Source organism: Hyla sarda, chromosome 8 (assembly GCF_029499605.1).
Source record: "Hyla sarda isolate aHylSar1 chromosome 8, aHylSar1.hap1, whole genome shotgun sequence".
NCBI classification, from domain to species: domain Eukaryota; kingdom Metazoa; phylum Chordata; class Amphibia; order Anura; family Hylidae; genus Hyla; species Hyla sarda.
Window position 1 is genome coordinate 171,959,006 of NC_079196.1, and position 137,679 is coordinate 172,096,684.

The window sequence follows — 137,679 nt, forward strand, 5'->3', positions numbered from 1 at the left end:
GGGCAACTGGTCAACTTTTTCCTCTGCACGCGTTTTGATAAATCTCCCCATATATATGGGATATGTCCCCATTTGCCAATTCGGTTTTAGTATAAAAACGGTGTAAGGATCTGTCAAGCAACTGGAGCATTATCTCTATGACTTATCTCAAAGTGTTTGTTAGAACTTGGAAAACATAACTGGGAGTCACATCACAAAAAGAAAAGAAATACTATAATAGAAAGAGTTGCACCTTTTCTTTTTTTTTTGGACCCACTACTGTTTTTGGCTAAAATTCGGACTAAAATACTGAATCCAGCCTTAAATGGTCGCTGTTGTTTTGAACAAATTTCCGCCATGTGGTAGTAACATACACTGCTCAAAAAAAAAAAGAAAAAATAAAGGGAACACTTAAACAACACAGTGTAACTCCTTCATTTGCTTGCCAGAGGTAGCCTGACTGCCATTAGGTACCGAGATGAGATCCTCAGACCCCTTGGGAGACCATATGCTGGTGCGGTTGGCCCTGGGTTCCTCCTAATGCAAGACAAAGCTAGACCTCAAGTGGCTGGAGTGTGTCAGCAGTTCTTGCAAGAGGAAGGAATTGATGCTAAGGACTGGCCCGCCCATTCTCCAGACCTGAATCAAATTGAACCCATCTGGGACATCATGTCTCACTCCATCCACTAATGCCACGTTGCACCACAGACTGTCTAAGAGTTGGTGAATGCTTTAGTCCAGGTCTGGGAGAACATCCTTCAGGAGACCATCCACCACCTCATCAGAAGCATACCCAGGCATTGTAGGGAGGTCATGTGGGCACTTGGAGGCCACACACACTACAGGACATTATATCGAAGTTGGATCTGTAGTGTGGTTTTCCACCTTGATTTTGAGTGTGACTCCATATACAGACCTCCATGGGTTGATAAATTTGATTTCCATTCATAATTTTTGTGTGATTTTGTTGTCAGCACATTCAACTATGTAAAGATGAAAGTATTTCATATAATTAGTTCATTCATTCAGATCTAGGATGTGTTATCTTAGTGTTCCCTTAATTTTTTTGAGCAGTGTATTTATTACTTAATTTACAAAAACTGACTCCTTATTTCAGAAAGAAACCCCTAATGTCTTGGACACTAGTTGCTTTACTTCACTGCAAACTGCTGTCAGCAGCCTGTTATTTGAGTTCTCTAGCATCAGAGAGCAAGACCAAACAAAGTGGGGCCAAAGCTCTGATAGTGCTAAGCATAGGAATTTACCCGAATTCTGTCTGCCTCCTTCTCTGACAACCCAATAACTTAAGGACAACTGTTCTCACAGTGCTGCCTCCTGAGTGTAATCCACACAGTGCTGCCTCCTGAGTGTAAACCCGTTCTTCCCCTCCCTTAAGTCATCATCAGCAATTCAATGATATAAAAAAAAAATTTCTGGCTGTGATCCTGCTACTCAATACAGGAATATCGGTGCACTACTGTGGTAGATGTAAACGATACATTGGCTATCCCTCAACACTGATGTTAAAATTGAGACATTCGCCAGTGTATCCTTATATGAAGGACACACCAGAGCCCGCACACCAACGCCAAGGTTTCTCAAATTGGTGCGAGACCTAACGCTAATCCTACCTGTGCTTGATAAGCAAAACAGGGGCCAGTGGGCAATTACGGCAGCATTCGGTTGACTCACAACTTCCTCCCAGATACCCTCCAGCGTGACTGAGCACACATGCAATGGGAGGAGGGAGGCAAGCTGCAAGCCCCACCTGAGCTGGCTAATATGGGTGCCTGGCCTCTACCACAGTAGTGCACCGATATTCCTGTATTGTATTCCAATTGTTACACATCCACACCGTTTATCTGGTGTAGGATTCTATTGTGGCACTTGTAGTCCGCTGCAGGCATCCTCCATTGTATGCATTTTTATGCTGGGGATCGCCCTTAGCAACGGACTACAAGGGCAGGATCTGCTCCCCCAGTATAAATGCACAACCGCATTTGGGGTTGAGCACCTCCAGCCATTTGAGACCACGTTTTTTGTTGTTTGTTTAAATTTTATAGTTGGAGGTGTGTAAACTCCAAAATTAATGCGCCTTGAATATCTACAAGGCAGCATTAAGGTAGCACCTGTGAGGCCAGGCACCCATATTAGCCAGCTCAGGTGGGGCTTGCAGCTTGCCTCCCTCCTCCCATTGCATGTGTGCTCAGTCACGCTGGAGGGTATCTGGGAGGAAGTTGTGAGTCAACCGAATGCTGCCGTAATTGCCCACTGGCCCCTGTTTTGCTTATCAAGCACAGGTAGGATTAGCGTTAGGTCTCGCACCAATTTGAGAAACCTTGGCGTTGGTGTGCGGGCTCTGGTGTGTCCTTCATATAAGGATACACTGACGAATGTCTCAATTTTAACATCAGTGTTGAGGGATAGCCAATGTATCGTTTACATCTACCACAGTAGTGCACCGATATTCCTGTATTGTATTCCAATTGTTACACATCCACACCGTTTATCTGGTGTAGGATTCTATTGTGGCACTTGTAGTCCGCTGCAGGCATCCTCCATTGTATGCATTTTTATGCTGGGGATCGCCCTTAGCAACGGACTACAAGGGCAGGATCTGCTCCCCCAGTATAAATGCACAACCGCATTTGGGGTTGAGCACCTCCAGCCATTTGAGACCACGTTTTTTGTTGTTTGTGATCCTGCTACTGTTTAGTCAAAATCCTATTCAGCAGTTGATTGCTTACACCATGTTTTTTTTGTATGCTTTAACCCATTCCTTGCTGTCATCCCTTCTGCTTACTGCTTTCAATCTTAGTGCATCAAAAAGTGCACCTACCCATGCCAGCAATAGTAATATATCACATAAAGCACCCCCCACATTGCCTCTCACCCCTAGAAATGTAATGAATGAGAAATAGCTTTGTTCCATGGAGGAGATTTTTAGGGGCTCAATAACTGCATTGAGAGCATGTAAAGTCTTTGTAGGGTTAATCTAACAAAATCATCATGTTCAAAAAATAATTTTGTAAGTTCAGGTATGCTATGATGACAGATACAGTGTGAAAATAATTTCACATGAGACTGAATGTGGAAGGCCAAGATTGGGTAGTTTACAAAATGTAGAAAAAATTTGAAAGTATTATGGTAATCTTTATAGTAGTGTCGTTTTGTCATTGAATTATACTCTTATGTGTGTAATGTATAGCATTATTATTTTCCCATTGTATTGCACAAATATTTGAGCACCACATGGCACTGTTATTTATCATACTTACCATTAAATGGATACTGTTTTGCTGAGCTGCAGACACTGTTGGATAGCTGTTAGGGTATAAAAACAGACTGTACCTTTCCTGATGGTGGTTGCCAAGTGTGTGAGAGTATTATTTTCACACTCTAGTGTTACAAGGCTATCTACGGTACTATTATTTTCACACTTAAAGGGAATGTGTAATCAGAAAATGACATATTGTTTATATGTAGCTTTTATGCCATATTTTTTAAATAATTTTTAGTAATTTTTTGTTTTCATTTTTAAGGTTTAGTATTTATATTCTAAAATAAAAATAATTGAAATTGCATTCTGACCCCTAGGCCTAAAACTAAGCTGAGACTTCCTGGTCTGTAAAGAGTATTTTCCAGCAGTGCTCTCCTTATCATCACAGATAAATAACAGAGGTACACACAATCGATGTCAGGATCCCCCTTCTCGGTGGAAAAAGGTTACAAAGAATGCCCAGTAACTTTTCTAAATTATGCAAATGTGACAGCTCTATTGTTGCCTCAACAGCTCAAGTATGATAGCTGTCGACATAATAATGTACAAAAAACTTAATAAAATTACAATCACAAAACCGATTAGAAATAAAAGAACATATTACATTGGATACATCAGTATCTGGCTCTAATCTGCCAAAAAATTTAGGGGAAGCATTCCCTTTATTGGTCCTGTGTTTTACCACTACAAGGCAGAATGATGTTAGTGTTGTGTGGGAATGTTATTTCTAAGTATCCTTTATTATTAGGGCATAAGCTGTGATGTGTTCATTGAATTTTGTTTACTTTAAGGCATCTGATTGTATCTTTGGACTGAACCTACATGTAACTACAAGTAAATAGGAGTGCAAGGCTTTCTGTTTGATCAGGTGCCTATAACAGTTACAGTTAGTTTGATCCTGAGACCTGTTATTTTGTTGTTAGCAACTGCCTGTTACACTTTAGCCCTTGTTTTTGCTTTGTATCAAAGTTGTGCCAAATCATAGCTTGATACTGTTACTCATAACTATCATTGATTTTCTATGTAATATTATAGAAATTTTCTGTTGTCAAATTATTTATTGTACGTGCTGTGCCATGACTTGTTTAAGGGTCATGTATGAAGTCCGCGTTACAAAATACTGCACATAAAGCGGAATTACGGGTGCAGTTACTTCCAAACAAATAAAAACTGAGGGAGATCTTTAGTGTCCTTAGTATACAGTGGTGTATAAAGAGGACCGGTAGTCAACCCCAAAAAATGTATTAGCTAATACACACCCACTGACTGTACAATTCCGCCCATCCCTTGATATTCACTCCTATATTTAATATTAAATTCACACCCCTCTGACTGATTCCCTGAATTGTCAGACAAACTGTAAACCCATATACCGTATATACTCGAGTATGAGGCAAGTTTTTCAGCACGATTTTTCGTGCTGAACACGCCACCCTCGGCTTATACTCGAGTGAACATGTTGTGGTTCGTGGCTTTGGGGTTGAATTTGATTTGGCTCCAACGGTTTTCCGACCAGTTAAAATCTGTAGACCATGCATCTGGGACACAAAATGTCCGACCAAAATGGCTGCCACCATGCGTTGTTGTGAATACAATATATTCACAGACCAGGAGCATAGACACTTAACTGAGCAGTACTACCGGAGACCAAATGCATTCATAAACACCCCACAGACCAATCTATTTTAGGAATTTTGGAAGAGTTATATCCTAATATCCAATGCACAAATCAACACTACACATCCAAACACTGACAGAAATAAAGATGTTTAATACACAGTTGAAAACTAAACACACTCTAAGAGAGAGAGAAGAGAAAAGATATTGCTAATACCTAGAAGTTTAAATCTGCAGTGTAAGGAAACACATATACTACATTTATAGTAGAAATCCTATAATTGGCTATATGGGTGGATTTTCCTTAACCTCTTAAGGACCAATGACGTCCTGGGACGTCATGGCACCCTGGGCCTTAAGGACCAATGATGTCCCAGGACGTCATGGCGTTTTCCGGTCCCTGCCGCGCGCCGGGCAGAGATCGGAACGGCATGCCTGCTGAAATCGTTCAGCAGGCATGCTGTGCAAATGCCGAGGAGGGGGGGTCCCGGGACCCCCGCATGTCGGCGATCGCCAGAGATCGCTTGGGAAATCACGCAAGCGATCTTCAGCGATTTGGGTCACTTGTGACCCGGGAATAAACGGTGATCGGCTGTGTACAATTCACCGCCAATCACCTGCCGTTGCTGGGGAGCGGTGACAATACTGTCACCGCCCCAGCAACGCTGCTACTGGCCGGTGATACGCCGGCCAATAGCAGAGCTGCAGAGGAGGGGTTAACGGCTCCTTCCCGCTGCTGGACCCGCTGTTTTGGTTCAGTCAGCAGGTGCAGCAGGGAGAAGAAGCCGTGGATCCCCCCCTTGGAGCTCCAGAGCCCCCTCAGGCGCCTTAGATTAGGGTAAGATCATTGCAGGGACAGGTAGGAGTTGAATAAGTTATAAAGTGAAATAAAAGTTTAAAAAAAAAGTATCCCCCCTCCCCCCTGCCCCCCTAATAGGTCCCGCAGGGTCCTATTAGGGTCTGATCCTGACCCCGGGTCCTATTAGGGGTTCAGGGAGCTGCGTGCGCTCCCCCTTTTTTTTTTGGCCGCAGCTTTTTTAAATTTTTTTTATTTAAAAAAAATCCCCCCCTGACCCCCTAATAGGTCCCCCAGGGTCCTATTAGGGTCTGATCCCTTACCCCGGGTCCTATTAGGGGTTCAGGGAGCTACGTTTGCCACCCCTTTGTTTTTTTTTGGCCACAGCTTTTTTTTTTCCTATTCTATTACTGTTCTGCACTTTTTACACCAAGCACCACACAGTACATACTTCCCCGCCCACCGCCCCTCCCCCCGCCACCGTAGAAAAAAGGCGATGGCCCGCCGGGCATTTTCGGCAGCGGGGGCTTACGCTTTTTTAGCCTCCGACTCCGAATCTGCCAGTGAGGACGATGAAGATCTAACTTTTTTGTGTTCTTCATCGCCCTCCTCATCATCTAGTAGTGATGATGAGCCCCCTGTAAGGCGGCGGAGACGCCGCCAGGCGAGGCCACGCACCCCCCATGAGAGTGACCCAGTGGCCGACACTAGTACGAGTGGCAATGCCGCTCGTAATAGGAGTCCGGCCCCCCAGACAAGTGCACCGGAGCCCCCTTCCGGTGACCCTGTCTGGAGCCCCTCAGAGGGTTATCAGCCACGGATTCCTGAGTTTGTTGGCGACTCAGGAATCCGTATTGACACAGCTGGCTTCACTGATCTGGACTTTTTAAAGTTTTTTTTCAGTGACAGCCTCGTCAATCACATGGTGGAGCAAACGAACTTGTATGCCCAGCAGTTCATTGCCCACCACCCAGATTCGCTTTTGGCCAGGCCCAATGAATGGCGCGCCATTGATGCAGCGGAGATGAGGACATTTTTGGGGCCTCACGCTGGATATGGGCCTGGACAAAAAACCAAGTGCTCGTCATTACTGGGGCGGGGACGTCCTCTACCAGACCCCGCTTTACAGTATGGCGATGACACGGAGGCGGTACGAGGCGATTCGGAAATGCCTGCATTGTACATTTTTTGGTAAAACAAGCATTTTAGGTAATTTTTTTTTTTTTTTTTACATATGCAAAAGTCGTGAAACCCCTGTGGGGTATTAAGGTTCACTTCACCCCTTGTTACGTTCCCCAAGGGGTCTAGTTTCCAAAATATAATGCGATGTGGGTGTTTTTTTTGTTGTCCTGGCACCATAGGGGCTTCCTAAATGCGGCATGCCCCCAGAGCAAAATTTGCTTCCAAAAAGCCAAATGTGACTACTGCACTTCTGAGACCTGTAGTGCACCAGCAGAGCACTTTTCACCCCCACATGGGGTGTTTTCTGAATCTGGAAAAAGTGGGCTACACATTTTGGGGGGTATTTTCTGCTATAACCCTTTGTAAAAATGTAACATTTTGGGGAAAACAAGCATTTTATGTAATTTTTTTTTTTTTTTTACATTTGCAAAATTCATGAAACACCTGTGGGGTATTAAGGCTCACTTAATTCCTTGTTACGTTCTCTGAGGGGTCTAGTTTCCAAAATGGTATGCCATGTGGGGGGGTTTTGCTGTTCTGGCACCCTAGGGTTTTCCTAAAAGTGACATGCTTCCAAAAAACATTTCAGAAAAATGTTCTCTCCAAAATCCCCTTGTCGCTCCTTCCCTTCTGAGCCCTCTACTGCGCACGCCGAACACTTTACATAGACATATGAGGTATGTGCTTATTCGAGAGAAATTGGGCTACAAATACTAGTAAAAATTTTCTCCTTTTACCCCTTGAAAAAATTAAAAAATTGGGTCTACAAGAAAATGCGTGTGTAAAAAATGAAGATTTTGAATTTTCATCTTCATTTTGCTGCTATTCCTGTGAAACACCTAAAGGGTTAAAACACTTACTGAATGTCATTTTGAATACTTTGGGGGGGTGTAGTTTTTATAATGGGGTCATTTATGGGGTATTTCTAATATGAAGACCCTTCAAATCCACTTCAAAACTGAACTGGTCACTGAAAAAAAGTGAATTTGAAAATTTAGTGAAAAATTTGAAAATTGCTGCTGAACTTTGAAGCCCTCTGGTGTCTTCCAAAAGTAAAAACTCATAAATTTTATGATGCAAACATAATGTAGACATATTGTATATGTGATCCATAAAAAAATTATCTTGAATATCCATTTTCCTTACAAGCAGAGAGCTTCAAAGCTAGAAAAATGCAAAATTTTCATTTTTTTCATCAAATTTGGGGATTTTTCACCATGAAAGGATGCAAGTTACCACAAAATTTTACCACTATGTTAAAGTAGAATATGTCACGAAAAAACAATCTTGGAATCAGAATGATAACTAAAAGCATTCCAGAGTTATTAATGTTTAAAGTGACCGTGTCAGAATTGCAAAAAACGCTCTGGTCCTAAGGTGTAAAATGGCCTGGTCCTTAAGGGGTTAAAGATACAACTATACTAAAAGAAAAACATAAAAGAATATAACTGAGAATTCGGGACTCCCTTACGGCAAGTATGAAAATGGAGCAGAGGCAGTGGATAAGTGGTTGCATTCCTTTGTTTCAGGATTCAGGCCCACACAGGAGGTGAATGGGAGGTGTGATGGTATCCAGCCCCGGAAGAGAAAAAGAGAGAGCTTGGCCTCTTCAATGGGCTTTTTATTATCTTTTCTCCACTCCTTAGCCCACCCACCAGTGCTCTTTTGTCTGATGTTACAAAAAGCCCACCTATTGGCCCCCTTTGAACCTGACTAGGAGACCCCAGGTAAAGAGACTCCATCTTTCCTTTGTCTAAACCCATGTGGCTTTCTTGGACTAGGATCACAAGTATAGCAGATAAAATGTATGACATTTTCATGTCCATAACAGAACAAAAAAACATTTCTGGCTTTAGCTGGGAGGGGATGGTCCTGGACGTCCATCTCCACCTGTCAATCCCTTCTGAGTGGTCTTCAACCTGCGGACCTCCAGATGTTGTAAAACTACAACCCCCAGCATGCCCGGACATCCGATGGCTGTCCGGGCATGTTGGGAGTTGTAGTTTTGCAATGTCTGGAGGTCCGCAGGTTGAAGACCACTGAGAAGGGATCGACAGGCGGTGATGATGAAGGGGGGGGGATGATGACGAGGGTGATGATGACAGGGTGATGATGATGACGGGGGTGATAATGATGATGGTCTGGATGATGACAGGGGTGATGATGACATGGGGGGGTGATGTATTACCCATCCTAGGCTTATAGTCGAGTCAAAAACTTTTCCTGGGTTTCTTGGGCTGAAATTAGGGGACTCGGCTTATATTCAGGACGGCTTATACTCGAGTATATACGGTATCTCACAGGAAAAGGAGGACGTAACAAGAAACTTAAAAATCAACTGTAATCAGGACCCCTAAACTATTGAATGATGAGGTGTTCTCATTTTTTGTTGGCCACATGTTCTTTTTAAATATGTATTGATATTTTCCATATTTTTGCATAAATTTGACATACAACTACATCGGTTTTTCCAAAGTAGATAAAGAAAGCCACATCAAACAAATTAGTTCTCCCCCAGCAGTTGACCCCCAGATCTAGTTATCCCCTATCCATAATGTTGCAAGTTTAGGCTATCACAACAAGATCAAAAAATTGTGTTCAGGACAAAGAATAAAATATTTACATTTCTATTTAAAATTAAATTTTTTTAAATTTATATTTCAACTACAGTAGTCTGTACTAATAATTATTGGAGCAACCCACAATTAGCCATAATAAAGGCTAATGGGCGATGTTACTAAAAATTTATTAATTCAATTTTTGGTAACTCACCACCCAAACAGGCAATTTCTGAAGCGGAAGGATGGTGGTGTGCATGTCCAAATATTCGGCAGTCATGTGGACATGGGTATACATGCTCAGGTGGCAGTCAGTCATTCCTCATAGACAAACCATGTATGGATAGGATGCAGCCTGCTGGATCTTCATAAACTAACCCTACAATGACCCTTTTCTAGTCTCTCCACAGGGCATTTGCCCTATAAAAGGGTAACTACATATACTTGTCCCTGAAAAAGACACCCTAATTAACCCTATGAAAATTAAAGGGGTTTTCCGTGCTCAGTGTTTGGAACAATATGTTCCGAACGCTGGAGCTGGGAGCTCGTGGGTCATAGACTTGCATTGAGGGGGTGGCGCGTGATGTCATGAGGGGGTGGCGCGTGATATCATGAGGGGGCGGGGCTATGACATCACGAGCTCCCGGCTCCAGGGTTCGGAACAGTTTGTTCCAAATGCTGAGTAGCGAAGTACCCCTTTAAGAGTCTGATGTCACGCTACTTAAGAACAATGGTCACAAATAACAAACAATTCCATCACTTACAGGTTTTTCCACCACTTGGATTTCTTAGCAGTAGCTCAGACCTGGCATAAGTATGTAGTCTGGTGTGGGTTACATAGTAGACTTCATTTTAGTATCATAAAACAGAGCTGTTGTCATTAAGCAGAACAGCATAGGCAAATGGCCCCATTACAAAACAGATCAACATTTCCTGTCTATTCTTTTGGCGTTAGTTTGCCCCATAGAGATTTGCAACAACCAGGGTCACATAGGCCATAAAGCAATGTAAGCACTTGTATGTTTGTTTAGTCTTCACTATAAGACTGCTAGTATAGACATGCGGTAGACCTGTTGTATAGGAGTGAAGACCCACTGGGTGCCAGGGGACCCCTGAATCCAGTGCACAGATCATAAATACTTCACATGAAGAAAATCCCTGTAAGGCTGGGTTCACATCACGTTTTAGGCAATACGGGACCGCATACGGCTGGGGGGCATTAAAACCGGGTGGCCCGTATGTAATGTATTTCAAGGAGCCGAACGGAGTGAAACGCTGACACCGGTCGGCTCATTTTTGTCCCGTATGTGGTTTTCCCACCAGACCTAAAACTGTGGTACACTACTCCCCAACCATATGCCTTCCCATATTGCCTAAAATGTGAAGTAACAATGTGAGAGAAACAAAACAAGTGCACTCTCCTATCTGCTGTAGGCCAGACTGGTGATATGCAGGAAAAAATAGAGTGCACAGCAAAAGACATGGGTCTTTATTATGTGTGTGTGTGTGTGTGTGTGTGTGTGTGTGTATATGTGTGTGTGTGTGTGTGTGTGTATATGTGTGTGTGTAATATTCTTAACCTCTCCCTAAACCAAGTCTCACTGAATTAGTATTTTTACACATTAACTTGTACTGCTGTAGAAAATCACATCACAAAAATGCAAAAGGCATATAAAAGAAAAACATAAAAGAATGTGTGGATGAGAGTGTCAATGAGCAAGATAAAAAGGTGGGTAAAAGGAAAAAGAACCTGCTGTTGTGCAATGTGAGCAGTTTGGTCACATTTTTCATTATCCATGGTGTGTGTCAGTTTACAATCTCGGGTTTTGAAGAACTTTAGATTTATGAGGTTAGCTGGATTCCATTGTGACATATATCCGCTGTCAGAAAGTGACTGATGACTGATCTCAAGGTAGATTTTTTTAAGGGAGACACTTTAAGACTAGACATCCTCTCCTGCTAGGATTCACTAGCTGAAAAGACAGCGTGATGTTACTTCTGGAGCAGACACAAGTCCAGTATGTCACATTGACAGGTTTTTGTATGTATGCATGTGTTTAGCTTCCTGTAGGCTATGGGTCTGTGGTTTCCTGTAAGCTTTTCTCATTTCCCTTTTATTGCTCCTCCCTTTACTCTCAAAGATCTATGGTAATAAACCTCTAAGTTGTGATTGCTGGATGAGAATTACACACCATCCCTCCATGTACAGGTGAAGACGAAACATAGGCCGCAGCTCTTCAATGTCCATCCGCTGTCACCAGGCATTCAGGCTGGCTTCAACATTTCCTATTTATCAAGAACCTTCAGAGGGTAAGATCAATTTAGCTTCCTCTAAAATTCTTTCTTAAATGTCATTCAGTATAAATCCAGGTAGCAAACAAACATCACATCTGCACTTTGTTACAAGGCACTATAAAATGCGCCATTCTTTATGTAGAAGAAAATCCTTGTTGGCTACCAGACATTTGCTTTTTCGATGTATGTATGTAATGTGATGTGAAGTCCGAGACATCAGGTTCTCTTGCCTTGTTGTACTACATTTACAACGTGATGTGGTGTTTTTGTGTTTAACTTTATGTCTAACAAAAGGTTAAATGGACATTTAAGTTTTTGTTCTTACTGAAAGAAAATTTGCAGACATGAAGCTTACACAACGTGTAGTTGCTTTCGAGGGACTTTTCACATTGATCTACTTGTAGCAAGGGCGACCTTATACAGAGGTTATTCATGTTGCATTTAACCAAGTGCAGAGTTTATATGGGTGAATAACACAGAATGGAATTCTATTTACCCAGTGCATTTGTTTTTCACAGCCTTTAGTTTCATTATTATTATTTTTGTACATAAAACACATTATATGCAATGTTTTCTGCTTTCATTTTTTACATAAAAAAAACAAATTTACATGTACAAAATAAAAAACTGCATAAACCTCTGAAATAACTACAAGTATATTTCAGATGATACATACTGTGTCTTCTGCATAGATTCTTTAGTGCAATAGAATCATATCTACAAGCATTTTTGCTACAAAAGGATCCTTATAAGTATTAATAGGTAATATGTTTACATACACACACACATATATATATATATATATATATATATATATATATATATATTTGACAGTGGTGGTTGTTTAGAAAAAGGATAAATGTATTAAAACTGTTAGAATGAAACGACTGCATTACCATACAGAATATGATCTATTATACAGTGTATATATTCAGGGCCGGCCTTAGGGGTGTGCGAGCTGTGCGGCCGCACAGGGTGCCATAGCAACAGGGGCGCCGGGCGTCCGACACAGCTCGCACCAAGAATATATAATTTGTATTGCCCGACGCCCGGGATTTAGCCCTGCTTCGTGCAAGCAGCGCTAAATGCCGATGTAATGAAGAAAACTGTGCCCTGTAGCGGAATGTGACCCTCCGCACAGTTTTCTGCTTTGCAGGCCGCTCCCTCTCATTACATTCCCACTACCCTCCCTCAACTGTGTCTCTGTGCGGAGGGTCACATTCCGCTTCAGGGCACAGTTTTCTTCATTACACCAGAAGGCTTCACTTACCCCGACCTCCTCCGCGTCTCCGGTTGGCTGGCGGCCCGAGTCTGAAGAGGGACGTCGCACATGTGACGTACCTCCGCAGAACCGCACAGGACGTCAGTGACGTCAGGCCGCCGCCAGAGAGAAGAGAAGCGCAGGTCAGGTAAAGTTGTCTATGTGTATGTGTGGGTGTCTGTGTGTGTGTGTGTGTGCATGTGTGGTTGTGTGTGTATGTGTGCGCATGTGTGGTTGTCTGTCTGTCTGTGTGTGTGCACATGTGTGGTTGTCTGTCTGTGTGTGTGCACATGTGTGGTTGTCTGTCTGTCTGTGTGTGTGTGCATGTGTGGTTGTCTGTCTGTGTGTGTGTGTGCATGTGTGGTTGTCTGTCTGTGTGTGTGCACATGTGTGGTTGTCTGTGTGTGTGTGTGTGTGTGTGCATGTGTGGTTGTCTGTCTGTCTGTGTGTGTGCATGTGTGGTTGTCTGTCTGTGTGTGTGTGTGCATGTGTGGTTGTCTGTCTGTGTGTGTGCACATGTGTGGTTGTCTGTCTGTCTGTGTGTGTGTGTGTGTGTGTGTGTGTGCATGTGTGGTTGTCTGTCTGTGTGTATGTGTGCATGTGTGGTTGTCTGTCTGTGTATGTGTGCATGTGTGGTTGTCTGTCTGTGTGTGTGCACATGTGTGGTTGTCTGTCTGTCTGTGTGTGTGTGTGTGTGTGTGTGTGCATGTGTGGTTGTCTGTGTGTGTGCATGTGTGGTTGTCTGTCTGTCTGTGTGTGTGCACATGTGTGGTTGTCTGTCTGTGTGTGTGTGTGCACACATGTGTGGTTGTCTGTCTGTGTGTGTGTGTGTGTGTGTGTGTGCATGTGTGGTTGTCTGTCTGTGTGTGTGTGTGTGTGTGTGTGTGCATGTGTGGTTGTCTGTCTGTCTGTGTACATGTGTGGTTGTCTGTCTGTGTGTGTGTGTGTGCATGTGTGGTTGTCTGTCTGTGTGTGTGCGCATGTGTGGTTGTCTGTCTGTGTGTGTGCGCATGTGTGGTTGCCTGTGTGTGTGAGTCGGTGGGGGTTGGGGGAAGGACAATGCTACCGAATTTGGGGAACTGCTACTACCTAATGTGGGGAAACTGCTTCTTCCTAATGTGGGGCTATACTGCACCTAATGTGGGGAGCTACACTGCACCTAATGTGGGGAACCTGCTTCTTCCTAATGTGGGGAGCTATACTGCACCTAATGTGGGGAACTATACTGCACTTAATGTGGGGAACTACACTGCACCTAATGTGGGGGAACATTATACTGCACCTAATGTGGGGGAGCTATACTGCACCTAATGTGGGGAGCTATACTGCACCTAATGTGGGGAACTATACTGCACCTAATGTGGGGAACTATACTGCACATAATGTGGGGAACTATATTGCACCTAATGTGGAGAACTATACTGCACCTAATGTGGGGCTATACTGCATCTAATGTGGGGAGCTATACTGCACCTAATGTGGAGAACTATACTGCACCTAATGTGGGGCTATACTGCACCTAATGTGGGGAGCTATACTGCACCTAATGTGGAGGACTATACTGCACCTAATGTGGGGCTATACTGCACCTAATGTGGGGAACCTGCTTCTTCCTAATGTGGGGCTATACTGCACCTAATGTGGGGAACTATACTGCACCTAATGTGGGGAACTACACTGCACCTAATGTGGGGGAACATTATACTGCACCTAATGTGGGGGAGCTATACTGCACCTAATGTGGGGAGCTATACTGCACCTAATGTGGGGAACTATACTGCACCTAATGTGGGGAACTATACTGCACATAATGTGGGGAACTATACTGCACCTAATGTGGAGAACTATACTGCACCTAATGTGGGGAGCTATACTGCACCTAATGTGGGGAACTATACTGCACCTAACGTGGGGAACTATACTGCACCTAACGTGGGGAACTATACTGCACCTAACGTGGGGAACTATACTGCACCTAACGTGGGGAACTATACTGCACCTAACGTGGGGTAACATTATACTGCATCTAATGTGGGGGAGCTATACTGCACCTAATGTGGGGGACTATACTGCACCTAATGTGGGGGAGCTATACTGCACCTAATGTGGGGGACTATACTGCACCTAATGTGGGGAGCTATACTGCACCTAACGTGGGGAGCTATACTGCACCTAACGTGGGGAACTATACTGCACCTAATGTGGGGAACTATACTGCACCTAACGTGGGGAACTATACTGCACCTAACGTGGGGAACTATACTGCACCTAACGTGGAGAACTATACTGCACCTAACGTGGGGAACTATACTTCACCTAACGTGGGGAACTATACTGCACCTAACGTGGGGAACTATACTGCACCTAACGTGGGGAACATTATACTGCACCTAATGTGGGGGAGCTATACTGCACCTAATGTGGGGGAACTATACTGCATCTGATTAAGGGGGGCATGGGACTGATTAAGGGGGCAGGGGAATGAATAAATATTAAAATAAATATTTGTTACAAAGATTTTTTTCCTCTTTGTGTATGTTTATGGGGTAATAGGGGGGGGGGGGGGAGCACCACAAGGTTAGCTCGCACAGGGCGCCTGAACACCTAAGGCCGGCCCTGTATATGTATATATATATATATATATATATATATATATATATATATATATATGAAAATAAAATAATCACATCAATAACTTAACTCAATAACTTTGCTTTCTTGATATTGCTATAATTTTGTACTACATTGCTTCCCTGGTTTGTTCCTTGGTTTATCCTTTCAGTATGCTCATTCTGTCTATTATATGTCCATTTGATGTTGACATGGCTTCTCTTACCTTCACCTTTTACCTGCGCACTCTAGTGTAGAGGACCATCGTCCAGTTGGGGGTATAGACAATCCAAGAAGGTAGGCACACTGGCTGGGGTCAGTTCAGGGCTTTACTGTTCCCTACCTGAGGTGACACCACCACACTAGGTTAATTTGGTCACAGCTAGTTTCACACACAGGTGCAATATGAGGCAGGTTTGGATTATTCAAGAAGGTTTAACCCCTTCAGGACACATGACGTACTGGAACGTCATGTGTCCACTCCCGATCTATAACGCGGGGCCACGGCGTGTTGTTAGAGGCCGGGACCCGTGGCTAATAGCGCACAGCATTGATCGCAGTGCTGCGCGCTATTAACCCTTTAGACGCGGCGTTCAAAGTTGAACACCGCGTCTAAAGTGAAACTGAAACCATGCCGGTTAGCTCAGTGGGCTGTTCGGGATAGCCGCGGCGAAATCGCGGCATCCCGAACAGCTTACAGGACAGCAGGAGGGCCCATACCTGCCTCCTCGCTGTCCGATCGCCGAATGACTGCTCAGTGCCTGAGATCCAGGCATGAGCAGTCAAGCGGCAGAATCATCGATCACTGGTTTCCTATGAGAAACCAGTGATCAATGATGAAGATCAGTGTGTGCAGTGTTACAGGTCCCTATGGGAGCTATAACACTGCAAAAAAAAAGTGGAAAAAAAAAGTGAATAAAGATCATTTGTGGTCAGGACTTTGAACCGTGCATGGGCTTACCTGTTATCTCCTGCCAAGGCCACCTGCAAGAAACTAGATTTACCAAGAACTAACCCAAAACTCTACTTATAACATAGAACAGCGGTTGAGGTGTGCCTGAAAACCGCGTCGAGGGTCAGCCTATAGAGGGCATTCCCTTATGTATGGTGATGAAGAAAAGGGTGAGGAGGGTGGGTTTCGCCAACCCAGCATACGCCCAGAGGGAGGGGCCGATGGATGTTAAATAGCCAAAGCCCCTCCCACAAATTCAGCCTGATAGGCTTCCCACTTGTGGTCAGGACTTTGAACCGTGCATGGGCTTACCTGTTATCTCCTGCCAAGGCCACCTGCAAGAAACTAGATTTACCAAGACCTAACACAAAACTCTACTTATAACATAGAACAGCGGTTGAGGTGTGCCTGAAAACCGCGTCGAGGGTCAGCCTATAGAGGGCAAAAATACACCACCAGTTAGGGTAATTAAGTATCATTTATTTATAGTGCCAAAAATTGAAATGCCTCTGCCATTTCCCTTGAGGGATCTGGGACATAAGTGGTATATGCATCAGACCGCCACCTCCCCAACTTCTGGATGACATGTACAGGCACTTTGTGAATGGAGGCCGCCGATGCTGCTCCTATGCGGAATGAGTGACCTGAGAACTCTCTGGGGTTGTGTCCTAAATTACCAAGCAGCGTGCGGACATGCGATGTGAAAAGAGAAGTGGTAAGAGCACCCCCACCGAAAGGCAACAGTGGCGACTCCGGAGGCTTATCATGGAGGAACTCAACCAGTTGTGCCAACACCGCCACCGGGCACCAGTTATTGCCTGAAGGAAAATACTTAACCACCGCCCCCCACCTACAAGTTTTTGTGACAGACAGTGAAACTTCGAACCAAGAACCCTGCCACCTTAAATGAGCCTTCTGTGGATGTGTCGCACCCCGCCTGACACATGAAAATTCACCCGGCCGGAGGAAGCCATAGAAGGCTAGATAAATGGCAGATTTGATTATTAGACTGCGCTCGAAGCCAAACGGGTTATTGGCTAATGCGTCAGACATGGCTCGGAACAGCTCGCCGCTGATTGGTTTCCTGAGAGTTGGCGCTGTGGCGCTACGAGCCACCACCCCTCTGAGCGCAGCCTTGACAGCCTGAGATGATAAGATAGATAGCCTGTCTGGGTGGGATAAAGAAATGAAATGCTGAATGCCCGAAAGGTAAGATTTGATAGTGCTATGAGACAGGTGCAGAGAAGAGTGGCAGAAACCGATGAAAGATAGAATGATAGTGGTGTCGTAAGAAAAGGGGATGCTATGTTGCGACAGATATGCCCTGAAGGTGTCGTGTGCTGCATGATAGGCCTTTCTGGTATTGGGGGCTAAGGCGTCCGACATTAACTCCCGGGCCACCTGTGTGTAATAATTCAGTCCAAGATTAATTGTGCCAGGCAAGGGGGTTGTGTTCCTACTGCGTCTGCTTGCGGAGCCACCTGTGAAAAGAGATGGAAATTAGCCCTGGACAGAGCATCTGCGGCGGTGTTGTCTACCCTCGGTATGTGTCTGGCTACAAAATTGAAGTTGTGTTGTAAGGACACCCAGACTAGTCTGCGCATGAATGACATGACAGTAGCATGCCCGGAACTGCCCTTGTTGACTATGGCAACTGTCGCCTGATTGTCACACTGAAACTCCAACGTCTGCCCTGACCACTTGTCGCCCCATGACACTGCAGCTGCTACAATGGGGAAAACCTCAAAAAGTGCCGAAGTGCTGCTGAAGCCTGCCAGAGCCAATACCTGCTTGGACCATTGGCCCGCCATCCACCTGCTGCCCCACACTGCACCATAACCGATGGAAGATGACGCATCGGTGCAGATCTTGGGGGACAACTCGGAGGCTGGCGGGACAAACATAGCCGTCCCATTCCATTGTGCCATGAACCTATCCCACATGTTCAGGTCAGCCAGGGCTTGGCAATCTAACCAAACCCTACTGTGTTGATGAGGGACACCATGCAGCAAAGACAATATTCTGGATACGAACGCTCTGCCCTGCGGGATTGCTCGCATAGCAAATGCCAGCATTCCCAGCAAGCTCTGCAACTCGCCCTTGGTCGTGACCTGGGAGACCGTGTACTTGTGGATAGTGTCTCTGATACGGTTGAGTTTGTCAGTGGGCAAGCTGACTTGCATTGCGACTGAATCTAGGATTACTCCCAGAAAGGTGAGACACTTAGTTGGACCGACCGTTTTCTTGGGAGACACTGGCACCCCAATATCAGTGAACAGTTTCAGCAATCTGACCAACTGGTCCGGCTCTTCCCTCGGGCGACTGAGCAGAAGAAAGTCATCCAGAAGAGACATTAACCAGCAGCCAGTGCAATGCCTGGGCCAGTTGGTCAAACAGCCACGGGCTGCTCTTGCATCCAAAAGTCAACTTGGAAGCAAAGTAATATGCCCCTTGCCATTTGAGCCCAAACCATTGCCACTGGTCCCTGTGCAATGGCAGCAACTTGAAGGCGTCAGTGATATCCGCCTTCGCCATCCAAGTCCCTGGGCCGAGCGCCAAGATGACCTGAATAGCCTGGTCTATGGAAGAATAATGCATGCTAAACTCCTCGGATGGAATGAGAGAGTTGATACTGGGGACAAGTGATCCATGAGGAGCCGACAAGTCAAATATCAGTCTCTTTTTCCCATTGAACTTGCCTGTTACCACCCCTACCGGACTGACCCTTCAAGACCTGAATGGAGAAACTAACAAGGGGCCAATCATACAACCTTTCATTAGCTCAGCATTTATTAATTCAGTGACAACAGCGGGATCGTTTACGGCAGACAGCAGATTGTCGCATTCAAATGTGGCCTGCGGCAGTGTGACCATGCCGGCGTGGAAGCCTCTATCAAAACTATTGATCAACCATTGGACCCAATCTGGGTCCGGGTGATCCGCGAGCAGAGCGGCCAGGACTGGGGTACGTACCCCGCCTAGTCATGCTGGCCCTTTCTGCCTACATGCAGAGCCCGGATGTGCCCTGAAGCAGTAGAAGCAGACGTGTAATAACCTGCAATTGCTGAAGTTGCACGAAGACATGTTATAGTTGTTACAAATTTGTGAGCCTCCGAGGTAGTGTACTGGAAGGCCCAACTTATCCACGGAAGGTGCGGACCTGCTGAAACTGTCCGTGGAAGTGGACGGTCTGGTAGCGCCCTGCTCGCCCTGTTGAGCCAGCCCTACACACCACGCCGTAGTATGCGTGATTGATTGACAGGCGGCACATGCGGGGAATTTGAGATTTGCGAAGTGGCTGCAGAACATCTGTGAATCTTCGATGCTCCAGTCCGTGAGGTACCCATCTTGGCTGAAGGCCGCCGCTGCCATGGCTGAGAAACTTCTATGATAATCGTAGAAATGGGTACCACCGTATTTGTATGCGTATTCAGTAACCCTCAGCAAATACAGGTCGAGCTCCTCTCTGCGCTTCGGCCTGGCTGAGCATATCACCTCCCTGTATTTGCTGAAGGCAATCACAAACTCATGGATATTTAGCTTCCGTTTCAGCCTGGTGTCCTTACTCTTAAGGACAACAGATAAGTCAGCGCATGCTACCGTTCTAGTGTCCTCAATGTCAAAGGCAGATAGCAACAGGGCCGCCAAATTGATGTCCTTCCCTTCCAGTATGTCTTTTCTCAGGGCCGCTGGGACAAAATGGACTGGTGACACCCTTGGTGGCCCAGAGCGCCTACCTGGGTTGCCTACCGGAACAGGGGCAGACATCTGTGTAGGCGTTGGCGCCTGCAATGCTGCTGGAGCTGGAGGCCCCTGAATGCCCCTTCTCTCCAGAGAATCCAGCCTGCCCAACATGGAAGTCATCATTGCATGCAGTTCAGAGAGGGTGGACTGGCTCGAGGTCCCCTCCTTACTGTCGCCAGCCCCCTGATCCGCCATGAGGAGTTTGTACAACTCTGCTTTTCGGGCGGTTGCTGGAAATGGAATTGCTCTCTTGCGCAACTCCTCCATCAATTTGGGGATCGTCCAAGCCCTGTAAGCTGCAGAGGAGGGCGTCCCTCGCACGGAGCTTCTAGCTGGTGTATCAGGGATGGACATCGGGTCCTCTATGTCTGACACGTGAGACATGACCTGTCTGGGCCGTAACGGGTGCCGGGGAAACAAAACGGTAATCGTGAGTCACCAGATATGAGAAACGTGTACCCCCCTTGCTGAGTACTGACTGACCTTACCACCACTGTAACACAACAGTAAGACGTCTGAACGAACAGCAATCGACTGTAACCCTGCAAACAACCGAATACATACTTAATGTTAACTTACAGCTGCAGACTGCCCGTGCAATGTGGCCGAACCCAAGAGTGCTGACCGTAGTGCCAGTGCGACCCAGAGTACCACCTGAATAGTTTGAACCGAGGCCTGACCGTGTGTCTGACCGAGAACGTGTGCATGACGCGTATAGTCATGAATAATTAAACCGTGAACACCTCCTGACTGCGAGTCAAGATTACAGTGTGCACCGTTTCTAACTAACTAGCGATGGCTCTGAAGACGTGTCAGCAACCACCGCAGGTAAGTGATCACCCTTGAAGAAGAGTCAAGATCGCAGTGACCACTACCCGTGTAAACGAAATGCTCTGTATGCGTGACAGTAGCAATGACGCCTTGAACCCTATCTGACATGTCGAGTCAGATATACAGTGATTCAGGGCCTATGTGTAACAGTGGTAGTGCGTAACATTAACTAATGTAACAGGAGTATTAAGCATTTGACTGAAATGACGTGAACTAGCGTCTGCTAGCGAAAGTGATGACCACCGTGAAACGTGAATAAATAACATGAACAACCGCCGTACGGTTGGTACTGACCGTAGCCAAATTTGCAATGACCAGGAACGTAACGACCACCTAACTGGATACAGCCCACCTAAACTGCAAGAGAAACTAACAGTGTACTAACCATATGGTTTACGCGCCACCTACCACCTCTGACCCATACATGCTGACCCCCCCTTACCCCCCCCCAATGCCTGAAACTACCCCAACCCCACTAATTACTTGACTACCCCAAGCTTCTGACCCGGTACCCCGATATGCATGACCACCCCCCCCTAAACCGAAGCCACAGTGATATGGATTATCGTATTATTAACTTTACAAGCTGCCCCTTGTCTGCGACAGTGCATGTGTCAGGAACTGTGGCCTGACACCGGTGCACCATGAGCCAGCCCCTATTACTGCATGGTACCAATACACTCTGTAAGCCTAACATTTCCTCACACACACACATTTTTTTTTTTCAGCGCCACCTGCTGGCCATCCGTGGAGCTATACCGCCGGCTCACTGGCATGCTGTGACTCCGCCCGTTCAGAGCCCCGTGTTGCACGTGAGACGCCGGCACAGGGAGACCCACGTGGGTCGCGTCTCCCCGCGTCTGCCATGCCGCCAGCTGCCGCTGGATCCAGAGGCCGTGTTCACTGCGGCCAGCCCGGGCATGCGCTGCACCGACGGACCGCCGCCTACACAACACGCTCTGTGCCGGAGCCTGCCCGCCAAACGAGGGGAGCAATAGCAACAGACCAGGGCCCCAGTAACCTGGCACTTACCTGCACCACCACACACCTGACCCAGCGTACGCAACGAAAGAACCCCCGCAATTTCGCCAACCCAGCATACGCCCAGAGGGAGGGGCCGATGGATGTTAAATAGCCAAAGCCCCTCCCACAAATTCAGCCTGATAGGCTTCCCACTTAACCCCTCCCCTATTAAAAGTTTGAATCACCCCCCTTTTCCCATAAAAAAAACACAGTGTAAATAAAAATAAAAATAAACATATATGGTATCGCCGCGTGCGGAAATGTCCGAATTATAAAAATATAACGTTAATTAAACCGCACGGTCAATGGCGTGCGCGCAAAAAATTCCAAAGTCCAAAAAGCGATCAATAAGTCCTATCAATGCAAAAATGGTACCGTTAAAAACTTCAGATCACGGCGCAAAAAATGAGCCCTCATACCGCCCCATACACGGAAAAATAAAAAAGTTATAGGGGTCAGTATTAATTTTCCTGCATGAAGTTATGATTTTTTCCAGAAGTACGACAAAATCAAACCTATATAAGTAGGGTATCATTTTAACCGTATGGACCTACAGAATAAATATCAGGTGTAATTTTTACCGAAAAATGTACTACGTAGAAACGGAAGCCCCCAAAAGTTACAAAACTGTGTTTTTTTTTTCAATTTTGTCTCACAATGATTTTTTTTTCCGTTTCACCGTAGATTTTTGGGCACAATGACTGATGTCATTACAAAGTAGAATTGGTGGCGCAAAAAATAATGCATAATATGGATTTTTAGGTGCAAAATTGAAAGAGTTATGATTTTTTAAAGGCAAGGAGCAAAAAACGAAAATGCAAAAACGGAAAACCCCCCGGTCCTTAAGGGGTTAAGGAGGGTACAAAAGAGAATGACACCATCATTCTGAGGGCTGTAAAGCATTGCGATGGATCTATGCAGATGTGAATCTACCCTCAGTTAACAAGATCAGGATCCTGATCTGAGGAAGGGAGGGATCCTCCCGAAACACGTCATTGCATGTTTTTTATTTTTATTAACCCAATACAAATGGTTCCACTGTGGACCTTAACTAAGCTTTGGTCCTATTCCGTCATTCTGAAGGAGCTGCAGCACCATCTACTAAGGGTATTTTTTTCAAGCCTCTCCGCAGTTTATCCTGGACAGTACGACTGTTTTCCTGCTACCCAGAAGGCCTGGCAGCGGCCCCGCACCTTCAGTACCCCATTATCACTGGGGTTTTATGCCTGTATTATCTTCTCTAAGGTGAGCGGCCATCTTTATGGTTCTTGTCCAGCTCTGGGCCACTTTACTTCCCGTTCCCAAGGGTAATACACCAGGTGCCGGTATCGGTCTCTCCATTTTTTCTCCCTTACAGTTACTACAATTAAGGCTTGCTTAAAAACACTGGAATAATATAGAGAAAAAGAAAGAGCAAATATATCAAGTGCATTGGGTGTTTTGTTTGTAATGTTTTGCAGAACATATAGGGAGAGACTTGTCAATCAAGCCAACCCATACTATTGTGTCTCTCTGTGCATCACAAAACACATTAAAAAAATGCACCTCCCCTGCTCCCCCAACGCTGTCACGGTCAAACGTTCTGGGCCTGGTGTGGTCCCCTTCTTCTGATGATATTTCATTCAGCAGGGACTGGCTGCTCAGCCAATGACTGGTCAGAACACATGGTCTCTATGGCACTACCAAAAAAAACTCTATGCAACCATCCTTGGCAGTCCCATAGCCAGGGAATGGAGCATTGGCCGATCATGCACCAATCTATTTAGGGAGGATTACCATTTTTATTATCATTGTACAGGTGATACATTTTAAGAGTAAGCACAAAGAGTAACCGTTTGGCACTGCAGCTTCACAACTGCAGGATGTACATGGACTAGAGCATGTAGTTGGTTCTTGCTTCTCAATGTAGGTGGTGCTCTGGCTAATAGTAGTATTTAGCAGGTTCTAATGTTCATATGCAGCAGAGAAATGAAAGCCGGCCACTCACCAGTTTGTTCTTCCTTCAAGCTTTTATTGCAGCACTATGATACTCACATAATTAGCAGGGGTATACAGAGGGAAGAGCAGGGGGGTACAGAGGCAACAAGCTCAGTTTCGCACACTCAAGTGCCAATGGCCGGACAAAGCACTTGAGTGTGCGAAACGGAGCCATTGCCCGGACGAAGCATTTGAGTGTGCGAAATGGAAACATTGGCCGGACGAAGCACTTGAGTGTGCGAAACAGAGCCATTGGCCGGAAGAAGCAATTCAGTGGGGGAAACGGAGCCATTGGCCGGACGAAGCACTTGAGTGTGTGCGAAACGGAGCCATTGGCCGGACGAAGCACTTGAGTGTGTGAAACGGAGCCATTGGCCGGACGAAGCACTTGAGTGTGCGAAACGGAGCCATTGGCCGGACGAAGCACTTGAGTGTGTGAAACGGAGCCATTGGCCGGACGAAGCACTTGAGTGTGCGAAACGGAGCCATTGGCCGGACGAAGCACTTGAGTGTGCGAAACGGAGCCATTGGCCGGACGAAGCACTTGAGTGTGTGAAACGGAGCCATTGGCCGGACGAAGCACTTGAGTGTGCGAAACGGAGCCATTGGCCGGACGAAGCACTTGAGTGTGCAAAACAGAGCTTGTTGCCTCTGTACCCCCCCTGCGCTTCCCTCTGTATACCCCCACTAATTATGTGAGTATCATGCTGCTGCAATAAAAGCTTGAAGAAAGAACAAACTGGTGAGTGGCTTGCTTTCATTTCTCTGCTGAAGATGAACATGAGTGATACATTTTAATCTTGTGAGTACCCCTTTAATACAGTCTTCAGCATTGATATTATGACAGCAAGATGGACAATTCGTACGGTTTTACAAATTGCAGAAATAGCAGATGTTGCTAAGATCAGCAAATGATCACATTTTCAAGCTCCTAGCTCTAATCTGTAGCATGTGTGAGGGGCTATGATGGTAAATTGCCAGAATGAAAGCATATATTCTGGAGACCACCCAAATTATGGTATAGGGTGGCATAATGTACAGTAGCTGATCCCTGTGGTCTTCATTCCAGGTAAACTAACAGATCAGCGTTACATTGATTTGATCCACAACTGTTCCTTCTCGGTGTTGTAATTTCAATGTTGGGGAGTCTATGTCTAGGTCAATTATCTTGTGGCCAGTTTAAAGAATATCATGCTTAATGTGGATAGGTGATAAAACAATAATCTTCGGATAATGCCTTTATCTTTCAAATACCATATTATACCTATACTCCTCGCCTGCTAAAACTTAGATGGTGCTAGCAAGATAAAATAGGGACAGGAATATAATAAAGGACACTTCTGCGCTGCACAGGTGCACCTTTATTTATTCCACTAGACACATTTTTGCAGCCATGTTTAAATACTAAAAGTATTTAGAATATGCATTTATCAGTCTTAGACCTTGAGGATTATTTTTCTTTACTCCTGACACACAATGGTAAAAAGACAAAATGAAAAAAAATATTGAAGTATCACTTCCCTATAAGAACTGAACAGAATGCGCAGAAAACTATTCTTACAACAGTCACTTGACTAAAAGAGGAAGAAAAAGCAAATCAGACCAAGTTCCAAATTAGAATGGAAAAGAGATTTGAGTGCCGGGAAGAGAGAGTATACTAATATGCAAAATAAATAAACACATAATATTCAAATAGGAAAAAACACAAACTCTTGTCAATATGCATTAATCATGCATCAACATATAACTACCGTATTTTTCGCCCTATAGGACGCACCGGCGTATAAGACGCACCCTATTTTTAGGTGCAAAATCTAAAAAATAAAAGATTTTGAACCCAATAGTGGTCTTCAACCTGCGGACCTCCAGATGTTGCAAAACTACAACTCCCAGCATGCCCGGACAGCCGTTGGCTGTCCGGGCATGCTGGGAGTTGTAGTTTTGCAACATCTGGAGGTCCGCAGATTGAAGACCACTGCATAGGAGGTAATACTCACGTGTCCCCGCCGCTCCGGACCCGTCACCGCTGCCCTGGATGTCGCTCCATCGCTGTCGCCGTGTCCTTGTCGCTCCGGAACGTCTCTGCTGCCGGCCGGGTATCCTCGCTCTCCGTCGCCGCCATCACGTCGTTACACACGCCGACGCACGTCCGAGATGACGTGATGACGAGGAAGGAGAGCGCCGGCATACAGGGGATCCCTGAACAGAGAAGACACCGAGGAGGCAGGTAAGGTCCCTCCCGGTGTCCTGTAAGCACTAACCCGGCTATTCAGTCGGGCTGTTCGGGACCGCCGGGGTGAAATCGCGGCGGTCCCGAACAGCCCGGCTGCACAGCCGGGTTAGTGTCACTTTCCCTTCAGACGCGGCGGTCAGCTTTGATCGCCGCATCTGAAGGGTTAATACAGGGCATCACCGCGATCGGTGATGTCCTGTATTAGCCGCGGGTCCCGGCCGTTGATGGCCGCAGGGACCGCCGCGATAGGGGTGTATTCGCCGTATAAGACGCACCGACTTTTCCCCCACAGTTTTGGGGAAGAAAAAGTGCGTCTTATACGGCGAAAAATACGGTACTTCTCTAAGTATGGACTCTTATTGCTGCATGGGGATGCTCCTGTAGGGATAAGACAAATGATTTAGATAAACTGGTGAGACCTCACTTGGATTATTGTGCGCAGTACTAGAGACCCCAGAAGGACATAGATATAGATCTCCAGAAGGGTATACATACTTTGGAGAAAGTCCAGAGACGACTGATTAAGGCTACTTTCACAGTGCCGTTGTGACCCGCCCGAAAACAGCCATTAGGCTCTCTCTTTTTTTTTTTTTTTTAGCATTTAAAGGGGTTATCCAGGAAAAAACTTTTTATATATATATATATATATATATATATATATATATATATATATCAACTGGCTCCAGAAAGTTAAAGAGATTTGTAAATTACTTCTATTAAAAAATCTTAATCCTTTCAGTACTTATGAGCTTCCGAAGTTAAGGTTGTTCTTTTCTGTCTAAGTCCTCTCTGATGACACATGTCTCAGGAAACACCCAGTTTAGAAGCAAATCCCCATAGCAAACCTCTTCTAAACTGGGCGTTTCCCGAGACGCGTGTCATCAGAGAGCACTTAGACAGTAAAGAACAACCTTAACTTCAGAAGCTCATAAGTACTGAAAGGATTAAGATTTTTTAATAGAAGTCATTTACAAATCTGTTTAACTTTCTGCAGCCAGTTGATATATATAAAAAAGTTTTTTCCAAGAATACCCCTTTAACGTCGATTATAGGGATGGGGCACAAGGGGCAACAACAGGCCCTGATGGATCTCATTGACTATAATGTGTATCATTTGTTTGTAGCGGGAGGAGCGGGGGAAAAAAAACGCTGCAAGCACTTATTATTCTCCTGCTATTCTCCCCCCCTTTCCTGACCTCCACTGACATCACAATGGCAGTGCGATAGGGGCCTAAGCAAAGTACATAGACTGCATGATAAAACTTACCAGTAAAAGTTAAAGGAACTTAAAAAAAACTTTTTTCTTTTAAATCAACTGGTGGCAGAAAGTTAAACATATTTGTAAATTACTTGTATTAAAAAATCTTAATCCTTCCTGTACTTATTAGCTGCTGAATACTACAGAGGAAATTCTTTTCTTTTTGGAATGCTCTCTGATGACATCACGAGCACAGTTCTCTCTGTTGACGTTTTTAGAATAATAATAATAATGCTTTATTTATTGTTGTCCTTAGTGGGATTTGAACCCAAGTCCCCAGCATTGCAAGGCAGCAGTGCTAACCACTGAGCCACCATGCTACCCTTAGCATATACATGCTATGCATGGTTGCTAAAATGGACAGAGATGTCAGCAAAGAGCACTGTGCTCGTGATGACATCAGTGTTCCAAAAAGAAAGGAATTTCCTCTGTAGCATTCAGCAGCTAATAAGTACTGGAAGGATTAAGATTTTTGAATAGAAGTAATTTACAAATATGTTTAACTTTCTGCCACCAGTTGATTTAAAATAAAAAAGGTTTTCACCGGAGTACCCCTTTAACATGTATAGCTTGGAAGAAAGACAAGACAGAGGGGATATGATAGAGACTTTTATATACAAAAAGGAATCAACACTGTAAAGGGAGAATGTAGCTACCTGTTCTGCGTGCAGTCTCCAGTATGTAGGCTGCACTTCCAGAAAATGAAAAACTAGAATCGCAGAGCATATCAGGATGCCGCGTAATGAGAATGAAGTCCAGAGAACGATGTCAGGGCTCACACAACATTTCATGTAAGTTCATTCAGGTGATTTATCTGGTCTTACTATACAGGGTATCGAAATGGTCAAACCTCCAACTAGAGGAGGGGATTGGGCTAAGCTGGTGTTCAGACGGGAGACGTTTTGGATCCTCCATGTGGACACTAGATAGCCAGCAGGTTTAAACTACAAAAATGATCTGGCATTTATTTACTGACATGCTACTGTCATTTGATTTCTTATATTACTATATTGTTATACTTTGTATGTGAGTAGACCTATACACATTTATTATGTAGGTTCTCCACCCCCTTATGCTTAGCAGTGTGTCTGTCCGTAACTATGCGCTCACAGGTGCACAATGCAATCCAATTATGAGTAGCCTTGTGGTCCGCCACATACAGGGCGGAACCGGACATCCACTATGTATTTAAAGGGGCCTAAGCACATATAAGAGGTATGTTGCTGTAGCAAGACCGTCAGCATGATTAAGGTTTTCTAATGAACTGAAATGCGTCGGCGTTTCAATTAGCTTTTAAATGTTTGTTTTTGAGCACAAGATTTTTAATTGATATTATTAAAGTTTGAATCTATTAGGGGAGCTGGAATTTCAAAATTTTTTGTTCCTGGACAAGCTCCTTACAAGTACCGGCTCATCTACATGGTTCTGTGCCTTCCCAGCCTACCCCCTAATGTTTCTCTAGTGAACCTTATCTGTGGTGAGCTGACTTTTTGCTTCTATTTTAATGCTCCAGAGGAAGTTGTGTAGGTCTTTCCAGTTTGACCACAGTGCTCTCTGCTGACACCTCTGTCCATGTCAGGAGCAGGAGAGGTGTGCTATGGGTATTTGCTCCTACTCTGGACAGTTCCCGACACAGACAGAGGTGTCAGCAGAGAGCACTGTGGTTAGACTGAAAAGAACTCAACTTCCTCTGTAGTATACAGCAGCTGATAAGTACTAGAAGGATTAAGATTTTTTTTATAGGAATAATTTACTAATCTGTTTAAGTTTCTGGAGCCAGTTGATATGAAAAAAAATGTTTTCCACTGGAGTACCCCTTTAATAGACTTGTTGCACTGTGATGATGACGGGGGTGATGATGACAGGGTGATGATGATGTTATAGGCATTAGGGCAATAAAGTAATAATATTTCTGACCCCTTTTACCCCTCTTTTTATGGGGTTTTTGTGTGGAGTGTTTTAATTGTCTAATGTGTTGACAACACAATATATATATTTTATAAGACTGGATGTGTTTTGGTTATTTTATGTGGTCAGATTTATAGGCATATATAGTGGTTTCAGGTTGTCTGACTGCTATATTATTGTACTGCTAGTAGATTTATTGTTTATAAAGCATTACTAAGCTTTCTTAACACATATTACAGTGGTTGGTTTGATGACTTGATAAAGCTGTCAGTCACATTTTACTAACTAATATTGGAATCCTAATGTGTTAAATCATTAGGTCACTTTTGGATTGGCTATTTAATGTGCTATGCTATGGCATTCATAGAGTGCTCATCGTATACTAATACTATCATATGTAAATTACTAAGTTATGACTCTGTTATAGCAACTGCTGTATGTCTTTGACTGTTCTAAGCTATATATATATATATATATATATATATATATATATATATATATATATATAATCACTGATTGATTGATTTACCTTTTACATTATAACTTGGTGTCATAAATGCTGGGTTTTCACTAAAGTTCTCCTTTAATCTTGTAAAATTTGAGAAATAAACTTAATTAATATAGATAATATCTGGCATCATATGAGGATTATTTGCTGCTTTGTTTGTGGGAATATGTTGGGGTATTTTAATATAGATCTAATAAAATTTTGGATTTTATGGGTGTAGGGTTACCCTAACCTTACAGACAGAGATAGTGACCAGCTTTAGGAGAGGAAGTAGATAAAGGAAACAGAAGAAGCATGGTTTAAAAAGATTACATTTGAGATATTGATAGAACAAGACAGCAAAGACATCTGATATAAATTCACTTGTATATTTTTGAAACAATTGTTTTAAAAAAAAGGCCACAAATTTCACTATTTATAATGGTGATTTTTTGTGGCCTTAACATTGGATTAACCGTAAACCATTAAAATCCTTGGAAATTGGGGAGGTATCCCCATCAATGGCAGAAACCGTCAAAATATTGACACCTAAAAAAGGCAAGGACAGTACAGAAATGAATGCTTACTGGCCCATTTCACTCTTAAATAATGATTGTAAAATTTTTGCAAACATTTGGGCAAGACTTATTCAGAGGGTTTTGAGACATAATATAGGTATAGACAAAATGATAAAGGCCTTGTTTGGTAAACCAGGTTGGGAGGGGTACACATTTTTAGATTTGGTGGAAAGTGGGAGAAGTTCACAAGGTTTTTTGGGCTTCACCAGTTGGTAAAATGTTAAGTAAAGTGTTGTGCCGCACAAGGAAATTAATAGGGATTAGAGGTAGTCTAGATTTTACGTTATGTTGGGATAATGATTTTTTCCTGAGATTAAGAAATTAAGTGCAAATGTGAACTAAGAGTCTAAGGGTATCTCTAAGGTGCATCAGTTGGTGCGGGAAAAGCCAATGGAAAGTTGGGAAACTTTTAAAGCACAATATAGTTTGAGGGAAGAGATTTTTTTTTGCATCTAAACAAATTTAGAATGCCTTCTTTAAAGAAAGAGAGAATCCAAGATGGGAGTTGGGGAATCCCAAATTATTAGAATTTTAGAAATATTACATAGTTACATAGTTAGTACGGTCGAAAAAAGACATATGTCCATCAAGTTCAACCAGGGAATTAAGGGGTAGGGGTGTGGCGCGATATTGGGGAAGGGATTGGATTTTATATTTCTTCATAAGCATTAATGTTATTTTGTTCCATTAATGTATCTAATCCTGTTTTAAAGCTGTTAATTGTTCCTGCTGTGACCAGTTCCTGAGGTAGACCGTTCCATAAATTCACAGTCCTCACGGTAAAGAAGGCGTGTCGCCCCTTGAGACTAAACTTTTTCTTCTCCAGACGGAGGGAGTGCCCCCTCGTCCTTTGGGGGGGTTTAACCTGGAACAGTTTTTCTCCATATTTTTTGTATGGGCCATTAATATACTTATATACGTTTATCATATCCCCCCTTAAACGTCTCTTCTCAAGACTAAACAATTGTAACTCCTTTAATCGCTCCTCATAGCTAAGATGTTCCATGCCCCATATTAGTTTAGTCGCTGCACCCTTTCCAACTCCGCAGTGTCCCTTTTATGGACAGGTGCCCAAAACAGAACAGCATATTCCAGGTGAGGCCGTACCAATGCTTTATAAAGGGGGAGTATTATGTCCCTGTCCCTTGAGTCCATGCCTCTTTTGATACATGACAATATCCTGCCGGCTTTGGAAGCAGCAGCCTGACATTGCATGCTATTCTGTAGTCTGTGATCTACAAGTACACCCAGACCCTTCTCTACCAGTGACTCTGCCAGTTTAATCCCCCCTAAGACATACGATGCATGCAGGTTATTAGTACCCAGATGCATAACTTTACATTTATCCTCATTGAACCTCATTTGCCAAGTGGATGCCCAGACACTTAGTCTATCCAAGTCATCTTGTAACTTATGCACATCCTCTATAGACTGTACCGTGCTACAAAGCTTGGTGTCATCTGCAAAGATAGAAACAGAGCTGTTAATACCATCCTCTATATCATTGATAAATAAATTAAACAACAGCGGGCCCAGTACAGAACCTTGGGGTACACCACTAATAACCGGGGACCAATCAGAGTACGAATCATTGACCACCACTCTCTGGGTACGATCCATGAGCCAGTGTTCAATCCAGTTACAAACTAAAATTTCCAAACCCAAAGACCTTAACTTACCTGTCAGACGTCTATGAGGGACAGTATCAAACGCTTTAGCAAAATCCAGAAACACTATATCCACAGCCATTCCTCTGTCAAGGCTTCTACTCACCTCTTCATAAAAGCAAATTGGATTGGTTTGACAACTTCTATCCTTAGTAAACCCATGCTGGCTATCACTTATAATACAATTATCCCCTATGTATTCCTGTATGTAATCCCTTATAAGTCCTTCAAACAATTTACCCACAATGCACGTTAAACTTACCGGTCTATAGTTTCCTGGGGAAGACCTAGAGCCCTTTTTGAAGATTGGCACCACATTCGCCTTGCGCCAGTCCCTTGGCACAATACCAGACACCAGAGAATCTCTAAATATCATGAACAGGGATACAGATATTACTGAACTTACCTCTCTAAGAACTCTTGGGTGTAGTCCATCCGGCCCTGGGGATTTGCTTACATTTACTTTACTTAACTTACCTTGTACCATCTCTACATTAAGCCAGTTCAGTACATTACATGATGTGTTACCAGCACTGACCTGGCCAATGTCAGCTCCTTTTTCCATAGTGTATACAGAACTAAAGAACCCATTCAGTAGCTCCGCCTTCTCTTGATCGCCCGTGACAACCTCCCCATTATCATTATTAAGGGGTCCTACATCCTCTGTCCTTGTTTTTTTTTTGCATTTATATATCTAAAAAAATATTTAGGATTAGTTTTGCTTTCTTTGGCCACCTGTCTCTCGTTTAGAATTTTTGCTGTTTTTATTACATTTTTACAGATTTTATTAAGCTCTTTGTACTGTTTAAATGTTATCGCTGACCCATCAGATTTGTATTTTTTGAAGGCTATTTTTTTGTTGTTTATTGCTCTTTTAACATCATGTGTCAGCCATGTAGGATTTAGTTTTAATTGTTTATATTTGTTTCCCTTTGGTATATATTTAGCTGTATAGTTATTTAGAGTTGATTTAAAGATGTCCCATTTCCCTTCTGTATCAGTATTTGAGAACACCTCCCCCCAGTCTATGTCCTGTAGTGCAGCCCTCAGCCCAGGGAAATTTGCCTTTTTAAAGTTATATGTTTTTACCTTCCCCGCCTGTCTTTGTTTTCTACATTTTAAGTCAAAAGTAACTATATTGTGGTCGCTATTACCAAGGTTTTCCCGCACAGTTACATTACCAACCAGCTCTGCGTTGTTGGAAATGATCAGATCCAACAAGGCATCACTTCTTGTTGAGTCCTCCACAAACTGGCCCAGAAAATTATCCTGCAATAAATTTAGGAATTGTCGCCCCTTTGTAGTTTTAGCCAACCCCGGAGCCCAATCTATATGTGGATAGTTAAAATCTCCCATTATTACCACTGTACCTGCCCGGGCGGCCCTCTATTTGTTTATGAAGCCGAACTTCTATCTCTTCAGTGATATTAGGGGGTCTGTAGATTACCCCAAATATAATTTTTTCAGTATTTCCCTCCTTTTCCCTCCACAGTGATTCCACCTCCTCAGAATCATCACACACTATGGCATCGTTCACACTGACTTTCATACCACTTCTTACATACAGACAGACTCCACCACCTTTTCTGTTCATTCTATCCTTGCGAAACAATGTAAACCCCTGCAGATTGACAGCCCAGTCATGCGAGGAGTCCAGCCATGTCTCAGTGACCCCAACTATATCAATATGTTCCTCCAGTATCAAGGCTTCAAGCTCCCCCATTTTATTTGCTATGCTTTTGGCATTTGTGAACATACACTTTACATTTCCATCCATTATGTTATTGGGGTTAATGGGATTCAAAGGTGTAAGTTTTATTTTCCTATGAAGCCTATTCCTATTAACTATTCTAACCCCTCCCTCCGCTCCACCCCCAGGTACATTTATAATTCCCACCTCTCTATCTACACTATCTTCCCCCTCTTTGCTGTAGGTTCCCTCCCCCCAAGTCCCTAGTTTAAACACTCCTTCACCCTTCTAGCCATCTTCTCCCCAAGCAAAGCTGCACCCTCCCCATTGAGGTGCAGCCCGTCCCTACGGTAGAGCCGGTAACCGACAGCGAAGTCAGCCCAGTTCTCCATGAACCCAAACCCCTCCTTCCTATACCAGCTTCTGAGCCACTTGTTTACCTCCCTGATCTCCCGCTGCCTCTCTGGTGCGGCTCGTGGTACTGGTAGTATTTCAGAAAATACTACCTTGGAGGTCCTTGCCTTAAGCTTGCGGCCAATCTATCACATGGCTAGGAATCAAAGTAATTTCAAGATTTCCTCTATAAACATTAATCACAAATCTTTAATAAATTTACGCCTAGATTATGTTTTACTCCAATTTCTCTAGGTTTGTGGTATGAGTTGATTTATTTTCAGGGAAAGAAAAAGATTTGGCAAAGTTATTGTTTATTTTTTATGTTTGTTAGTATTTGTGATACTGATGTCACTGTGATGTAGGAGCTGTTAATTTTGGACAGTTGTCATGTGTTATTGTTTGTCGGTAAAATATAGTAACAAACAACAAAAAATATTTAAATATAAATATATATAATCCCATCCCATCCTAGCTGCTTTATCACTGTGTCCGAGCCTAAAATTGATGGTTGCTCCTGGAATTTCCTAACAGGATGAAGGGAGTGAATCCTGTGATCATAAACCACTAAACCACAAGTCAAGTAGGTTTCATTTTCATAAAAATTAGTAAAAGCATCAGCTCACCCTTCTGTTCAGAAACAGTCCCGGACTGGTTTGATCCAACACCCGAGAAAATACTTGAGAAGAAGAGAAGGGTCCAGCGCTAATCTTTGCTAATTTATAGCCAATACACTTCAATGGGATTCTGCTGTCCCATTCACACATCAGAATTTCTGCTGCAGGAATCCCATTGAAGTGTATTGGCTATAAATTCATGTAGAATTTTCAAGCAGAATTCAGTTCAGAATTCAGTGCAAAAATTCTGCCGTGAAGTGAATTCTGCCAATTCACTTCAATGCAATTTCTGCAGCAGCAATTCTGCAGCAGACATTCTGCAGTGTGAATGGGACAACGGAATCCTATTGAAGTGTATTGGCTATAAATTTTTGAAAAATTTCAGTTCAGTGCAGAAATTCTGCAGTGTAAACGCGACCTAAGGCTATGTTCAAATGGCTGAATATTTGTGAAATGTCTGCCTGAAAAACACAGACAGAAATTCTGCAAAAAGCGGGTGTGGGCAGAACATGACGGTGCCAGGAACACTCAGAAATGCGCTGTCTCCATGAACAGCAAGGCATCTCATGAATGGATTCCACAGAAATTTTTTTGACGAAGGTCAGAATCAGAATTTCCGCAGCAGATGTTCCTGCAGCACAACTTTTGTTGTGTGCACAGTGCAGTAGAATCCCATTAAAAGCAATGGAACTCTGATGCAAGAGAATTTCTGAGCGTAATTTTTCTGCCAGATTGATCTCTGAAATTCCATTATGTGAACATGGCCTAACACGTCCTTTCAATGTGAATTGTGTAACACTTCTGGGAATTTCAGAAAATTGTATACAGGCTGGAAAAGGAAAAACTAAGAAAAAGAAAAACTGCATGTACACAATTTTGTAAAAATATTAGATAATCCCTTTAATTTCTCCTGTAGTAGCTCATAGAAACTGAACACTTGCATCCCGATTTTTCCATAGTTTTTCCATCCTTAGGCTTACATTTTTCTCTTAAAGAGTACCTGTCACCAAATAAAACTTTTAATATAGTTTTCCTTGTGTAGTTAGCAAACACTTTTCCATTCACTTGCTTTTAAAAGTATCAACATAAATATGTTTAAAATTCAATAGAAAAATCGGCCTCTAGGTGGTTCTGTTCTGGTCCCTGCTGCAATTAATTACATTGAGTTTGGTCTCCTCCTGGATTGGCAGGAAGCACTTCTGGCTGCACTGTGCTTGATTGACAGTTGCACAGAGCCTCACTGAAAGCTGCACAGACTGAAAACTGCACAGAGCCTCACTGAAAGCTGCACAAAGCCTGAGGTTTTCTATTCATCACAGCGCTGAAAAGATGTGAGGGCGGAAGGGGTACCCCAGCAGGCTTCAGTGATGTCATATCGCCTATAAAATAAGTCCAAAAAATGATATACAACACATTTTGTTATACAAAATAAATTTTTATTTAAACATAAAGTTTACCCAATATTAACCCATAAAAACACATACACATAAGACCATTAAAATATTTTCTATAGGATGGAGGGGTACAGTGCAGGACAATTTATAAAAAAAATATCAAAAAGTGTACATACAATAATAATTCATCAACTGGGATACTAAATATGTATATAAAAGAGTTCCATAGTTACTCAATATATATGGCATGTAAACAGATGTAATATTGCACCATACATAAGGTGCATAAGAAACTGTATGTAAACAATAATATATAGTATTGCACTAAAAAGATATTGCACTAATTCCAAAGGCTGCAAAATATATGATTATATTGCACAACAAGGTATATTGCACAACAAGATGTATTGCACTTGAGAATAAAATGTATTGCACTAAAGGTAAGGTGCAATCAATGATAACATATAGTCACTAAGCAGCTCAATCACATAACAAGAGTAAAGTGCCTTACAAATAACACATGCCTATATAGATACATATATAGATACCTCCAAGCGGAGGACTCAGAAGCAACAATAAGATTGTACCCAGAGACTGCACTGGACCCCCCCACCTCACCCTCCAACGCATTTCGCTGCTGCTTTGTCCAGGATTGGTCTCCTGGACAGTGATGTCATGCCTGGTGGGAAACACCCACTTTCTCTTGCTGGGAGATTGCACTATGTGAGCAAGAAGAACGGTCATACACAGAGCTTTTTAAAGCTCTGAAATTCGTTTTTTACAGTGGGAGGGGTGTTAGGAGTAGTTAGGGAACATAGCCTGAGTCAGTTTAGAAAAGTTTATTTGGTGACAGATATTCTTTAAAGTGTCAGTGTCAATATAGAGAAGGGTGTCTACTGTAAACGTGCTGCCCTGCACAAATTTTAGAGACTACAGAAGGTGGGGATGGATGAGTTGGGTATAGTCTCTAGGTTTGATCTGAACGAGTAATCTCTAGTCTATTCTGTTTTTCTCTTTTTGGTGGTGCATATGAAAGCTTACATATTCAGATATTATATGTGCCCGAATTTACATGATATTGTCCTACTGTTTCGTACATGTCTATTATTATTATTTTTTTTTTTGTAATGTTTGTATTTGGGGTGTGTGTGTGTGTGTGGGGGGGGGGGATAGGAGGGAGTTGGTTTTCCCTTTTAAGGGACCCAATGTTTGTAAAATTTGAAAGACTGTTAATAAAAACATTTGAATTTAAAAAAGTGTCTGTCACTTAAAAACTTTTTTTTTTCATTGTCCTAGATGTGTTAAAAGTTTTGATTAGTTGGGGTCTGGGTGTTTTGACCACTTCTCATCACTAGCCAGATGAGCCGGAAGAAGTGATTGGCTAAGCATTAAGTATCGAGGAGGGAGATAGGGAGAGAAATGCTTCTTCTGGCTTGTTCTAGAGATCAGAGGGGGTCTGAGCACCAATACCCTGACCAATCAAAACTTATGACATGTCTCCTTGAAATGGTAAAACTTTTTTTGTAAGTGAGAAAGAAGCTTTACGAGATAAAAGATTGCTAATGTTTTAGGGACGAGGGTCCAAGTGGTCGACCCCCCCCAACCCGAAATTTATGCCCTATAGTATGGATAGGGGATAACGTAGTGAAACGAGAAGAAAGGCTTTTACAGTGTGTGGCCAGTTATAAAATGAATCTCTCTGAAAGTCATTTTTAGCATGTAAAAAAAATTTGTGATTATAAATTGCGTTTGGTTTTGCTAAATTTTTCAAAAACAATGTGGCAAAAGAATGCCATAAATACTACTACAGAGCAAGTGCAAACATACTCTGAAAACCAAGTGGTTCTTAACCACACAAAGTTGTTTTTTTCTTCTTTGTTTCACATGATTATGTCTAACTTCTAAAAATACCCTGAAATTGATTCTACTGTACATGTTACCGGCAAGCATAGCAATTCCGGCATGTTGTAGGTATGCATCATCCTGTCAAAGAGGTATGCTGATGTATTCTGTAGCCCGGGGCAATAGTAAGGGTGAGGCACTGTGAGAGGGTAAGGCGCTGTGAGGGGGTGCTGCGGTGCTATGAATAGTGAGTATACAGATGTTTTTTGCTGCTGATGCTTAATGTCAGCAGATTGCCATTAGGCAAGTATACTCACTTACCATAGGCAATGCCCACTAATGTTATAAAAGGGGTAGGGTGGTACAGGTGGATTATAATGGAGGGAGTCTTGCCTACTGCCCCATTATACAGTAATCCACTCTGGCACTTGCTCCCTAATTGTGAATCCAGGACACTTGCCCCAAATCTCTAGGCAGCAAGCTGCTTCCAGCAGCAAACACTGTGTAGGCCGCAGGCTGCATCAGACCTGTGGCCTACACTGAGAGGAGAATGTGACTTCTGCCCCTGACACAGTGCATAAGTTACGTAATCGGCACCTGGACTGTGAGGAAGGGGGGCTATGGACTCTTTCCCAACCCACTTATCTACCCCCTCTACTGTGGGGGACACTAAGTGGGGCATTATTGCTAACAGAAAAAGTAAAGAAATTGTGGCACTCACCATCTTATAGACTGTAAATCTTCTTTATTAACTGTATCGGACATGTATACATATAACAACACATGCAGGGAAATGGGGAGTGAAATTCATTTCGGGGGAGTTTAGCAGACATGAACTGTTGGTCTTAGATGCTCTATTTCCTAATGGTTGAGCCCCACCAGCATGGCTAAACATACAGCTGTCACAAATAAATACCGCACAAGAGAACATAAGGCAACTATCTAAGCAGTGCTGGATCGTAATGGTGCTGGATGGGGAAGAAAAGGAAAGTAAATGACTACAACCAGATGTCACCAGATGTAATATACTCACCTATATGGTTTATGTGCCAGAGGAAGATTGCTAGGGCAGATTAGGAAAGGTATAGTTAGTGTTAGTGTTATTTTGTTGTTGTGTCAAGCTTTATATTTGTTTGCCAAAAAATTATTCCTTACTGAAGCATCAATAGGGGTCTGAGTTACTTTTTACTGAGCTAAGTTGTGATGCTAAAATAAATGAGAAAATTGGGGACAGATTTTGGGGATAGACTTGAAATGATTTGTGCCTAATGTTCATCATGTTTATGCCATGTGTGCGGCCTCTGTAAAATGGGCAGGGCTTAAATTGAGCCAAAAAAGTGATGATGTGCACCAAAAAATTCTTGGTAGTAACTAAGCCAGCTAATAGAGTAACCTGTGGATGATGTACCAGATTTTAAAACACAATTTTAGACTGCCTTTTTCAGAATTATACTTAAAATCCCCTATAATAAGGGCTGCACTATATATTCAGCATTGTTAGATGCCTCATTACAAGCTTATAAACTCCGGTAAGTAGTTTAACGTTACTCTCTGATCTATGGATATTTACTCAAAAATAGAAGTCAACCGATTTCTTCACTTACCCAAAACCTTCATTCCTGCATCAAGTTCTTTTCTGCTTTGTCTTTTTGGTGATGCTTGTGGCAGTGGTAGTATTTCTGAAAACACTACCTTGGAGGTAATTACCCCAAATCATTATTAAAGGGGTACTCCCCTGGAAAACCTTTTTTTTTTTTTTTTTAGAAATCAACTGGTGCCAGAAAGTTTTGTAAATCACATCTATTAAAAAATCTTAATCCTTCCAAAAAAGAAATGCATTTCCTGTGATGTCATGACCACAGTGCTCTCTGCTGACCTCTCCTGTCCATTTTAGGAACTGTCCAGAGAAGCATACGTTTGCTATGGGGATTTTCTCCAGTTCCTAAAATGGACAGCAGAGGTCAGCAGAGAGCACTGTGGTCAGGACATCACAGGAAATGCATTTCTTTTTTGGATTTCTCTTTAGTATACAGCCACTAAAAAGTACTGGAAGGATTAAGATTTTTTAATAGATGTATTTTACAAATCTGTTTAACTTTCTGGCACCAGTTGATTTTAAAAAAAAATAAGTTTTCCATGGTAGTACCCCTTTAAGGACGTTTTTACTTCCCAGTGACTTTAGCATTGGTACTTGATGTGTACTATGATCTCCGAGTCCTTGCAAGCCTCACCCAATTTTCTATGTTTCCGATGCCTGCCCTTTATCTCTTTTCTACTTCCACTTCCATGAATAAATGGCCTTCTTTTGAGCTGCTAATTCAGATGTATGGCAACAACCACTTCTTTAATTTCTGAATTGGAATTGTGCTTCGATAAGCACAATTGACCACTGCCCATTTCCCTTATCTAAGGGACGCCATAAACGAAACTGAGTTTCTAGAGCAAAAAAAAACAACTGCAATATTTTATTTAAAAATGCATTAATATTATCCCTGTGAGTCAATTGTTATACAAAAATATCCCCCACCAATCCAACACACAATGCAAAGCAGGGAAATAAATATATATATTTTTAATATAATAATATTTATTTATTTTTATTTTCATTAATCTTTATTGTTTTTTAAGACAATACATGAACATTTATACTATCTTTTTTGGATTTATACTATCCAAAAAAGACAAAAACAGATCACCACTCACCCACAAAAAAAAAAAAAAAAAAAATAATAGAAAAGAGAAAAGAAAAGTATCTCCACTTCTAGGAGCAGTATCAGTAAAACAATGAGAAACCTACAGTCTACTCATAATATTGAATATAAGAGATCATGACTTTCTAATGGTGTGGGGTCAATCAGGTCTGGTTCGTCTTGAATTGACCATTTGTTAGCTTTAAATTTATGATACAAATCTAAACAAATCTAAACAATCCTGTATTGGACTGAGATCTGTTGACTGTACAGGACATTGCGCACCAAACTCATTGCTATCTTGACATTTGTTATCTTGCTGTAAGGTGCCACCATAAGTAGTAGATTAGTATCCTGTGGCCAAAAAGGGTGGGTACATAGGGGGAGATTTATCAAAACCTGTGCAGAGGAAGAGTGGTGCAGTTGCCCATAGCAACCAATCAGATTGCTTCTTTCATTTTCCACAGGCCTCTTTAGAGGCCTGTGGAAAATGAAAAAAGCAATCTGATTGGTTGCTATGGGCAACTGCACCACTCTTCCTCTGCACAGGTTTTGATAAATCTCCCCCATAGTCCACAACAATCCAATTTTAATGTTTAATTGACCATTTTTAGGTGCTGTACTGCATAACCTTAATGCTGTTTGCTTGTACTCATATGGTTATGATATTATGTCCATATAATTGGTACTTTCTATAGTTTAAAGGGGTAGTACAGTGGTGAAAAACTTATCCCCTATCCTAAGGATAGGGGATAAGTTTGAGATCGCGGGGGGTCCGACCGCTGGGGCCCCCTGCGATCTCTCTGTACGGGGCCCCGGCTCTCCGCCGAGATAGCGGGTGTCGACCCCCGCACGAGGCGGCGGCCGACACGCCCCCTCAATACATCTCTATGGCAGAGCCGGAGATTGCCGAAGGCAGCGCTTCGGCTCTGCCATAGAGTTGTATTGAGGGGGCGTGTCGGCCGCCGCCTCGTGCGGAGGTCGACACGCCCCCTTCCCGCAGGCTGTCGGGGCTCCGTACAGGAGATCGCAGGGGGCCCCAGCGGTCGGACCCCCCGCGATCTGCAACTTATCCCCTATCCTTAGGATAGGGGATAAGTTGCTCACCACTGAGTCACCACTGGACTACTCCTTTAAGTTTTTTTTTGCATGTACGTGTAGGCACGGCTTTGTCTCCGTTCAGTGTCTGGGCCTGGTACGGCAACATTTTTGAACATAGTCCCATTCAAGGCAAGGGACTATGCCGCAATACCAGGCAGAGCTACTACCAAATGTACGCCGCTGTTCCAGGTAAACAATGGAGGGGATGCGGCACATGTTAGGGCACTGTGGCCTCTTTCAGCCAGCTAACCGGTGAGAGTGCCAGGAGATGGAACCCCACAATCTAACACTGATGGTTCATACTAAGGACAGTAGGAAAAAAATGCGGCGTGGCACTCACCTGGTATCGTGCAAATATGGAGAGACTTTATTGAAGGTCCCTTATTGATGAGATGTGGTATGAATCTAACGCATGCTTATATTGATTATAATATATATATTTTTTTTTATTTCAAGTAGCTAACACTATTGACTAATAGGATTTTTAATTGTGTTACATTTTATATACTATATTTGGGAGATGTGTACACTTAAAGACCTTTTTGTAAGTCAACACATGGTGTTCTATGATACATTGAAGCAAATTAAGAACTGCAGTGCCGTATCTTTATTTGCACCATCACAGACAGATGCCGGTAACGCCCAACGCATCCCACTGACTTAGAATGGGTCTGGGTTGTGCCAAGGTGTTTATCATTTTGACAGGACGTAGTAATGCTGCTTGTAGAGAGATTTCTTTATTTTTTTTTTACATAAAAAATGGAAACCGAGACTGTAATGCACATGTGAACATAGCTTGTTCGTCATGTATATTATTCTTTGAACAAGTGATATTTATGCTGGAATTTGTACTTTCATCTTGCTTCTACTTCTGCTACAAGGTATATTTTACCTTTTGATTTGTTTTTACTTGATACCTTTACTACACTTGGAATGAACACTCCGAGCCGTGTTTATGTGCCACTTGGGTTTTTGATTGTCAAAAAAAAAAGCATACAGTTTAAAGCACAACTGTCTGATCACATGACCCTATATTAGTGTGCACACTGTGTAAAAGTAGCCGAAAGGTAGGGTTACACCTGCCATATTTTGCTGTGGATTTGCTGCTGTGTATTTTCCCCACCCATTAAAGGGGTTATCCAGGAAAAAACTTTTTTTTATATATCAACTGGCTCCAGAAAGTTAAACAGATATGTAAAGTACTTCTATTAAAAAAATCTTCATCCTTTCAGTACTTATGAGCTAATGAAGTTGAGTTGTTCTTTTCTGTCTAAGTGCTCTCTGATGACACCTGTCTCGGGAACTGCCCAGTTTAGAAGCAAATCCCCATAGAAAACCTCTTGTACTCTGTGCAGTTCCCGAGACAAGCAGAGATGTCAGCATAGAGCACTGTTGCCAGACAGAAAACAACAATTCAACTTCAGCAGCTGATAATTATTGAAAGGATTAAGATTTTTTAATAGAAGTAATTTACAAATCTGTTTAACTTTCTGGAGCCAGTTGATATATATAAAAAGTTTTTCCCTGGAATACCCCTTTAAAGTCAAAGAAAATACGCAGCACAATATGGCACGTGTGACCCTACCATTAGTGTTTAATGCAGTCTTACCTTTTGGCTGTCTACATTTACACCTGTACTACTGAAGTGCATGCACTGACTGACTGGTAGCACCTCCCTACAATACAGGGAGGTACTACATGTTCTGTATTACTCTTTACCTGTGCCAGGGTTAGCTGCTCCTTTGGACACAGGTAAGGGTGGCTACATTTTGCATGTATTGTACAGGACCCTGAAGAAGCTCCTGTCCTCTAAATAGACCAGTCTTTCCCAACCAGCGTGCCTCCAGCTGTTGCAAAACTACAACTCCCAGCATGCCTGGACAGCCTTTGGCCTCCCAGCATGCCTGGCCAACCAGCGTGCCTCCAGCTGTTACTACAACTTCCAGCATGCCTGGACAGCCTTTGGCTGACATAGACAGTGATTTAAAGCTTCTAGCAGCTCTTTCTTTCTTTTATATGTTAGGATTTGCTTTATCTATATTAGTTATCTACTTATTTGTCTTTAATCCTCACTTTTTTATATTTTTGGATGACGTTTTGGTGGCTTCAGAACCAATTACCAGGTTTGCATAGAGTTCTGGTCTCAACATACAATGGTTTCAACATACAATGGTCGTCCCGGAACCGATTAATATTGTAACTTGAGGGACCACCGTACAGAATAAGCATCCGAAAGGTATAGCTGCAATACATATTTAGACCACTTTTACACACTGTGCACAGTTATATGAGGTCATGTAATGTGACGGTTGAGCGTGAACAAAAAAAATGTCATTAGCAAGTTTATAGAGATTTTAAGATAAAACTAAATTGCACATGTAAAGAGGAACCTCAGTGACCTGCTGTCAGCTCCTCCACCTCCAGACAGTCAGCAACCTCTGATGCTGGAGCAGGAAGCCGATAGATTCATTTTTGGGCTCAAGGTGAACCCTGATCTTAAAGGCACCTCAATAACTTTGGACTGCATGTAGTGTTCTGCTTTATTGCTGACTGGAAGCATGAAGAGACAAGGTATGCACCATTCAGTTCTATTACGGATTATATCCTCATACTGTAGCATGCTGTAAATATTTCTCCCACTGTGTTTCCTAAAACCATTCTTAATGTATAGTGCATGCAGTACTACTACTATTACTACCAATAATACCACTACTATTACTACCAATAATACCACTACTATTACTACCAATAATACTACTACTATTACTACCAATAATACCACTACTATTACTACCAATAATACCACTACTATTACTACCAATAATACTACTACTATTACTACCAATACTACTACTACTATTACTACCAATACTACTACTACTCTTACTACCAATAATACTACTACTATTACTACCAATAATACCACTACTATTACTACCAATAATACCACTACTATTACTACCAATAATACTACTACTATTACTACCAATAATACCACTACTATTACTACCAATAATACCACTACTATTACTACCAATAATACTACTACTATTACTACCAATACTACTACTACTATTACTACCAATACTACTACTACTATTACTACCAATAATACTACTACTATTACTACCAATAATACTACTACTATTACTACCAATAATACTACTACTATTACTACCAATAATACTACTACTATTACTACCAATAATACTACTACTATTACTACCAATAATACCACTACTATTACTACCAATAATACTACTACTATTACTACCAATACTACTACTACTATTACTACCAATAATACTACTACTATTACTACCAATACTACTACTATTACTACCAATAATACCACTACTATTACTACCAATAATACCACTACTATTACTACCAATAATACTACTACTATTACTACCAATACTACTACTACTATTACTACCAATAATACTACTACTATTACTACCAATACTACTACTACTATTACTACCAATAATACTATTACTACCAATAATACTACTACTATTACTACCAATAATACTATTACTACCAATACTACTACTACTATTACTACCAATAATACTATTACTACCAATAATACTACTACTATTACTACCAATAATACTATTACTACCAATAATACTACTACTATTACTACCAATAATACTACTACTATTACTACCAATACTACTACTACTATTACTACCAATAATACTACTACTATTACTACCAATAATACTACTACTATTACTACAAATAATACTACTACTATTACTACCAATAATACTACTACTCTTACTACCAATAATACTACTACTATTACTACCAATAATACTACTACTATTACTACCAATAATACTACTACTCTTACTACCAATAATACTACTACTATTACTACCAATAATACCACTACTATTACTACCAATAATACCACTACTATTACTACCAATAATACCACTACTATTACTACCAATAATACCACTACTATTACTACCAATAATACCACTACTATTACTACCAATAATACCACTACTATTACTACCAATAATACTACTACTATTACTACCAATAATACTACTACTATTACTACCAATAATACTACTACTATTACTACCAATACTACTACTACTATTACTACCAATAATACTATTACTACCAATAATACTACTACTATTACTACCAATAATACTACTACTATTACTACCAATAATACTACTACTATTACTACCAATAATACTACTATTACTACCAATAATACTACTACGATTACTACCAATAATACTACTACTATTACTACCAATAATACCACTACTATTACTACCAATAATACTACTACTATTACTACCAATAATACTACTACTATTACTACCAATAATACTACTACTATTACTACTACTGAGAAGAAGAATGAGAGAAGGAATATATTTTATAAATACTTGGGCACATTTGCAAAAATAAATGGCTGGAATGATTTTGCTATTATTGTTTTTTTTTTTTAAACTGTAGAATAATATAAAATGGATAAAGAAATTGACATATTAAAAAGTGAGGAGAGTGAACTATGGGAAAACATTGAAGCCAACAGGAATATGCTCAGCCGCTACATCAATCCTGCAAAGTTAACTCCGTATTTACGGCAATGTAAGGTGATTGATGAGCAGGATGAGGAAGAAGTTCTCAACTCTGTGCTGTTGTTATCAAGGACCACCCGCTCAGGTAAGGTTTATTAACATTTATTCTTAACATAATGGCTAATATAACATTTTAGTATTATTATATTAGAAGACAAATTGTCTGTAAGTCAAATTATTTTAACACCATGTAGCTTAGAATGAAGACTCCCAGGCACAGACCACACAACAAGCTGACGACATGTTCAAGAACTGCCTTTTACTCACATTGTGGCATATTCTAGATGGTGCAAGATAATATTAGTTCACATCACAATGCACCACAATACTAAAATAGACCATACACACAAAACAAGAGATTAAATGTTAGATCAGTTTTCATTATCACTGGATGTTCCCCAAACAGAATGCAAGAGCCTTATTCCTCTCCTCCTTCTGAGCTTCTTCCAGAGTGGTGGTACTGCAGACGCACACTCCGACACACTCTTTGTTGTTTGTTGAGTAGCTGTCAACAGTATCACCGCTCTGGAGGGAACTGTAGGAAAACAAAAAGAAGAAAGGTGTAACTGCCGTATTTTTCGCCGTATAAGACGCACTTTTTCTTCCCCATAACTGGGGGGGGGGGGGGGAAGTTGGTGCGTCTTATACGGCGAATACCTGCGGCCATCAATGCCGGTGGGACCCGCCGCTAATACAGGACATCACCGATCGCGGTGATGCCCTGTATTAACCCTTCAGACGCGTCAATCAAAGCTGATCGCCACATCTGAAGCGAAAATAACACTAACCCGGCTGCTCATTCGGGCTGTTCGGGACCGCCGCGGTGTCCCGAGCAGCTTACAGGTCACCGGGAGGGACCTTACCTGCCTCCTCGGTGTCTGCTCCGTGCCGGGAACCCCTGCGCTCTCTTTTGACGTCATCACGTCGTCGCGCACGCCTTCATCCAATAGGAGCAGCGTGCGTAGCGGCGTGATGACGGCGACGGAGAGCGTGGATCCCGGGGAAGAAGAAGTCCGGAGCGACGGGGACACCCCGGGGATGCGGTGACAGCGATGGAGCGACATCCAGGGCAGCGGTGACGGGTCCAGAGTGGCGGAGACACGTGAGTACTACCTCCTATACCAGTAGTCTTCAACCTGCGGACCTCCAGATGTTGCAAAACTACAACTCCCAGCATGCCCGGACAGCCAACGGCTGTCCGGGCATGCTGGGAGTTGTAGTTTTGCAACATCTGGAGGTCCGCAGGTTGAAGACCAATTTTTGGTTCAGAATCTAATTTTTTTTAGATTTTGCACCTATAAATTAGGTGCGTCTTATACGCCGGTGCGTCCTATAGGGCGAAAAATACGGTATATACTGCGTATTAATGATTGGTTACCTTAGCTGAGTTTCCCCAGGGCTTCCTTATGGCACCAGGCAATGTATCCTACTTTATATGTTTCTTTTTGCAGGGCGGCTCCTGGATATACTTCATACAAAAGGACAACGAGGTTATGTTGTCTTCTTGGAAAGTCTAGAATTTTATTACCCTGAACTCTACAAGTTAGTAACAGGAAAAGAACCAACCAGAAGATTTTCCACAATAGTTGGTAAGTGAGAGATGTTAGTAATCTATTCATCCCAAGTCTTCAACTAGCCATACAAATTAGATAAATGTCAGTAAAACCTAGTTCAGCAGGATAATTCAACAATTTAATGTATATGGAGGCCTATGATCTCACTACTATTTAAGATAGGTTAGCTCATCAAGTCAGCCATATTTTTACAATAAAACTGGTCCAATCCAAAAAGTGGCTGTACCATATTCACCAGAGCAGGACTCACTCTATTTATAGATCTCTGGTCAAACTTATGAAAAAGGGTGTCTTGGGTAAATGTCTCACCTCAATGATGTCCTTATAACTTACAGCATATGAAAATAGTTTGTCTTATTAAAGGGTACCTCTCATCAAATAAACTTTTGATATATTTTAGATTAATGAATGTTGAATAACTTTCCAATAGCATGTTAATGAAAAATATGCTTCTTTCTATTGTATTTTTCCCGATCAGTCCTGTCAGCAAGCATTTCTGACTCATGCTGGAGTCCTAAACACTCAGAGCTGCCAGCCTGCTTTGTTCACAGCCAAACAGGCTGTGAACAAAGCAGGCTGGCAGCTCTGAGTGTTCTCCTTTGTGAACAAAGCAGACAGGCAGCTCATAGTGTTTAGGACTCCAGCATGAGTCTGAAATGCTTGCTGCCAGGACTGGTAGGGAGACCCCTAGTGGTCATTTCTTCAAAGTGGAAAATGAAATAGAAGGAAGCATATTTTTTAATAACATGCAATTGTAAAGTTATTCTGCATACATTAATCTATAATATATCAAAGGTTTTTTGATGAGAGGTACCCTTTAAGATAACCCCATTAATAGCACCTTAAAACTTTCTCATTGGGTAAATGAACTCTGACCATGTGGTCATCATGTATAAATAAGCCAGACTATCCTGCCTACCCAAATTAAGGATAATGAGTAAATAAAGGTCTGTAAGATCTGTCAACACCACCTAATCTTCTACTAGGTTTCCAGATAGTAAGAAATGTATTCCATGTGGGAGAGAATAAAACAGAATCGAATAAACAGTTAATACAAAGATGCCAGGCTAATAAATTAGGTTACATAAAGTCAATGTTAGTGAAATATATGAAGCTATAAATTAAATGTAGTAACAATCCCAACTCTTGTACTTTTTATTTAGTGGAAGAAGGACATGAAGCTCTCACACAGTTCCTCATGAATGAAGTCATAAAATTACAGCAACAGTTAAAGACGAAAGAAGTGCAAAAGATTGAACTGCTGGCTAACTCAAGACTTCTGGAGGATGAGCGGAAACAGTTAAAGCTGGTGAACCTAGAACTGATGGCCTTTCAGGATCGTTACAACAAAATGAAAGAAGAGCGAAACAACTGCAACGATGAGTTAATCAAAGTGAAGGATGAAAATTATACTATAGCGATGAGATATGCTCAGCTTAGTGAGGAGAAAAACATGGCTGTCATGAGAAGCCGGGACTTACAACTTGAGGTAAGTATACACTATTTATAAGCATTGCTCATGGATAGAAAGTGTTTTATTCTTAGAAACAATGACACACTAGTTGATGGGTTGCACTGAGTATCACAGCTTAGCCCCAATTGCTTGAGTCATTTTGTGTAATGTAGAAAGGAGAACTTAGGACAGTGGTAGTTGACTCATTGTCCATATTGAGTTACTTTTCTTTGAATTAGCATTGCACCATATAACACATAATGTTGATCTATCCTTTCCTTAAAGGGTTTATCCACATTAAGGGGATTTTAGTACATACCAGGCAGACAGTAATGGGCATGCTTAGGAAGGATCTGCGCTTGTCTTTAGGCTAAATGGCTATGTTGTGAGATTACCATAACACTGTGGCTAGCTTTTTGTGAACTGGTATTTCCTATTTTAGTTTTCTTTTTTTGATTACAAATCCCATAATTCCATTTCCTCCCTCCCACACATCAGCCACCCCACCCATTGAAACATAAATGAGCTGCATCCATTCAAAAGACCTGTGGTTTTCAATCAGGTTGCCTAAAGCTGTTGCATTAGTTGCAGATTGATCTCTCTCCCACCAAGTGATCCCTCCACCCATTGAAGCAGACAGGCTCCCTGTCATCAGCTGACTAGTGAGGTCAGGTCTTGGCCGCATTGCAACCTGGGAAAAATCTGAGACAACAGTCATTTTGTATGCTGGAAAGATAAATATTGGGGTGAAAATCACATAAGAATTGTGAGAAAACCGTCACACACAGGTACAATCCATGTCTAGAATTAGTGATTCACAGACTTCTCATTTAAGCTCCTTGTGGGAAATGCATTAAATGCTCTTTCTAGATTTAGTGAATCTGCCTCTAATATACATGGGCAGTGTATAAGAGAGGTTTCCCAGGATGAAACAGACTTTGCAGTTGAACAAGTAGTATTATACAGTGGCAGAAAATTCCAGGGCAGTTCTTAAAGAGGACCTGTGGCAAACACCTGAAAATTGATATTCTATTGTAATTAAATAGCTTAGTGGGCCCTGATCAAACACCTCATATATTTTCTTTATCCGCCCTTCCATTCCTGAGATATGAAAATATAAAAAATGTGGGTGAATTTCAGGTGATAAGCATCTTTATACAGTCAGGGATTGTGAATGTTGTACATTGAGGGGGTGTATGTACCTAATACACCCCCCCCCCTGACTGTATAATCCCACCCATCACCCATTCACTTCCATTATAAAGTTCACGCCCATCTGACTAATTCACTGAATTGTCAGACAATATATAAACCCTCATATCTCAGGAACAAAAGAGGGTATAAAGAATCTGTAAAAGGGGGCCTTAATCTTTAATTCTCTTTAAACTGGGGATTGGGAACTTAACCTCTATAGGAGTTCCCACAAAGTCATGCTACACCAAAGTGACTGTTGCAGCCGGCCCTTGGGTGCCATTATGGGTCTCCTTAAATCTACAATCTACCACAGCATAGCCTACCCCTCCCCATGCACCAGGACAGGGTTGATTCTGACCTCAGGACCTCAGGTGCAAGAATGCAATGTGCACATCGAAATATACTATGTGAAATACTTAGAGAAGGGCCTTTAAGCCCAAAGAACAGTCCAGCGCCTTTATATTGGGATACTTTGTCTCCTTTCAAGAACCCCCCAACAGTAACTTTAGATAATAGGGTGCTGTTGATAAGGTTGAGAAAAGACATAGGGGGAGATTTATCAAAACCTGTCCAGAGGAAAAGTTGCTGAGTTGCCCATAGCAACCAATCAGATCGCTTCTTTCATTTTTGAAAAGGCCTCTGTAAAATGAAAGAAGCAACTCAGCAACTTTTCCTCTGGACAGATTTTGATAAATCTCCCCCATAATCTTTCATAATTTTCCACCCAAATCCCTACTGGATGGATAATCACACCAAAACAATATATGTGGACACACCAACAGAAACAATACAGACAGAAGGAAAGACACAAGAATATCATAAGATGTAAATAAAGATTAACCCCCATCCACCCTTTCCAACCAACCCAACAATAAAAATCCCTCTCCTCATCCAGAAATGTTGTTCCACATCTTATAGTAAGGCCTCTTAATCCACCTGAAGTTTAAACTAAACTGGTTCCTATATTGATCAACTGCTTTTGATCGAGAGATTTATTCTGTTTTGCTATATTTAAAATCAGGAAGGGCAGTTTACTATTCAAAATATGTTTATTCAGCAGTGTAGAGCTTCTTAAACTCATATCTTTCTACCTTCTGTAATGTCCGTTTATTTGTGTTTTGCATTTTCTGCTTTGGGTCCTGTTCAGACATTGTTCTTGTCTGAACAGTTTCTGTGTTAATTCTCCCTGGTTTGGGAAGAGTTATTGCTTCCAGCCTATGGGGTCCCGGGTGGGGTTATTTAGACCATAGCTCTGCTGGAACTCGCGGCTGGTAATTGGACCTGCACTCTGACCATGTCTTGTTCATGATGCACTTTAGCTTTTGTCTGTCTGAGCACATTTATCCTGGGTTTTAACCATGGTTTGATATAGATTTTAGCTTGCATTGTTTTGGCACCTTTGTCAGGTTTTAGTATTCTGGTATTGTTCGTTCTGCCTTGTGTTTCCTTAGTCCATATTCACACTGCGTGTTTTGTCAGTCCTTTTTTTTACCTTATTTCATCCTGGATCTCCTAGGATAGAATTCTGCTCTTGATTTCCTGACCCATTTAGTGTTCTGACATTCAGTTAACCTGTTTATCCCCTGCATCTCCTGGTTTTGTCTGCTGTATACTTATCCTCATATCTAGTCTAGTTCATATATTTCTATCTGCCATTAATCTTGATCCTGGTTCTTGAACTGTATGTTACTATATCCTGCATGATTTTTCTGTTTGTTGGTTTTTGTATTCCTGTTATGTTCCTGACTTGTTCCCTGACTCTGTACAGTTATGTTTGTTTTGTTGAATTCCACGCCCATGAACTTTAGCACAAAAAAGGGACCAGCTCCCAGTTGTCGATCTGTCGTTTAGGGTGGATGGGCAGGTAGGCAGGGAGAGTGGTCTTAGGGACTGGTATAGGGCTCACTACTCCCTGCTGCCCCCGTTCATGACACCTTCTTTTTATTCAATGCAGATTGACCGTCTAAAGCATCATTTAAATAAAGTAGAGGAAGAGTGCAAACTGGAAAGAAACCAATCTCTTAAACTGAAAAATGATATCGAGAATCGACCTAAGAGGGAACAAATGATGGAACTTGAGCGTGAAAATGAAATGTTAAAGACAAAAATGCAAGAGTTTCAGTCATTACTTCAGGTAACAAGATATTAGCTCTAGAAAAATGAAAACATAAATGTTAATTTATATCTGATAGAACCATTAAATTTTAAGTGATAAGAGGGTCCATTGCTAGAGGTATACAGTAATACAATGTATAACGCTGAAGATAGATGACGTTTGGGTGCTTCACAGGGTGCATATTATGGCTGATCCTATGGTTGATCCAATTTTTATATAACACGCATTCTAAACGTGGCAAATTATCCCTTAGGGTAAGTTCACGCATGCTTATTTCTGCTGCAGATTTGCTGTAGCAGATTTTGCTACCCACTGAAATCAATGGGCAGCAAAATCTGCAGCACAAATATGCACGTGTAAACGTACCCTTACAGTATATACCTGATGACCCTGAACACAGGATCTTTAACCACTTAAGGACATAGGACATTCTCTAACGTCCTCACTACCTGTGCTTTAATGCCCAAGGACGTTAGAGAACGTCCTGTTGTATTTCCGGTCTCTGCCGCTTGCCGGGCAGAGATCGGAACTGGATGCCTGCTGAAATCCTTTAGCAGGCATCCAGGGCAAACGCTGAGGGGGGCCATGTAGGAAATCACCCTTGCGATCTGCGTCGATACCGGGCTGATCGGGTCTCTGGGACCCGATCGACCGGTAATTTCGCATGATCCCGGCTGTCACAGACAGCCAGGACCATGCTGAAGACTAGGAGCGAGGTGGCAAGCCTGCCACCTCCTCCGATCCCCTGCGATCCGTCGGTTAACTAACCGACCAATCGCAAGGGGGGGGGGGCAGATACTTCCTCCCGCCCTGCCCGGCCCCTTGAAGTCCGGAGAGGACGGGAGGAAGACCGGAGGATGCGGCGGGGGACGGGGGAGTGCTGGGGACCGGCCCCGGTACTTACCTCGTCCCTGAAGACCCGGATCCCGGCGTGAAGGTGGCGGCAGCGGCGACAGGTGAGTTGATCTTGAGCCGCGGTCGGGCCCTTTACAGCAATGCACGTCGCCGTAAAGCGACATGCATTGCTGTATTGGGACCCTGTAAACTACAACTCCCAGCATGCCCAGACAGCCCTTGGCATCTGGGCATGCTGGGAGCTGCAGTTTTGCAACATCTGGAGGTCCACAGTTTTGGGACCACTGTGCCCTTCAAGATGTTGCAAAACTACACATCCTCAGCATGCCCTTACTGTCCAGGCATGCTGGGAGTTGTAGTTCTGTAACATCTGGCCCTTCAGATGTTGCAGAACTACAACTCCCAGCATGTCTGGACAGTTTTGGCATACTAGGAGTTGTAGTTTTGCAACATCTGGAAGGGCACAGATTGGGAACCACTGTATTAGTGGTCTGCCAACTGTAGTCCTCCAGATGTTGCAAAACTACAACTCCAAGCATGCTGGGAGTTGTAGTTCGGCAACATCTGGCTTTAAAGATGTTGCTGAACTACTACTCCCAGCATGCCTGAGAATGCTGAGAGTTGTGGTTTTGCAACAACTGGAGGCCCACTGGTTGGGAAACATTGTCTGTTTCCTAACTCAGTGTTTCCCAACCCGTGTGCCTCCAGCTGTTGCAAAACTATAACTACCAGCATGCACTGATAAACTGTGCATGCTGGGAGTTGTAGTTTTGCAACAGCTGGAGGTCCCTCCCTGTGAATGTACAGGGTACATTCACATGGGCAGGGGGCTTACAGTGAGTATCAGGCTGCAAGTTTGCAATGCAGCAAATTTTGCGCGGCAGCTCAAACTCGCAGCGGGAAACTCGCTGTAATCCCCCGCCCGTGTGACTGTACCCTAAAAACACTACACTACACTACACTACCACAAAATAAAATAAAAAGTAAAAAAACACTACATATACACATACCCCTACACAGCCCCCCTCCCCTCCCCAATAAAAATGAAAAACGTCTGGTACGCCACTGTTTCCAAAATGGAGCCTCCAGCTGTTGCAGAGCAACAACTCCCAGTATTGCCGGACAGCCGTTGACTGTCCAAGCATGCTGGGAGTTTTGCAACAGCTGGAGGCACCCTGTTTGGGAATCACTGGCATAGAATACCCCTATGTCCACCCCTATGCAAATCCCTAATTCAGGCCTCAAATGCGCATGGCGCTCTCACTTTGGAGCCCTGTCGTATTTCAGGGCAACAGTTTAGGGCCACATATGGGGTATCGCCGTACTCAGAAGAAATTGCCTAACAAATTTTGGGGGGCTTTTTCTCCTTTAACCCCTTATGAAAAGGTGAAGTTGGGGTCTACAACAGCATGTTAGTGTAAAAAAATACATTTTTTACACTAACATGCTGGTGTTGCCCTATACTGTTCATTTTGACAAGAGGTAAAGGGGAAAAAAGCCCCCCAAAATTTGCAATGCAACTTCTCCCGACTACGGAGATACCCCATAAGTGGGCGCAAAGTGCTCTGGGGTCGCACAACAAGGCCCAGAAGGGAGAGTGCACCATGTACATTTGAGGTGATTTGCACAGGGGTGGCTGATTGTTACAGCGGTTTTGACAAACGCAAAAAAAAAAACACATGTGACGCCATTTCGGAAACTACACCCCTCACGGAATGTAATGAGGGGTGCAGTGAGAATTTACACCCCACTGGTGTCTGACAGAGCTTTGGAACAGTGGACTGTGCAAATTAAACATTTTGTACAGCCCACTGTTCCAAAGTTCTGACAGACACCAGTGAGGGGTAAATGCTCACTGTACCCCTTGTTACGTTCCTCAAGGGGTCTAGTTTCCAAAATGGTATGCCATGTGGGGGTTATTTTGCATCCTGGCACCATAGGGGATTCCTAAATGCGACATGCCCCCCGAGCAAAATTTGCTCTCCAAAAGCCAAATTATTTTGCTGTCCTGGCACCATAGGGGCTTCCTAAATGCAACATGCCCCCCAAAAACCATTTCAGAAAAACGTACTCTCCAAAATCCCCTTGTCGCTCCTTCCCTTCTGAGCCCTCTAATGCGCCCGCCGAACACTTTACATGGAAACATGAGGTATGTGCTTACTTGAGAGAAATTGGGCTACAAATATAAGTATAAATATTCTCCTTCTACCCCTTGTAAAAATAAAAAAAATTGGGTCTACAATAACATGAGAGTGTAAAAAATGAAGATTGTGAATTTTCTCCTTCACTTTGCTGCTATTCCTGTGAAACACCTAAAGGATTAAAACGCTGACTGAATGTCATTTTGAATACTTTGGGGGGTGCAGTTTTTATAATGGGGTCATTTGTGGGGTATTTCTAATATGAAGACCCTTCAAATCCACTTCAAACCTGAACTGGTCCCTGAAAAATAGTGAGTTTGAAAATTTTGTGAAAAATTGGAAAATTGCTGCTGAACTTTGAAGCCCTCTGGTGTCTTCCAAAAGTAAAATCACGTCAATTTTATGATGCAAACATAAAGTGGACATATTGAATTTGTGAATAAAATTTTTTTTTATTTGGAATATCCATTTTCCTTACAAGCAGAGAGCTTCAAAGTTAGAAAAATGCAAAATTTTAAATTTTTTCATCAAATTTTGGAATTTTTCACTGAGAAACGATGCAAGTATCGACAAAATTTTACCAATAACATAAAGTAGAATATGTCATGAAAAAACAATCTCGGAATCAGAATGATAGGTAAAAGCATCCCAGAGTTATTAATGTTTAAAGTGACAGTGGTCAGATGTTCAAAAAACGCTCCGGTCTTAAGGTGTAAAATGGCCTGGTCCTTAAGGGGTTAATATCTATCTGCAGTCATTATTGTGTTTAAGTTCACAAACATGTCATTAGAAATAATTCTCAGAAATAATTAAAGTAATACTAATTAATAATTATTAAAGTGCTCCGTTTGAACCACATGCCATGCACTTTATTTAAGGCATGTATATTTCATTAAATTATTATGCTTCCTTAGTTTTCCCAAACATGTATGATCACTGGGGTCTTACCATTCTAGATGAGTTTGAATTGAGAAGTGGTCACATATGTGCCCTGCTGCTCCATTCATTGTCTCTGGGCTGTACTTAGCGATCATCTTCGGACCCATAGACTTTTATTGTTGTGGTAGAGCTCATGCATGACCATTCAAACTCTTCCAGAACCCCTGGTCTAGTTATCATAGGGATCTCAATGGTGAACCCCAAAGATCATACACATATGCTTGTGGACAGGTGCTAAAAAAGTTTTATTTCACAAACTTTTTAATAAAAATAAAAAAAATACTATTTTTAGTTTGTTTTCTATGATGTATCTCTTGTGGCTTAGGAAAATATTTAAATAAATGCAGTGCACTTTCGTGCACTATTTTCTATGATGTAAATATGCAAAAAAAATATTTATTTTTTTCAAAAGGATTTAATGTGCGTGTTATACGACAGTAAATGTTCTTTTTTTTTAACACTGTATAGGATGGAGGTCATAGTCTACCTGATTCAGACAAAGCCATAGTTGATATCCTTGAACATGATCGTAAAGAGGCTCTCGAAGATCGGCATGAACTGGTGAATAGAATATTTAATCTTCAGGAAGAAATACGTCAAGCTGAAGATCTGAGGGACAAGGTAAAAGGTTTTTAATAAATAATTTCTTATAACTGTTTGTTCACTAGAATTGTCATTTTCTACTTTTTGTCTCTAAAATATAATGTTTCCTGAACCTATCTTTCACTACAATCTTATCTCTGCTCAGACGGTTGTACGGCTGTACAGTATTTGAGATGTAGTGTCTCAAGAAAGTCTAATACCTTTATCAAATAAGTTGCTCTTTTTCAGCTAGTGTAGGTTATTTTGAGGAAAGAATAGTGAAGCAGACTGCACTATTCTTGCATAAGTAAAATCTGTTCAAGCTAGAAATGAATCGGCATCTTGTGTTCACCTGTGTTTACTGGTTGCTTATTTTTTAATATTTGGTAATTAACTCCTTCATGTCCCATGCTCTAGCCCATCATGGTGTCACCAAAAGTGTATTCAGCATTATCCCGACACAATCCTGCTCCATATCGGGCGACCCTAAGCTGATATCAGTAATGCAGTGGGTCAGATTTACCAATAGAGCGCAGATTTCATGGATCAATGGAACACATAGGTACTGCAATGATCTATATGAGTCATCTAATGATAGTGTTAACTCTATATAAATTAACCCCTTCCATAATAAAATTTCAAATCACCCTCCTTTTTCCATTTTTCAAATAAATAAGTGTAAACATATTTGGTATCGCTGCATGCAGAAATGTCAAATATGTTATAATACAACATTAATGGAACTGTCACGATTCGGCTGGCAGGAGGTGGATCCTCTGTGCCAGAGAGGGATTGGCGTGGACCGTGCTAGTGGACCGGTTCTAAGTTACTACTGGTATTCACCAGAGCCCGCCGCAAAGCGGGATGGTCTTGCAGCGGCGATAGTAACCAGGTCGTATCCACTAGCAACGGCTCAACCTCTCTGACTGCTGAAGATAGGCGCGGTACAAGGGAGTAGACAAGAGCAAGGTCGGACGTAGCAGAAGGTCGGGGCAGGCAGCAAGGATCGTAGTCAGGGGCAACGGCAGGAGGTCTGGAACACAGGCTAGGAACACACAAGGAAACGCTTTCACTGGCACAATGGCAACAAGATCCGGCGAGGGAGTGCAGGGGAAGTGAGGTATACATAGGGAGTGCACAGGTCAACACACTAATTAGACCAACTGCGCCAATCAGTGGCGCAGTGGCCCTTTAAATCGCAGAGACCCGGCGCGCGCGCGCCCTAGGGAGCGGGGCCGCGCGCGCCGGGACAGGACCGACGGAGAGCGAGTCAGGTACGGGAGCCGGGGTGCGCATCGCGAGCGGGCGCCACCCGCATCGCGAATTGCATCCCGGCTGGGGGCGGTATCGCAGCGCACCCGGTCAGTAGATCTGACCGGGGCGCTGCAGTAGCGAGGATGTTGCGAGCGCTCCGGGGAGGAGCGGGGACCCGGAGCGCTCGGCGTAACAGTACCCCCCCCCCCTTGGGTGTCCCCCTCTTCTTGGAGCCTGAGAACCTGAGGACCAGACTTTTGTCTAGGATGTTGTCCTCAGGTTCCCAGGATCTCTCTTCAGGACCACAGCCCTCCCAATCAACCCAAAAAATTTTTTTCCCTCTGACCATCTTGGAGGCCAGTATCTCCTTCACGGAGAAGATGTCAGAAGAACCGGAAACAGGAGTGGGAGAAACAAGTTTGGGAGAGAAACGGTTGATGATGAGTGGTTTAAGGAGAGAGACATGAAAGGCATTGGGAATACGAAGAGAAGGAGGAAGAAGAAGTTTGTAAGAGACAGGATTAATTTGGCACAAGATTTTGAAAGGACCCAGATAGCGTGGTCCCAGTTTGTAACTGGGGACACGGAAGCGGACATATTTAGCGGAGAGCCATACCTTGTCTCCGGGAGCAAAAATGGGGGAAGCTCTTCTTTTCTTATCGGCAAACTTTTTCATGCGAGATGAAGCCTGTAAAAGAGAATTTTGGGTCTCTTTCCATATGGTGGAAAGATCACGAGTCACTTCATCCACAGCGGGCAAACCAGAGGGCAAGGGAGTAGGGAGGGGGGGAAGAGGGTGACGGCCGTACACCACGAAAAATGGGGATTTAGCAGAAGATTCAGAGACTCTGAAGTTGTACGAGAATTCGGCCCATGGTAGAAGATCTGCCCAGTCATCCTGGCGGGAGGAAACAAAATGCCGTAAATAGTCACCCAGGACCTGGTTAATTCTTTCTACTTGCCCATTGGATTGAGGATGATAAGCAGAAGAGAAGTTTAATTTAATCTTGAGTTGTTTACAGAGAGCCCTCCAGAATTTTGACACGAATTGGACGCCTCTATCCGAGACGATCTGCGTGGGCAAACCGTGAAGACGAAAAATGTGTACAAAAAATTGTTTTGCCAACTGAGGCGCTGAAGGAAGACCAGGAAGAGGAATAAAATGTGCCATCTTGGAAAATCGATCAACGACCACCCAAACAACAGTGTTGCCACGGGATGGGGGTAAGTCTGTAATAAAGTCCATACCAATCAGAGACCAAGGCTGTTCGGGGACAGGCAGAGGATGAAGGAGACCAGCAGGCTTCTGGCGAGGAGTCTTATCCCGGGCACAGACAATACAGGCCCGCACAAAATCAACAACATCCGTCTCCAGAGTCGGCCACCAATAGAAACGAGAGATGAGTTGCAAGGACTTTTTGATGCCCGCATGGCCTGCGAGGTGGGAGGAGTGACCCCATTTGAGAATCCCGAGACGTTGGCGTGGAGAAACGAAGGTCTTCCCTGGAGGAGTTTGCCTGATGGAGACTGGAGAAGTGGAGATCAGACAGTCAGGAGGAATGATGTGTTGCGGAGAGACCTCTACTTCCGAGGCATCCGAGGAACGAGAGAGAGCATCGGCCCTAATGTTCTTGTCGGCAGGGCGAAAATGAATTTCAAAGTTAAAACGGGCAAAGAACAACGACCACCTGGCCTGGCGAGGATTCAGCCGTTGGGCAGACTGGAGATAGGAGAGATTCTTGTGATCGGTGTAAATGATAACTGGAAATTTTGATCCCTCCAGCAGATGCCTCCATTTCTCAAGTGCCAATTTAATGGCCAGTAGTTCTCGATCCCCGATGGAGTAGTTCCTCTCCGCCGGAGAGAAGGTCCTAGAAAAAAAACCACAAGTAACAGCATGCCCGGAAGAATTTTTTTGTAGAAGGACCGCTCCAGCTCCCACTGAGGAGGCATCAACCTCCAATAGGAAGGGTTTAGATGGGTCAGGTCTGGAGAGCACGGGAGCAGAAGAAAAGGCAGACTTGAGCCGTTTAAATGCGTCTTCCGCTTGGGGAGACCAGGACTTAGGATTGGCATTCTTCTTGGTTAAAGCCACGATAGGAGCCACAATAGTGGAAAAATGTGGAATAAATTGTCTGTAATAATTGGCGAACCCCAAAAAACGTTGGATAGCACGGAGTCCGGAGGGGCGTGGCCAATCTAAGACGGCAGAGAGTTTATCTGGGTCCATTTGTAGTCCCTGGCCAGAGACCAAGTATCCTAGGAAAGGAAGAGATTGACATTCAAACAGACATTTCTCCATTTTGGCATAAAGTTGATTGTCTCGAAGTCTCTGAAGAACCATGCGGACATGCTGGCGATGTTCTTCTAAGTTGGCAGAAAAAATCAGAATATCGTCCAGATACACAACAACACAGGAATATAAGAGATCACGAAAAATTTCATTAACAAAGTCTTGGAAGACGGCAGGGGCATTGCACAGGCCAAAGGGCATGACTAGATACTCAAAGTGTCCATCTCTGATGTTAAATGCAGTTTTCCATTCGTCCCCCTCCCTGATGCGGATGAGATTATAAGCACCTCTCAAGTCCAGTTTGGTAAAGATGTGGGCACCTTGAAGGCGATCAAAGAGTTCTGAGATAAGAGGTAGGGGGTAGCGGTTCTTTACCGTGATTTTATTAAGTCCGCGGTAATCAATGCAAGGACGTAGGGAGCCATCTTTTTTGGACACAAAGAAAAATCCAGCTCCGGCAGGAGAGGAGGATTTGCGGATAAACCCCTTTTTTAAATTTTCCTGGATGTATTCAGACATAGCAAGAGTCTCTGGGGCGGACAGAGGATAAATTCTGCCCCAGGGTGGAGTAGTGCCCGGGAGGAGGTCAATAGGACAGTCATAAGGCCTGTGAGGAGGTAAAGTCTCAGCTTGTTTTTTGCAAAATACGTCAGCATAGTCCATATAAGCCTTAGGGAGAACGGTTACAGGGGGACCCACAGGGTCACGGCAGGGAGTACTGGGAACCGGTTTAAGACAGTCCTTGAAACAAGAAGTACCCCAGCTCTTGATCTCTCCTGTGGACCAATCAAGGGTTGGGGAATGGCGTTGAAGCCACGGTAGTCCAAGGAGAATTTCGGAAGTGCAATTGGAGAGGACCAAAAACTCAATTTTTTCGTGATGAGGTCCGATGCACATTAGGAGGGGCTCCGTGCGGTAACGCACGGTACAGTCCAATCTTTCATTGTTAACACAATTGATGTAGAGGGGTCTGGCGAGACTGGTCACCGGGATGTTGAACCTGTTGATGAGAGAGGCCAAAATAAAATTTCCTGCAGATCCGGAATCCAAGAAGGCCATAGTAGAGAAGGAGAAGGTAGAGGCAGATATCCGCACAGGCACAGTAAGGCGTGGAGAAGCAGAGTTGACATCAAGAACTGTCTCACCTTTGTGCGGAGTCAGCGTACGTCTTTCCAGGCGGGGAGGACGGATAGGACAATCCTTCAGGAAGTGTTCGGTACCGGCACAGTACAGGCAAAGATTCTCCATGCGGCGTCGTGTCCTCTCTTGAGGTGTCAAGCGAGACCGGTCAACTTGCATAGCCTCCACGGCGGGAGGCACAGGAACGGATTGCAGAGGACCAGAGGAGAGAGGAGCCGGGGAGAAAAAACGCCTCGTGCGAACAAAGTCCATATCCTGGCGGAGCTCCTGACGCCTTTCGGAAAAACGCATGTCAATGCGAGTGGCTAGATGAATGAGTTCATGCAGGTTAGCAGGAATTTCTCGTGCGGCCAGCACATCTTTAATGTTGCTGGATAGGCCTTTTTTAAAGGTCGCGCAGAGGGCCTCATTATTCCAGGATAATGTGGAAGCAAGAGTACGGAATTGGATGGCGTACTCGCCAACGGAAGAATTACCCTGGACCAGGTTCAGCAGGGCAGTCTCAGCAGAAGAGGCTCGGGCAGGTTCCTCAAAGACACTTCGAATTTCCGAGAAGAAGGAGTGTACAGAGGCAGTGACGGGGTCATTGCGGTCCCAGAGCGGTGTGGCCCATGACAGAGCTTTCCCAGACAGAAGGCTGACTACGAAAGCCACCTTAGACCTTTCAGTAGGAAACTGGTCCGACATCATCTCCAAGTGCAGGGAACATTGCGAAAGAAAGCCACGGCAAAACTTAGAGTCCCCATCAAATTTATCCGGCAAGGATAGTCGTAGGCCGGAAGCGGCCACTCGCTGCGGAGGAGGTGCAGGAGCTGGCGGAGGAGATGATTGCTGAAGCTGTGGTAGTAGCTGCTGTAGCATCACGGTCAGTTGAGACAGCTGGTGGCCTTGTTGCGCTATCTGTTGCGACTGCTGGGCGACCACCGTGGTGAGGTCGGCGACAACTGGCAGTGGAACTTCAGCGGGATCCATGGCCGGATCTACTGTCACGATTCGGCTGGCAGGAGGTGGATCCTCTGTGCCAGAGAGGGATTGGCGTGGACCGTGCTAGTGGACCGGTTCTAAGTTACTACTGGTATTCACCAGAGCCCGCCGCAAAGCGGGATGGTCTTGCAGCGGCGGTAGTAACCAGGTCGTATCCACTAGCAACGGCTCAACCTCTCTGACTGCTGAAGATAGGCGCGGTACAAGGGAGTAGACAAGAGCAAGGTCGGACGTAGCAGAAGGTCGGGGCAGGCAGCAAGGATCGTAGTCAGGGGCAACGGCAGGAGGTCTGGAACACAGGCTAGGAACACACAAGGAAACGCTTTCACTGGCACAATGGCAACAAGATCTGGCGTGGGAGTGCAGGGGAAGTGAGGTATACATAGGGAGTGCACAGGTGAACACACTAATTAGACCAACTGTGCCAATCAGTGGCGCAGTGGCCCTTTAAATCGCAGAGACCCGGCGCGCGCGCCCTAGGGAGCGGGGCCGCGCGCGCCGGGACAGGACCGACGGAGAGCGAGTCAGGTACGGGAGCCGGGGTGCGCATCGCGAGCGGGCGCCACCCGCATCGCGAATCGCATCCCGGCTGGGGGCGGTATCGCAGCGCACCCGGTCAGTAGATCTGACCGGGGCGCTGCAGTAGCGAGGATGTTGCGAGCGCTCCGGGGAGGAGCGGGGACCCAGAGCGCTCGGCGTAACAGGAACAGTATAATTAATGACATATAAAATGCCAAACACCAGAATTGTGCTTTTTTTCTATCACATCCAAGAATTTTTTTTATAAAAAGTGATCAAGAGTCCAATCAATACCAAAACGGGACCAATAAAAAATACAGCTCATGGCACAAAACTTACCCATCAAACAGCCCGGTATATGGAGAAATAACAAAAAAAGTATATATATTTGTTAAAAGTAGTAAAACATGAGGAAAACTTAGACACATTAGGTATTGTAATTGTACCGACAAAAAAACATGTCAGTTTGTCCACATGGTGTAAAAAAGGAGCCACCCACCCAAAACTTTATAAATAATGAAATAAATAAAATTGTCTTTTATTATGCCATTCTTACTGATTTGTTTATTCTATAGTATTTGGAGGAGAAAGAGGACTTGGAGTTAAAGTGTTCTACTCTGGCAAAGGACTGTGAAATGTACAAACACCGTATGAACACCGTTATGGTACAGTTAGAGGAAGTAGAAAAGGAACGGGATCAGGTAACCAAGGCCTTAAAGGGGTTATCCACCATAAGGTGCTTTTAGTATGTACCTGGCAGACAGTAATGGACATGCTTAGGAAGGATCTGCGCTTGTCTTGGGGCTAAATGGCTATGTTGTGAGATTACCATAATACTGTGGCTAGCTTTTTGTGAACTGGTATTTCCTGTTTGAGTTTTCTTTTTTTTGCCTACAAATCCCATAATTCTATTTTCCTCCCTCCTACACATCAGCCACCCCACCCATTGAAACATAAATGAGCTGCATCCATTCAAAAGACCTGTGGTTTTCAATCAGGGTGCCTACAGCTGTTGCATTAGTTGCAGATTGATCTCTCTCCCACCAAGCGATCGCTCCACCCATTAAAGGAGACAGGCTCCCTGTCATCAGCTGACTAGTGAGTCAGGTCTCGGCCACATTGCAACCTGGGAAAAATCTGAGACGACAGTCATTTTGTATGCTGGTAAAGATAAATATTGGGGTGAAAATCACATAAGAATTGTGAGAAAACCGTCACACACAGGTACAGACACTATATAATGAACTACACTAACTTTACAGCCCCTGTAGCATAGTCAAATAAAAAAAAAATCCTGGAATACCCCTTTAATTCTAAACTGAATTAAAAAGTTGTAATTTTGGACAGTACTTAAGTACTATGAGTTTGGCACCAACAGTGCTGTTGGATACTTACTTATGTTGTTGTGAACATTCCGGCATTGCCTTGAGTTTTCAACCATAAAGCATTTCTACTAAATTGTACTACCCCATAGGCATAACATTCTACATCATTGGATAAAGGATGGGATCATACAATTGCATTTTTTCTCATGTCAAAAGCCAAGTAATAGCCTTTTTCTTTATACAGTATAATAAAAATATTGTTATATCATATGGGTATGTTGTGTTTTATTACTTCTGAATAGGCATATCGTGCCCGTGATGAAGCCCAGACACAGTGCTCCCAATGCCTAATAGACAAAGACAAGTACAGAAAGCAGATACGAGAGCTAGAAGAGAAGAATGATGAACTTAGGATTGAGATGGTTAGAAAAGAGGCAAGAATTGTGAATCTGGAATGCAAACTAAGAAGAGTACTAAAAGATGGAGTTGCTTTGGATCAGGTGAATGCCTACTTAAAAAATATATAACCTCAACATCAAACTGTAAAATGTGGTGTGTCCTTAATAAATAGCCAAAATTTAAGACTATATATATCTATGTAAATACACTTTTCTTAAAGGGGTGCTCTGGCGCTAAGACATCTTATCCCCTATCCAAAGGATAAGGGATAAGATGCCTGATCGCGGGGGTCCCGCCACTGGGGACCCCTGTGACCTTGCACGCAGCACCCCGTTATAATCAGCCAGCACGTTTGCTCCGGATCTGATTACTGGCGATCACGGGGTTGGAGCATTGTGACGTCACGGCCCCGCCCCTGTGTGACGTCACTCTCTGCCCCCTGAATGCATGCCTATGTGAGGGGGCGTGACAGCTGTCATTATACAGGACAATCACAGTGGGTGTCAGGAGTGACACTCGCTGTGATCTGTCCTTAACTGCAGGTACTACAGCTCCCAACATGGAGCACACTCAGCTCCATGCTGGGAGCTGTAGTACGTGCATTAATAGATAGATCGCAGCGAGTGTCACTTCTGACATTTGTTGCGATCTGTCTATTAATGCAGGTACTACAGCTCCCAGCATGGAGCAGAGTGAGCTCCATGTTGGGAGCAGTAGTACCTGCAGTTAAAGCACAACTGTCACAAATTTTAACCCCCATAAACTAGCCACAGGATGACAAAGTTGTTATAAATTACAGTTCAAGCATAGCTTTTGCTGCCTTCTAGCAGCTTTAATCAGGTTAAAAAAAACATCCCCTGTATGTCAGTGCTGGGACCGTTGTGTGATTGACACACAGGTCCCAGCGCACATGTCCCTTATTCTTCTGATATGCGGGTGGCGCATAAACAGTGCCCGTTCTCTTGTGCCCAGCAGTGATGCAATGCGGGCGGCCACAGCAAGCGCTCGGTCCCTAAGGCCCTATGCATGGTGTAATGCAGTAGCTGAATGAGCTGGCCGCCCATTCTCCTGTCTTCCTAGAGTGCACAGAGGTAATGCGATGTGCTGGGCCTCCCCCATCACATCAACGCTGTGCACAGGAGAACGGACACTGTTAATTTTTTTTTACAGTAGAAAACTCGCCACCCACATATAAGAATAAGGGGCCTATGTGCTGGGACCTGTGTGTCAATCACTGTGATCTTTCCTTTACTGCAGGTACTACTGCTCCCAACATGGAGCACACTTAGCTTCATGTTGGGAGCTGTAGTACCTGCATTAATAGACAGATCACAACAGGTGTCAGAAGTGACACTCGCTGTGACCTGTCTATTAATGCAGGTACTACAGCTCTCAGCATGGAGCTGAGTGTGCTCCATGTTGGGAGCAGTAGTACCTGCAGTAAAGGAAAGATCACAGCGGGTGTCACTCCTGACACCCACTGCAATCGTCCTGTATAATGTATAAATGCGGGGCACAGCGACTCTTCTATAGTACCCCGCACTGCCATATATAGATATACCTATTATTCATATTTCCCGCAGAGAGCTGTGAGTGTCTGGAACCATTTGGCCAATCACAGCTCTCTGCGGGAAATATGAATCTGTGATGTGAAGAACTTCACATCGCAGAACATAGTGCAGGATCGCGCACAAGAGTGGCCGGCTGGCCGCATCTATACATTATATAGGAGGATTGCAACGGGCGTCAGACCCCGGGGCGATCTGTCTATTAGTACAGGTAAAAAAAAATTAAAAGTAAAAAAAAACACACACACTTTATTATATCGATTCACCATGAATTTATTCAGATCAAAAAATTTGGCGAATCAGCCGAATCAAATTTTTCAAAAATTCGCTAATCTCTAATTGTGTATATTGGCTGATATCATTCAAAAGTTTAGATTACCAAAATTTTTATAAACACAAGCTTATGATGTATGTAAACACTAAATGATCCAAACCTGACAATTTTGTCTGGATTGACTGATATTCTGGTGTTTGCGAATGCCTTTCGACTGATCTGTGCTGGCAGATGTCAAGGACAAAGAATGATGGGGCATATAGAAGCCTAGTTGAGTGGTGTCTGATGTGGTTTATCGCCCTCTTCCCATTTAAATAAATATGCACTCTAAATCAGTACGGGTACAGTGTATGGCTACACATCCAGTGTTCTAACACATGTAATCATTTTAATATGGCTCCTTGATTTACTTTCATAGAGTTTGCCAAGAAATCTTCACATCATCATGCCCCCGAGCTCAAAGACAAATGGTCAGGATGCTGAAGACTCGTCAGATTCTATGGGATCTCCAGATGATAAATATTTCTTCAATGACGTCTCCAAGAAAAAGAGAAGAATGAACATAAAGGGCATTCCACAAGTGTGTTTTAAGCAATAAGTCCATGTAGAAATAGAAACAAATAAAATAATACAGTTGAACAAGACAAAGCTTAGACATGAGCAGGAGATTCAGCTTTTCCCTTTACAAGGGTACTTCTCTCTTTCTTTACTATTGTTATGATCTGGTTTTAGTACTCCTTGCTAGTACCTCTATATTTTACACAAAGCAATTGTGTCTTTAGGGTAGGGTTACACACTGCGTATACGCAGCATATTTCATGCTGCGGAAAATAAGCTGTGCAGTAGAAATATGTTGCATATTCTCCTATGAGCAGACACACAGATCTTGCCTGCAGCAGCACTCTGTGTGCAGTGAGGTTTGGAGTCCGGGCCAGCGAGTCGACGTGACTGTGACGCGCAGAAGTTGTAGCTTTGCACATCTGAAAGTCCACAGTTTGACATGGAAGATGCCCCTTTCTATAGATTTAGTTCTAGGTCTGGTCAGTTCATGGGAGGGAGTTTTGTATTGGCCTTTGATATATTGATACATGGTTATTTGGTTGCTTCTCAGCTACCTTTTTTCTAAAAAAAATAACAATAAAAAATACCTTTAATATTAGGAATCTAATCCATAATTATAGTAGTAAAATACCTTTTTATTAGCTGTGTAGATTACAGATGCAAGCTTTCATGACTCTTAGGTCTTCCTCAAGGACTGTGTCACAGATGGTACAACGCACTTCTAATGTCTCTTTTATTCTGTTTCACAGATCCTAAGATCAAAGTCTCCAATTTTCAATAAGCAGAATGAATTTCAAGGTTAGATATGTATTCGTTACTTGTGGATCTTTTGCATGAAATATGTGTATGTGCACTTGATTGGTTGCTTCTTGCCATTCGTAGGGCTTTGTGTACTTTATATACATCATTAAAGAAGATCTTAATTGGGTCCTTCTTTAATTTAACTAATCTATCAGATGGAGGAGAGAGCAGCTACAAAGAGTCTCTCCCTTTCTCTGGGGCACCAGGCGTGTCTCTACATTACGTGCACAGCTGATTGATTTCTATGAGGACCCTGTCACCATTTTTTAGGGGAACTTTCTAACAGAGTAAAAAATCTAAAGTGGACAACCCGTTAAAATTGGCATATTGTTTTACTATTTATACTGTGTGTCTGTAGGGGGCTGTATTCTCTTTATAATGGCTCCATTAACATTAAACGTCATGATACTCCGTAACTTGCATCGCCCGTCATCAGCCACAGAGTGATCTGTGGAGCTGAGTAACGGGGGTGCTACAAGAGAGATCACGGGGGTCCCTAGAGGTGGGATCCCCATGATCAGACATCTTATCCACTATCCTTTGGATAGGGGATAAGAAGTCTAGGGGCGGAGTACGCCTTTAACATTAACTTTTAACGTGTCGCACAGACATGTCAGAAGCTGAGATTGGTCAGGGTCTCAGTGGCCATATGCTGTGATCATATGCTGCCCAATCGGAATGATGCGCTCCTTCATGATCTCAAGAACGTGGCCCGAGACGCCCCGCTGAGTGCTCTAGCCCCACCTTCCGAGACTTACTCGTCTCAGTGGTAATGACCTGCTCAGCCAATCACTGGCCTCATTTGGATTAAATGATCAGGCTGTCACTACCAAGACAGGTACATCTCGGAATTATGGAGGCCGAAGCCTTGTTTTGGAGATCTCAGAGTCACAAATAAGGAGAAGGGGTGTAAATTTAAATTCCTTCAACAAAAACAGCCCACTGGGCCGCACTTGGATCCACACCAACCCTGCTTTAAAATGACTTTTAATTTAATTTAAAACATAAAATATAAGAAATGATATATTGTTATGTGATTCACACATGATATGTTAAACGGCACCACCAATATCAGATCTAAATGGAAGAGGCTGTGCGGCAATCCACTTAAGCATAGCGACATCTTCATACGATGCTCTCTAATAATGCAGGTAGCTGCAGACTGCTATCATATGATGTTATTGGGTGCTTATTAAAATCCAAGCTGAAGTCCTGCCCTCATGTTTCATTCCACCAGAGATGTCTTCAGGGACCAGGACAATTGTCACTCCATAAAACAGTCTAGTGGCGGCATGCTTATACCATCTGACGCTTGGCATTGTGGTTGGGGATGTAAGGTTTGCATGCAGCTGCTTCCCCATGAAAACCTGTCCCACGAAGCTCCCATCATTTTATTGATAAGATAAGGTTTTTAACCCTGCAGTTATAGAGTCGGCCGAGGACTGGTGACTTTTAGGCACTATATGTGCCTCGGCATTCAGGGATCCCAATCTATAACTTTATGTGGTCTTCACTTTGTGGCTGAGTTGGTTTCCAAACACTTCCACTTTAAACAATACCAGTCACTGTGGGTTGTGGAAAGAGGAAATTACACAAACCGTTATATTGCAATGGTGGCATCTTATTACAGTACCATGCTGGTATTTAGTAAGCTCTTCAGACTGACCCATTCTTTTATAAATGTAAGTAAAGGCAGACAGCATTGGTAGGTGCTGGATTTTATTTTGCTATAGTTGCCCTCGTTGAGTTTTTCTCCCTCGTTGTGGTCATCTGTGCATTTTGTTATACTTCTTTGTTTTATATAATACAATGCAGTATACATACTTGAGTGTATTTTTCCTCCTATCATACAGCTGCTGAGGATCCGGATAACCGGGCACACTACAAGAATGGTCAGACAGATACAGCATTCCATAGATCTGGTTCATTCAGCAACACCCCTATCCACAGTAATGATATTCCCAAGGTATTACCACAGGATACAGCTATATACTATGGGGGGGGGGGGGGGGGGGTATTTATCAAAGGATTTATGTGTCTTTTTTTAACTTAACTTTGGCGCAATACTTTGGCGCAGTGTCTTTTTTGCGCCAAAGTTTGGCGCATCTTCTCCACTGTCATTTTTAGAACTTTCTCAAAATCGCACGGTCCTGTGTGTGATTTTAACTTTAGTCAGTAATTCATCATTGGCGCAATTTTTGGCGCAAATCCCCGCCAAGAAATTCTGCACATGGAAAACACACTTAGCAATGTCAGAAAATGTAAAGGCGTCAAAATACGTTAAAAAAAAGTTTTTTTGTGAAAGCTCCGGGGCTGCTCAATACTATCCTGCGACATAGTTGTCTCTGAGGAACCTTCACCCTCCGTTGAGCCAGCATTGGACATGGCCACACAGGTTCAGGAAAGGTAAGCAGTGGTCTCCAACCTGTGGACCTCAAGATGTTGCAAAACTACAACTCCCAGCATGCCCGGACAGCCGTTGGCTGTCCGGGCATGCTGGGAATTGTAGTTTTGCAACATCTGGAGGTCTGCAGGTTGAAGACCACTGCACTAAAGTAACAAAAAAAAACAAAAAACTACCCAAGTTGAAAATAAAATCCATTTCACATGGTGGCTATAAACCCCACAAAAGAAAATAACTCACGTCGCTTGCTGATATACTGCAGGACGGACTCCGAAATGGCTGCTCTACAGGGTAAAATACGCGTCCTCTGTGGTGGTAAGTTCGATATAAAAGGCGCTGTGAACAGCTGATTTCAAGATTTGAGCCAAAATTACTAACAACTTGCACCAAATGATAAATCTGGTGCATGTCCACGAAAACCAAAGTGAAAAAAAAAGGGTAAAAAGAAACGGTCAACAGGCAAAATTTATAAATACCCCCCTATGTCTTTGTTTAGTTTCTTGTGAAACCTTTTTGGGGAAGTTTAAAAAACAGCATTGGGCTTCATGGGCAAAAGAAAAACTTGTAACATATATTTGTGAAATAACTTAGTTACTTTAGTTTGACAGATTGATTTTTATACATGACCACAGTTTTGTTTAGGTCCTTCTAAGTTTGTTATTAAAGTGTATCTGTCATTTGCAAAAACATTTTACATAATGTAGATAAAATAACATTATGGGCCTCATTTATTAATGTTGTCGGTATGTATTGTGGTTTGTTGGCTTTTTTCCCTTCCAGTTTTCCGTAGTTATTTACTAATGTGGCGCAGATTTTGGCACGTTTTCCCGGCGCATGATGTCATTACTAAAGCCAACGGCAGAAAACTTTGTTCGGATTCTCGTCTGGAAGTTTCTCTGCCAGTTCCCAATGTATTTATTTATATAAAAAATGTTAAATTAGCATTATTCCAATATTCCAATCCCTCGGAAATTGATTTTCTGATCAGCTTTTACCTGGTGAATTTTTTTGATGTTCAAAACCGACTATTTTTTGACAGTTATTTTAGTAAATACATCAGGATGTGTAAAAATGATATAACCACGCCCCTTTTCAGGGTTTTTAGGGGCTTTAGTAGGTCTCGTTGCAAAGTGTGGCGCACTCTGGCACAATCTGTTGCATGGTGTCTGCGTCACGACATGCGAAATTGTTAGTCAGGAAAATGTTAGTAAATGAGGCCTATATGTACGGTATATTTATAATACCGTATACATTGGTTAAAAAATGTGTATATTTATGGGTGAGAAATGCTGTCTTGTCCCTGCGGCTATTGCTTGTTTGTTTCTGTGCAGAGACAAAATACAGAAAGTGTGGACGGGACAGCATTTTGTTGTTTTTTTTGCAAATGACAATGCCCATTTAAATGAAAATACATTTATAACGTGAATTTTCTGTGAAAACACATCATCAACGTACCAATCTTTTGCATTTATTTAGATTCTGCCAAACCTTTCTAGCAGTGGCTTATCCCCATCTCCCTTTTGAAACCTTATGAAACTCATATCTATGACTAGTTTCATAAAAGGTGTTATCTGGGCATATATGTTTGTATGTTGTTGGGGATAAAATTATAAAAGAACACTTCCTCACCTGCCCTGATCTCCCAGAGCTGCTGCACCCACACTCCCTGTGCCAAGTACTCTGGGCAATTTTCTGGCAGCTGATGACATGGTATCGCTGCAGGAACTGCCGCGCTCTACAAAACATTGACTGTGGTAGTGGCATCACTGCAGCCAGTCATTACCTAAGCAGAACAGTTCCTATAGGGATGGTGCAACACAAGCAACCACAAAGTAGCCGACAGGACAGTGCACAGGGAGTATTGCTGCAATGGCTGCAGGTAAGTACCGTATATACTCAAGTATAAGCCGACCCGAATATAAGCTGAGGCCCCTAATTTCACCCCAAAAACCCAGGAAAAGTTATTGACTCAACTAAAAGCCTAGGGTGGGAAATACATCATCCGCCTCCCCATTTCATCATCCCCCCTTGTCATCAATCAGACCCCGGTCATTAACACCCCCGTCATCATCACCCTGTCATCATCCCCTCCTTCATCACCCCCCCCTTCATCATCACCGCCTGTCATCATCCCCCCCCTTCATCATCACCGCCTGTCAATCCAGACCTACAGATGTTGCAAAACTACAACTCCCAGCATGCCCGGACAGCCATCGGCTGTCCAGGCATGCTGGGAGTTGTAGTTTTGAAACATCTGGAGGTCCACAGGTTGAAGACCACTGCGGCCTTTGTCATCATCCAGACCCCCCTTCAGTTTTCTACTCACCTCCCCTCAGTGGGAAGGAAGGGGGAGCTGGTCCAGGCCATCTATGCTGCAGGGACCGTCCGGTGGGGAGGGTTAGTCGTTCTGGGCTGTCCATCTTCACCGGGAGGCCCTCTTCTCCGCTCCGGGCCGGCCCCGGACTAGTGACGTTGCCTTGACGACAACGCACAGGGACGTTCATGCGCAGGGACAGATGTCCCTGTGCTTCGTCGTCAAGGCAACGTCACTAGTCCGTGGCCGGCCCGGAGCGGAGCAGAGGGCCTCCCGGTGAAGATGGACAGCTCGGAACAACTAACCCTCCCCACCGGACCGTCCCTGCAGCATAGATGGCCCGGACCAGCTCACCCTTCCTTCCCACCGAGGGGAGGTGAGTAGAAAACTGAAGGGGGGTCTGGATGATGACGAAGACCGCAGTGGTCTTCAACCTGCGGACCTCCAGATGTTTCAAAACTACAACTCCTAGCATGCCCGGACAGCCGATGGCTGTCCGGGCATGCTGGGAGTTGTAGTTTTGCAACATCTGGAGGTCCTCAGGTTGAAGACCACTGAGAAGGGATTGACAGGCGGAGAGTTCACTCAAGTATAAGCCGAGGGGGGCGTTTTCAGCATGAAAAATCATGCTGAAAAACTCGGCTTATACTCGGGTATATACGGTAAGTATGCATTTGTAAAAAATAAAAAAAAATAAAAATGTTTACCCCACTCGAAATGTATACATTTTCTTTTATCTCTGTATAATCCCTTTTCACTGGATATGGGTGTACCTTGATAAGACCATACAGAAAGCCACTCACGTTTATTCATACATTTGTATTTGGGACATATATAGTTATGTTCAATAATGAGCTTCTAATCTAACAGTCATAATCCCAATTGTATTTATACTTTTTTTTGCAGCACATATTTATAAATCGTAGTTATAGTATCATGTCTACAACACCAGAGCCCCCCGGGAATGACTCCATCGTAAGAAGAAGCAAAGAAGATGGACTTGCATACAGGTCAGAAGGCCAGTCATGATATCAGACATAGAAAATGTACAGCAGTCATATACATAGTAATGGGACTAACAGATCTATATCATCTTAATACTATTACAGCCCTGCTGATGACGACAATGACAGCATAGAACCAGATGGTGAGTTCTGATATGTATTAACCCTTTAACAGTGCACCCAGTTAAGTTTTAAAGGTTTTGTCTATATATAGTCTACTGTACATAAAAAGTTGATTTATTGCACATAATTGTTCTATTGGCTTATGTGGCATTCATTTTAGGTTAACTCATGTCTAGCAGTATTATTGTATTCGAAGGACGATCTGGCTCTGTCTTCTCCTTCTAAACATTACAATGGAGGCTCTGTACTGAGTCTCTAACACAGATGTAATCCTAGCTAAGTGATAAGAATGCTAATCTGCATTATGGGAGATTTAGTGTATTTCTAAATAAGAATGCTGTATAGTGTCTACACCTTTCTGGACCTTTCTGTCCATCAACATTATCTAATGGTGGAGATTCGGGAAGCCACCATACACCTTATAGAGTCGGCCAACCCCGCCAAAGTTGGTTGGTTCAGCCAAACTTTAGTCTAAGCTGTATGGGCACCTTTAAGGATGTTTTGCCTGACATCTCACTAAACCAGGCATCAAGTGGATATAGATCCGGAAAACAGGACTTTACCAGGCACTTCTCCTCAAAGGAATGACAGCCCAAACCACACTTGCTGGATTCAGGGACAGTCAAATTTATTAGGTGCAACAAAGTTTTGAGTCCGAGCAGGACTCTTCCTCAGGCATAATGATTTAAGACATAGACAATGTTTATATAAAGCCCTGAGGTAATCACTACCGGGTCAAAGGGTCATGACATTAGGGCCTTATATAAACATTGTCTATGTCTGAAATCATTATGCCTGACGAAGAGTCCTGCTCGGACTCAAAACTTTGTTGCACCTAATAAATTTGACTGTCCCTGAATCCAGCAAGTGTGGTTTGGGCTGTCATTCCTTTGAGGAGAAGTGCCTGGTAAAGTCCTGTTTTCCGGATCTATATCCACTTGATGCCTATCCAACACTGAAGTGACCCATGGCCACTTGAGAAGGACGCTACGGCTAGCTGACCTCTGTCTTCATTGCTATTCTACATGCAATCCACGGCGTTGTGCCCGTAGCACAACAACCTCTGGTAAACTTACTACATATTGTTTGGGGGCACCCGCTTATCTGAGACCTCTACACTAGGAGCCCACCTTTGTTTTCTTGTTCTACTTACAATCTCACTAAACCAGACAGACTGAAGACAACTGGATCTTAAATGGTTTATTACAAATAGAAAACAGAAATACATAAGAAACAAGGGTGGTAAAAGAAAATGAAAGGGAAAAGTAGGTAGTAATAGTAGGAAATGGTAGTGGGAGATAGGAGGGGCCTTATTAGTCATCTGCGAGCAAATTTATATACCAACTACACAAATTTATATACCAACTACACAAATTTATGTACCAACTACACAAATTTATATACCAACTACACAAATGTATATACCAACTACACAAATTTATGTACCAACTACACAAATTTATGTACCAACTACACAAATTTATGTACCAACTACACAAATTTATGTACCAACTACACAAATTTATGTACCAACTACACAAATTTATATACCAACTACACAAATTTATGTACCAACTACACAAATTTATATACCAACTATACAAATTTATATACCAACTACACAAATTTATATACCAACTACACAAATTTATGTACCAACTACACAAATTTATATACCAACTATACAAATTTATATACCAACTACACAAATTTATATACCAACTACGCAAATTTATATACCAACTACGCAAATTTATTTACCAACTACACAAATTTATATACCAACTACACAAATTTATATACCAACTACACAAACACACATACATATAGCATATACATTGTCCATCCCTGAAACACCTCCAAACACTGACTTAGCCAATCAAAATGATTAATTTACAATCTGCAGACATTCTTGTGGGGGGGGGGGACACCTTTTTGTAGGCATCCTTAAATTTGGATAAATTCCTTTTTTTTATTTTTAGGCACTCTTTGTTATCCGGAATCTTATTGACAGCTATTCATTCCAAGCACACTCGTTCTCCCCATTGACATACAGAAGGCATATCCATCCACACATGCTCAGTCTATTGAATATAACACCACAAGGACTGTTTAGGACTTTATGACAGGAGGCAAACAGGATAATGTGTTTATGATCAGGTTGTTCCCATCATTATTCCCTACAATACAAGCCCGCTGAGGTTGTCCATATCAGTCCATTTATTATATTCTCTGTTCCATTCATTGCCCTCAATTACATTTCAGTCCAGTAGTCAAAAAGTGTATTTAGAGACTAACCCATATTCACTTTCAACAGATACAACTGATAAATGCAAATGTGTCCTTAGTCATCATAGGGAACTGTAAAATGGTTAAATTCTTACCTATCCTGAGAATTTGAGTAACAATTCCATATTTGAATATGTTGGGTATATCTCTGTATGTACATGCTTACATATAGAACTGGCAGGTGCCATTGTAAAGCCATGATCAATATTATTCCCTTTATGGCTGAGCTGTAATTTTATTTTTTTTTCTATCTTTTAATTTTTCAACTTATTTTTAATTTTTTTTGTTATTCATTCATTTGTATTTGTGTACATGTTTAGATGAATTCCATGATCAATTCTCCTGTGGTCCTCCATCCATCCATTCATCATCATCTTCACATCAGTCAGAATGTCTGGACATCTATGATCTTGAACAAGTTAATTCTATATTTAGAAAGTTGTCCCTGGAAAGGTAATGCCAGAGCCTATGGATGCACATCATGGATGATGTGTGTTATTGAGGTTGTTTAGCATTTTATCTTTTTTTGGGGCTTAGCTTGGTATAGCTGTAGATTTGAGTCTATAAGTCTGTCTTTGTTAGGCCTAGGCCTAACTGGGCCCAACCTGGGCCTAACACTGTGACCTAACATGGGCCGGCAGAAAATGTAGAAAAATGCTGCGGTGGCGCTTCCAAGGAATTCACCCAAAGTCGTGGGTATAGGTATAAAGTAATTTATTTTTGCAGCATAAAGAAATCAAAGAAAATAAAAAAGCAAGATGCGTTTCGGGAGTCACAGATCCCTTTTTCAATTGCAGGTGGTTGCTGTATCCAAAATAAATGACTTTATACCTATACCCACGACTTTGGGTGAATTCCTTGGAAGTGCCACCGCGGCATTTTTCTACATTTTCTGCATTCTACATACGGATCCACCTCTGGGCTCCATCCTCACGCTTCAGGCCTGCATACCAAGCTACCATCACCGGCAAGGGACACGCTACCCTCCACCCGGGTATCCACCTACACCGGCTAGAGAGCTACACTGCACCTGGCGCTACCTCCGCTTTTTTCCGCTATATACTGCTAACATGGACCTAACACTGTTATTTTCTCTTTGCCTACTGGATTTGATACTTTTAACCATTGAGCTACAGCTTCAGAGAAAAACAATACACTCAGTTGTGTGCACTGACTGCTACCTAAAAGTTAAAGGGGTATTCAAGGCAAAACCTTTTTTTATATATCAACTGGCTCCGGAAAGTTAAACAGATTTGTAAATTACTTCTATTAAAAAATCTTAATGCTTCCAATAGTTATTAGCTTCTGAAGTTTTCTGTCTAACTCCTCGATGATGTCACGTCCCGGGAGCTGTGCATGATGAGAGAATATCCCCATAGGAACTGCACAGCTCCCGGGACGTGAGTCATCAGAGAGCAGTTAGACAGAAAACAACAACTCATTTTCAGAAGCTAATAACTATTGGAAGGATTAAGATTTTTAAATAGAAGTAATTTACAAATCTGTTTAACTTTCCTGAGCCAGTTGATATATATAAAAAAGTTTTGGCCTGGAATACCCCTTTAAAATCAATCAAAAGATGCTACAAAAAGACGCAGAAAGCAAGAGACCGCAAACAGCGGTATTAGAAAGGGTGTACTCAGCGCTCTTCCTCAATCAGTAGAATGCTCCTCTCGGTCACAGAGACATGGAGTCGGTGGTATAGTCCAAAAAAACTTTTGGACTATACCACCGACTCCATGTCTCTGTGACCGAGAGGAGCATCCTACTGACCGAGGAAGCGCGCTGAGTACACCCTTTCTAATACCGCTGTTTGCGGTCTCTTGCTTTCCACGTTCCAGACAGTCCAGGAGTTCTCCAGGACGGAGTGGTGCCGGCAGCACTCCTGGGTCTCTACACGAGGACATCTTCCCACTGCCTTGGCGATAAGTGCTTCATGGTGTTGTACTCAAAGTGCAAGGGGAGCAGAACTGTCAAATTCCTCCATTTCCTCCTGTTGCCAAAGGTAACGGCACATTGCTGCGCCTTGTATCTCTGCTTCCTTTTCATATTATCTATCTGCACAAAAAGATGCAGGGTAGCCCTGGCCTAAATGTACTGAATGAAGATGCAAAATATCAGGGTTAGCGTATGGGAACCTTTTGGGTATTACTCCAAACTGTGCTATAGATAGTCTTCTGCTTCTTTATACATAGATGTAGATAAATGTCAGGTCCATGTCCATCCAATTATTGCCTACAAATAAATTAACAGCGGGAGAATAATATTTCAGATAAAAGAGCTGTTAAAGGAGTACTCCAGTGCAGGAACACAGGGAAGTGCGGGGGGGGGGGTTATCCACTGAGACACCCCTGATCTCCTGCATAGCACCCCGCCAGTCCCTAGGAAGGGAGCGTGTTGCCCCCTGCAGGAAGCAGCAATCGGCAGTGCTAAGGTATCTCCAGATATCCCATAGTGTTACATGTAGGGGGTGTGTGGGCCGTCTCTTCGTGCCGGTGGTCGACTTGTCCCATTCCTGGGGACTGCCGGGGTGCTGAGCAGGAGATCACGGGGTCCTATCTGTCGGACCCCTACGATCAGACACTTATCCCCTTTCCTTTGGATAGGACTGGAATACCCCTTTTTTTCCCCATATCTAAACCTTACACATGTTTTTTGTTGGTGCAGACCCTTCCGACCATCTGTAACTTCAACAGGACGAATCAGAAGCATAAGTCACCCAGTGAACCACACAACAGTGGACGGAGATAACCTCATGATGGAGATTTCAGTTATTGGCGGTAATGAAAGAGGGATTTTTATCAGCTCGGTGAAGCCAGGATCAGGAGCAGAAAGGGCTCTTCTAAAGGAAGGACAGCAGCTTATAATGGTGAGCTCAGCAAATCTTTTACTTTATATTATTCCAGAACAGTGTTTTCCAAACAGTGGCTACAAAACTACAACTCCCAGCATGCCTGGACAGCCGAAGGCTGTCCGGGCATGCTGGGAGTTGTAGTTTTGCGACAGCTGGAGACACACTGTTTGGAATACACTGTTCTAGAATAATAAAAAAAGTGTTAAGACAATACAGTGTAGTATGTGTGGTATAATGCCTTTAAAGGGTACCTCTCATCAAAAAAACTTTTGATAAATTATAGATTAATGTATGCAGAATAACTTTACAATTGCATGTTATTAAAAAATATGCTTCTTTCTATTTAATTTTCCTCTTTGAAGAAATGACCACTAGGGGTCTCCCTACCAGTCCTGGCAGCAAGCATTTCAGACTCATGCTGGAGTCCTAAACACTACGAGCTGCCAGTCTGCTTTGTTCACAAAGGAGAACACTCAGAGCTGCCAGCCTGCTTTGTTCACAGCCTGTTTGGCTGTGAACAAAGCAGGCTGGCAGCTCTGAGTGTTTAGGACTCCAGTATGAGTCAGAAATGCTTGCTGACAGGACTGATCGGGAAAAATACAATAGAAAGAAGCATATTTTTCATTAACATGCTATTGGAAAGTTATTCAACATTCATTAATCTAAAATATATCAAAAGTTTATTTGATGAGAGGCACCCTTTAAGAAAAGAGCAAAATGTGGATAAAATGCAATATTGTTTTCCTCGTTACTTTGGTTTTATTTTTATTTAAAATATGTTTTAAAATATACATTTGAATTGAACACATTTCATTTTGCTAGTTAACAGTTAGCTTTAAAGGGGTACTCCCATGGAAAACTTTTTTTTTTTTTTTTTTTAAATCAACTGGTGCCAGAAAGTTAAACAGATTTGTAAATCACTTCTATTAAAAAAAATCTTAATCCTTCCAGTACTTTTTAGTGGCTGTATACTAAAGAGAAATCGCAAAAAGAAATGCATTTCCTCTGATGTCATGACCACAGTGCTCTCTGCTGACTTCTGCTGTCCATTTTAGGAACTGTCCAGAGCAGCATATGTTTGCTATGGGGATTTTCTCCTCCTCTGGACAGTTCCTAAAATGGACAGCAGAGGTCAGCAGAGAGCACTGTGGTCATGACATCAGAGGAAATGCATTTCTTTTTTGGATTTCTCTTTAGTATACAGCCCCTAAAAAGTACTGGAAGGATTAAGATTTCTTAATAGAAGTGATTTACAAATCTGTTTACCTTTCTGGCACCAGTTGATTTAAAAAAAAAAAAAAAAAGTTTTCCATGGGAGTACCCCTTTAAAGTGTTACGGTCATGTAAAAAAGAAAAAAACTTTTGACATATCATAGAGACAGATTTTGATCTGTGGGGGCTGGGTGTTGAGACCCCCATTGATTTCTAGAACAACCAGGGGAAAAAGTGCTCAGCTAAGAACTCCTCTTCCCACTGCGGGATGAAAGAACAAAAAAAACACTGTGCACTATAGGGTGAAACCTGGCAAGTAGCGGGATATGGAGTGTGTGTGTGTGTGTGGGGGGGGGGCAACCTTCCTCTGCATATGGTAAACCAAAGGCCCACAGAGATGTGAACATTTTGGATACGTTTTTAAAGCACATTTTATGGCTCAAAATGTGTTGTCCTTAATGGAGAAATCGAGAAAAAGGTCCTATCCACCCACATGATAGGGGATAAGTAACTGATTACGGAAGGTCCTACCACTGGGATTATCCCACAATCTCCGGAACGGGACCCGGCGCTCAGTGAGAAGCTCCATTCATTTCTATGGAAGTGCCGAAAAGACCCAAGTACAGCACTCGGACGTCATTGGCGCTCCTATAGAAATGAATGAAGCATTTACTGGTAGATAACAAGCGCTCCTCACTAAGAGAGTGCTTCAAAGATAAAACTGAGGTGCAGATAGACTATATACTCTACATTTACTCAAGGGGTCTTTTTACTGATAAGGTGCTGATGCTAAAAGTGCAAGCATTGAGCAGACATAAGGCTCATAGTACATTCACAAAAATAGGTGACGTAATGAGAGGCAGAGTTGTAGACTTTATTTTTCATGCAGTAAATCCAATCCAGCAGGATTGGGTTAACACAAGAAGGTGCTGACTACGCCAAAGTACTAGTGCCATACACATGCAGATGCTAAAATAGGGTGCACAATGCATTAAATACCATATAATACCATCTGATCATCAACTAAATAACTATATAGCTAGACCATGCTTTTCTATCTGACAAATAAAACGTACACGTGGTGTCCCGGTACTGGACTCAGTCCCGTACCTTTGTCATAAGTCCCCACAGTCAGAGTTCCTCCATGCTGGTAGGGCTTTCTTGGTGGGTTAACCCCTAGTCGCCTCCTAATGTCATTAAAAATGTATATATTTTATATATCTTAGTATAGTGTAATGAATGTACAGGACCTTAGGTCATGTGATCACTAATAATTGTGTTATGCTAAGGTTTAAGGACCTTTGGGTCATGTGATGTAACCATAATGCTTTGTGCTAGGACTGACAGGTTTGGGGACCAATAAGCTTTGATCCTGCCCCTTCTGTATATAAGGGCGCTACATCCAATAATCGCTCTCTTTCCCTTGGGATCTCAGAGTAAGCAGATCTGTTATCGCAGTGACAAGACAATCTAGGCCTAAAGCCTTCCACTTCAGCACCTTGTTAAATCGTGAGTTAATCCAGCTCAAATCTCATCAATCCTACGTGACTACTGAACCTAAACATAGCCCTAAATTCAGTGGAACAGCATACATAAGGAATCAAAGCTTATTTACTACAAAGTCCCAGCCAACCTGTGAGGAGCCTAAGTCCCGGTCCTCTGTAAAGACTGTTTGTTATTCATCCTGCATAAAATCTGCAGTAAAATAATTTCAAGTTTATTACAATTCCGGCTGTGGACAATCCTTTATTCCTCCCTATCGTTCTTGGGATGGGTGGCAGTAGGACATATATATCTAGAGGAAGCCCGCACCCTGGCGTCACAACAATCAAGGGTAAATGCTAAACCCTGCAACACTACTCTGCATCACCCCTGTTCACTCTGCATCCCCCAAGCTCACCACATATACAAATAGACTACATTTGGTGTACCTATGGGGCGCCTAGATTATGCCATGGTTGGAACACCTTTTTGCTGGTATTCTGAAATGTATAAAATGGCATATGGAGCTTTTCTGAGGGGGATTTTGCATTGTTCACTATTATAGGCTATGTCCGCATGGAACAGTGGAGCGCGGCAGAACATTCCGGCACTAGGATCTCTTGGGAATGTGCCGTCTCATAGACGGCAATGCATTTCCTTATGGAATCTGCAAAACATGTTCAATGTTTTTGCGGACGCCGGAATCAGGATTTTCGTGGCAGATGTTACTGCTGCTGCGGAAATTCTGCCGTGTGAACAGAGCAGCAGAATCCCATTGAAATCAATGGGACTATGCTGCTGCAGAATGTCCGTGCGGAAGATTCATGTGGAATTCTGCACTGACATTCTCCCGTATAAACATGGCCTTAAGGAATACGGTATGAGCTCTGGTGTGGGTCTTCTTATATAATCTAAGGTATTATTAAAGTATGTAAATGCAATTATGAACGGACTGAGAGTAGGTATGTGTAAGTATGCTGGTAGGTGGCCAAAGTACTTTGCTTCTTAAAATAGCTCAAATTGCTTCCCTAAAGAATGAAATACAGTAGAGATAAAACAGAATAGAAACTTTCAGAAGTCAAGTTTCATAAGTTAGGCAAATATACCCTTTAAAGTTTTTGCAATCCCATAGACGTAATGAAATAGGTACCGTATGCTTTTTGCATGACCTACTTCTAAAGTGCACTGCATAGATAAAAGCTATTAGTATTATTAAAGATGATGGCCAGATCTGCAGCTGCTTCCTTCCTGACACCAGAAGTGAGCAGCCGCCTGATCGAAACCAGTATGGCCAGCTTTAAAGGGGTACTCCTGTGGAAAACTTTTTTTTTTGATCAACTGGTGCCAGAAAGTTAAACAGATTTGTAAATGACTTCTAATAAAAATTCTTAATCCTTCCAGTACTTATTAGCTGCTGAATACTACAGAGGAAATGGTTTTATTTTTGGAGCACAGAGCTCTCTGCTTAAAGGTGTAGTTGGGGAAAAACTTTATATATCTCAAATGGCTCCAGAAAGTTAAACAGATTTGTAAATTACTTCTATTAAAAAATCGTAATCCTTTCAGTACTTATGAGCTTCTGAAGTTAAGGTTGTTCTTTTCTGTCTAAGTCCTCTCTGATGACACCTGTCTCGGGAAACGCCCAGTTTAGAAGAGGTTTGATATGGGGATTTGCTTCTAAACTGGGTGTTTCCCGAGACAGGTGTCATCAGAGAGGACTTAGACAGAAAAGAACAACCTTAACTTCAGAAGCTCATAAGTACTGAAAGGATTAAGATTTTTTAATAGAAGTAATTTACAAATCTCTTTAACTTTCTGGAGCCAGTTGAGAGATATATATATATATATATATATATATATATATATATATATATAAAGTTTTTTCCGGGATAACCCCTTTAATCATGACCACAGTGCTCTCTGCTGACATCTCTGTCCATTTTAAGAACTGTCCAGAGTAGGAAAAAATCCCCATAGAAAACATATGCTGCTCTGGACCGTTCCTAAAATGGACAGAGATGTCAGCAGAGAGCACTGTGGTCATGATATCAGCAGAGAGCTCTGTGTCCAAAAAGAAAACCATTTCCTCTGTAGTATTCAGCAGCTAATAAGTGCCGGAAGGATTAAGATTTTTTTTTTAATAGAAGTAATTTACAAATCTGTTTAACTTTCTGGCACCAGTTGATTAAAAAAAAAAAATTTCCACAGGAGTACCCCTTTAAGGGGTATTATAAATGAGTTGTATATATGTTAAGTGTTCATTCACTGCTCAGCTGAAATGAAAAGCAGGCAGGTTGCATTAAGTAGACACATTACCACACCAGTGGTCTCCAAACAGTAGACCTCCAGCTGTTGCAAAACTACAACTCCATGCATGCCTGGACAGCCGTTGGCTGTCCAGGCATGCTTGGAGTTGCAGTTCTGCAACAGCTGGAGGCCCACCGTTTGGAGAATACAGGATTACACTATTCATTATTTGCACATTTCTACAGCTGGTCTTAGAGAAGTTCTCGGTTGTTAAAACAAAAAGAGGAAGTGTGAGGTTTTAGAGAAATGAAATTTATATCTGATCCAACAATATTATCTTTATTCTCGCAGCTAGATGGATGTATAAAAGGAAGAAAACAATCCGTTCCTATGGACGCATGCACTAAAGAAGAAGCTCACTGGACTATACAAAGATGTAAAGGACCAGTTACTGTCCAATATAAAGTAAATGAGGAAGGTAAAAAATATCCATGAAATTTTTTTAAAACATATTTTTATTAAACATTTTTTTCAAAAATAAAAAACAGTTATAACACATCAAACATCAGGCGCTACGCAGAGCGGCATGAAAGGTCATAAACAGTCGACCGTGTCAGATAGCACAGAAGCCCCCTCCCCCTAGTCCCGATCCCATAAAGTCCATAGCAGTCAGAAGAGCTGAAACGTGGTTGAGCATCTTGTCTGCCACCAGACCTAAACAGTGCTGAGAAAAATGAAAACCCTTCGAACGAGCATGCCATGCATCAAATAAAATCAGGCTAGTCAGGGAGGCGCAGGGTATCCCGTAAGGCTTCTAATCTGTACCATTCCATCCAGCGGAACGGGCGGACGACTTCCCTAATTTCTGACTCCGAGTAGTGTGTAACTATAAAAGATTCCATTTAGCAAAGAATTTCTTAGTACCTGCGTTTTTATGACGTCCATGATATTTTTAATGCTATTTTATCTTTACAAGTGAACACAGATTAGATGGATAGGTATCTATTATTGTCTTATTTTCTGGGGAGCAACAGTCATAACAATGTTTTTTGCAATTGTTAAGCCATGGTATTTGTCACTGAATGAATAATATCTATATTCGTGGCCCATTTCTCTGCAGATGGTTAAACATACTTAGTAAAAATGTCAAAGCTTTGTATGCTGTAGCGGGTATAGCATGGGTATAAGCTAGTTAGACAGAGATCAAAGGGATCAGTGAGCCAACAGTGCAGCTCTGCTAGTGTCCGTACACAACTAAGGCTAAGATCACCCGGCTGTTGTGCTCTGACCCGTTCAGGCTCCGTTTGGTTCTTTTTGTCTGCACCGAACGGATCCTGAATGGGTCCGAGCATATATGACTCCATCCACTGGGTCCCGACAGATCCCACTGACTTGAATAGGGTCCGTCGTGTGTCCGATATTTTACAAGAGTTAAAGACGTGCACTATTTTTCTTTTCATTCAGTTCCTGTCCTTTCCATGAACTCATTGATGGAGATCCCTTTACCGGAGCACAACGGTCGTGTGAATGAGCCCTTATGTGTACCGGCCCACCATAGCAACAGATCTTTAGGAGTTCATATTTAGTGCTTTGACTTTTTTTAGGTTACAGAAAACTGCTAAAAGATCTTGAAGATGGTAAAATTCGCTCTGGAGACTCATTTTTCATCCGTTTGAATCTAAACATTTCGAACCAATTGGACAGCTGCACGATGTCCGTACAATGCGATGAGATTGTTCATGTCCTTGATACCATGCATCAGGGAAGATATGAGTGGCTGTGTGCCCGAATTGATCCATTTACTGACAGAAACCTGGAATACGGGACTATTCCTAGCCACAGCAGGTACAACAGCGACAATTTTCTTTCGTTTACCAGTGCAAAACAGACATGCAAAACTCCTATGTGTGCAATTTCTAATATCAAACCCTAATATCAAACCCTGATTCCGCAACTACAGCTTGTGCTTTAAATCTGTACCGGATCCTGTGAGTGAATACACCCTTAGGGTAGCGTCACACATAATACGAAATACACTGGCATTTTGCTATAAGCAGACAGACAGGGATTCCCTGCCGCAGCCCTTGTGTGTGCAGTATGGTTTGGAGGCGGGCCCATCGTGTCACAGTTACCCCGGCTAGCTTGGCCCGCCTCCAAACCTTACTGCACATACAGGGCTTACCGCCACAGCCCTGGTGTGTGCAGTAAGGTATGAAGGCGGGCCCAGTGTGTCATAGTCACGTCGGCATGCTCAGCCCACCTTCAAAACTTACTGCACACACAGGACTGTGGCAGGAAAACCCTGTGTGTCTGCTCACAGCAAAATGTGCAGCGCATTTCCTGCCGCCTGGCGGATTTCTCATAGCATTAAATATGCTACGTATAAGCTATGTGTAACCCTACCCTAATACAAATTCATCATTATCATCATTATCTATCTAAGGGTGCTTTAACACAATGCAGTACTGGGTCAAAAAAGTATGCAGTTTTTAGTTACACAGTCCAGCTAACAGTTGATTTAATTCTTGCTACCAATTCTGACAAAACATAATTCAACTGAGGGTGCTCTTACACAGGGCAGTTTACAGGTGTGAATCAGGTTTGGATCATAAGGAATTACACAAAATAAAGAACAGATGCTTCTTCTACTTCTGTCTAGTCTAAGTTTACACCATGTATTAAGTAAGCTGTATATTTGTTTTATGCCAAAAATATATCCTTTTTTTTTTTTTTTAAAGAAGTTATGCTATATTTTTTATCACAAATTGCACCAGGTTTTTGCCACAAGCTGTTTTAGTAATCTCCCCTGAAGTTTTACTATCTTTTGCCCTTATCTTTATATTATGCAGACAGAACTTTTATTCCATCACATTTTCTCGGTCATATGATGTTAAAGGGGTATTCCAGGCCAAAACTTTTTTTTTATATATCCACTGGCTCCGGAAAGTTAAACAGATTTGTGAATTACTTCTATTAAAAAATCTTAATCCTTCCAATAGTTATTAGCTTCTGAAGTTGAGTTGCTGTTTTCTGTCTAACTGCTTTCTGATTACTCACGTGACGTGACATCATCATTGAGCAGTTAGACAGAAAACGTCAGAAGCTAATAACTATTGGAAGGATTAAGATTTTTTAATAGAAGTAATTTACAAATCTGTTTAACTTTCCAGAGCCAGTTGATATATAAAAAAAAAGTTTTTGCCTGGAAAACCCCTTTAACTTTTTCCATTCAACAGGGCTCAGCAATTACTTCTCGTGAAGCTTCAAAGATTATTACAAAGAAATAAGGAGGAAAGTGAAGGTTCCAGCAACACATTGCGAGCCATGAAGGTAATGTCATCTCTATTCTGTTCACTGTCAGGCAGGTTTAAAGTGTACCTCTCATGAAACAAACTTTTTATATATTAAAGATAAAGCCCTACTGAACAACTTTTTAATTGCTTTTATTTTTTTAAAAAATTCCTCCTTTCATGTTTTTTTTTTTACTTTAAAAACTTCTCCACTAGGGGTCTCCCTAGCAATTCTGTCAGCAAGCATTTTGGACTCAGTGAGTGAGTGTGAAATCAGCTCAGCACAGCTCCAAGCCTGTCAGTGAGTTAGGCAGGAGGGAGGGAGCAATGAGCTCCTACACAAGCAGGGAGCGAACCGAGAGGATACATTCCCTCTTCTCTTTTTCTCAGTTCCTCTCCCCTCTGTCCACTTTCCACATGGCTAATTATCCATGGACTTGTTGCTATGACCACCTCTGTCTTGAATTGAGCTATTGAAGAGCACAGAAAAAAAGGTTTTTTTTAGGGTTTTTTAAAGCAAAATAAATGCAGGAATAGAGTTAGTCAGAGTCAGAGACAGGTGGGGAGGGGGATTAAGGAAAGTTTAGATGTGATAGGTACTCTTTAAGTCAGGCTCTCTTCACATTAATTTATGTGCATATATCTCTGGAAAATGGCCCTACATATGTGACGAACATAAAGCTCAGGGGTATGCAATTGCATACATTACATTGTCTTCCATTTAAACAAATAATATTTCCAGAATGGGAAATGGTATAAAGAAAATAAATTCAGAGATATAAATAGTTTACACACTTTTAGCCTTTTACGCGCCCCCCCTTCCTGACCAGACACATTAGGGGAAATTTATCAAAACCTGTGGAGGGGCAAAGTTGCCCAGTTGCCTATAGCAACCAATCAGATCACTTCTTACATTCTTAACAAGGCCTATGAAAAATGAAAGAAGCAAGCCGATTGGTTGCTAGGGGAAACTTTGCCTCTCCACAGGTTTTGATAAATCTCCCCCAATGTCATTAAGCTTTTTTCTTGTTCAGTTATTCACAAATGTATGTGCCAGTATTTTTCTGTGATTTATTAGGCTTCATTTTTATATCTTTTTTATAATGTTAAACTTTACATTTTAACCCAGTATTACCAAAAAGTTAAACAATAAAATGAAAATAAGTTTTGTTATATATTATTTTACACATTGTTTCCCCCCTATAAGGTTATACGAAAATGTGAGGGTGTTATTTTAATAGTTCTCCAAACCACTGTGGGTAAAAATACTGTTCACACGACTGGCCTATGTGAAGCTTTATTCTTCTTCCTATTGTGTTTTTAACAAATATGTATCTTTAATCCCTAATGACCTTAGAATGCCCTTCAGCCTGAAGAGTATCCAATGAATGATCCTAAGAGCAGTCCTCGGCTTTCAAGAGCAAGTTTCCTTTTTGGACAAATCGTCCAGGTATCTTTATCGGTGTATTTTATTAATATTTTTAATACTGCATGGTTTTATATACACTTTGTACTTTTGACTTGCATTCACATCTTGGTATATATATATATATATATATATATATATATATATTTGCCTCATAAGTGGGAATATGTTAGCATCTTTTGATATCGCCTGGACAAATGACTTTGATAGAAAACTGCAGGGATAAGTGTTTGATTACTGGGGGGTCTGACCACTGGGACCATTGCCTCTCTATTTACTACCTATGGGAGTGCCAAAGATGAGATACCAGGAAAGGGGGTGGTGGTGGGGGTGCGGAGATGTGTATAAACTACATGGAATACATGTAAATATGTGGAAATGGGGCTACAATAGGATTTTAATTTTATAATTCAGGTCAAAAATGTGGAAATTGTACTAAAAAAAAAAACCTGTAAAAAGAACGTTAGGACTACTATGCACTTACATATGACAAAACAATCCATTATTTTGTAAAAATGTTTGTTTTCAGTTTGTCAAAGGATATGAGAACAAATACAAAAGGATGAACAGCAATGAACGTGTGCGCATGGTGTCATATAGTTCAACCTCTGTTGAAAGTTTGAGGCTCTTATTAGAAAAGCAAGATGGTATGTTTTTTTTTTTTTATTAAATGTTATAATGTGGGTTATATTTCTTTGACTAATTAATTATATAGCCTTCGGACTTTGTGTATTGGCGCAATTCAGATTTGGAAAATACTTGCAAAATATAAAGTCGTAAAGTGAAGTCGATTCTTATCTACCATGTCCCATTAGTAATTCTTTTGTCTTTGTATGAGGCAAGAAGGTCTTTAGGCCACCTCAGGCAAGGGCCAGGTGCCACTGCTACTGAGCTATCCTCTTCTCTCATGTACATACATTGGGAAGCTATTATATTTTATTACTGTAGCGTCTTTTCCTCATTTGAATAACTAGGACCAATGAGAACATCTTTAACTATGTAATATATTTATTTTTTATTGTTCAATGTGTTTCATGTAACTTCCACTAGATTTGGAACAAGATAATGACCTAAGAAAAAGCCTGGACCTGGTACCTTACAGTTCAGTTCGTCCGATCCACGTTGAGAAGAGGAGACCAGTGCTCTTTTCTCCTAGCACACTGGCCAAAACCATTATTCAAAAAGTGCTTAACTCTTCTGGTGCTTTAGAGTTCAATATATGTAAGCCAGGTAAGTGTCCTCAAGGTTAACCTGCAAATATTTGATTGAATGATACATATGGCAAAATCTTTTTTTCTTTAAAAACCAAAAATAGTTTACTATTTTTTATTGAGGTGGGGTGGATTGTATGGGGAAGTAATGTACAAAATGAAATGAGGTGATCCAGCACCTCCGAAATTGCTTTATTCAGTAAAAGGCCTACACCACAAGTGTCAGCATACCTAAGAGGTCATCAGACGCATTTCATGCACATGCTAGCTCTTCATCAGTGATGTCCAAACCTCCTCACTAACCGTCTTAAAGGGGTACTCTGCCCAAAACATCTTATCCCCTATCCAAAGGATAGGGGATAAGATGTCTGATTGTGGGGGTCCCACCATTGGGGACCCCTGCCATCTCTACAGCGCCACCCCGCCATCATCTCTACAGAGCAAACTGGCTCTGTGCGTGATGACGGGTGATGCAGCGGACAGAGCATTGTGGCGTCATGGCTATGCCCCTGTGACATCCCCTTCCACCCACTCAATACAAGTTTATGGGAGGGGGCGTGGTGATCATATTAAGGGGTGGGACATGACATCACAGGGGCAGAGCCGTGACATCACCATGCTCCGTCCCGTGTATCGCCCATCATCATGCACATAGCCAGTTTGCTCTGTAGTGATAACAGCGGGGTGCCACTGCAGAGATTGCGGGGGTCCCCAGTGGCGGGACCCCCGTGATCAGACGTCTTATCCCCTATCCAAAGGAGATGTCTGGGGCGGAGTATCTGAAGGGAGGAGGGAAGTTTCACTCTAATCATGCTTCGACATGAGAGCATGGAAGGGTACTATAGATATATCATGGAATAGGTTAGATATACTTAAAAAATTGCGACATGATAGCAAAGCACATGAAGATTAAATGGAAAATAAGTGTCTAGCAAGCCCTGCTAAGTGAAAGTGTGTAAGAAAAACTTTCTTCTGGCCTGGGCTTATTTCTGTTTATAGGCATGACTCTTCCTAATAAAAGGGAACCTGTCACATTGATAATGCAGTCCCACCAGGCATTATGTTATAGAACAGGAGGAGCTGAGCAGATTGATATATATAGTTTTAGGAAATATTCCAGGATAACTTGTCATTTATTTAGGTAAACCTCTGCTCATTCTGGGGATAAGAAGTCAAGTGGGTCTACTTGGTGATTGACAGCTACATGTGTATAAATGGGCTTACGGAGAGAGCTGTCATTCATGATTGGCACCACCCTCTTGTGACTTATCCGAGAATGAGCAGAGATTTACATGAATAAAATACAAATTGTCCTAGAACTTTAGATACCTGCAGATCGAATGGTATTTTCCACATTGCAGGTTCCCTTTAGGGTACATTCCCACACGGCGTATTTGCTGCGTATTTGCTGCTGCTTATTTTATTTTCTCTGTTGAAGTCAATGGGTAGGAAAATACGCAGCACCAAATACGCAGCAAATACGCAGCAAAATACGCTGTGTGGGAACGTACCCTTATAAGGTATCTGTTGTTTTAAGAAACTTTTGACATGTTGAAGGTCCAAATTCTTATACCACCAACTGCTACTAAAACAAGTAGACTGCAGATCTCAGTTAAGGGAGATTCTTTAAATCAACCGGTGACAAAAAGTAATACAGATTTGCAAATTACTTCTATTTAAACATTTTATGCCTTCTTTTACTTAAAGGGGTACTCCGCCCCTGGCATCTTATCCCCTATCCAAAGGATAGGGGATAAGACGTTAGATCACTGTGGTGCCACTGCTGGGGACCCCGGGGATCGCCGCTGCGGCACCCCGCTATCATTACTGCGCAGAGCGAGTTCGCTCTGTGCGTAATGACGGGCAATACAGGGGCCGGAGCAACGTGACGTCATGGCTCCGCCCCTCATGACATCACGGCCTGTCTCCTTAATGCAAGTCTATGGCAGGGGGCGTGACAACCGCCACGCCCCTCCCATAGACTTGTTTTGACGGGGGTGGGCCGTGACGTCACGAGGGGCGGAGCCGTGACGTAACGATGCTCCGGCCCCTGTTTTGCCCGTCATTACGTGCAGAGCGATCTCGCTGTGCACAGTAATGATAGCGGGGTGCTGCAGCAGCGATCCCCGGGGTCCCCAGCAGGGGGACCCCGGCGATCTGACATCTTTGGATAGGGGATAAGATGTCTAGGGGCGGAATACCCCTTTAAGTGCTGTATGCTCCAGAGGAAGTTGTGTAGTTCTTTTCTGTCTGAACACAGTGTTCTCTGCTAACACCTCTGTCCATGTCAGGAACTGTCCAGAGCATAAGAAAATCTCCATAGCAAACCTTTCCCGCTCTGGACAGTTCCTGACATGGACAGAGGTGTCAGCAAAGAGCACTGTGGTCACATTGAAAAGAACTACACAACTTCCTCCAGAACATACAGCATCTATTAAGTACTAGAAGGATAAGATTTTTTAATATAAATAATTTACTAAAACTTTCTGGCACCAGTTGATAAAAAAAAAAGATTTCCATCTGTAGAATCCTTTAAGCACTGTGCCTATTTATTACCACTCGAGGCTGCCCGGCTCTCCTTAGCAAGCTGATCATGCCGAGTACAGATTTATAAAATGCCTGTAAGACTTGTCAGAAGTTTCTACCACACAAATGTTCCCCGTTCCATGTATTGTCATAGATTAGAGTATATTTCACTTGCTTGAAAATATGTATCCATTATTAATGCAGATAGACAGTATCTATGAGGGACATTTATCAATGTTCGCTTATGTATTCCTTTTTTTAGTAATTTTTTCCTTACTTTTTTTTTGCTTATGTGTGACTTATTTATCAACTGCTTTCAGCCTGTTGATAATTTTCTTTCACGTAAGCAATTTTTCCTTTTTTACTTTGGTTGTAGCTTTTTCTGCTCCATGTTGGAGCTGGAGTAAATTTAGTCAATTTTTAACCTTGTTGCGACTTTTTTTTTGCGCAGTTGCGACTGTCGCAGTTGATAAATACCCGACTAAAGCAAATCCATTTTGAAAAATTTACTACGTAAGTAAGTTTGAATTTTCTTGCTTTTCTTGTTCTTCATGCGAAATTGTCGCACGAAAACACACGTAGTCGCAGTTGCGACAATTTTGCGACAATTATACTAAAGAAAACCTGACTAAACCCGTTGATAAATGTCCATCATCATGTGCATTTTAACCCTAGAAAGTGGAATAAAAGAAGTTTTCCTGAAGAAACAGAAAACAGAGACAATTATCTATTCAAGAGAAAGGAGCCTGAGCACATATGAGTGGATCACTCCGGCTAATGTTGAATCTGTTGTTTCTAAGGTATGCTAAAATAAAACATACCTTCATATTGTGAGAGAAATGTGAAAAACTAACATTCTGGAGAAACTTATTCCAATATCACCACTGACCAATGTGCTTCATAGACCTGGCTTTAGAGGGTTTTTCTCAGTATATCATATTTTAACACAGTACAGTGACCCCTCGACCTACGATGGCCCCGACATACGATAATTTCAACATGCGATGGCCTCTCAGAGGCCATCGCATGTTGAAGGCAGCATCAACATACGATGCTTTTGTATGTCGGGGCCATCGCATAAACGGCAGCACAGCTGCCACCGGATAGGCGTTTAGGGTGCCCCGTGTGGTCCGGTGTCGATCACTTACCTGTCCTCGGGGCTCCGGCGCGTCCTCTTCAGGATCTCCTGCATCGGCGGCGCTCTTCATCGTCATCATCACGTCGCTGCGCACGCCGTCCCATCATCCAATAGGAGTGGCGTGCGTAGCGACGTGATGGCGGCGACGGAGAGCGAGGATGCCGGGGAAGCGGAGGCCTTGCCGGAGCGTCGAGATAGACGGCGACATCCCGGGCAGCGGTGACGGTCCGGAGAGCCGGGGACACGTGAGTACAACTTCCTCTAACAGTGGTCTTCAACCTGCGGACCTCCAGATGTTGCAAAACTACAACTCCCAGAATGCCCGGACAGCCATTGGCTGTCTGGGCATGCTGGGTGTTGTAGTTTTGCAACATCTGGAGGTCCGCAGGTTGTAGGCCACTGTCCTATACTTTACATTTCACGGATCCCTCAACATACGATGGTTTCAACAAACGATGGTCCATTTGGAACGGATTACCATCGTATGTTGAGGGACCACTGTATTTCCAAACCAGTGTGCCTCCAGCTGTTACAAAACTACAACTCTCCCGGACAGCCGTTGGCTGGAAGTTATAGTTTTGCAACAGCTGGAGGCATACTGGTTGGGAAACACTGTTCTAAAATGAAAGTCAGGCATATCAGTGTCACATTGTTGCTGATATCTAGAACAGAATGGCCTGGCCTTCATTGTCATGTGTACTGTGTACAACTATCATGCACTCCCAGCTGAACTTACCTATCAAAAATGCTCCATGACCAATACAAAAAAAATAATAACATGGAAGGAAAAATACTGTCTTTTGGTTGTTTTGTCATTTATGTTAGGATTTCGGATAACTGAGGATGACCTCATACCTACATACATTTTAATACAGTAATCCCTCGAGATGCAATGGCCTCGACATACATTATTTTCAACATATGATAGCCTCTCAGAGGCCATCGTATGTTGAAAGCAGTATCGACATACGATACTTTTTGTTGGGGCCATCATTAAAATTTGTGGTCCTCCAGTAGCGCTGGCTGCCGCAGCTGCTACCGGACTACCGCTGGGCTATTAAGCAGGTTTACATACCGGTGCATGCCGGAGCAGCTAACCCCCGTGGTGCCGGTGCAGCCTCCTTGCGGCGCGCGGATCCTCACTGTCATGTGACAATGTATTGTCACATGACAGTGACGTTGCCGGTCTGCGCCTCAGTCGAGGAGCACCGCCAGGAGTGGAAGACGCGGAGCTGGTGAGTGCTCATTTGCATGGCAGCGGCGGCGTTAACCCCTCACCCCATGGCAGCGGCGGAGTTAACCCCTCACCCCATGACAGTGTCATGGAGTTAACTTAACCCTTCACCCCATGGCAGCGGCAGTGTTAACACCTCACACAGCGGCAGCGATAAAACTGCTGCTGCCATGGGGTGAAGGATCAAGTTAACCCCTCACTCCATGGCAGCGGTAGCGTTAACCCCCCTCTCTTAAGCGCAGCACAAATCCCCAGGCCTGGCCCATAGCCCCACCAGGCCTTGCCCATAGCCCCACCAGGCCTGGTCCAAAGCCCCCACCTCGGGCCTGGCCCAAAGCCCCCACCTCGGGCCTGGCCCAAAGCCCCCACCTCGGGCCTGGCCCAAAGCCCCCACCTTGGGCCTGGCCCAAAGCCCCCACCAGGCCTGGCCCAAAGCCCCCACCAGGCCTAGCCCAAAGCCCCACCAGGCCTGGCCCATAGCCCCACCAGGCCTGGCCCATAGCCCCACCAGGCCTGGCCCAAAGCCCCCCAGGCCTGGCCCATAGCCCCCACCTCGGGCCTGGCCCAAAGCCCCAACCTCTGGCCTGGCCCAAAGCCCCCACCTCAGGCCCCTGGTTGAAATTTCATGGACTCAGAAACCAATTACCAGTTTTCCATAGAGATATGTACTCAACATATGATGGTCTCGAGGCTCCGGAACCAATTACCAGTTTTCCATAGACATATGTACTCAACATATGATGGTTTCAAGATATGATGGTCCTTCCGGAACCAATTACCATCATATGTTGAGGGACCACTGTATAAGAAAAATTGTTCTGAGGGTTAAAGGGAAAGTAACATTTAGAAAAAAAATTGGACCTCTGGGACCCCTAGTGATTTCCTGTACAGTGCTCCGACTCTCCTCGCACACAGAGCGGGGGTCGACTCGCACTTTCCTGTTATCTACTGTATATGGGAGAGCTAGAGATACACGAATACTGTATCTCTGGCTTTCATATTGGGATGCCATGGGGATACATTTTCCTACGTTGGACTTCTGTACGTTCCTTCTGTAGAGTAGGGATGTTTAAATACATCAGTCTTTATTCTTAGGCCCCTTCTACATCATGTAGGGGATCCACTTCCATATGTCTTTTTAGATCATTCTCTAAGAAAATATTAAAACATGTTTCCACTCTCCCTTGAGAACTGCTGTTAGTCTTCATTTGATCTGAATGGACTATAAGACAGTTTCCCACCAACACATATAACTGTCCGTATTACTGCTGCAAGTCTTTGTCTATGGTTCCAATAACCATGTACAGACATCATCATAGATCTCTATGATGCTGATAAACCAGCAATGTGCCAGGGTTTACTACAGTACAATGCCCAAATTTGCTCCGTACCCCTCTATCTCTATGACAGATTGCACTACATGGAAGTGACAGACCTTCTTCATGTAGACTAGTCTGATAGGAGCATGCTTAGTGGCTGAAGCTGAGGTTTGCCCCATAGTTCCACTTCTCTTTGCTTGTTATGCACTACTGGAGGAGAGTTTCAAGTGATGACCCCCCCTTGTTGCCTAAAATGGATTAGTACATTTTAGGTATTTATGTTATCCTAGCGCATTAAGGAGAGAATAAAGGAAACATGTCAGCAGGTTCATTCTGCCCTAGCCACATGCTGCATTAAAGATAGACAGATTCCCTTTTTATGTGCTGCAACACTTAAAGGGCTAGTGTTATCTAAAACAACTTTTGACATGTTGTCCAGGCATGTCAAAAGTTGAGATCACACTGGTCCCAGTCCTGAGATCCACTGTAATCGCTAGTTACAGCCAGGAGAAGAGTGCAGTAGCGCGTGCCTAACTTCCCAGCTGTCAATCACATCTGACCTTTTCTCTGCATAAGTCAATTGAGTTAAAAGCTTGGATCTGCCGGCCTGCCGGGCAGTGGAGCATACTGCTACGCACTTCCCCAGCTTACAACTAGTGATCTCAGAAGTGGGACCTAGTGTGATCTCAACTTTGAACATGTCTATGCAACTGGTCAAAAGTTGTTTTAAATGACACAAACGGTTTAAAGGGGTATTCCAGGATTTCTTTTTTTTGTTCTTCAGCCTTTGAGCCCATGATACCAAGTAATAATACAGTGTAATATGCTTGATTCCTTCCATGCGCAGCGGCAGTGTCCCATTTTCATGCACTAGACCCAAACCTGAAAGTGCTGTAGTGCAAGTCTTTTTATTTTACTGTTGCCTCTGACCTTTCCCAGCATTCCATGCGGTCAGAGACAATATGTCATAAATCACATGGTCTCCAGGGGGTGTGGCTATTCTTCAGTGGGTGGGGAGATAGCAGGGTGGAAGGGAATTACTAAAGTAATGCTATCCACCCACCCACTGTAGCATAGCATATTTGTTTTTCTCACTTACAATTTTGCTATCTACAGTATATTACAACATTTTCCTAAAAGTGTGCAATTTTCAGTTAGGCTTTTTGGCCTTATATTAAGCTGACAGTTCCTGTTCTGTACAGATTAATTTCCAGCAGCATCCTCTTTATCATCACAGACAGGAGTGCAGTGGAAGGTAACATCACTATATAGATAAGACACCATTCACACCGTAGAATGACCTCTGTACTGATTACAGAGCATGCCTTTAAATTGCTCCCATTATTGTGAATAGTGTTTGCTACAGACTATTGTGTCCATGTCCATAGGTCTTGCTGTAAAGTATATTTCTAAACTCTAAATGCAGTTAAAACAGCTCAGTCAAGATTCCTTGATAATAAGTGTACAAAAATTAAATTAAAAATTTTGCTATCAGAAAATATAAACAAATGAGAAAATAATAACATGTTTTGTTACTGCTGAGGTGAAGTGGATCCGCTGTACCTGTGTGGATGATGACATGGGCCGTACCAGGGAATGGAGTCTAAGGTGCCCGCCGCAAAGCGGGATGGACTCGCTGCGGCATGCGGCACCCAGGTCGCTACCCCTGATAAGACTCGCCCACACAGGCGGACGAGATGTAACGTGGTACTGGAAGGATGAGGCAACACATAGTCAGGACAGGCAGAAGGTCAGGGCTGGCGGCACAGTAGCAAGGTCAGGTCACGTAGCTAGAGGTCAGAGGGCAGGCGGCACAGAAGCAAGGTCAGGATACGTAGCAATAGGGTCTGATACACGGCAAGACACAAACTTAATATTTTCTCTTAGGCTGATAAGGCACAAAGATCCGGCAAGGGTCAAAGGGAAGTGCCTGTACTTATAGGGTCATGGAGAAGCAAGAACCAACTAAATGTGTACTGACCTTTTAAATTTCACAGAGCCGGTGCATGCGCGCCCTGAGAGGCAGGGACATGCGCGCCGGCAAGCAGGAAGCGTACGGGGACAACGGGGAAGGTAAGACACAGCGGGCAGGCTGCCATCACATCGCGGGATGCGAATCGCAGTACGGAGTATACCGGGCAGCGGAGGAGGAGTGCGTCCGCGGCCAGCATGTCTGACCGCGGCGCGACTCCTAACATTTTTCAGTATCTGTCTCCAATCAGCAAAAAAAATCACGTTCTTTTTTTCTAATCTGTTTCTATTTTCTGATTGTAATTTTTGCATTTTATTTTTTGTGCATTATTATGGGGGCTTTTGTGGTGACCCAGGGAGTTGCAGGAGAGGAGAGGCTGCATGTGTTGGTACTATAGAGGGACCCCTGAAGCACGTCCAAGTGTACTGTGTACTGGTTGTTACGCCGAGCGCTCCGGGTCCCCGCTCCTCCCCGGAGCGCTCGCTTCTCTCTCGCTACCGCAGCGCTCCGGGCAGCTCCACTGACCCGGTGCGCTGCGATACCGTCTCCAGCCGGGATGCGATTCGCGATGCGGGTAGCGCCCGCTCGCGATGCGCATCCCGGCTCCCGTACCTGACTCGCTCTCCGTCTGTCCTGTCCCGGCGCGCGCGGCCCCGCTCCCTAGGGCGCGCGCGCGCCGGGTCTCTGCGATTTAAAGGGCCACTGCGCCGCTGATTGGCGCAGTGGTTCCAATTAGTGTGTTCACCTGTGCACTCCCTATTTATACTTCACTTCCCCTTCACTCCCTCGCCGGATCTTGTTGCCATTGTGCCAGTGAAAGCGTTTCCTTGTGTGTTCCTAGCCTGTGTTCCAGACCTCCTGCCGTTGCCCCCGACTACGATCCTTGCTGCCTGCCCCGACCTTCTGCTACGTCCGACCTTGCTTCTGTCTACTCCCTTGTACCGCGCCTATCTTCAGCAGTCAGAGAGGTTGAGCCGTTGCTAGTGGATACGACCTGGTCACTACCGCCGCAGCAAGACCATCCCGCTTTGCGGCGGGCTCTGGTGAAAACCAGTAGTGACTTAGAACCGATCCACTAGCACGGTCCACGCCAATCCCTCTCTGGCACAGAGGATCCACTACCTGCCAGCCGGCATCGTGACAGTAGATCCGGCCATGGATCCCGCTGAAGTTCCTCTGCCAGTTGTCGCCGACCTCACCACGGTGTTCGCCCAGCAGTCACAACAGATAGCGCAACAAGGCCAACAGCTGTCTCAACTGACCGTGATGCTACAGCAGCTACTACCACAGCTTCAGCAATCATCTCCTCCGCCAGCTCCTGCACCTCCTCCGCAGCGAGTGGCCGCTTCTGGTCTACGACTATCCTTGCCGGATAAATTTGATGGGGACTCTAAATTCTGCCGTGGCTTTCTTTCCCAATGTTCCCTGCACTTGGAGATGATGTCGGACCAGTTTCCTACTGAAAGGTCTAAGGTGGCTTTCGTAGTCAGCCTTCTGTCTGGAAAAGCTCTGTCTTGGGCCACACCGCTCTGGGACCGCAATGACCCCGTCACTGCCTCTATACACTCCTTCTTCTCGGAAATTCGAAGTGTCTTTGAGGAACCTGCCCGAGCCTCTTCTGCTGAGACTGCCCTGTTGAACCTGGTCCAGGGTAATTCTTCCGTTGGCGAGTACGCCGTACAATTCCGTACTCTTGCTTCAGAATTATCCTGGAATAATGAGGCCCTCTGCGCGACCTTTAAAAAAGGCCTATCCAGCAACATTAAAGATGTTCTGGCCGCACGAGAAATCCCTGCTAACCTACATGAACTCATCCATCTTGCCACTCGCATTGACATGCGTTTTTCCGAAAGGCGTCAGGAGCTCCGCCAGGATATGGACTTTGTTCGCACAAGGCGTTTTTTCTCCCCGGCTCCTCTCTCCTCTGGTCCCCTGCAATCCGTTCCTGTGCCTCCCGCCGTGGAGGCTATGCAGGTCGACCGGTCTCGCCTGACACCTCAAGAGAGGACACGACGCCGCATGGAGAATCTCTGCCTGTACTGTGCCAGTACCGAACACTTCCTGAAGGATTGTCCTATCCGTCCTCCCCGCCTGGAAAGACGTACGCTGACTCCGCACAAAGGTGAGACAGTCCTTGATGTCTACTCTGCTTCTCCACGTCTTACTGTGCCTGTGCGGATATCTGCCTCTGCCTTCTCCTTCTCTACTATGGCCTTCTTGGATTCCGGATCTGCAGGAAATTTTATTTTGGCCTCTCTCGTCAACAGGTTCAACATCCCAGTGACCAGTCTCGCCAGACCCCTCTACATCAATTGTGTAAACAATGAAAGATTGGACTGTACCATATGTTTCCGCACGGAGCCCCTTCTAATGTGCATCGGACCTCATCACGAGAAGATTGAATTTTTGGTCCTCCCCAATTGCACTTCCGAAATCCTCCTTGGACTACCCTGGCTTCAACTCCATTCCCCAACCCTGGATTGGTCCACTGGGGAGATCAAGAGTTGGGGGCCCTCTTGTTTTAAGGACTGCCTAAAACCGGTTCCCAGTACCCCTTGCCGTGACTCTGTGGTTCCCCCTGTAACCGGTCTTCCTAAGGCCTATATGGACTTTGCGGATGTTTTTTGCAAAAAACAAGCTGAGACTCTACCTCCTCACAGGCCTTATGATTGTCCTATTGACCTCCTCCCGGGCACTACTCCACCCCGGGGCAGAATCTATCCTCTGTCCGCCCCAGAGACTCTTGCTATGTCGGAATACATCCAGGAAAATTTAAAAAAAGGCTTTATCCGTAAATCCTCCTCTCCTGCCGGAGCCGGATTTTTCTTTGTGTCCAAAAAAGATGGCTCTCTACGTCCTTGCATTGACTACCGCGGTCTTAATAAAATCACGGTAAAAAAACGCTACCCCCTACCCCTCATCTCTGAACTCTTTGATCGCCTCCAAGGTGCCCACATCTTTACCAAACTGGACTTAAGAGGTGCTTATAATCTCATCTGCATCAGAGAGGGGGATGAATGGAAAACGGCATTTAACACTAGAGATGGACACTTTGAGTATCTGGTCATGCCCTTTGGCCTGTGCAACGCCCCTGCCGTCTTCCAAGACTTTGTTAATGAAATTTTTCGTGATCTCTTATACTCCTGTGTTGTTGTATATCTGGACGATATCCTGATTTTTTCTGCCAATCTAGAAGAACACCGCCAGCATGTCCGTATGGTTCTTCAGAGACTTCGTGACAATCAACTTTATGCCAAGATAGAGAAATGTCTGTTTGAATGCCAATCTCTTCCTTTCCTAGGATACTTGGTCTCTGGCCAGGGACTCCAAATGGATCCAGACAAACTCTCTGCCGTCTTAGATTGGCCACGCCCCTCCGGACTCCGTGCTATCCAACGTTTTTTGGGGTTCGCCAATTATTACAGGCAATTTATTCCACATTTTTCTACCGTTGTGGCTCCTATCGTGGCTTTAACCAAAAAAAATGCCAATCCCAAGTCTTGGCCTCCTCAAGCGGAAGACGCCTTTAAACGGCTCAAGTCTGCCTTTTCTTCGGCTCCCGTGCTCTCCAGACCTGACCCATCTAAACCCTTCCTATTGGAGGTTGATGCCTCCTCTGTAGGAGCTGGAGCGGTCCTTCTACAAAAAAATTCTTCCGGGCATGCTGTTACTTGTGGTTTTTTTTCTAGGACCTTCTCTCCGGCGGAGAGGAACTACTCCATCGGGGATCGAGAGCTTCTAGCCATTAAATTAGCACTTGAGGAATGGAGGCATCTGCTGGAGGGATCAAGATTTCCAGTTATTATTTACACCGATCACAAGAACCTCTCCTATCTCCAGTCTGCCCAACGGCTGAATCCTCGCCAGGCCAGGTGGTCTCTGTTCTTTGCCCGATTTAATTTTGAAATTCACTTTCGGCCTGCCGATAAGAACATTAGGGCCGATGCTCTCTCTCGTTCCTCGGATGCCTCGGAAGTTGAACTCTCTCCGCAACACATCATTCCTCCTGACTGCCTGATTTCCACTTCTCCAGCCTCCATCAGGCAAACTCCTCCAGGAAAGACCTTCGTCTTTCCACGCCAACGCCTCGGAATCCTCAAATGGGGTCACTCCTCCCATCTCGCAGGTCATGCAGGCATCAAGAAATCTGTGCAACTCATCTCTCGCTTCTATTGGTGGTCGACTCTGGAGACGGATGTCGTGGACTTTGTGCGAGCCTGCACTGTCTGTGCCCGGGATAAGACTCCTCGCCAGAAGCCCGCTGGTTTTCTTCATCCTCTGCCTGTCCCCGAACAGCCTTGGTCTCTGATTGGTATGGATTTTATTACAGACCTACCCCCATCCCGTGGCAACACTGTTGTTTGGGTGGTCGTTGATCGATTCTCCAAGATGGCACATTTCATCCCTCTTCCTGGTCTTCCTTCAGCGCCTCAGTTGGCTAAACAATTTTTTGTACACATTTTTCGTCTTCACGGGTTGCCCACACAGATAGTCTCGGATAGAGGCGTCCAATTTGTGTCAAAATTCTGGAGGGCTCTCTGTAAACAACTCAAGATTAAATTAAACTTTTCTTCTGCATATCATCCTCAATCCAATGGACAAGTAGAAAGAATTAACCAGGTCTTGGGTGATTATTTACGACATTTTGTTTCCTCCCGCCAGGATGATTGGGCAGATCTTCTACCATGGGCCGAATTCTCGTATAACTTTAGAGTCTCTGAATCTTCCTCCAAATCCCCATTTTTCGTGGTGTACGGCCGTCACCCTCTTCCCCCCCTCCCTACTCCCTTGCCCTCTGGTTTGCCCGCTGTAGATGAAGTGACTCGTGATCTTTCCACCATATGGAAAGAGACCCAAGATTCTCTTTTACAGGCTTCATCTCGCATGAAAAAGTTTGCCGATAAGAAAAGAAGAGCTCCCCCCATTTTTGCTCCCGGAGACAAGGTATGGCTCTCCGCTAAATATGTCCGCTTTCGTGTCCCCAGTTACAAACTGGGTCCACGCTATCTTGGTCCTTTCAAAGTCTTGTGCCAAATTAATCCTGTCTCTTACAAACTTCTTCTTCCTCCTTCTCTCCGTATTCCTAATGCCTTTCATGTCTCTCTTCTTAAACCACTCATCATCAACCGTTTCTCTCCCAAATTAGTTTCTCCCACTCCTGTCTCCGGTTCTTCTGACGTCTTCTCAGTGAAAGAGATACTGGCCTCCAAGACGGTCAGAGGAAAAAGGTTCTTTTTGGTGGATTGGGAGGGCTGTGGACCTGAAGAGAGATCCTGGGAACCTGAGGACAACATCCTAGACAAAAGTCTGCTCCTCAGGTTCTCAGGCTCTAAGAAGAGGGGGAGACCCAAGGGGGGGGGTACTGTTACGCCGAGCGCTCCGGGTCCCCGCTCCTCCCCGGAGCGCTCGCTTCTCTCTCGCTACCGCAGCGCTCCGGGCAGCTCCACTGACCCGGTGCGCTGCGATACCGTCTCCAGCCGGGATGCGATTCGCGATGCGGGTAGCGCCCGCTCGCGATGCGCATCCCGGCTCCCGTACCTGACTCGCTCTCCGTCTGTCCTGTCCCGGCGCGCGCGGCCCCGCTCCCTAGGGCGCGCGCGCGCCGGGTCTCTGCGATTTAAAGGGCCACTGCACCGCTGATTGGCGCAGTGGTTCCAATTAGTGTGTTCACCTGTGCACTCCCTATTTATACTTCACTTCCCCTTCACTCCCTCGCCGGATCTTGTTGCCATTGTGCCAGTGAAAGCGTTTCCTTGTGTGTTCCTAGCCTGTGTTCCAGACCTCCTGCCGTTGCCCCCGACTACGATCCTTGCTGCCTGCCCCGACCTTCTGCTACGTCCGACCTTGCTTCTGTCTACTCCCTTGTACCGTGCCTATCTTCAGCAGTCAGAGAGGTTGAGCCGTTGCTAGTGGATACGACCTGGTCACTACCGCCGCAGCAAGACCATCCCGCTTTGCGGCGGGCTCTGGTGAAAACCAGTAGTGACTTAGAACCGATCCACTAGCACGGTCCACGCCAATCCCTCTCTGGCACAGAGGATCCACTACCTGCCAGCCGGCATCGTGACACTGGTGATGTTGGTCAGGATGCCCTTGATGTTGTTGGTGGTACAGATAACAAGACACAAGGAAACGAGGGGAAGGTACAACACTTGTAAAACTTCAGAGGTAAATAGCACTAACAGTTTGTGTTACAAAGTTCAAGGCTGTAAGAAATGCAAGAGTTTTGCTGCAGCGTATCTGTGACTAAATAAACTGTGCTTGGAATGAAGACATTCTAGTTTACAATTAGCAACACTGAAGCATAGTAGCACACCAGTATGTAGTCCATATAATCTTTTATGGACAAAAAATCCTGTAAACAGACAGTAAACATATGGCGAAGGACACATTAAAAACAATAAAAAATGTGGCTTACAAGAGCCTCAAGCACAACCCAGGAGAGGGGTCATGAACCCCCTCACCTAAGGTTGGCACCCGTCCTCAAGACAATTAATATATATATACATATATCCAGCCAGGTAAGAATTGACAAATGAAGATGTAAGGTCAATAAGAGGTATGAGTTAATAGTTCAAGCCATCATGGGGGTAAAAATGACAAGCGCTATCAGTTGTACAAATCCCTATACAGTGATCCCTCAACTTACAATGGCCTCAACATACAATAGTTCCAACATACAAATGTCTTTTCTGGGCCATTGTAAGTTGAAACCAGACTCAACATACAATGCTACGGACAGTCCAGATCTGTGAAACTTGTCAATGGCTGGAAGAACTGACCAATCAGAATGGGCAATTTACTGGTAAAACACCTGTATTACTGAAGCGAATGCACTGACTGATGTCTGGTAGCGCCCCCTACAGTAAAGGGAGGTATTATATGTTCTGGAAACTTTACCTGTACCAGGGTTACCTGCTCCTTTGGACACCAGCTAAGGGCGACTCCATGTCACTTTTTTAGGTCATTGCCTGTACTGTACAGGACCTCGAAGAAGCTCCTGTCCTCTACATAGACCAGTGTTTCCCAATGAATACATCCCAGAACCAATTAATATTGTAACTTGAGGGACCACTGTATATAGATAAATAAATGTGTACAGATAAATTTCATATGGTATACCCCAATACATGTATCAAATAAACATAATTCAACCCCAATAATACTTGCAGATGCCAGATCACAACATAAAGGCAAGTGTCTCAGGCTGGAGAAGAAGAGGTATGCACAATGTAATTGGGGACGGGGCCACAGAGGACATTGAGGACTTTCTAGTTTAGCCGTTCTGGACTCAGCAGTCAAGTCTATTCCAGGATGTGACTTTGGCCCCTATTTCAGAGTATAGCCTGATTTGTTCATTGACTCTGAAGATACATGACTATGGCTTGTGTGACTTATGGGCTCTCTATTACAATTCCAAAATTGTACTCACTAATGCCGGGTCTTCTCAGGGGTGTGACTTAGGTAGTTTTAAGACATGTGCACAGTATCCCAACTGGACCAGGACCTCAAAGCAAGTGAAGCCCGGTTTTCTTTGTGTGCTATCAGGCCATTTTCCTGAAAGCTCCCCTCTTGACTTGTAGTGGACAGTGAACATCTTGTCATTGTGGGATTGGCTAAGTGACAGACTTGGTCTCTCTTCTCTTCTTGTGTTCTCAATTCTGTCTTAACTCATGTTTGACTTAAGACAGGTGAGAAAGGCCTTTTATGGGCTTTCCTTAACTATACCTTACCATGTGCTGTGGCCCTTAAAGCGGACCTAACTCCTGGTGTAACCTCTGCATTATGTGTGGGTAGTACTTTGTTATATTATAAAACAGTAAATAACACATACAAAATAAAGACATGTTTCTATCTGATGTAAAGACAAAAACGTTCATCCACCACAACCCGTTGTAAGACATTACACTGCTACTTTGCCTGAGCTGTTTTTAACAGCATTTAGGGATATGCTTTACAGCAGGTCTCATAGACATAGACAACAATATACAGGACCTGCCTCTTTCAGATCAATTCATTCTCTGTGAACATTCTCTGTGAACTTCTCAAGGATCAGTCTGCAAGAAGGGGAATGCTGATCTGTGAGTGGTGGTGGATCCAGTATTATCTACCTACTAGTGTACCCTTTCACTGTGCTCCTCTGAAAAATGGCATTAATGGGAAATTATCTGTACAGAATAGGAAGTCTGTTTAGTTTTAGGCATAGTGACCAGAATGGAAATGTCAACATTTAAAACTGCAAAAAATTTTAAATAGAAAATTAGAAAACCCATCAGAAAAAAAATCTTAAACAATATGGTTACCATAAAAACCTGATTTAAATGATAGGTCATTTTCTGCTAACACATTCCCTGTAAGCATTTTATCTACCAGTGCTTATTACGTTATTATCTTTATGTTTTTTTGTAGAATACACACTGTTTGCTTGACATTGGATTGCAATGTACAAAGGACTTAATGAAAGCAAAAATTTTCCCTATTATTCTTTACATCAAAATGCCTGAGAAGAACATGAAAAAAATCAGGTATTGTAATTCTCGATGAGTTTCTTAATGGTAATGTTCTTATGTTGGGCCTTTGTCCTGAATATGCAGTTTGTATGTGTCATTCATAAAACCAGGTTTGGCTGCAATGCTTGAATAATTGTTTCTGCGGTTTTCCTAGAGATTTATTCTGAATGAAAAACATCACCTTTGCTGATGATGAACCCTATAAACTGAACATTATGTTCCTTTGTTGCAGAAGACTGTTATCAAAGCAGGAGAATGAGGAGGAATTTCTGCGTAGTTGTCGTCAGAAAGAGAAGGAGTTAGAGGCCCTCCCGTGTCTCTATGCAACTATAGAAGCAGAAGCGTGGAACAACTTTGATGATCTAATTCGTGTACTCAAGGAAAGGATTTCGGAGGAACAAAGGAAGACCATTTGGATAGAAGATGAACTTTTTTGAAGGAACATTTTCCCCTAACATAAAACTAGTTATCTGGTGGTATAAATAATGACTTCCGAAGTTCATGGGACATGGTAGATAGGATGAATAGTAATATGTTTCCTTCCCAAAATTATATGTAGCAGTGCATGGAAGTGTGGGAAAATAGAGGAGAACAGGACTTTACATTCCAAGAAAATGTCTTTTTTCTTTTAAATAGAACATGATTATTATGAAGTATTGCTACTTAGTAACAATCTACAGGGGAAAACTGACTTTACTTTGTTGTGTTTAATCACATTGTGTCAGCTTTAACTTTGTTCTATTTTTACGTCTATGAAGCTATATGAAGCCTTGTTTTTGCACGATGAGTTGTACATTTTTCGAGTCCATTTCAGCATATATATAAGTTATTGTTTAATTTATAACATGCAGAGTCATCTGCTATGCCATACCTGGGGTATGCTCTAATACACATCAGCACTGGAGACCCCTTTTTCGGGCCCTATTCAGGGGCTTTATTAAGGGCCGGGGCTCTCCCTTGTCCAACATATTATTGTACATTTTGCACATTTGTAATTCCAAACGGCCATAGAATGTATCCTGTTAATAAAAATATGCATTATGAGATATACATTAATATTTATAGTCCAGAAATGGAATTTTGCTGATACATTATTCAATTACAGAAGAGTGAAGAGGAGGGGAAGTTGGTCATGCTTCCAAAAAAACATATGAGAGGCGGCACACTGTAGTAGAGTGGTAATTTTATTCCATGTTGCACGTGAACATCACTTTGCTATATCATAGACATTTGCTCTTCATACAAAATATTGCATCCCTTAATAGAACTGCAATGTTTTATGTCTATTCCCTTTATCAAGAAAGTAAAAGCAGGTCCAGGACCATAACAAATGCTATACTCAAGCCACGTGGATGGTACACAGTGTTTTTCACCTTGGCAACCATATTTTGTTCTTCCTCAAATACATCTAAAATAAAAATTGATGCTTTTCAATGGCCATTGTTAATAAAACTTACTCTTGTGTTACTCCTCTCCCTCAGACCACTCTTTCTAACCTACAGAAGAAGGAGGAAAAAAGTTTTACTTGGCTATGTTCACGCTGAAACAGTGCAGTACGTGTAGGGTATACATCAGAATGCCAAGGTATGCCTGAGCTATGCCAGTCACCTCAATGAAGCAAACAATCTACTAGTGACTGTGTGGTCCATTTCTGAATACCGACTAATTTTGTAGGACTCCAAAGTGTGGCCTTTGGAAATGGACCAATGTAGTTACTATGTGTGATCTGTTGAACTGCATGGTATGTTTGTTTTGGGTGTGTAAACACTGGCATGCCTTTCTCCTGGTTAGCTGGTATATATCCCATGTGCACTTTTTAAGTTCATTAGGCATGCATTACACAGCCCGACTCCTGTTTGATACAAACATCGATCTCAAATATTGATGCTTGTTAACTGAGCCTATTACACGGATTTGTATTGGGCAGTCCTGTCATTTGATGGCCGCCCTAAGTAATGATAAATATATTGTACTGCTGGAGGCCTAAATATGGAAAGATGGTAATAATGTAATAAAATAGCTGTGAGCAGCAATACAGGTGGCCAAGCTGCACAGCCGGGTTATAGCACATGATTGCTTTAACTACTGATGGGCCCTGTCTCTCCCCCCTCCCATTGTATGTGTGTTAGTCACACTGGAGGTAACCTGGGAGCAGTCTACAAGTCGGACCTAAGGCTTTGCTCATCTGGCACAGTTATAATTGTGGACCTGAGGAAGGCGCCAGCGAGTGCCGAAACGCGTTGTCCTGTTTTTACTGTCTTGACTTCTTTTTTCAATAAAAGTTAGTCCTGCATAAGTGCTGGCCCATACCGGTTCTTGACTCCAACCTTCGCCATCTGACAGCAGCGCTCTCAACATACCCCCCATTTTTACTCCTCCTACTTTGCATGTTTGTCCGTCCTCCTTGGAAAGACGGAATAATAAGGGGTGAGAGCAGCAGACTGTCGCCTTTTCCTTCTCACCACCATTGGGTACTATCGACTCAAGGTCAGTACGCTACCATAGGTGTTGGTGACGGGTATTTCCATTTTTTACTTTTCCATAAAATACCACACAGGGAGCGCCCCACTGTTTTTTCTCCTCCTCTCTACTGATGGAGGAGAAGCTGATCATTAACATGTGTGCTAATTTCCATATTGTTATGACCAGTAATTTAAGAGAAAAGTATGCTTGAAAAATATTGTGCAATCCAATATGGTGGCCAAACCATGTGATCAAATGTGGTACAGAAAGGGATCATGAACATGTGTGCTAATTTTCACATTGTTCTGATCAGCAGTTTCAGAGAAAACAATGCTTGCAGAATATTGCGTAATATAATATGACCACCAAATCTGGTAATCAGTTGTGGTACAGAAAGGGATCACGAACAAGTGTGCTAAATTTCACATTGTTCTGACCATTCCTTTTAGAAAAAACTGTTAGCAGAATATTCCAAGATGGCGGACAAACCACATGATCAATTGTAGTGCAGAAAGTGATCATGAACATGTGTGCTAATTTTCACATTGTTCTGCCCAGTAATTTCAGAGAAAACTATGTTTGCAGAATTTTACGCAATCCAATATAGCCACCAAATCTTGTGATCACGTGTGGTACAGAAAGTGATCATGAACATTTGGGCTAATTTTCACATTATTCTGACAATCAATTTTAGAGAAAACTGTTTGCAGAATATTGCGCAATCCAATATGGCTGCCAATTCTTGTAATCAATTGTGGTACAGAAAGTAAGCACTTTACCGTTGTGCAAAGAAACATAACTTTTAGATTAAAAGTGTATAACACACATTTAAAAAGATTGCATATTATTATTCAATGTAGAAGAAGAACAAGTGGCACAGCTAGTAACCACAGGGTCTAAAAACAAAGGATACACTTTGGAGGTATACAACAGATAGGTACTTGCACAAGGGGTCCCATCGGCGGTGCTAGGTGGAACAGAACGATATCAGTAAAAGAGCAAACATAGAAAAAAACCACACCTGCACTCACCGCAAGGGTACCACAATTCCGGCCTCACTCAAACGGTGCCTACAATCCACGATCGGGCATATCAGAAGTGGAGCGCTCAGAGAAGGCGACTGCCGGCGGTTTCACGCAATTACTATGCGCTTCATCCGGCCAGGATGTGCAATCCAATATGGCGGCAAAATCTGGTATTTAATTGTGGTACAGAAAGTTAGTACTCTACCATTGTGCAAAGAAACATACCTTTTAGTTTATCAGTCTACATATTGCACACATTTAAAATTCAGGGACTCTATAGTGACAGGGACTGTTCCCCAGGACTGGCACATGGCAAATGTGGTGTCAATATTTAAAAAGGGGACAAAAGGTGACCCCGGGAATAATAGACCTGTTAGTTTAACCTCTGTTGTAAGTAAATAGTTTGAGGGTTTTCTAAGAGATGCTATTTTGGAGTATCTTGATAAAAGTAAATGTATGACCCCATATTAGCATGGCTTTATGAGGGATCAGTCCTGTAAAACTAACCTGATCAGCTTTTATGAGGAGGTGAGCTCCAGACTGGACCAGGGGCAATCGCTGGATGTCGTATATCCGGATTTTTCCAAAGCATTTGATACGGTGCCACATAAAAGGTTGGTGCATAAAATGAAAATGCTTGGACTGGGGGGAAATGTGTAGTGATAGGAAACAGAGGGTGGTTATTAATGGTACTTATTCTGATTGGGGGACTGTTTCTAGTGGGGTACACAGGGGTCAGTCTTGGGTCCTGTTCTATTTCATATATTCATTAATGACCTTGTAGAGGGGTTGAATAGTAAAGTAGCAATCTTTGCAGATGATACTAAAATCTGTTAAGCGTTAAACACAATAGAGGACAATGTGAATTCAAGTAGAAGAAACAGACATGGTCGCACATCTTCACATTGTATTTTGATCTAATTGCTTCTCAGCATAAATTCAAAAACTAACAGGTTGTTAGTATGCATTTTGATCAAAAGGTACAAGCCCACTCTCCATCAGTGGCGGATCCAGGGGGGGGGCAACGGGGCAATTGCCCCCCCCCCCCCCCCCCCCCGAGATTGCTGCCCCCCCGCTCCCTAGCATGGTGGAGCCGAATCTGTAAGCTCCGGCTCCACTCGGGGATGAGATCCACTAAAGGCCGGCGCGATGACGTCACATCAACGCGCCGGCGGCTGGAGGACCCGTCCCCGCGGCCTGCATAGTGTAAGTAAAGGTATGCTCAGGGCCCAGGGGATTAGGGAAACAGGATATGCGCCACTGTTAGGAGGAGGAGGAGGAGGGGGGGGGGTCAGAGAAAAGGGAATATTTAATGAGGGCCTGCAGGGCAAAGCACAGGGGGCATTATATGTGAAGAGCACATGACAGGGGGGCCCCCTGTCCTGTGCCCTTCACATATAATGCCCCCTGTGCTGTGACCCTCACATAATGCCCCCTGTCCTGTGCCCTTCACATATAATGCCCCCTGTGCTGTGCCCCTCACATAATGCCCCTTGTGCTGTGCCACACATATAAATTATATGTGTGGGGCACACAGCACAGGGGGGCATTGTATGATATAATTCCCTCCTGTCCTGTGCCTCTCACATATAATGTCCCCTGTGCTGTGCCCCTCACATAATGCCCCCTGTGCTGTGCCACACACATAAATTATATGTGTGGGGCACAGCACAGGGGGCATTATATGTGTGGGGCACAGCACAGGGGGGCATTATATGATATAATGCCCCCTGTTCTGTGCCCCACACTTATAATGCCCCCTGTCCTGTGCCCTTCACATATAATGTCCCCTGTGCTGTGCCCCTCACATAATGCCACCTGTGCTGTGCCACACATATAAATTATATGTGTGGGGCACACAGCGCAGGGGGCATTATATGTGTGGGGCACAGCACAGGAGACATTATATGTGTGGGGCACAGCACAGGGGTCATTATATGTGTGGGGCACAGCACAGGGGGGCATTCTATGATATAATGCCCCCCTGTCCTGTGCCCCTCACATATAATGTCCCATGTGCTGTGCCCCTCACATAATCCCCCCTGTGCTGTGCCACACATATAAATTATATGTGTGGGGTACACAGCACAGGGGGCATTATATTTGTGGGGCACAGCAAAGGGTAGGCATTATATGATATAATGCCCCCCTGTCTTGTGCCCCTCACATATAATGTCCCCTGTGCTGTGCCCCTCACATGCCCCCTGTGCTGTGCCACACATATAAATTATATGTGTGGGGCACAGGGGGCATTATATGTGTGGGGCACAGCACAGGGGGGCATTATATGATATAATGCCCCCCCCCCTGTTCTGTGCCCCTCACATATAATGCCCCCTGTGCTGTGCCCCTCACATATAATGCCCCCTGTGATGTGCCCCTCACATATAAATTATATGTGTGGGGCACAGCACAGGGGGCATTATATGTGTGGGGCACAGCACAGGGGGGCATTATATGATATAATGCCCCCTGCTCTGTGCCCCACACTTATAATGCCCCCTGTGCTGTGCCCCTCACATATATTGCCCCCTGTGTTGTTCCCCTCACATATATTGCCCCCTGTGCTGTGTCCCACACATATAATGCCCCCTGTGCTGTGCCCCTCACATATAATTCCCCATTAGGCGCCCCTTATATATAATGCCCCCATCATGCGCCCCTCACATATAATGCTCTTGTCATGTGCCCCTCACATATAATGCCCCCATTCTTTGCCCCTCACATATAATGCCCCCATCATGCGCTCCTCATATATAATGCCCCCTGTGCTGTGCCCTTCACATATAATGCCCCCATCATGCGCCCCTCACATTTAATGCCCCCTGTGCTGTGCCCCTCACATATAATGTTCCTGTCATGTGCTCCAAACATATAATGCCCCCTGTGCTGTGCCCCTCACATATAATGCCCCCTGAGGGGACTGGACATGGGGCTTTATATGTGAAGGGCACAGCACAGGGGGCATTATATGTGAGGGGCGCATGATGGGGGCATTATATGTGAGGGGCACAGCACAGGGGGCATTATATGTGCGGGACGCATGATGGGGACTTTATATATGAGGGGCGCATGATGGAGGCAATATATGTGAGTGGCAAAGAATGGGGGCATTATATGGGAGGGGCACAGCACAGGGGGCATTAGCATTAAATGTGTGGGGCACATGACAGGAGCATTATATGTGAAGGGCACAGCACAGAGGGCATTATTATGTGGGGGGAACAGGACGGGTCATAATTATTATATGTAGGGGCACAAGATGGGGCATTATTACTATATGTGAAGGCACAGAGTGTTTTGCCTTTCAGAAGTATAGTGTATATTATGAGGAATTTCTGGGGTGGTACGTTTTTTAGGGGCCACAATACATTACGGTATTTTACTCAGGGGGTGCACTGCACAGCAAGTTATATTCAGAGAATGCACTGTGTGGTAGTATTAGATTTAGAGGGCACAGTGTGTGTTAGTATTATATTCAGTGGGTACAGTGTGTGATAGTATTATATTTAGAGGGTGCAGTGTGTGATAGTATTATATTCAGAGAGTGCAGTGTTTGGTAGTATTAAATTTAGAGGGCACAGTGTGTGGTAGTATTATATTCAGAGGGTGAAGTGTGTGGTAGTTTTCTATTCAGAGAGTACAGTGTGTGGTAGTATTATATTCAGAGGGTGCAGTGTTTGGTAGTATTAAATTTAGAGGGCACAGTGTGTGGTAGTATTATATTCAGAGGGTGCAGTGTGTGATAGTATTATATTCAGAGAGTACAGTGTGTGGTAGTATTATATTTAGAGGGCACAGTGTGTGAGTGATAGTATTATATTCAGAGGGTGCAGTGTGTGATAGTATTATATTCAGAGGGTACAATGTATGGCGGTATTATATTCAGAGGGTACAGTGTGTTGTATATTCAAGGGGTACAGTGTGTCAGAATTATATTCAGAGGATGTGTGCCAGTATTATATTTAAAGAATACAGTGTTTGGCAGTATTATAATAATTATTGTTTTCATATAGAGGATCAGAATGCGCTGACATAGTGAGGAGACGTCTGGGCATCAAGTTCTGCAGAGAGAAGATTTAGCTGGAACAAATCCTGGCGGTATGTACCAGCTGAATTAGATAAGGAAAGACTATAGAGAAGACGTCACCTGTAATCACTGATATCATTGTGTATTCTCCTCACTATAGAGAAGACGTCACCTGTAATCACTGATATCATTGTGTATTCTCCTCACTATAGAGAAGACGTCACCCATAGTCACTGATATCATTGTTTATTCTCCTCACTATAGAGAAGATGTCACCTGTAATCACTGATATCTATAGTGAGGAGAATACACAATGATATCAGTGATTACAGGTGACGTCTTCTCTATAGTGAGGAGAATACACAATGATATCAGTGATTACAGGTGACGTCGTCTCTATAGTGAGGAAAATACACAATGATATCAGTGACTACAGGTGACATCTTCTCTATAGTGAGGAGAATACACTCAAAAAATTCAAAAATACACTCATAAATTCAAAAACTAACAGGTTGTTAGTATGCATTTTGATCAAAAGGTACAAGCACACTTGCCACGTCAAGGCCACCTAATTAGAGTGAGTCCCTAACGTCCCTAGCATAAAATGGTGTAGCACTGGGCAGCGACCACCACCGCTGCAACACCAGTGCCCACAGGGGGGAACAACCCACTGGCAGAGCGGCCCCAATGCCACTCAAACCAGTCCATGGGTCACACCTCCCCACAGACACGGTAGCAATGGACGCCACACAGCACCACAACAGTGTGAACAGGGGGCAAAAGCTCACTTACCATGTGCTCCCAGTCAGACTGGGAGGCTGCTAGGAAAGAAAAGGCCCTTGTGTAGCTACCTGCTACTTATATAGGGTTGGGCTGAGGGGGTGGGGCAGAGTGCAGACACAAGTTTAAAAAAAAAGGAGGGGCTAGAAAACACAATGTGAATTCAAGTAGAAGAAACAGACATGGTCGCACATCTACATATTGTATTTTGATCTAATTGCTTTTCAGCATAAATTCAAAAACTAACAGGTTGTAAGTATAGATTTTGATCAAAAGGTACAAGCCCACTCGCCATCAGTGGCGGATCCAGGGGGGGGGGCAACGGGGCAATTGCCCCCCCCCCCCCGAGATTGCTGCCCCCCCCGCTCCCTAGCATGGTGGAGCCGAATCTGTAAGCTCCGGCTCCACCATTCACTAAACTTACACACACGCTGTGAGTACACAGCGTGTGTGCTGCGGGGATGAGATCCACTAAAGGCCGGCGCGATGACGTCACATCATCGCGCCGGCGCCTGGAGGACCCGTCCCCGCGGCCTGCATAGTGTAAGTAAAGGTATGCTCAGGGCCCAGGGGATTAGGGAAACAGGATATGCGCCACTGTTAGGAGGAGGAGGAGGAGGAGGGGGGGGGGGGTCAGAGAAAAGGGAATATTTAATGAGGGCCTGCAGGGCAAAGCACAGGGGGCATTATATGTGAAGAGCACATGACAGGGGGGCCCCCTGTCCTGTGCCCTTCAGATATAATGCCCCCTGTGCTGTGCCCCTCACATAATGCCCCCTGTCCTGTGCCCTTCACATATAATGCCCCCTGTGCTGTGCCCCTCACATAATGCCCCTTGTGCTGTGCCACACATATAAATTATATGTGTGGGGCACACAGCACAGGGGGCATTATATGTGTGGGGCACAGCACAGGGGGGCATTGTATGATATAATTCCCCCCTGTCCTGTGCCTCTCACATATAATGTCCCCTGTGCTGTGCCCCTCACATAATGCCCCCTGTGCTGTGCCACACACATAAATTATATGTGTGGGGCACAGCACAGGGGGCATTATATGTGTGGGGCACAGCACAGGAGACATTATATGTGTGGGGCACAGCACAGGGGTCATTATATGTGTGGGGCACAGCACAGGGGGGCATTCTATGATATAATGCCCCCCTGTCCTGTGCCCCTCACATATAATGTCCCATGTGCTGTGCCCCTCACATAATGCCCCCTGTGCTGTGCCACACATATAAATTATATGTGTGGGGCACACAGCACAGGGGGCATTATATTTGTGGGGCACAGCAAAGGGTAGGCATTATATGATATAATGCCCCCCTGTCTTGTGCCCCTCACATATAATGTCCCCTGTGCTGTGCCCCTCACATGCCCCCTGTGCTGTGCCACACATATAAATTATATGTGTGGGGCACAGGGGGCATTATATGTGTGGGGCACAGCACAGGGGGTCATTATATGATATAATGCCCCCCCCCCCCCTATCCTGTGCCCCTCACATATAATGCCCCCTGTGCTGTGCCCCTCACATATAATGCCCCCTGTGATGTGCCCCTCACTTATAAATTATATGTGTGGGGCACAGCACAGGGGGCATTATATGTGTGGGGCACAGCACAGGGGGGCATTATATGATATAATGCCCCCTGCTCTGTGCCCCACACTTATAATGCCCCCTGTGCTGTGCCCCTCACATATATTGCCCCCTGTGTTGTTCCCCTCACATATATTGCCCCCTGTGCTGTGTCCCACACATATAATGCTCCCTGTGCTGTGCCCCTCACATATAATTCCCCATCAGACGCCCCTTATATATAATGCCCCCATCATGCGCCCCTCACATATAATGCACTCTGTGCTGTGCCCCTCACATATAATGCTCTTGTCATGTGCCCCTCACATATAATGCCCCCATTCTTTGCCCCTCACATATAATGCCCCCATCATGCGCCCCTCATATATAATGCCCCCTGTGCTGTGCCCTTCACATATAATGCCCCCATCATGCGCCCCTCACATTTAATGCCCCCTGTGCTGTGCCCCTCACATATAATGTTCCTGTCATGTGCTCCAAACATATAATTCCCCCTGTGCTGTGCCCCTCACATATAATGCCCCCTGAGGGTACTGGACATGGGGCTTTATATGTGAAGGGCACAGCACAGGGGGCATTATATGTGAGGGGCGCATGATGGGGGCATTATATGTGAGGGGCACAGCACAGGGGGCATTATATGTGCGGGACGCATGATGGGGACTTTATATATGAGGGGCGCATGATGGAGGCAATATATGTGAGTGGCAAAGAATGGGGGCATTATATGGGAAGGGCACAGCACAGGGGGCATTAGCATTAAATGTGTGGGGCACATGACAGGAGCATTATATGTGAAGGGTACAGCACAGAGGGCATTATTATGTGGGGGGAACAGGACGGGTCATAATTATTATATGTAGGGGCACAAGATGGGGCATTATTACTATATGTGAAGGCACAGAGTGTTTTGCCTTTCAGAAGTATAGTGTATATTATGAGGAATTTCTGGGGTGGTACGTTTTTTAGGGGCCACAATACATTACGGTATTTTACTCAGGGGGTGCACTGCACAGCAAGTTATATTCAGAGAATGCACTGTGTGGTAGTATTAGATTTAGAGGGCACAGTGTGTGTTAGTATTATATTCAGTGGGTACAGTGTGTGATAGTATTATATTTAGAGGGCGCAGTGTGTGATAGTATTATATTCAGAGAGTGCAGTGTTTGGTAGTATTAAATTTAGAGGGCACAGTGTGTGGTAGTACTATATTCAGAGGGTGAAGTGTGTGGTAGTTTTCTATTCAGAGAGTACAGTGTGTGGTAGTGTTATATTCAGAGGGTGCAGTGTTTGGTAGTATTAAATTTAGAGGGCACAGTGTGTGGTAGTATTATATTCAGAGGGTGCAGTGTGTGATAGTATTATATTCAGAGAGTACAGTGTGTGGTAGTATTATATTTAGAGGGCACAGTGTGTGATAGTATTATATTCAGAGGGTGCAGTGTGTGATAGTATTATATTCAGAGGGTACAATGTATGGCGGTATTATATTCAGAGGGTACAGTGTGTTGTATATTCAAGGGGTACAGTGTGTCAGAATTATATTCAGAGGGTGTGTGCCAGTATTATATTTAAAGAATACAGTGTTTGGCAGTATTATAATAATTATTGTTTTCATATAGAGGATCAGAATGCGCTGACATAGTGAGGAGACGTCTGGGCATCAAGTTCTGCAGAGAGAAGATTTAGCTGGAACAAATCCTGGCGGTATGTACCAGCTGAATTAGATAAGGAAAGACTATAGAGAAGACGTCACCTGTAATCACTGATATCATTGTGTATTCTCCTCACTATAGAGAAGACGTCACCTGTAATCACTGATATCATTGTGTATTCTCCTCACTATAGAGAAGATGTCACCTGTAATCACTGATCTCTATAGTGAGGAGAATACACAATGATATCAGTGATTACAGGTGACGTCTTCTCTATAGTGAGAAAAATACACAATGATATCAGTGACTACAGGTGACATCTTCTCTATAGTGAGGAGAATACACAATGATATCAGTGACTACAGGTGACGTCTTCTCTATAGTGAGGAGAATACACAATGATATCAGTGACTACAAGTGACGTCTTCTCTATAGTGAGGAGAATAAACAATGATATCAGTGATTACAGGTGACGTCTTCTCTATAGTGAGGAGAATACACAATGATAAGACGTCACCTGTAGTCACTGATATCACTGTTTATTCTCCTCACTATAGAGGAGACATCACCTGTAATCACTGATATCATTGTGTATTCTCCTCACTATAGAGAAGACGTCACCTGTAATCACTGATATCATTGTGTATTCTCCTCACTATAGAGAAGACGTCACCTGTAATCACTGATATTATTGTGTATTCTCCTCACTATAGAGAAGAGGTCATCTGTAGTCACTGATATCATTCTGTATTCTCCTCACTATGTCCCATCAGAGCTGTAGTCACTTGTAAGTTCTGCAGTTATGATGGGTGAAACAACAACTCCCAGCATCCCCTTACCACTGCTTAGGTCATACTGGGAGCTGTAGTTTTAAATGGTAAAAATTTCTTTAGCACTTTCCCATTCTGTGGCAATTGGTATATTTGATTATTATTCTGACATATGAGCACGGCCTAAGAGTCTTAAACAAGATTAGGACTGTATGATACATTTAATAATATTGTAAGTTCCGTAATCTTATTTTCTGTCCGCCAACACAAAATACTCTAATAGTGCCCCTCCCGAGACTCGACTCTGGATCCGCCCCTGCTCGCCATATGTATACTAACAACCTGTTAGTTTTTGAATTTATGCTGAAAAGCAATTAGATCAAAATACAATATGTAGATGTGCGACCATGTCTGCTTCTTCTACTTGAATTCACATTGTGTTTTCTATCCCCTCCTTTTTTTTTTTTTTTTTACTTGTGTCTGCACTCTGCCCCACCCCCTCAGCCCAACCCTATATAAGTAGCAGGTAGCTACACAAGGGCCTTTTCTTTCCTAGCAGCCTCCCAGTCTGACTGGGAGCACATGGTAAGTGAGCTTTTACACCCTGTTCACACTGGTGTGGTGCCGTGTCTGTGGGGAGGTGCGACCCATGGACTGGTTTGAGTGGCATTGGGCTGCTCTGCCAGTGGGTCGTTCCTCCTGTGGACACTGGTGTTGCGGCGGTGGTGGTCGCCGCCCAGTGCTACGCCATTTTATGCTAGAGACGTTAGGGACCCACTCTAATTAGGTGGCCTAGACGTGGAGAGTGGGCTTGTACCTTTTGATCAAAATGTGTACTAACGACCTGTTAGTTTTTGAATTTATGCTGAGAAGCAATTAGATCAAAATACAATATGTAGATGTGCGACCATGTCTGCTTCTTCTACTTGAATTCACAATAGAGGACAGTGCACTGTTACAAATGGATCTGGATATGTTGGAGGTTTGGGCTCAGAAGTGGCAGATGAGGTACAACACTGATAAATGTAAGGTTATGCACATGGGGAAGAAAAATCTGGGCTGGGATTATGTATTAAATGGGAGAACACTTGGGACGACTGACGTGGAAAAGGACTTGGTAGTCTTAGTTAACGGTAAATTTAGCTGTAGTGACCAGTGTCGGGCAGCTGCTGCCAAGGCAAATAAAATCATGGGGTGCATCAATAGGGGCATAGATGCCCACGACAAGGAAATAATTCTACCGCTGTACAAATCACTAGTCAGACCACACATAGAATACTGTGTACAGTACTGGGCACCAGTGTACAAGAAAGATACAGTGAAGCTGGAGAGGGTTCAAAGACGGGCAACCAGAGTAATATGGGGAATGGGAGGACTACGGTACCCAGAAAGATTATCAGAATTAGGGTTATTTAGTTTAGAAAAAAAAAGGCTTAGGGGTGACCTAATAACTATGTATAAATATATCGGAACCGTACAGAGATCTTTCCCATGATCTATTTATACCCAGGACTGTATCTATAACAAGGGGGCATCCTCTACGTCTAGAGGAAAGAAGGTTTCTACACCAGCACAGACGGGGGTTCTTTACTGTAAGAGCAGTGAGACTGTGGAATTCTCTGCCTGAGGAGGTGGTCATGGTGAACTCTGTAAAAGAGTTCAAAAAGGGTCTGGATGCATTTTTGGAGAATAATAACATCGCTGGTTATGTATTCTAGATTTATAGGGACAGAACAAGGGATTTATTCTGACTTCCATATTTGGAGTCGGGAAGGAATTTTTACCTCTAGTATGAGGGTTTTTTGTCTTCCTCTGGATCAACTCAGTAGGGACTCATTAGGGTTATAGGTTGAACTTGATGGACTCTGGTCTATTTTCAACCTTATGAACTATGTTATAGTGTTGCTCGCGAATATTCGCAATTCGAATATTATTCGCGAATATCGCATATTCGCGAATTCACGAATTTCGCGAATATAGCGCTATATATTCGTAATTACGAATATTCGTTTTTTTTTTTTTTTCTTCACAGTACACATCACAGTGATCATCCCTCTCTGCTTCCAGCTTGTGTGGTGTAAAGAAGGCCATATGCGAATTTGCGCATGTGTTAATTTTGTATATGCAAATTTTCACATATGTTAATTTTCGCATACGCGAATATTCGCATATGCGAACATAAAATGAAGATATAACGAATATGCGAATATTCGCGAATATATGACGAATATTCGTCCATATATTCGCGAATATTCGCGAATTCGAATATGGCCTATGCCGCTCAACACTACTATGTTACTATTAATGCTATCTAAATCTTATTGGTGATCAGTGGCCACATTGATTATGCAAATTAACCAGCTTTAACAACCTTGGTACAGGAGATTATGAAAGTGGGGCTGAGATGGTGGGTTAGAGATCATTGAGATCTCCCCCTGTAGGAAAAACCAGGCCTCCATGTGGTGGCCAAGGTAAACAGAATGTTGCAAAACAGCAGCATCATGCATACATTTGCTGCCACAGGTTTCGCCTACATGTGGAGATTTCAACGTAGTACTTGCCCTATCACCTCAGCCTTCCCCTTTTCTTTCCAGAAGGTATCAGGATGAGACAAGATCAAACCATGTTATACCTTTTCAGCTGTCTAGATAACCTCTTTAACCCCTTAAGGACCCTTGACGTACTGATACGTCATGGGACCCTGGCAGTTAAGGACCCATGACGTATGCGTCCGTTCGTGGGAATTCTGGTCTGGCTGATATCAATCAGCAGGCACCCCGCGCAAATGCTGTGGGGGGGGGGGGTCTATGGTTGACCCGGCGATCCAGAAAATAAGGGGGATCGGAGTTGTCCAAGACACCCACAATCCCCCTGAAGGAATAGGAGTGAGGTTGCAGGGGTGCCACCCCTCCTATCCCTGCTATTGGTCGTATAGAAGCGATGACCAATAGCAGATCGGGGGCGGGGGGGATTAACTTTCGGTTTCCCCATTCTGCCCGCCCACAATAGGCGGGGCAGAACGGGGAAACCGACAGGGAACGGCGGCGGAGGTCCACTTACCCATCGGCGGAGGCTGCGAGCGACAATCGACGGTGGAGATCGGCAGGCGGCGATGTCGTGTGGCTGGCTCCCTGGATCCTACGGAAGACGGTGAGTTGCCTAGCAGCATCTGGAGGGCTACAGTTTGAGACCACTATACAGTGGTCTCTAAACTGTAGCCCTCCAGATGTTGCAAAACTATAACTCCCAGCATGCCCAGACAGCTGTTTGGGCATGCTGGGATTTGTAGTTTTGAGACAGCTTGAGGGCTACAGTTTGAGACCACTATACAGTGGTCTCTAAACTGTAACCCTCCAGATCTTGCAAAACTACAACTCCTAGCATGCCCACACAGCTGTTTGCTGTCTAGGCATGCTGGAATTTGTAGTTTTGCAACATCTGGAGGGCCACAGTTTGGAGATCACTGTGCAGTGGTCTCTAAACTGTAGCTCTCCAGATGTCCCAGCATGCCCAAACAGCTGTCTTGTAGTTGCGTACCTCCAGCTGTTGCATAACTACATCTCCCAGCATGTCCTTTGGCTATCAATACATGCTGGAAGTTGTAGTTTTGCAACAGCTGGAGGCACACTGGTTGGAAAATACTGAGTTAGGTAACAGAACCTAACTGAAGGTTTTACAACCAGTGTGCCTCCTGCTGTTGCAAAAGTACAACTCCCAGCATGCATGGTGTGTCAGTACTTGCTGGGAGTTGTAGTTTTGAAACAGCTGGAGGTTTGCCCCCTTCCCCATGTGATTGTACAGGGTACATTCACACGGGCAGGTTTACACTGAGTTTCCTGCTTCAAGTTTGAGCTGCGGCAAATTTTTTGCCGCAGCGCAAACTCCTAGCGGGAAACTCACCGTAACCCGCAAGTGCGAATGTACACTAAAAACACTACACTACACTAACACATAATAAAGAGTAAAACACTGCATATACACCCCCTTACACTGCCCCCCCCCCCCAGTAAAAATGAAAAAGTATTGTACGGCAGTGTTTCCAAAACAACAACTCCCAGCATTTCCAGACAGCCACTGACTGTCCAGGCATGCTGGGAGTTTAGCAACAGCTGGAGGCACCCTGTTTGGGAATCACTGGTGTAGAATACCCCATGTCCACCCCTATGCAAGCCCTAATTTAGTCCTCAAATGCCCATGGTGCTCTCTCACTTCGGAGCCCTGTCGTATTTCAAGGAAACAGTTTAGGGCCACATATGGGGTATTTCCGTACTCGGGAGAAATTGCACTACAAATTTTTGGGGGCTTTTTCTCCTTTTATCTGCTATGAAAAGGAAAAGTTGGGGCTACACCAGCCTGTTAGTGTAAAACAAATAAAAAAAATTACACTAACATGCTGGTGTTGCCCCATACTTTTTATTTTCACAAGTGGTAAAAGGAAAAAGAGACCCCCAAAATTTGTAACGCAATTTCTCCTGAGTACGGACATGCCCCATCTGTGGGCGTAAAATGCTCTGCCGGCGCACAACAAGGCTCAGAAGTGAGAGCATACATTTGAGGTCTAAATTGGTGGTTTGCACAGGGGTGGTTGATTTTACAGCGGTTCTGACATAAACGCAAAAAAGTAAATACCCCCATGTGACCATTTTGGAAACTACACCCCCTCACAGAATGTAACAAGGGGTATAGTGAGCCTTAACACCCCACAGGTATTTGACGAATTTTCTTTAAAGTTGGATGGGAAAATGAGAAAAAAAATTTCCACTAAAATGCTGGTGTTACCCTAAATTTTTCATTTTCACAAGGGAAAATAGGAAAAAAGCCCCCACAATTTGTAACACCATCTCTTCTGAGTAAGAACATACCCCATGTGTGGACGTAAAGTGCTCTGCGGGCGAACTACAATGCTCAGAAGAGAAGGAGCGAGAAAATTTGTCCAGAATTGAAGGCCACGTGTGTTTACATCATGCATACATTTGCTGACACTGGTTTCGCCTACATGTGGAGATTTCAATGTAGTACTTGCCCCATCACCTCAGCCTTCCCCCCCCCCCTTCTTTCCAGAAGGTAAGGGATAAGACAAGATCAAACCAGAAGTAAGCAGCTAGGGAGCAAAGAAAGTTTATACCTTTTCAGCTGTTTAGATAACCTCTTTAAGGGCGCCACCTCTAAACTCCACTAGATGTTAAAGGAGTCTTGTCCTCCAGATTGTGATGTTAAATGGAGTCTCCTACTACCCCTTTTGTGACAAATGTACTCTCCTGATGTTTAAGGCACCTCATTTGTCTCTAGATGTTAAAAAGGTTATCTGAAGAGCTAAAATGGCGATAGCCTTCCCTGTTCCCCATTGACTCACTTTGTTTGGTCTAGTCTCATCCTGATAGCTTCTGGAATGAAATGCGGGAGGGGCTGAGATGGTGGGTTAGGAACTACATTGAGATCTCCGCCTATAGGACAAACCAGGCCTCAATGTGGTGGCCATTGTACACACAATGTTGCAAAACATCAGCAGCATCATGCATTCATCTGCTGCCACTGGTTTCACCTGAATGTGGAGATTTCAACGTAGTACTTGCCCTATCACCACAGCTTTCTCCTCTTTCCAGACAGTATAAGGATGAGACAAGATCAAACCAAAAGTAAGCAGCTGGGGAGCAAAGAAAGGTTATACCTTTTCAGCTGTCTAGATAACCTCTTTAAGGGCGCCACCTCCAGCCTCCACTAGATGTTAAAGAAGTCTTATCCTCCAGATTGTGATGTTAAATGGGGTACATTTGTCCTTCTACCCCTTTTGTGACAAATGTACCCTCCTGATGTTAAAGGCACCTCATTTGTCTCTAGATGTTAAAAAAGGTTATCTGGGAAGCTAAAAAGGCGATAGCTTTCCCTGTTCCCCAGTGGCTCACAGTTTGGTATAGTCTCATCCTGATTCCTTCTGGTATGAAAGGAGGGGGTTGAGATGGTGGGTTAGGTACTACATTGAGATCTCCGCCTTAGAAGAAAACAGGCCTCCATGTAGTGGCCAATGTACACACAATGGGGGAGATTTATCAAAACCTGTGCAAAGGAAAAGTTGCCCAGTTGCCCATAGCAACCAATCCAATTGCTTCTTACCTTTTGCAGAGGCCTTGTTAAAAATGAAAGAAGCGATCTGATTGGTTGCTATGGGCAACTGGGCAACTTTTCCTCTGGACAGGTTTTGATAAATCTCCCCCAATGTTCCAAAATATCAGCAGCATGATGCCACAGGTTTTGCCTACATGTGGAGATTTCAACATAGTACTTGCCCCATCACTTTAGCCTTCCCCCACTTATTTCCAGAATGTATCAGGATGAGACAAGATCAGACCAGAAGTAAGCAGCTAGGGAGCAAAAAAAAGGCTATACCTAGGGATGAGCGAATCGAATCTGACGAATCCGAATTTATTAGGAATTTCAGTAAAAATTTGATTTGCAAGGAATGCTTATATCGTCGTGATTCTATAGCGCAAATCGCTTCATTAAACTTCAGTGCGGTCCAGGCTCCAGGGCATTTAAAATGGCGGAACCACATGTGAGGACATGGGGCAAGGAATCCTGGGAAGGCGGGAACAAGGGTAGGGGGGATGACCCTGAATCACATGCAGCATGCAGCCTATCAGCAGCCAGTCACCCCTGTGATGTCACAGCCCTATATAATCGGCAGCTTTATTGCAGTCAGTCACTTCAGCCTTTCACTGCAGAGAGATAGATAGGGTCAGATTGTGCAGTGTATTGTACAGAAAATCTTTTTCCAGCAGCGATTCACCTCCTAGTCAAGTCAGCATTCTGTTGCACAGAGAGAGGGACAGAGAGCAGGGTGTGTTTCACAGAAAAGCATTCTTACTGCAGCAAATCACCTCCCAGTCACTGTCTACAGAGTTCTATTACATAGAGTGACAAAGAGCAGTGTGTTGCACAGAACAGCAGCGGTTCAGATTTGTAATTGCAATTTTTGAATACAAAGCTAGGAATGATTTGAAAAGAGGAGATATCTCACTCACTCCTTCATACATGTCCTCCATTCCTAAGCTGTCCTTGGCTTTATATTCAGTAATTGCAATTAAAAACCTGATCATCATAGAGGACATCTCCTACCTTGGCCCAGCGGCAGATTATAATGAGCCAAATCTGAGCTGCCACCCAGGGCCCTGTGCTCTTTGGTGGGTCCACGGCAGTAAAGCAATCGCACCAGGGCTCAAGTCCTGCAGAAATGCATGAAAACGGAGTTCCTGCACTTTTTCCACAGCAGGAACATTGTTCCCATTAGCAGGAGTCATGCAGAACGAGCCCTTGAGTGAAAATCTTGAGTGAGTTCCCACACTTTTTTCCCAGGACACTTTCTCTGGATCTCTAGGTTTTGATTAATCTCCCCCTTTGTGCTGTATGGGCACATGCACATACAGTTCAAAGCGGTTAGTGCAAACCCCAGACTTTAGGCCTACAGTAAGACCAGATTGCTCTCTTGATACTGGGTCCAGCACCCATGGTACTCTTAATCCATCTCTAGGTATAGGTTTTTCTTTTTCCTTCTTGTTTTTCTAAGTTTCTTTAGTCTATGGATGAACGTACACTTGCAGAAGTTGTGCTATCCTCTTCTTCATCCTGTGTACCACAGTGGGAGTAACCCCCTGCCCAAAATGCACCTACAGAGCAGGTTGATGTCCTCTTCTGTAACTTTGTAACATGTGATCAACCAACTCCCTAAGTAAAATAAGTAAAACCAAAGAATGCTAAATAAAGACACAACACATTGTAATCTGGTGTCAAATAGTCACAATTTTATTGAAAATGACACTGAAAATGGCAAACCTCAGACTCACAAAGAGTCACCCTCCGTTACTCAGGCGAGTGGAGGAGGATAATCTCGAGGGAGCCATGACTAGAGAGTTGCCCCTCCCATGGGTTTAAAGGAGAATGCCAATATATAACTTAGCACAGTTTAGTAATCTGCACATTTTACATGATTTACAAACAATAACATAACAAAAACAAACAAAAACATAACAAAAACAGACAACACATATACACATATACTAAACCGGATGTGAGAGAAATCTTGCTGCAATATCATCTCCATATTGATGGCTAGGCAGGAGTTGCTTTTCTCCTTTATAGATCCAGGTCCACCTCTCAAGAAGGTAGGCCCTTGGTTAAAGAGGTTGTCTAAAGCAGACAACCCTTTTCCCCTGCTAGAACCTCCAAATTACACAAGGGTAGGGTAGAGTAACATAGTCAAGCTCAAGGTCCAAATGCGCATCCAAGATGGCACTGATCATAGCAGCGAGCCCTTGTTTTGTGGGATCTTCCATTATGACATAAGAGGTGGTCCTGTAGTTGTCATGGTTACTGCAGATGTTTATTACTGATGCAGACCTCATTCATTGGTCTCACGGTGGTCTGAAATATTAAGCTTTTAACAGCTGACATTGTACTTTACTACAGAAAATTGCACTGGTTGCCAACACTTTTCCTCCTCCCATCCCTCTCAGACTGACAACAGCATTTTGTATCCACAACAGAGGGCAGATACTGAATTATGATGGCTGCAAAAGGAAACAGGAGGTGGGAGAGACCTCCAGGCTCCTCATTTACCTTCTTTGCAGTTCATTGTAGTGTCCAGATACCCCTGTAGGAGGAGCGCCCTCTGGGTGCAGGATCTGTGCAGTTAGGTTCATGTGACGATTATATCACTGTACATCCTTCATTACTTCTAGCAATGAAAACTGCCCTGATAATGCAGGGCAGACAGCATCTTTGCTGGTTGCTTGCCGTCGCCTCATGCTACCCCAATGACCCAACTATGAGCTAAACAGCTACAGAGTAAAAATTTTCTTAAAGGGGTATTCCGTCCACAAGACATCTTATTGCTGTTCCAAAGGATAGGGTATAAGATGTTTGATTGCAGTGTCATACTTATTGTTGGGCCAAAAATGAATCACTATGTTTTAATAACATGGGAATGTGTCCACCATGTTGTATGGATTTTCAAAAGGCTTAAGAGGAGTTCATTGAAAGATCACTCTAGAAATGTGTATTCCTGTGAATGTTTGTAAAGTGTTATCTGTCTAAAACAAGTCAGACAATGTTTTATTGATAGTGTTGTTCGCGAATATTCGCAATGCGAATTTTATTCGCGAATATCGCATATTCGCAAATTCGCTAATATTCGCGAATATAGCACTATATATTTGCAATTACGAATATATATATATTTTTTTTCACAGTACACATCACAGTGATCATCCCTCTCTGCTTCCAGCTTGTGTAAAGAAGGCTCTAATACTACTGTGTGAGACTGGCATGCGAATTTTGCATCTGCTAATTTGCGCATATGCGAAAATAAAACGAGAATATTACAAATATGCGACTTTAGCGAATATATGACGAATATTCGTCCACTTATACGCGAAATATCGCAAATTGGAATATGGCCTGTGCCGCTCAACACTATTTATTGATAGTGCTTTACCAAACAATGACAGAGGTCTTGAGATAATCAAATACTGGGGGATCTCTCAATCTCAACACAATAGCCCTGGATTTACCAACCCTGAGATACAAGGAAGTTTATATGATCCCATTGTCCCTGGAAGTGTTAACACCAATCTAATGTGCAGTTTCAGCCAGCCAAAAGGTGAAATTCAGGTTCATACATTTATTTCTATAAAACCACTCATATATGATCTTATAATATGATCTCTGTAGCATGAATATGCCATCTTGCATATATATATATATATATATATATATATATATATATAAAACAGATAGTGGCATTATAATTATGTATACAGCTATGTAGCTAAAGGCTGTGTTCAGTAATCGAAATAATGTGTGGGATGTCCAATCATGTAATTTGAGTTGCCTGATAAGTTATTCAGGAATAGTATATTATATAATGGTAAATATAGTAGACATGATATAGATATATATATCTATATCACTTATGGTGAATGTATTCAAACATAGAATATACAGGTTGTAATTAATGATTAGCTCTGATGTTATGTGACTAGACATGTGACTAGCCCTGATCTCCATACACCCACCCACCAGTCATCATTGGATAATATGATATTTGCTGTGTGGATCCTTAAGATAGGAAAGAAGCTAAAAGCAGGTGTAAGGAGGACCGACAAGGAGAACTACAGAGACATGGACACACAGACAGAGGGACCCCATCCTCATCACAGAAGTTCCTAGAGGATACCTGAAGGGGCAGAGCCATGAAAAGTCAGGAAGAGAACTTGATGCAATAAGCCAATCCTTCTCTACTAACCGGTTATGACTACAGGCGTTCCCATGGACCCCAGGCAGCCATCTTTCTTTAATCCAGAAGTACTCTTGGTAAGATACACATGCTTCTTATTTAATTAAGTTACCTCATTTTAACCCCTTAAGGACACAGCCCATTTTCACCTCTAGGACGCAGCCCTTTTTTGCACATCTGACCACTGTCACTTTAAACATTAATAACTCTGGAATGCTTTTACTTATCAATCTGATTCCGAGATTGTTTTTTCGTGACATATTCTACTTTAACATAGTGGTAATTTTTTGTGGTAACTTGCATCCTTTCTTGGTGAAAAATCCCAAAATTTGATGAAAAAATTGAAAATTTAGCATTTTTCTAATTTTGAAGCTCTCTGTTTGTAAGGAAAATGGATATTCCAAATATTTTTTTTTTTGGGATTCACATATACAATATGTCTACTTTATATTTCCATCATAAAATTTATGAGTTTTTACTTTTGGAAGACACCAGAGGGCTTCAAAGTTCAGCAGCAATTTTACAATTTTTCACAAAATTTTCAAACTCGCTATTTTTCATGGACCAGTTCAGGTTTGAAGTGGATTTGAAGGGTCTTCATATTAGAAATACCCCATAAATGACCCCCATTACAAAAACTGCACCCCCCAAAGTATTCAAAATGACATTCAGTAAGTGTTTTAACCCTTTAGGTGTTTCACAGGAAAAGCAGCAAAGTGAAGGAGAAAATTCAAAATCTTCATTTTTTACACTTGCATGTTCTTGTAGACCCAATTTTTGAATTTTTACAAGGGGTAAAAGGATAAAATTTATACTTGATTTTGTAGCCCAATTTCTCTCGAGTAAGCACATACCTCATATGTCTATGTAAATTGTTCGGCGGGCGCAGTAGAGGGCTCAGAAGCGAAGGAGCGACAAGGGGATTTTGGAGAGTACGTTTTTCTGAAATGGTTTTTTGGGGGCATGTTGCATTTAGGAAGCCCCTATGGTGCCAAAACAGCAAAAAAAAAAAAAAACATGGCATACCATTTTGGAAACTAGACCCCTTGAGGAACGTAACAAGGAATTAAGTGAGCCTTATATACCCCACAGGTGTTTCATGACTTTTGCATATGTAAAAAAAAAAATAATAATTTTCACTAAAATGCGTGTTTCCCCCCAAATTTCACATTTTTGCAAGAGTTAATAGCAGAAAATACCCCCCAAAATTTGTAACCCCATCTCTTCTGAGTATGGAGGTACCCCATAAGTTGACCTGAAGTGCATTACGGGCGAACTACAATGCTCAGAAGAGAAGGAGTCATATTTGGCTTTTTGAGAGCAAATTTTGCTCGGGGGGCATGTCGCATTTAGGAAGCCCCTATGGTGCCAGGACAGCAAAAAAAAACGACATGGCATACCATTTTGGAAACTAGACTCCTTGAGGAACGTAACAAGGGATAAAGTGAACCTTAATACCCCACAGGTGTTTCACGACTTTTGCATATGTAAAAAAAAATTTTTTTTTTTACCAAAAATGCTTGGTTTAGCAAAAATTTGACATTTTTAAAAAAAGGTAATAGCAGAAAATACCCCCCAAAATTTGAAGCCCAATTTCTCCCGATTCAGAAAACACCCAATATGGGGATGAAAAGTGCTCTGCTGGCGCACTACAGGTCTCAGTAGAGAAGGAGTCACATTTGGCTTTTTGGAAGCAAATTTTGCTCTGGGGGCAGGCCGCATTTAGGAAGCACCTATGGTGCCAGGACAGAAAAAAAAAAACCACATGGCATACCATTTTGGAAACTAGACCCCTTGGGGAACGTAACAAGGGGTAAAGTGAACCTTAATACCCCACAGGTGTTTCACGACTTTTGCATATGTAAAAAAATATATATATTTTTTACACTAAAATGCTTGTTTTCCCCCAAATTTTACATTTTTACAAGGGATAATAGCAGAAAATACCCCCCAAAATTTGTAACACCATCTCTTCTGAGTATGGAAATACCCAATAAGTGGACGTGAAGTGCACTGGGGGCGAACTACAATGCTCAGAAGAGAAGGAGCATCATTGAGCTTTTGGAGAGAGAATTTGGCCATGTGCATTTCCAAAGCCCCCCCGTGGTGCCAGAACAGTGGACCCCCCCACATGTGACCCCATTTTTAAAACTACACCCCTCACGGAAGGTAATAAGGGGTGCAGGGAGAATTTACACCCCACTGGCATTTGACGGATCTTTGGAACAGTGGGCTGTGCAAATTGAAAATTTTATTTTTCATTTTCACAGACCCCTGTTTCAAAGATCTGTCAGACACCTGTGGGGTGTAAATTCTCACTGTACCCCTTGTTACATTCCGTGAGGGGTGTAGTTTCCAAAATGGGGTCACATGTGGGTATTTATTGTTTTGCACTTATGTCAGAACCGCTGTAAAATCAGCCACCCCTGTGCAAATCACCAATTTAGACCTCAAATTTACATGGTGCACTCTCCCTTCTGAGCCTTGTTGTGCGTCCCCAGAACACTTTGCGCCCACATATGGGGTATCTCCGTCCTCAGGAGAAATTGCGTTACAAATTTTGGAGGCTTTTTTTCTTTTACCGCTTGTGAAATTTTAAAGTATGGGGCAACACCAGTATGTTAGTGTACAAAAATGTTTTTTTTTTACACTAACATGCTGGTGTAGACCCCAACTTTACCTTTTCATAAGGGGTAAAAGGAGAAAAAGCCCCCCAAAATTTGTTAGGCAATTTCTCCCGAGTACGGCGATACCCCATATGTGGCCCTAAACTGTTGCCTTGAAATACGACAGGGCTCCAAAGTGAGAGCGCCATGCGCATTTGAGGCCTAAATTAGGGATTTGCATAGGGGTGGACATAGGGGTATTCTACACCAGTGATTCTCAAACAGGGTGCCTCCAGCTGTTGCTAAACTCCCAGCATGCTTGGACAGTCAATGGCTGTCCGGAAATGCTGGGAGTTTTTGTTTTGCAACAGCTGGAGGCTCCGTTTTGGAAACACTGCTGTAGGATACGTTTTTCATTTTTATTGGGGGGGAAGGGGTGGGGGGGGGCAGTGTACGTGTGTATATGTAGTGTTTTACTCTTTATTTTATGTTAGTGTAGTGTAGTGTAGTGTTTTTAGGTTACATTCACACTGACGGCGGATTACACTGAGTCTCCCGCTAGGAGTTTGAGCTGCGGCTGCTGCAGCTCAAACTTGAAGCAGGGAACTCACTGTAATCTGTCGCCAGTGTGAATGTAACCTGTACATTCACATGGGGGGGGGGGGGGGAACTACAACTCCCAGCATGCACTGACAGAACGTGCATGCTGGGAGTTGTAGTTTTGCAACAGCTGGAGGCACACTGGTTGGAAAATACTGAGTTAGGTAATAGAACCTATTACCTAACTCGGTATTTCCCAACCAGTGTGCCTCCAGCTGTTGCAGAACTACAACTCTCAGCATGTACTGATTGCCAAAGGGAATGCTGGGAGATGTAGTTATGCAACAGCTGGAGGCACGCAAGTACAACTCCCAGCATGCCGAGACAGCCATTTGCTGTTCCTGAATGCTGGGAGTTGTAGTTTTGCAAGATTTAGAGGGGTTCAGGCTGGAGATCACTGACAGTGGTCTCTAAACTGTGGCCCTCCAGATGTTGCAAAATTACAAATCTCAGCATGCTAAGACAGCAAACTGCTGTCTGGGCATGCTGGGAGTTGTAGTTTTGTAATATCTGGAGGGCTACAGTTTAGAGACCGCTGTCAGTGATCTCTAGCCTGAACCCCTCTAAATCTTGCAAAACTACTACTCCCAGCATGCCAACACAGCAAACAGCTGTCAAGGCATGGTGGGAGTTGTAGTTTTGCAACATCTGGAGGGCGACAGTTTAGAGACCACTCTCTAAACTGTCGCCCTGCAGATGTTGCTAGGCAACAGACTCCTGGACACGCGGCGTCATACTCACCTCCACCGCCGCCGTGATCACAGCCGCCGCCGGGTAAGTGACCGCCGCTGCCGCCGCCACTACACGGTTCCCCCCGCTGTGCCCGGACACTGATGGGTGGGCATAGCGGGGGGGAACCGAACTTTAACCCCCCCGCCCCCAGTCTGCTATTGGTCGGCCGCTCCGCCGATCAATAGCAGGGATAGGAGGGGTGGCAACCCTGCCACCTCACTCCTATCTCTTCAAGGGGGATCGTGGGTGTCTTGGACACCCCCGATCCCCCTTATTTTATCGCGGCGCCGCCGTTGATGGGCAGGGGGAGAGCGCTCCCCCTGCAAACACCGTAGATGCCGTGATCAGAACTGATCACGGCATCTATGGGGTTAATGCTGCCGGGACCGGCGCGATCGCGGCCCCGGCAGCTGCGGTGGGACTCCGGCTGTGATTGACAGCTGAGTCCCACCCGCGATCTCCTGCGCTGCCCGCGGCAGAGCAGGAGATCGCTTGGACGTATGCATACGTCCATTTGCGTGAACGTGTAATTCGCCTGGACGTATGCATACGTCCAATAGCGGGAAGGGGTTAATGTGGACAAAATTATGTTATGGAGAGGAGCAGACCTGGCTTATAGATAACCTCAATTATGAGATGGTAATAGTAGTTTATAAGCCACACCCCCTTCTACTGCAGATGAACGGGGCGCCTCTTATGGGGATCAATGCAATGACCAAATTGCATATTATAGTCTTATGGGAGCCAACACTCTGCTCGTCCACACGACATAATAATAATTGCCATAAGGAAACATAATTTAAGTCTTCCTAATTAGTAGCGTACTATGAATTGTATATTTAGTACTGTATCTTACCAGAGATAGTTGTGGTTAAGAACTGGGTGGGGCTTAGTCCCATCTTATACATATAAAATGCCCATTTGATATCATTGGATGTGATGTTCTCTACACAAAGTAATCTATTGATATCTGAACTAACCTACTTCTGTGACTAAGTTTAATATTAATAAACAACTTACTAATACATCACTGATTTATATCTGACATTAAGTCATTGGTATTATGGTCTGTTTTATTACTCTTTTATGTTAATCACTTATAACCAATAAATGTACACATCATTTTTATAATAATTGCGTTATCATTTTATTACATTGCAAAAGTTATTTCTACCACTACTCAAAGAACTCATATCTGGGAAAATATTCAGGCCCAGATATGGTGCATTGTTTGTATATTTTTGGCAATTCATAATGGTCATAATATTTTTCATATTTTTGTTGACCATAATTCATAAATTAGTTATTAACCACAACATTAGGGGGTCTGGCTGCTGGGATCCCCTGCGTTCTCCGGGCCACCATCTAGGCATTTTGAACATTTATTGTCATACCGCCAGGTCCAGGCAGTAGTGGACATGACATCATGCCACACCTCCTCCATTCATGGCTATGGGAGGGGGCATGACAGCTGTGGTCACTCGTCGCACCTGCTCCCATAGACATGAATGGAGGGGGTGTGGCGTGACTTCATGAACACGGTCGCTCAAACCCGATATTTTAAACATAAATGTTCATGACACCAGGGTGCTGGCCACAATCACACATTATATTCCCTAACCTTTGGTTAGGGGATAAGATATCTAGGGGCGGAGTACCCCTTTAAAGGGATGGGATCTTGCTAGGATATGCCATCACTTTATAATGGTGGGAGTCTGATATTTTGAAATGTTAACCCTTTAACAGCTGATACTATGCTTTACTTCAATAAAATTGCACTGGTTACCAACACTTTTCCTCTTCCCATCCCTCACTCTCCCTGATCCCTTCCTGAGCTGCACCTTATTTCTCCAGAGCATAGACCAGATCTCTATGTTCACTAGTGTTGAGCGGCATAGGCCATATTCGAATTCGCGAATATTCGCGAATATATGGACGAATATTCGTCATATATTCGCGAATATTCGCATATTCGTTATATTCTCGTTTTATTTTCGCGTACGCGAAAATACGCGCATACGAAAATTAGCATATGTGGAAATTCGCATATGCGAAAATTAGCATATGCGAATTTTCGCATATGCAAATTTTCGCACGTCAGTCTCACACAGTAGTATTACAGCCTTCTTTACACCACACAAGCTGGAAGCAGAGAGGGGTGATCACTGTGATGTGTACTGTGAAGAAAAAAAAACAAAAAAAAAAAAAACGAATATTCGTAATTACGAATATATAGCGCTATATTCGCGAAATTCGCGAATATGCGATATTCGCGAATAATATTCGAATTGCGAATATTCGCGAGCAACACTAATGTTCACATGGGAATATCTCAGACGGATCCCTCCAAGGAACAGCCCAGGATAAAAGTGCGCTGCTTTTATCCTGGGCTGGCTGTTCCTTGGAGGGATCCTTCTGAGTGCTTCACCTGTGTTGCCAGGAGCGGCTGCCGATCTTCGCCCGTTGAAGGGTTATCCCACGCTTTCACTATAGTTGTACTTGGTTGCAGTACAACTATACTCGGTGAGCATTTTTGCTTTTTCCATCTCCTCTTTATAATACGTTATCACACTAGGAGCGCTCTCCTTGTCTATATTCACATGACAATATGCCAGAGTGGAAAATCTCTGCGCGGACATTCCCCGGACAGCAGAGTGCTGGCAAAACATGCGGGCACTAGGACCACCCTGAAATGCGCCGTCTCATGAACGGCAATGCATTGCTGTGCGTAGTCCACAGAAAGAATAGACCTATTCTTTCTGTGTACACCAGAATTTGAATTTCCGTGGCCAGATGTTTCCGGCGTGGAAATGCTGCTATGTGAACAGCGCAGCAGAATCCCATTGAAATCAATCAATCTCCGTATGGAATTTCAATGCGGAATTCTACACGGATAGATTCTACATGGATAGCCTAAGGATGTGACCTTACCTTGTGTTTTATGGTTACACATCATGATCAGTGAGTGCAGAATACCACATTCAGTACCGCAAAAAAATATGGAAAGACAGCAGATCGCTCATGACAACACTGCAGCCTTGCTTTTTCTTCAGAGCAGTGTTCCTTTCATTGTATTGTGTTTTATTAGCATTATAGAACAGGACACTGAAATGTAAACACGACTTTACGATACATCAATGCATTAGGTAAAACATGTAAAGTAGTTATTTGCTTCCCAAAAGCCAGACCAGTGATCACACATTTATAGAATATGGATATGCCATAAATGTTATTTGTTGGAAAACTTCTTAAACTTGCCCAAAAAATATGATATTTGTTAAACTGCAGCCTGCATGGTTTTGTTGGAGTATAATATGGCAAAAAAAAAACGTATCCCCTAGGTGTCAAGGTGTCAGAGTTGGGGGGATCTGACCACTGGGACCCCGCACAACGCAGCCTGGCTCTCTGCATAAATTAAGTGTGTCAATCACAGCACAAAGCTGTGGCCGACACGCCCCCTCCATTCATCTCTATGAGATCTACCAGAGAGATGCATGGATAGGGGATAAGATTTGTTATACTGGATAACTCCTTTAACCCTTTAAAGTTATGACATGATGGCACTGAGGCTATTGAGTCTCTGAGCAGAACAGCAGAGAGAAGAAAGTGCACTGGACTGAACAGGCTGATGTTGTGCTGAACTGATGATTTACATAGATGGCACGTGGAAGGGGTTATTGATGCTCTGTGTTTTCAAGGTGCATTGTGAGCAGAAATTAAAGAAACTTCTGCAGGATGACCACAAAGGGAGGAGTTACATCACAAAAGCTCCTGGTCTATGCAGTGAACTGCTGCTGACTAAAGGGAAGGGGAGATTACATTTAGGTGGCAACACTGTGCATAGAAAGAACACAAGTATTTACACAAAGGACAGCTGCCAGGGGTGTGGCCTGGATGCCGGAGTGAGCGGACGGACTTGCTAAGGGCTCCCGCTATCCCCGCTCTTCAACCCTGACTTACCTCATCCTGAGTGGCCGGTCATTGTTCGCTGGATCCCTCTGAAGTGGTGG

The 137,679-nt window shown here is 43.4% G+C and overlaps 1 protein-coding gene across 7 annotated transcripts; it reads left to right on the top strand.

Annotated features, from left to right (window-relative positions):
• Positions 1-8,495: 8,495 nt before the first annotated feature.
• Positions 8,496-108,635, top strand: CARD11 (caspase recruitment domain family member 11). Of its 7 annotated transcripts, none has more exons than XM_056534339.1 (25): positions 8,496-8,581; positions 11,554-11,722; positions 46,467-46,676; positions 48,043-48,180; positions 49,329-49,654; positions 52,767-52,946; positions 57,332-57,484; positions 64,211-64,336; positions 65,263-65,460; positions 67,620-67,781; positions 68,512-68,560; positions 70,417-70,529; positions 74,188-74,291; positions 74,391-74,428; positions 77,018-77,150; positions 79,365-79,566; positions 84,844-84,970; positions 86,097-86,337; positions 87,729-87,822; positions 89,140-89,232; positions 89,738-89,855; positions 90,259-90,438; positions 93,621-93,745; positions 107,018-107,133; positions 107,351-108,635. In XM_056534339.1, the coding sequence occupies exons 3-25, from the start codon at positions 46,478-46,480 to the stop codon at positions 107,553-107,555; spliced, it is 3,420 nt and encodes a 1,139-aa protein (XP_056390314.1). In that variant the 5' UTR covers positions 8,496-8,581; positions 11,554-11,722; positions 46,467-46,477; the 3' UTR covers positions 107,556-108,635. The 7 variants fall into 7 exon arrangements, with proteins under 7 accessions (XP_056390314.1, XP_056390317.1, XP_056390315.1 ...); XM_056534342.1 differs by lacking the exon at positions 8,496-8,581 and adding an exon at positions 11,357-11,430 and having other exon boundaries at positions 11,622-11,722; XM_056534340.1 differs by lacking the exon at positions 8,496-8,581 and adding an exon at positions 11,369-11,430.
• The last annotated feature ends 29,044 nt before the right edge of the window (positions 108,636-137,679 follow it).

Bases quoted from the DNA above. Each gene is read 5' to 3' on its own strand.
- CARD11 (XM_056534339.1), top strand. From the start codon at position 46,478: ATGGATAAAGAAATTGACATATTAAAAAGTGAGGAGAGTGAACTATGG. The intron at 70,530-74,187 runs GTATTACCACAG...TTTTTTTTGCAG, and splicing joins ACAGTAATGATATTCCCAAG to CACATATTTATAAATCGTAG. The intron at 74,292-74,390 runs GTCAGAAGGCCA...ATACTATTACAG, and splicing joins GAAGATGGACTTGCATACAG to CCCTGCTGATGACGACAATG.